The following is a 144,179-nucleotide window of genomic DNA, read 5'->3' as shown; positions in this document are numbered from 1 at the left end:
ACTGCCAACAAAGTTGCAAATGAACCGATGTGATCGTGTAATCTGCAGACACTGTTCCGCTAGTAGTGTCCTAAAATATTTCGAATGCTTAGAAAATGAAGTGGTGTTCTTGACCTCCAGGTACTGGCATGTCGGAGATTTGCTGACAAGCAGGACAACAGATTTCAGGGATGACTCTCGCCGTTAGTTGCTCGTGGTCAGTCTGATCACCACTCTGATCCCCAGACTACCCGCTTCTGTCACCTGCTCTAAGCTGCACCTTCAGGTTTCATCGACGAGGACTACTGCAGGTATCCATGTGAGCCAGAGTCTCGGTGGTTCACCTTCTCGTCCTCGGACTCCCGACAAGCCAGGCAGCACTGAAAAGGTCGATGGAGTGATCACTGCAGGAAGCAGTACAGCCTTTAAATACTGACATCGAGTCCCACCCTTCATCCCCCATCATCTCAGCCTGCCCACAGGTAGGAGGGGGGTGAGGATGACACGTCTGGTTCCGAAAGAGGAGAAGGGGGAGGTCTGAGAGGAGAACTCTTTGACGCAACGCACGCCGAGGGATGAGAGTTGAGGGTGGGGCTTGAAGGAGGGGGTTGTAGGGGGAGGGGAGAAACGGGGCTATGGGGGAGAGGGGAGGCTATGTGATGCGGTGGTTGTGGGCTGGGGGGAGAAGGTCCGCTGAAGCAACAGAAAGCGCATGGCACTCAGGTGAGAGCAGTTACGATCGACTAGACTGACACATCGTGCGACAATATTGGAGGAGCAGACCAGAGATGGACAGGGGGCAGCGGCCAAGGAGGTGAAGGACAGGTTGTGTCCGCCTGCGGTTACTAGGTGCACTTCACACGCACACACGTACGCACGTATACACGTATATATAATCAGAATATACGCCTGATCGCAGAACACATCCAAGCGTACTTTCAAACACACACACTTATCCACACAAAAGCGAAAGTACAGTTATCAGACCTTTCTATACAGTCAAAACATGTTATCTCGTCACCAGCCGTCCGTTACCGATGTCGACATGAAAGGGTACATCACTCATAAATAAAGAGAACATAATTATGGTTCATGACCAAAGAGGATTTAATTACTATCAATCGCAGTCACTAAGAGGGAAATTATTTCTGTCACGAAGTGTAGCGAGAGTTAGGATTGCGAGATAACGAGGTGCACACACACACCACCTTCAGTGAACGTTCTAGAACCTTTCGCACGCACGTGACTATCTGCATCAAGCCATAATAACACACATTTGCTCAAAACACAAGCCTAGAGCATAGCGAAGCATATTGGGATGCTGGAAACATGACCTCTCCCCATACAAACTCTGTGGCAGCGAAGCAAACAAGGACGCAGGGTTTTCAGTAAAACTAATTGCTGGATGAATTCCCAGGATTCCTGACAGCAAGTGGCAGGGTCGACATGAAGATGACAAGCGGGCTTTATTAATAATCACTGCATTCACGATTTGTGAGGGTGCAAGAGGAGGAACGCAGGGAGGGAGAGACAGATGGGGAGCGAGTGCTGTCCGGCTGGCCACGAGGATGATTCCCGAGTCAACACCAACAACTCGTCCGCGGCCGGGCATGTGCTTGCGGTGTTTGTCTTTCTTGGAAGACACTCCGCCTAACTTGCGGCGCTGACGTGGCCTGGGTGGGCTGGGTGGGCTGGTCTGGGTGCACTGGGTGGGCTGGGTGGGCTGGGAATGGCTCCCGGCCCCTGCCCCACCGCGTTTGATTCGTGGGTGTAAAACTCTCCAGAGCTCACTTGGAAGCCGCCGCTAAAAAGCTCAGCAAAGCCACGCGCAGCGATCACGATCGAAGTTTATGGTTTTTGCTCCTTCAAGAGCTCGCAGTGAATGTTTCCACAACTTGTTCTGAAAGTTTGGCAATTGAAAATCGACCATGTAGGGTATTGCTGCAGACACTCGGATTATTTTGAAGCCCGCGAATTTTAAACGGACATTTTACACAAGGCCACTCATCCCGAGCACTTTTGTCCGCCTGTCTGTTCTCTTGGTCTTTATGTCTCTCATTCTTTCCTTCTCTCTCTCTCCCCCTCTTCTGGCTTCTGTATACCCTGTTGTCATTCATTTAAAGTTCTGATATCCTCGTCACAAAAAAATGTCAAATCACTTTTGTCAATCATTTCCACTTCATCTGGTGCCTGTTGTCTGTTGCCTGTTGCCTGCTGTCTTAGAGTTGTCTGATGTTATCACAGCTATTTTGATGACTGTCTAAGAGTTGTCTAAAGTTGATTATCTATATCACAGTTGTCTGAAGACTGTCTTAGAGTTGTCGGATGTTGATTATCTATGCCAATGAACGTCTTATTTTATTGATTATCATCAGATAACGTTCACTCGAGCTCGGAGAGATGCTCAAATGTCAGCATGCCATGTCACATCCAAGAGCAGTTTAGTGAGGTGTCAGCATGCCATGTCACATCCAAGAGCAGTTTAGTGAGGTGTCAGCATGCCATGTCACATCCAAGAGCAGTTTAGTGAGGTGTCAGCATGCCATGTCACATCCAAGAGCAGCCTAGTGAGGTGTCAGCGTGTTTTCTGCTTGGATTGGTGCTACATTTTGTCCCCATTCCTCCCTGGTAGTCCCTCCTTTTTTAGCTTTCTTTTTCTGGCATTCGTCCACCTCTCTCACACCAAGCTTCTGAAAATGCCTAAATCGTCGGGTAGCGGGGCTGTGGTGGGTGGTAGAGACATGGAACAGCAATTTCTCCTCTTGCTCTGAAGTCTCCACGGTGTCTGTCGGCGGAACAGAAGCACTGCTACCTTTGACCTTCTTTGCATGAGAGCTCCTCTCTTGGTAACGAAACGACTGGCCTTCAATCAGCTTGAAAATACACGATTAGCAGGAAAGCTAGGACTCTAAAATAAGTCTCAATATTCTAAGAACTGATCATCTTTCTGCTACCGAACGGAGGGGTGTGATGAAATCGGGACTGTTCCTCATAAATCACTTAGTAATATGAGACTGTTGAAGAATGTTCTGTGAGGAACATTTGGCTAAACAAGGCGGCAAAGCATGGTCAAAAAACTATGCATTACAGCATATCATTAGTGTTTATTTGTAATTACGACCCTCTTATTGAACCCGATCTGGTTTTCTCCCCAGTGTATACCTTTATACAGGCATCAAAAGACGAAGCTAAAAAAGCAAAGAAAGGAGTTACAAATATTCTTAGCTTGTTATAGTACATTAGTGATACTTCACTCAACCTGCTCATTGCCTTTTTATTTACAACGCATTGGAAAAAGGAAAAGTTGTAGTACCATGGACTCATGTCTGTCTGCCGAGACTCACTCTTGGCCTCTTGCGAATTTCTCCATGGTCAGTCTCGGCGAACCATTTTTTTTTATGGGCAAATCTTCGGCTATGTGAAATTTGTCTAAGCCTTATAGTGGCGAACTAAAAACATTTGCAGAAAAGAGGAGAGTAAGAGGTAAATAAGTGAGCCAACAATAAGATCAGCACTTTTTTATGCACTCTTTATCAAAGTGCCTTGAACAAATCTTGGCTGTCAATGGATTGAAACTTTTGTCAGAGCGGCATATAGCATGAATGAGAGCCGCCCGCCACTTGTCTTGCTCTGTCGATATTCCTGCCCGCGGAAGCGAAAACAAACTTATACCGAAAGATTTGATACTTGCACAGTTGTATTCTAATATGCAGCAGTATAAACCACCTTTTGTGTGTTTCTTTATTGTTGTTATTCTTGCAGACTTTGCTGACAGCCATTGAAGTCATTCGCTAAACCACGGTGGCTAAACCGGAAGCGTTGTAGCAAGTAGCCTCGTTCTAGTAGTTGACTGAAAAAATCATCTGCAAGCAGTTCCTGGTAGTACCCTTGATTAAAGTCCTTTACATTTAGGGATTTTTTTTATCGAAATGCTAATATAAGATAATTACATTATAATGGCGATTAACGATTTGATAAGTAGGGTTCATGTCTGTGTATCTGTACATATACATGATTGCAATGGTTTGATTTATACCCTGTGCACTATACACGAGTGAAGGTCTAGTGGTGAGCGTGCTTAAATATATATACATTACACACTGTGTATTATCATGATGTATCCACTTTGACATTGGGCCAGAAGCCTGAATCATTAATTACATCGTATCGTGACACTCTTATCAACATGCCCATGTTCCCATGTAAAGGCTGTTTGGCTGAACTAGCTTGGGTCTCCCTGATTACCATGGACCTTCAATCTGTTGTGACGATGTTTTTATATGATAAAATTGTCGATAAACCCAAATGCGTTTTCTATAAACAACAGAATGAATTTTACGGCGAATGCTACTGCTGATTTTGCAATTAATCAATCTTTAAAAAGGTTCTGATGAAATAAATGCTTAATTACTCAATTCTAACGTTTTTCCAATTGGAAGATCCGATAATTTAAAATCAGAAGCGGAAGTGAAGCCCTGCATTGACTGCCACGATGGGGCAGAATGAGACACTTATCCAGTAATGATGGTCCGTGCTGATTACCTTTAATGGTAAGGTGGTGGGGATCTCTAGGGGGACAGGGAATCTATCATTGCAGTAGAGTTGTGTGTGGAATTTCCTTGCTGGCCACATTGAAAACAGACACGAAACCGATGTTCACATCCAGCTGCAGTCCTAGTGCCAATGATGTTTTGACAAACTTGGTATCGTCACGAACCAAATATGGAGGTAAACACTCCCCCCACACCCAGCCTCCCTCTTTTCAAACTGCCTGATAGCTGCCCCCATCACGTGCCGAAAACCATGCGCAAACAGTGAGCAGGTTTGCTCTGGCAATATCCACGTGGCCCTACAATCTGCAGCTAGCGGCCAGGCGTTTGCCCAGCTTTCTGTTATGACAATAGATGAGAGCCGCTGAGACCAGTACAGCAAGACTCGCCTCAAAAACGCCAAGCTTACGCAAATCATTCACCTGTAATTTGCACTCGCTGACCTCTCCTCAGCTACCGGTGGAAAGCAAATACTCCACCAGTCATGTGCCGCGTTCTCTCCTCTTGTTGAGTGTAGGTGCAGACTATTTACAGGATTTTGTTTCGGCTTATTGCACCACCAGTACTAGTTCCACCATTATTTATGTCTCAGTTTTGTTTTGCTCATGATTTATCATAATAATATATTTGTAAATAAATAAATATTTATTCCATCAGTCACTGTTTTGGTGCATTGCACAGGCTGAGGGAAGCAGCAATAGCAGGTGTGTTGTCTATTGTTCATCTTTACTGTCAAAGACAATATCCTTTAGAGGTTCGTTACCTCATCATCAATAAGAAGCCTTTTGTGATGGTAGGAAGGGTGTGGGACTTTAAAAAATGTCGACCGTTTAGTCTGGTATGGCAAAATCCTTGAAATAGCCATTTAGCACAAGAGAGGTAATGTTCAGAAGAGAGTTTGTTCGGGACGGCGGCTGTGAGATAACAATCACAGATAATGACCGCTTTGTGCCACAGACCGGAACCTGGCCAGGACTGACAGCTTCTGTCATTAGCAAGTATTCCATGCTTCTTTTTTAGTTTGCATGTGCTGTTTGATTGCAGTCGGTAACACCTCCGTGCTTTGTTAGCTAACAACCTGCTGTTCTCGCCAGAGTAGGGGACGTCCACAGAACTGTACATTCCAAGGGGTTAACCCAAACATGTTCAAAGTTAGGCTAGGCTAACAAAATGTATGGGTGTCATTAGTTTGTTACAGAAATACATCATGAATTTTTTTTTTTAAATTCTTTTCCTCGGAGTAGCAAATGTGGCTTGACCTCACCATGACCCTAACATCTGATAATACTGAAAGTAACAATTTTCCTGGAGAACATCATCCGCGAAACCCTCCACGACCATCACATTTCATTTCCATCTGTAGAAGGCCGATTTGAAACCTTAGCTTTGCAGACATCGACCTGATAGCAGGCACTGACAGAGAACTGCAAGACCTCACCTACCAACAGACTGACCGTTCAACCGCATATTTAATGAAGACCACCCCTGACAACAGTAAAATTATGGCCATTGCCGACGGCAAGGTAGATATCGACAGAAACCTAATACTGATAGAAAAGGTTAGCAGCTTTAAGCATTTGGGAGCAACCATGTCCAAGGACAGATGTCCATGACAGATATCTGCATCAGGATCGCTGAAAAACATTGGCAGTTGCATGGCAGGATGTAACTCTGCCAGTGGCTGTGAGGTATTCTTGTGTTTGTCTGTCCATTTGTGCTAGTCTCTGGTTTGCTCCTATAGTAATAGCAAATTTGTCACACGTCTTTCTTAGCACACACTGATGTGTTTGTTTGCAAGCACATAGTGGCACACTTGATTTTAGCACATTCATCTGCCACTCATTCGTTCGCTTCCAAGACAGACATCACAAGGAGGTGGTAGAGCCGACAGTTGGCCCCACTGTTCCTGTCCCGAGGCAACATGTATTGCTGAACTCTTATTTTCACCATTTCTCGACTTCCGTCAAGACACGACTTTCACAGAATCCACTCCGCTCTGATGTGGATTATGAAGCATTGAGCAGGTTGACCAGTGAATATAACAGGACCATCAGAAGCTCATTGAGTCGGAAGAAAGATGAGACCAGCGATTTGTACTCCCCGCGAGACACAGGACCAGGATTAAACGTGGCCTTGTCCTCTGTAAAGTGAGAGAAGTGCAGGTGAGAACAAATGATCTGTGTGGGTTGGGCATGTTTTGTGTCAGGGTGTGACACTTGTGTCCTAAGCCTGTCTCGCCTTCCATTGAATTCCTCTCAACCTTGTAATGATCGCAGAGCGTGCGTGCTTAGTGCTCACAGTCGCGCGCACCTTGATGTCGCATGTTTGTGTGTGTGTGTGTGCATATTTTAATATAAGAGTGTGTGTGTAAGTGTGTGCGTGTGTGTGCATATTTTAATATATGAGTGCGTACGCTTAGTGAGTGTCAACATACGTAGCAGCTGATGATGAGAAGGAAGAGGAGGATTGGAAAGCGCACTTTCTCGTGTTAATGTCAGTTCAATGATGTGCATACTGAAGACTACAGCGAACTGACAGTCAACCATGCAATAAGAATAAACATCAGTAAACTGATGGCATTGTGAAAAAAAAGTGCATGGATGAACAATTCGGGATCTGTCGGTACAGTACTCCTGATTATGCAAGATATTACATAAAGACATGGGTTCTGAGGCCGGAGTTCGAATACAAAGGGGAACAGTGGGACAGGAGAAGGGAAAGGAGGTAAAGCATAGAATAGTCAGTATATTGTGTTGTCTTTTACACATTGTCACCACCTTATGTCATACACATATTTTGTCATCTTTGTCAGCAGATTATGTCATCTCATTCGCACATGGTGTGTGATTTTATTGTCAGCACATTATGCCATACCCATTGTTTGCATAGCATCCTCTTATAGACATTGTCAGTGTATTATGTCATGCCATACACATTGTCAGTGTATTATGTCATGCCATACACATTGTCAGTGTAATATGTCATGCCATGCACACTGTCAGTGTAATATGTCATGCCATACACATTGTCAGTGTATTATGTCATGCCATACACATTGTCAGTGTATTATGTCATGTCATACACATTGTCAGTGTATTATGTCATGCCATACACATTGTCAGTGTAATATGTCATGCCATACACATTGTCAGTGTAATATGTCATGTCATGCGCATTGTCAGTGTAATATGCCATGCCATGCACATTGTCAGTGTAATATGTCATGCCATGCACATTGTCAGTGTAATATGTCATGCCATACACATTGTCAGTGTAATATGTCATGTCATGCACATTGTCAGTGTAATATGTCATGTCATGCACATTGTCAGTGTAATATATCATGCCATGCACACTGTCAGCGTACTATGTCATACACATCTCGTCTCTAATGCATTGTTCTTTCTCTGCGTGTGACACCGGTATACAGGTCCGGCTACTCGCCCATGATCTCTAGCCTACAGGTGTTAGCTCCCTTGCTCCCTCTTTGAGTCGCTTTGTTGAAGTCACGTCTGAGTAATCTAGTCTGCAACAAAGGCAAACGAGTAAGATAAGTGCTCATGATAGTGAGTCATACTGCAACTCAAGTCATACTGCTGAGTGATTTGCCGGGTATCCAACCTGCCAGGTCTTGAAGGACTGCAACTGAAGAAACTAGTGCAAGGGAGACTACCCCGTCTGGTACACGGTGTACTGTATTTGTCCTCCTTATTTTATTATTATTTTATTTCTTTGCGAGTTGTCCTGTCACACATAAACTGGTCAACACGCTTGGTTGCTGGTGAACGCGTTCTCTATTGAAACATCTAAAAAAAATACCTTCGAATAAGGTGTTTGAATGTGATTGCAGACTACTGATCTGAAGTTAATTATTGCAGTAAAGATGATCAACGAACTATTTGAAGTGTGTGGGGGTTGGAGAGGCACCAATCTTCCCTGGAGTCTGGAAAATTGTATGATGACAAAAGATTGTGACACTGATAGCTAATGAAAAAGATGAACCACAGCAATCAACAAAGTTCATCCTTTCCTAGCAAACCATGTCATTCTCACGAATTTTTTTTTTTAAAAGCGACAGCCCAATATTTGACATCGAATTACTAAAGAACATCTCTTGATGTCAGACTTCACATTCTGTAAACAGCAGCATTCTGCAGTGTCAGACAGTGGAGCTGGTGTTTTTAAAAATTCAACCCGTATTTTTTATAGCCGTTCATTTCTCACCTCATAGCCACCCTCACCCTCACACCCCTCCCTCCACCCAAACATACACGAAGTTAGTTTTTCCTAAAGCCAACCCTCCCCCAGTCCGACAGTCTATTCCAAGAAGTAATTTTCTTTCAAGATGCATTTCTTTTGTTTCCTTATGTCTCATGTTTACCCTTCTCTAAAGCCGCCTAGATGTTTACTCAAGCTGATCAGTTATCGGTGTGACCTAAGGTAGTATTGTAATTCGTGACATCTGCGACTCGACTTTCCTTTCCAGCGCTGGAGTCGATGGAGAGATGCTTCACATGTGGTTTACATGATGCTGTTTTCTTTGTTTATCTAATGTGTCCCAAACTCTACGTTGCCATGGCAATACTCCTTATGGCATTTCACAATAAAAAGCTTGCGGAAAGCTTCGGACAATTGAGGCCAGACATGCGTTTATTGAATACAGTCTTGGCTTGTTCTCTCACTTCATTCCTTACTTCATATCTCTACCTGCTTTGTACCGAGTTCCCCCCCCCACTCGACCCGGCTAATCTCTGTCGCCCTCGCATGACACGAAAATAACAGCGACATGCCACTAACACACAGGAACTGTACACATCGACATTACACATTACCAGCCTACATACTGATATATACACGACGTCAACAACCAATCAGTGTACATACTAACAGTGTACATACTAAGTGTACATACTAACAGTGTACTAACAGTGTACTACTAGCAGTGTACATACTAACAGTGTACTAACAGTGTACATACTACAGTGTACATACTAACAGTGTACTAGCAGTGTACATACTAACAGTGTACTAACAGTGTACATACTAACAGTGTACATACTAACAGTGTACTAGCAGTGTACATACTAGCAGTGTACTAACAGTGTACATACTAACAGTGTACTAACAGTGTACATACTAACAGTGTACATACTAACAGTGTACTAACAGTGTACATACTAACAGTGTACTAACAGTGTACATACTAACAGTGTACTAACAGTGTACATACTAACATTGCGCCACGTCTAAAGCCAGTCCGTACACGTGGCACATACGGACCACACCATAATTATATTTTGATCACAACAGGGACAAGCAGGCCACACACAATGGACTCCGTGTGCCGAGTGCTCGTCGTCCTGTCGGGGATCTTGTCGCCGTCAGCAGGTCTGGAGGTCATCGACATGACCCTTGTCCTCGCCAAGGATACCATCAACTGGCCCGGCTCTCCGCCATTCAACTTCACCATTCTCAAGCGAGGGTATCAAACACCCGGATTCTGGTCAGTGGCGAGAAAAAGGCGGGGTGGGGCAGAGAAAGAGTGTGTGTGTGTCATGGGTGGGAAATCTTTTCTCCTGCAAGAGTCATTTGTATATTTATAATATCATTAGCCGGCATACAAAATTATCTACTTAAATATAGGCTTCTATATTTGACAAGCTGTAGTTTCGCCACAATGGGTTAACATGTTTGCAACGTGTACAGTCCCGTCCTGCCTGGCACTATCTGTCCTCTGAGTCACCACAATCCGCCTTCTCGAAATTAGGTGGGCTAAAAACATGCTCTGCTCCTACTAAAAGAATAGATAAAAAAAACTGTTTGGAATCCGTAAAATATGTTTAAAATTAGAAAGTTCTTAGGAGAGATAGAGTTTATAGTAACAAGACCCTTTTTCCCCTTCCCTAAAGAACAATTTTCTGTTTGTGGTTGTGAGGTAAAAGTACGTTGATAATAAGGATTATAGAACAGATTCTTCCTTATCCTAACGGAAAAGTTCCTGGGATTTAAAAAGTGTATGTACACAAGTCAAACAGACAGAGGAATGCTTTCACACGCACAATAAGCTGATAAACCCAAACGAATTTTTATCACTCAAAGCCTTTTCACTTCCTTATCCCTTGGAAATCCATGAAAAGATAATGTTGGACGTTTATAGGGGACTGTACACTGAGGTACACACCAGTGTCGACGATCATTATTTATTGTGTGAGCCGATATGGTCGTAGAATGCTACACGTATCATCAGGAGGAGGGGAAGGGAGGATTGGTGTTTACACCGAGCCAGCAACTAAGTCTATGTCACGGCAAGGCAGCCAGCCCTGTAAACAGATGCCACACACAGAGAAACACATCAACAGCCCACATCACACCAAAGGTGGTCAATCCTCGGTTTGTGATGAGGGTCACATGCAGACATAAGTCTTTAAAGTCTACAATAAGTTGTCTGTCCCGTCGTGTCTTCTCTATCCCGTAATGGACCTTCCTTGTTTGCATCTCAAAATTTACTTTATTGTTGTTACTATTATTGTTTGCTTACTATGCATGTCTATTGCAATGAAAAAAAGCTTATAGATTTACACAAATCTGCAGTTGCCCTTGCTGGCTGTATACGGACCAGGGGCCGGATATTCCCCATCCCTGATGTATATGGTATCTGTGTGCTGTGTGTGTGTGTGCGCGCGCGCGTGTGTGTGTGTGGTGCCTATGTATGTATATGAGTATAGGGGCGAGTGTGTGTTTCAGTGGAGACGGGTTACTAAAAAGTGTGAGATGTGAGAAATACCGATAAAAAATTCACTCATTCGACTGTCGAGAAAATATGAGTGTCTAAACGTGGGTATTTATGTCTGTGTTATCTAAGTGAGGCCAATCTATATTGTAACTCCAAGCTTTATATGACATTCCAGAGCTGAAGCCAAACAAGATCCACCTCCACGTCCTAGTTATAAATGGCTAGAGGCCCACTATACTCTGGTCGCAATACAGAAAGTTTTGTCTTCAATCTCATCGCAGGTACGAGATCAACTATTTCGGGACAGCGGAACACGCTGGTACGCATGTCGATGCGCCTGCGCACTTCAGTCAGAGTGGGTGGCGTGTGCACCAGATCCCGCCGTCTAGTCTCGCGGGGCCCGCTGTCGTCGTTGATGTGGCTGACAAGGCCACCAAGGACGCCGACTATAGACTGACAATAGAAGATCTGCAAGTATGCGAAGTATTTGTTTGTGTGTGTTAAAGAGAGAGAAAGAAAGATTTCATGTTTTATTTTTGTTCGATAATCTACTTTTCAAAAAAAGTGTTCCATTAAATGGTACATACCGTGACGTCACTACAGAAATAAGTTCGTAGTCTTACTGCTCCTAGCAGACAGTGACTGCTATTTCAAAATGTTCTCTTGTCCGGCAGTCTTGGGAAGACAGTCATGGAAGGATACCAAACAAGGCTGTGGTGGTGATGTACTCCGGTTGGGGTGCCCGCTACCCGAGCCCCTCAAGAGTCTACAACACCAACAACCCCCTCGACGCCTCAACTTTCCATTTTCCGGGTATCCACCCGGCTGCAGCCGCCTGGTTGGCCTCTCAACGTCATGTCATCGCAGTGGGTGTGGACACGCCGTCCACCGACTATGGTCAGTCCACGAAGTACGAGACACACGTGGTTCTGGGTAACAACAATGTCCTGGGGCTGGAGAACCTGCAGAACGTTGACCAACTGCCGGCTCGGGGCGCCACCATTGCCATCGGACTGGTCAACCTGAAAGACGGAAGTGGAGGGCCTGCTCGCATTCTCGCCATCATTGACAGCACGTCCACAACTCAGAGCCGGGACTCTATTGAACGCAGAGAAGAAATTTAAAAATGATCAAGCATCGGCTTTGTGTTATTAGAGGTATTTAGGCATCAACAGCGAACATTGTGTATGTCTTTTCCTAATTTTTGTTGCAGGTGAATACTATCTTCTCTAAATTTTTTTCAAAGATGTTTTTCTTTGGGACTTGGCCATAGCTGGTACCTGACAAAAAGAATTTGCTTATGTCAACACAAATGCATATTAAACAAGTGTTCACAACACTAAGTCCTCGTAACCTACTCTAGCCGTTTTCAGTGCATAAACAGTTATTTGATATTGTGAAAGCTCTTGGTTCGGTTTCGTGTTGAGTTCGTGTGAGTCTTTATTTTTACTGTGAGCAGCTGTTGTTATGTTATTTTGAGTCAGCTGTTATGTTTGCTTCTAAGAAATGTAAACATGCATATGAGATGATATTTTCGTTCAAACCACAGCTTCAATGAAGTGGAGAAGCTATAAGTCTTTGCCCCAACGTTCGAATCTCAACTAGTTTACTGACAAAGCGAGCCTTCCCCTCCCCCAATCTCTCTCTCTCTCACACATACACACAAATGTAGGTGACACATTAGGACTTATGCAAGCCTATCCCGAGCTATGCTCTACTTGCGATATGACCTTATGACATGACATACTAAAGCAACCTTCACTAAGCCTTGTGTTCTGTAGCGACCTTTATTTCACTGAGCGGAGGGATATTCACCCGCCTTGGCGCGGTGCAGCTGAACCCTCCATGTTGCAGTGTCAGCCTGCAAGTCTCACCTGATACACGCTCAACCTGGCAGCTGAGAGGCCGACTTCGCAAACAGAGGTGAGGCATATGTCTTTTGTGATTCTTTCTGCAAGCACACAATGTTTACACTAAGTGTTTTACGGGGAAAGATAGAGAAATGATGTTTGGCTTAAATGATAGGCATTGACATTCTACATCATGTTCAGCAGGGTTTTGCTGACTTGTCAGAGTCACTTGGGTTTATAGCTTGTAGTCTGCGAGATTGTATTCACAGAGTACGGGAGGATGTCAAAGATTTGTCTTGGTTGTGTCTCCGACTTTTGAAAAACCAGAATACATGCGGTTTCCTTTATGTGCGAAGATCTCCAGTGCGCTCAACTTTTCATCACCGGCGTGTGGTCAGAGTATGTCTGATGACAGAATGTTGACGACCACAGTGAGAGTACTGACAGCTTGTGCGAGACGATTCAATCTTGTCACTGAGTCACACAACAGGGAGGCTTACGTAGCCGTGGTTGAGTCTTGTACCAGGTAAACACGGCAGGAGCGACCACAGTTTCAGTGAACTGTGAACAGGGCCGTGCTTAGGGGCAGGCGGACGAGGCATCTGCCTAGGGCCCCGCGCTTCAAGGGGCCCCGCGCTTTTGATTGCAACCTATTGACGAACGTTACAAATAAATTAATCGTAGGCTTATGTTGTAATGTGTATGCAGCGTGCTGTCAATGATAAAAGATGAGATATCCCTGAGGAAAGAAGTGACTTTAGATCCCAACTAAAACCGTGTGATCGTGGCGTGAGGGCCCCGCACATGCCCTTTGCCTCGGGCCCCGCGGGGGCTAAGAACGGGCCTGACTGTGAAGTACCGGGCTGCAGACTCAAACTGAGGGACGAAGCTGACAAGAATGGAGACCTTTGTGCCCTGTACTACTCGTGAGTTGACATTTTGCCCCAGTTGTCATTTCCTATGACATGTTCTTGGAGTAAAACTTGGAGTGGGTAGAGGGATGCAAACTTTCGCCCCATTTGCTTCTGTCCCAACTAGACAGACGATGTTCACAACAGATCGGAGGAGCCGTTAATCGTCATAAAAGCAGCCTCTTTGCAGATTCCACTCCAAGCTGTGCTCCACATAAAGTGCCCGGGCACCAGTAAAGACAGCTTGGCATTGGTTCCTATCGGGTTTGAACCCTGCAGCCAAGATTAGGCTGTGGAAGTCTCCTTCCTCGATCCAGAATGTTCAGGCTATCTGGTTATGATAACGCAGTAGTCTTCAGATAACGTCCTCATCCTCCAATTAAGGCAGTGCTTAACCCTAGTCTCAAATGTGGGCAACTTTCGTACTTTACCGAGAGATTTTTTTATTCACATGTTACCCGAAGATGTTTTTTTCTCAGCATCTGTCTACAGCACTGATGAAATGAGGGCAGGCTGAGATGTGTGCGTGTTGTGGTGTCTGTAGTGATTAATTCAATCTTACGCAAGCGCAGACTTATGGCTTTTGAGTGGCTGGATGGTTCTTATTGGTTGTGTCTCTAGCGTGTTTGTTGACTGAGATTACATTTGGTGGCATGTTGTGTGGGGTAGCGGGAGGAGAGCAGTACCTGGTACGAAAAATAAGGCCACCTGACAGGTCTTTTTAAGGTATGCGCAATAAGTAAATGCGAACCGCTGAGGGGAGCTTCTTTATTCGTGTTGCTGCACGGCGTGCACACGACTCCTGAACAACATTCGCCATGCTAGTAGCCGATGCGTGAAGAGCTAGAGGAGGTAATTCAAACAGATTTACGCCGAAGACAGCTAACGGAAGCAGACAGCTTCCTGGTTTAACTCCAGCGCCGCCTCAATCCCCTTTCTGAAAACAGTTAAGCTTGAAGTCATGCGAAACACAGCAAGGTGAGACGCTGCACGAGTGAAACGCAAATTCTCTCAGGTGCAAATCTTCAATGGACATGACAGGCTTTGGATGTTTCGGTAAAAACAGAATCATTCTAAGTACGCTGAAGATGTCATTTATTTCTTTTCTTTACTGATAGGTCTGTAAAAGTTTGTTCCTTCTTTGTGTAAAGTGTGTGCTAGTACGTGGCATACAATAAATATCGCTATTCTTTCTCTTGCTTTAATGTAAGCAGACAAGATCAAAAAAGACATTGGTGGTGGTGGTGGTGGTGGTGGTGGTGGTGGTGGTGGTGGTCTCCAGACACGCATTCTGTCGCTGTCTTTGCATCGTGACGTCACACGCATTAACGTGTACTTCCAGTTGTCCCAATCACGATGGATAACGACGATGTGTGCCGGCTGCTCGTCGTTCTGTCGCTGATGGCGCTGTCGGCGGGTCTGGAGGTCATCGACATGACCCTTGTACTTGGAGCAGACACCATCGTCTGGCCTGGTTCCCCGCCCTTCAACTTCACGATTCTAAAGCGAGGAAATCAGTCCGATGGATACTGGTCAGTAGAACGACAGCTACAAACATTTCACACCTCGTTACAAGAGGTATCAGCTATTTCCATCCAATATATGATCTTCAATGACGTCAGCATTAAAATTCAACTCAATCTGGAAATTAATGAATACAACTGTACCACTCCGTTTTTGCAAACTTCTATCAGCTTTATGTTTTGTTAATATTTTATATCCGCTTTCACTCAGGCTTAAGAAATTGTAGCGAAACCTACAGATAGCTCCATCCGTTTAAAGAGAGAGAAGAATAGGAGCAAGTAACCTCGGATCAGTCAGCAAATGTTTGTTCTCGAGGAGCTTTTCTTGCTAGTGCATGAAGTCATGGTGTGCCTGTGAGTACGGTTGTCTGTGTGCAGGTGTATTTGAGGGCAGACGAGGTGTGCACGTGAAGTTTCTGTATTCGCAGGACGTATGTGCTTTGAATGTTTCTGTGCAAAGTTTGTATTCAGGAAACTGTGTTGTGTAACAAACGGTTGGAGCACAGCGCCTGGTCTCAGCAGCGACTGATTTGTATCATATTATCGCAGGTACGAGATCAACTATTTCGGGACAGCGGAACACGCTGGTACGCATGTCGATGCGCCTGCGCACTTCAGTCAGAGTGGGTGGCGTGTGCACCAGATCCCGTCATCTAGTCTCGCGGGGCCCGCTGTCGTCGTTGACGTGGCAGACAAGGCCACCAAGGACGCCGACTACAGACTGACAATAGAAGATCTGCAAGTATGCGAAGTATCTCTGTTTGTGTGTGTGTGCTTTCTCTCTAGCAAAAATAATATGAAATGAGAACCGAAAAATTAAAAGTAAATTAACAAACGACAGTGAAAGAAGATCCGGAAAAGATGACGAGACCCGGTTACAACTTACATTAATATATCTATTTGACCATTTCTGGATGCAATGCACTTTAATCAAGGCACGACTGTTTTTTCCGTGATCGCTTTGATCCTAGCCATAAGGCCGAGAAGTGACTTTTTGTTATTTCCAATGCATTATAAACAAAAGAGACTAGGCGCAGTATAATTAGCATTCTGTTATCAAGAGTGTGATATGAAAAAAAGGAAGTTTGCTCAAAGTATTTTTAGGGATGAAACGTTTAGGAATATCCATATATTTAGGACAGGGGTCTCAAACACGCGGCCCGCGGGCCGAATGCGGCCCGCGAAACATTTTTGTGCGGCCCTCGGCCACGTCCGAGGTGTATATGTATGTTGTGCTTGGTGATTAACTCCCGCAGTGAAAATTACCCCCGTTATTAGTGACAGAGACAACGTCAACTTATTTTAATAAACTAAACTGCCTGTGCATGTAATAAACTACACTAAATGTAATTAATAATTATAAAAACTTTATTTTAGCATTTAACTGCAGTGACAGTAGTGTTCGTAAAATTTAATGAAAAAACATTTTCTTTTCGTGGTGCGGCCCGCTGACTGGCTGTTACTTTCCACTGCGGCCCACATGCTAATATGAGTTTGAGACCCCTGATTTAGGACATACAAGGAGAAAATGCTGATCAGCTTCAGCTGTATCGGGACAAAAGCTCAGTTTAAACATCCTGGGTAAATTAAGCAATAACACTTCTGTTGGCATTTATGTACAGTTTATACCCATTCTAACTTTCATCAAAGTATCTCTTATGCGAAGGTATAAAGGGAGAAAACAGAATGAAGTACAAAGGGAAAGAAACAGGGTGAGGTTTAAGGGGAAAAAAGTCTTTACTTTCTTATCATACTTTGTATAGCAGCTAGCATCTTTTTTCTAATACATTTTGTCTAGACACATATCATAGTTTTGATCGATATAAGAGATCAACAGATTTACGGAAGTCAATAAATGCAATGTATAGTCTTTATAACGAGTGATGTAGCGTTGAACCATAACAACATGGGGCTACTATGATGATGATGATGATGTAGTTTTGTAGCGCGCTAGTATCCGCATCACAAAGATGCGCTCAATGCGCGGTGATCCCAGCAGCCACCAAACTGCAGGTCAAATGAAAACTTCAAATAAGTTTAAACAAGTGAGTCTTAAGATTTTTCTTGAAAGATGCAATACTATCAGACTCCTTGGTCGAGAGGGGAAGCGAGTTCCACAAAAGCGGGGCTACTGCTACTATTTAGTGGTCGCTTTTAAATCCTGCTTGCATCTCATGTAATACTGCTTTCGACCCAATCAGGGAAAGAAACAGTGGAAGTTAGAAAGGGAAAGAGACAGATAAAAAAAAACACAATGTAAAACTTGCAAGACTAAGGTAAAAACAGAAATGGTGTAAATTAAAACACGACGAAAAGTGATGGAAAGATTGAAAAACAACTAAAACAATTTCAAGGCAAAAACATTTAAGCACAACTAAATTAAAGGTAAGATTAAAACACAGTAAAGCTTAAAGCATCTCAACCGTCTGTTACCTTACAATGACATGTTTCGCAACAGGCCTGGGAGGACAGTCATGGAAGGATACCAGACAAGGCTGTGGTGGTGATGGACTCCGGTTGGGGTGCCCGCTACCCGAGCCCCTCAAGAGTTTTCAACACCAACAACACCCTCGACGCCTCAACTTTCCATTTTCCGGGTATCCACCCGGCTGCAGCCGCCTGGTTGGCCTCTCAACGTCATGTCATCGCAGTGGGCGTGGACACGCCGTCCACCGACTACGGTCAGTCCACGAAGTACGAGACACACGTGGTTCTGGGTAACAACAATGTCCTGGGGCTGGAGAACCTGCAGAAAGTTGATCAGCTGCCGGCTCGGGGCGCCACCATCGCCATCGGACTGGTCAACCTGAAAGACGGAAGTGGAGGGCCTGCTCGCATTCTCGCCATCATTGACAGCACAACAACTGGACGTGGAAATGCTCTTCACCCGACTGCGCTCTTGTTTCTGTGGATCGTGTGCGGCGTGTTTGTGTCGCTTCAATGGCCAACAGTTCTTTAGTGTTTTGCTTATTTTTCACAAAACTGATTACCCGCACACGTTCAGAAATGTACTGGACAATGTTCATATTCGTAATCTTTTCATGTCGATATTAATGTTCGATTATCTATCTTTCTGTCTGTGTTTGGGTTTACCAGCTTGTTGACCTTGTGGTACATTATCCTAACATGCTGGCATAATCAATAAATGTTTTTATCTGTATTTTCATTGTCGTTTTTCTCATCGTGCGATACCTTCACGCATGTGTAACTTCGTACAACGCACGCGCGCACGCCTTTGTTTTATCCAAACGAGTGTGTATGTGTTTGCATGCTTTCATTTTGGTTTATTATCTTATTATTGCTACAGTTTATTACTCTTTATGACTTCTTCCTAAATATGTGGTTTATGCAGTGTATGTATGTGGTGAGTGTGGAGAGATATGTAGGGGCACGTGTGCTCGTTCTCTAATTTGTTCGCGATAAGTAGAGTGTGTGGTGTGTGTAGCATGTGGTGTATACAGTGTGTGTGGGTGTGCGTGTGTGTTTGTGCGTGTGTTTTCATTCAGGTCGTGTAATCATCTGACAATCACCTGCTGTTTATGACTTTTCTTGTTCAAGCTGAAGACCTGAGCCAGATGCATGTCTGCTCTATAAGCTGGCTACTGCCACCGAGGCCGCAAGACAAAGCTGTTCTCTCTTATGCTCTATAATCTGTCCTCCATCTCTCGCTCACCCAGTCATCTTTACATACAAGATACAGGAACACTTTACTGTAATTCGTGCTGAAAGCTTTATGTACAACAAGAACCACTACACATAAGACACGTGATTCATATGGTCATCTGTACAGCGCCTTGTGATATAACACTCGGCTAAGACATGTCCGGTGACAGAACAAACATTCTCTCTTTTCCAGTCTGAGTTCAGTTTACACCACTTCTCTGCAAGTATGACAACAATCAAAAACACACCGATGACATATACAATATAGACAGAAACTAAAATAGTGAAGTATGGACAAAAGGAGAGATTTACAAAATTTATGGCAGCGATTTCTGAGCTGGCTGTCCGGAAGTGTATGGCAAGCCAGAACTTTTCCAAGTAGTTCTAAGAAACTTCTGGTAAACTTTTTTCTCTAAAATATTTAAGAAGGTATGTAGCACACTTTGTCCATCCTGTTTAATTGAAGATTGTTAGCTCAGACTAGAGTTAACTGCGGGAATAGCAAGCACTGATCAACGTCAATATTTGTTCTCATTCGTTTTGGAAGCAGCGAGGTTTCTTGTTTCTGTACGAGGCTCAAAAGTTCTCTCTCTATGTGTTTCGAAGAAAATTAAACTTTGATGAAAGTAAAACGATGCTTGTGTTCCAGGCTTTCTCTGTAGATGGAAAACTTCTGTAAAATCAGACAAGGTCTACCATGGTTCTCACAGATCTCGCTTGTCCTCACCCTCCCTCAAACTTTCCACGTGTTTTTGGTGAGCTGATAGATGCTGGACACGTCAGTCAGGGGCAAAGGGCAAAGTGCATTTTGTCAAAGGTGCTGTTTTCCCCCATTTCTTGCTCGTTAAATTTACATGATTCAATCTTAATCTAACCTGTCTAACTAGATGTGACATTCCAGGAGCTAAACAAAGCTAGTTTTGACCAAACAAGACAAAAAAGAAAACCGCTGTCTGCAAATCAGGCTCAAAACATCTGATGATTCCCTTTCCCGCGAATTTTTCTTATAGAGTTTACTTCAGGACTTTTGTGTGTGTGACGTACCCCACCATGGCCTACTATGGTTTTTATATTACCCAGAAAACTGTTTTCTAGAATAGTCTGTTTTAATCTCTCTCAGACCTCCTGTTCTGTGACTGTTCTACGTTTAACGAGTTCCTGCCAGTGAGGAGAGTGGTGCACATGTTTGTGTGTGCGATGTGACGTGTGTCCGACACCTATCAGGTGTGTTGTATGTGTGTCCGACACCTATCAGGTGTGTTGTATGTGTGTCCGACACCTATCAGGTGTCAAGCCCTACAATAAAAGTCCGCATTCATCAGCAGTTTGTGTGGTGGGCGATGGGGGCGGGACCGGGTGGGCAACACTAAGACGCTAATGCGAGAAAACAGAATTTACCATGCGGTAACACTACGACAGTGCAAATGAGGTAAAGAGGTTGATGTCTGCAACATCGTGAGGGCTGGTCACGTGCCGCCGGTCCTGGTGACGTTGCATGACGTCACGTAAGACAGCGCGACAAGAGCGAGTCGGTCTGGAAGTCGTGGCTGAAAACATTGCTGAAGTCCCGATTCAAAAGTGACCCCTCCATCTCCCAGGATCATGTCTACCGCCGCCTTTTGTCGGAGGACACGACTCCTTCGCAGGTCCAGGCTGGAAGTACTTGACCTCGTCCACCGACTTGGGGTTACGCATCCAGTCGACGACCTGACCCGGGGTCACGATGTACACGTCATCTAGCTGCAGCAGCTCGTCCACAAACGGTCGAGGGCGTCGAGGTGATGCTCGGTGTGGAACCAGCGCGCGTGCAGGAAGATACCGAAAGGAGCGCGGTTGGATTCATAGTAGCGCCGGAAGTTGGAGCGGAAGAACTCCAGGTCCTCTTCGGCGTCCGCTGAGGCGGTGCACCCGTCAGGCATTGCGCATGAGTGACCATCAAGTCCGTACCTTCACAAAAATATCACACGTTTGTAGTTTTTTACTCTATTATTTCCTGTACTTACTTTGTTAATCAAAGAATGGGGCTTTCTATATCTTTATTGTTATTCAAACACCATAGTTTGATGCGTTGATATCACTAGTCTTATGAATGCTCTTCACAGTTAAATATATTTTCTGTCTTACGCCGTGACTAGCGAATATATGGACATAAAAACAGTAACTTTAAACTTCTTTTTTTTTCAAACAGGACCAGGAATAGGAAGTCAAGACCAGCAGTATAAATTACTTTTCAATTCCATAAAAAATAAGTACACGTTTAGGTATCATTTGATCATCAGGTGGCATGTTGCTCCAATAATCTTAGAGCTTGATGTTAATAAGATGGTGTGAAGCAGACTCCTAGCGATCTAATGTACACCTGGTCCTGATGACCAATCCTGAAAGCTATCAGCGTTCTTACCATCGCTGCACTGGGATCTCCCAAAGGCCTGGGTACTGCTTCAGGGGGCAGGGTCCATGCTGACAGTACTGCTCGGGGACCGTGTAGTCCAGGGTGAAAGGCCACACAGGGTCGCTGCCCTCCCACACGGAGCCCGTGAACATGGAGGTGTCGTAGGTGAACTTGGAGTCGTAGAGCGCGGCGTACATGTTGTCTGCGCCCAGCTGCAGGAAAGGCACTCGGAAGCCCCGGATGGCCTCGTAAGAAACGCCGGCATTCTTGGTCAGCGACAGCCGCATGCCCTCTACCTCGTCCACGAACTCCTGGTATGTCGCCGTGGCCCACCATGTGTGTGGAAAGCGGTGAGACAGAGTGTGGCTGGCCACCTCCACCCCCATTGCGTATAGCGGGTACACTAGGTCGTAGTCAGTGCCCTCCCCTGACACGTACAGGCAGCCGCGCACGGGGCAGCCGTTAGGGTTGTACCTACCCGGGCGGAAGAGGCGTTGGAAGTAACCGTAGTAAGCGGCGGAGACCTCGTCGTCGAACGTAATCATTACCATCTGCGGAGTCTTCTTAGGAGACAAACCACCCGGGATGTCTGTACCGGGACAACGACAACTGGGCAGGGTGCACTCAGATGGATTGCAGGCTGGCGACAAAGGACATCAGAAGGTTGAAAGTGAAAATGAATGCTTTGGTTGCAAATAAAATGCATTTTTGATATTTAACTCTATACAGTATTCAAACAAAATGTAGAAAATGTTACATCAATGGTCTTACAATCGAAAGATTGCTATGACTAATAATATATAAGTCTGTTCCTTTGGTAGTCCGGTCTACTCTACTTTTGTACGTCTTCTACTTGTGTATGTCGTCTACTTTACTGATGTATGTCTCCTAATACTGCGAGATGAAGGTAAGACACGAAAGTATTGTGTAGTAAGTTTCGTATTAGCGCTGGACCCGCTAAAAACTAGCAACAAACGCCGGCTTACCGGCCCTCTACACTAAAATTCAACATAAAAGCTTGTATCACAAAAAGAATCATAAGTAAGCGGACCATGAATAGCCCTTATAAGAACAAGTCCTTAAAATCGCAATTTCGACTGCGGGATTCTAAAGCTTATCATATCACGTGATTGTGTCATACTCACGTCCATCATGCCACTGCACGTTGCTGAGTTCTGGTCTTTTCTCGGCAGTCATGCTCCAGGCAGGGCCGTGTGGATGGTTGTGTCCAGAGCTCTTGCCAGATTCTTTCTTTGAGGCGCTGCTGGCCACCTGTTCTTTTTCCGAGGAACTGCTGGCCGACTGCTGCTTCTTGGATTCCTGTTCTTCGTTGCTCCCTTTCTCGCTGCTCCCCCACTCGGTGCTCCCCTTCTCGCTGCTCCCCTTCTCGCTGCTCCCCTTCTCACTGCTCCCCCACTCGGTGCTCCCCTTCTCGCTGCTCCCCTTCTCGCTGCTCCCCTTCTCGCTGCTCCCCTTTTCGCTGCTCCCCTTCTCGCTGCTCCCCTTCTCGCTGCTCCCCTTCTCACTGCTGCTTGAGCTCACGCTGTTTTCCACGCTTTTTCCTCCCTCAGACTCATCGTAGGGCACCTCAACCAGGTCGTTCACATCCTCCCATGACTTGGGGTCGACGTCATCAGGGCGCCACCATGGCTTACCAGACCCGTGAGAAGAGGCGCCACCTGTCGACACAATATGTCATTAACGTACCCTGTTTGGGGATTCTGAGGCAGCCTCGAATAACAGTCAAAGGGTTAGGGACGAGGAGGTATCGAAGAACTATTACAAGAAATATGAGTTTCTACTCGGCTTGCTTTCCTCATCTTTTATACTCAGTATTAATTTTATGAAACTGAGGTGGACAGTACGGGTTCATAAGTTTATAACCTATTGAAGTGGGAAATGCCAAATTGTTAGTCGCTCTTTTCAACTCGTGATAAACAGATGCACATTTTTGCGTGTATTTGCATGATATATTTCCACATCAGTTATCGTTGCATCGATTCCATTCAATTATTTCGACTATACTGTGCAACACATGAACCTGTCCTGGTGATGTTTTCCTCATTAAGTTATAAGAATATTATATGTCATGATGCCAATACACGCTAGCTGGCATATTGTCATATCAGCATCTTTAATCCTTCGTGTTAAAGCTATTTGAGAAGAATTTTGATAAGAAGAAGTTTAACAATTTTAGGCTTTGTAATTAATAATAAGTAATGTTATAAACATATTAATGATTATAGTAATTAAAAATAGATAATAATAAAAATAGATAATAATAAATATCTCTCTTGTAAAGCCCTTTTCCTCACGGCGCAGGAAACTAACTTATCGTCAAACAGTCATGAAAGTCGGGTTGGGCAAAAGGACATCGGATGTCCACATCTTAGGTTGCTTGTTCACAGTTAGAGACCTTAAGTTCTCTTCCTCCTGAACAGCTTTTAGGCTTATACTTGAGTTCACCTTCTTCTGCACGTCTTACTCCCTGTAACTCGCATCTACCGCCTTCTTCTCCGTAATCCTTACTTGGATTTCTTGTTTCATTTTCCTTCTTTCTTCTTCTTTTCTATTTTTTTCTTAAGCACATAAGCGGCTTTACGGGTTTTAAGTAGACAAAGAGCTCACTCGCTTCTCGTCACATGCTTCTGTTGTATTTGGGACAGAACTTTTCTAAATATTTGAATGCTACCCCATGCATTTTCGGACTGTGAGAGAAACGACTAAACTGAACATTTGAATGATTTGTTTTTCTAAGCAGAGCAGTCAGAATTATCTTCTCTGGTTCCCTTTGTGTCTCTTTAATTATTTATTTTATGCATAGTAAACCAATGAAATTCGGTTTGAGGACATTGAGAAACCATAGCTTAGACCAAAATTAAAAATTTTTGTCATTAATTCACCAAGCCCGCTACATTTCTATTCATCGTACATCGTAAAACATTGTACAGTATTGCTGTACATTGTAGAACATGTTACAGTAGGTCATACAACATTGGAAAGTGTTGTTGTATGTCATAGAACATGGTAAAGGTTTGTTGTACATAGTACGACATGGTACAATACTGTTGTGCATGGTACAGTTTCTAGAACTAGTGAGAAAGATTCAGAGACTCACTGCTGGGGCTGCCGTCGCTCCAATCGGCGCTGGCCGCTTGTTTGCTGGAACTTCTGGAACTGCTGGAACTGCCGTGCTTGTAGCCGCCTCCACTCCCTTTGCAATCAGCGTTCATGGGCCAGTCGCAGGTCTGACTCAGCGTGTTAAAGTGCAGACCGTCCGGGCAGTGGAAGACGTGCAAGTCGTTGTCGATGCACCTGGTGAAGGACGTGGGATCACTGTCGTGGCAGTAGAAAGCGCCGCTCTCTTTGCATCTTACGCCTAAGCGCTCAGCCCGAGTCAAAGAGTTGCCTCCCAGCGTAGTTACCATCGCAACCAACAACAGGGTTTTCATTTTGACCAGCTCAGTTAAAGCAGTTGAGGAAAATACAAGATTCGTCCAAATATTTGGATTGTATCTTAAGGTCTTCTCTTTCCCACAATACGCCGAAGAAACTAGGTGTCCTGTCTATTTTGGATAAGTTCAAATCAGTGTACTTGCACTTCGATTGGTCCACGCCGTCAAGAAGACTACCGATTGAAGCGACTCCTGTAGGTTTGTCGACAAGACAAGGCTGCGATGAGAGCAGTGTTTCTGCCTGATGATGCTTGAGTGGCTGGCACCTGCTGGGGATCTGCACACCTGTCGGATGGTGTCCCAGGAATTGGGACGACGTCAGGTCTGCGCTGTGGCGGAAGACGCGGCTCGGCGCCTTAAATAGCAGCTTCTCTCTCTTGTTTTCTGCCGCTCCTCCGCCAGGCAGTGATCTGTTTGCATATTTGTCCATCCGTCACCGGCCTGTGGGCCCCTGCTCTGTCAATACCGCCCGCTTGACCGTTGTGGCTATCACGGTGAGATGCCGGCGTGTGTGCACTCGGTTACCCGCTACACCCCCATCCTCTACCCCCATATTTGTGGCACCCCCACCACCTACGTCACCATTGCCACCACCACCCCCGTCAGAACTAAAACTACGAGTTAACCAATTTATGTGACTTCTTTTGTTTTCTTCTGTTCTTTTTCTTGTAGCCTTTTGAGATTAACCGCTACCTCCCTCATGCATGCAGCTCCTCCTGTTCACTCGTCACTCACTGACATGCTCACACACACTCTCACAAGTTCACGCACTCGGTCACTGTGGTATTTGTAAAGCATCAGGTAAGGTCTATATTTTTATGTCTTCTTCTTATACCTCGATAAATATAAATGACCAGCGTTTATTTGTTTATTGGCTGTTTATCCGTTATTTATTGTTGTTGTCCACGCTTGCAAAGGCTGGCTTTACCGGGATCACTTGTGGTTAAAGCGATATTCATTAAGCCATGTAAGGTCCTCCAGACAAGAAGTCCTGCACACAAGCTTCGCTAGTTAATTGGCGAGCTTACTCTTTTTTGTGCCTGGTTCAACGGAAGTGTCCTGGGTATTACTTCCGTTTAAACCACAACCTCAAGTGCTGTGTGTGCCGTTGAGGCACGTACCAGACTTACCTCTGGTATCACAGGCCGGTCGCTGTACTTAAAACTCTTGTCCTCAAACCTTCTTATCGAGCACTGCAGAGAGTGCATTTAGAGGGCATAAGGAACTGCGAAAGAGGAATATGGAGGCAAAACTTGTGCAAATTCAGTCAATCTCTCATGCTTTTTTTATTCATCTAGAGTGGCTAGCCACGCAGCGTACATGGGGCGATGAACACCAGGAAATGACCAAAAAGTATGTTCGTAAAAAACAGACTTTTGCCTTGGACACGTATAATTATGGTTTGTCAAGCTCAAGAAAACATCTGGTAGGAGTAGCATGCCTAGCAGAAAAAAAACATTCCATCTATCTCCCTCCCGGTAGTAAGGACGAGACGTCAGAGGTCATTTTCCTCGATCCTCTTTAGTAGGAATACTAAGGAAGCTTCTGGGCCTGGTGACTATTGCTCGACTGTTTGGTGCGACACAGACCATTGACCGGAAAAATATGTGTCGTCCCAGCGGTAAAATGGAAACCTGACTCGCAGAATCTTACAGCCGGCGGAAGGAGAGTGCTGGGATCCTAGACACGGTGAGTTACTTTTTAATCAACAGAGGGATTGATTGTACGCTTCACCTCCGTTGAAAACAAAAGAAAAAGCATAAAATCTCCTTTATTCCCCTTTTACAAACCTGTCGTAGAAAAACGCTTTTTGTTGTCTTCTTGGCAAACCACAAAGCTGGGTTTTTTGTTTGTGTTTTGTTTTTGTTTTTTTTGTTGGTTTTTTTTTTTTTTTGTTTGTGTTGGTGTTTTTGTTTTGTTGTTTGTTTTTTGTTGGTGTTTTTTTGGTTTTGTTTTGTCTTTTGGGGGTTTTTTGTTTTTGTTTTTTTGCTTTGTTTGTTGCTTTTTTGTTGTTGTTTTTTGTTGTTGTTTTTTTGTTTTGTTTTGGGGTTTTTTGTGGGGGTTTTTTTGTTGCTATATTTCTAGCTCGGTTCCTGGAGCTTTTACAACAAACAGAAATTTGATGAGTAACACATTTAAGTTATTTGCAGGTACATATGGGACGGAGTTGGCTTCCGGAAGCCAAAACAGAAGGAGGTTCCACCCATCCATCGTCCGCGCTCCTCCGCTTTTCCCCCCAAAAGTAAAAAAAGAAGATGAACAAGGAAGGAGATTCATTGCAATATTTACGAACAATTAGGCTGTCTGTGTTTTCTATTATTTTTTGCGTGGCAGCCTCAGCCGAAAATCTCGAGTGGATAGCAATGAAAGTGGCCACACAATGCTGTCTTATTAACCACGTCGGCAAATGTTGGAACACATGCCTGTTGGAATGTGTCATCGCCCAATGTGCGTGCCATGATGAAAATGCTTTCTATCTGCTGGTGTCTTCTTCCTCCATATCATCAAACGTTCTCTCTCTCTCTCTCTCTCTCTCTGCTGTGCTATTCTATTCAATTCTATTTCCGACTTTCAGTGACAAGAATATGATTCATAAAGTTCATTCGACTGGATCCAGCCTGCTAGTTGAAAGTCATACTATTATCTGCATCGAAAAAACTGCAAACATTAATAATGGAACATTTAAACAACAGGTCAGGAAATTTTCTATTTAAGGTGTTGATTACTTAAACTTACATCCTCTCAAATATTATTTCTTCTTCATCTTTCTATAATACATACCTTCGAGATATACAACTATTGGAGGATCCAGTTCGCGCGCTCGGATCACCATACCAGAGGATATAAAAGTCTTCTTTCCCTTCCCTTAAGTCTGAAAGGCACTCTTCTAATACATCAAAACCGTCAATGCCGCCCGCTGAGTTTCAATATGGCGACTCATAAAGTGGTATATATGTATGTATGCAAATTACATCTTTGTCCAAGTTCACTAGTTTTCTATTCATATTAGCTACCATTATTTGATCGTGGGCAATACTTATCTGTCCTATGAAATCGTTTGTTTCCTCACTATGACTACAACCCCACCAGCCGGTCTACCATTATAACTAATTTACCATTGAAATTCAGAGGGAATGTTTAACTGCAATGATGTTTTCAATTTATTATTCTTTTGTGCTTACGACATCAAAAGATTTCAACGATCCTTATCAGAAAGCTTCGATAAAAAGTCCTCCTACATTCCAGTTCAGCATTCTAAAAATGCCGTGCGGCATGTCACGTGTTCACGGTTGATGTGTTCGTACTCTGTGGCTGTGGCCGACTCCCTGTTTATTGGAGTCCTTATGAGTCCGTCCGTTTGTCGACAATCGTCAGATGTAGAAGTCTGGTTTTTCTTGGGTTGCGGTTCTGTCTCTCCCTGTTGCAGTTGGGTTGAAGGTCGGTTGGATTTTTTCGTCTCGAGAAACCCTTTAGCCTGTAGAGCTCAATATTTATTACAGTCATTTTATTTTGTAGTCCTACGTTAACGGCCTCAAGTCTGTCCAATCGCCAACTGTTGTTGTTTAAAATTTGCTCTGCAGTAGGGGTTGGGAAAAGCCGGCCATTTGATACTGCCCGGCCAAGGTAGCGGCAGGCAAGACTCAAAGTTCAGCAAATGTATGAACTTTTTTCATGGCGACATAAATTTATATCAAGACGCCGGCTTCTCGTCGGCTGCCCGTATATTTGTGTACACCTAATTAACGACATGCAGATTGTGGTGATTCATCGGACAGCTGTGCAGGCAGGGTGGGAAGGTACACGTTCAGAATCAGTCTTAAGCTTGCGGTAAGAAATCTTTCTACAAGTTTGACTACTTGATTCAATTGATTGCCTAATCGACTGACCCACATCATACAGTTGCCGGTCCATGTCACCCCCACCTTTCCTTCCCGGCGCAGTTTCTTGTCTCCATCATGTTCATAGTTCTCATTATTTTTACTGTGTTTGTTGCTAGACGTATTTGTACAGCCTGCGCAATGAGCATTCTTCTGAATGGATACCTGCGCATTACAAATAGACATCATCATCATCATCATCATTAATTGCACTTGTTCTCCTCAAAGTCTGTTTTATCGCCTGACCCGAGGTTCGGTTCCACTCCACTGATTAGTAGGCAACCATAAACGTTGGTACCCTCGAATACGTCTGAGGGTGATTTATGCATACATAGTAAGTATTTTGATTAAAACGTCTGCAAAAATACCGACAACCACTCTGTACATTGTTATGGATTACGTCATAGTCCAAAATGAAGACCTAAAACACTTCATTAATGTTTTTTTAACAAGTCAACCTGCTTGCGTTTTGTACAGGATAGGATAGATTACAAGCAAATATCCTTTCTCCATAAGTCTTATCGAGGAAGAAAGCTAACTTCTTCCTCTTTAATTCTCTCTTCGTAGATTTTTTTCCCATAGTATCTTCAGCATATCACCACACACAATGAAGAACACCATCTTGTTCAAGTGCTTTCATGCGGAAACGCAAGAAGAACAAGAGAACTAGCACGGTTTATACACAAAAGTATTAAGATAAGACGGGCGGCAACAGCACTTGTGTGTGCCCAAGGGGTTTAAAACAGGGAGAAGTTTGTAGCCCTGTCCTGTTTTCTTCGTTCAGTAATGAGCCATTCACATTATCAACAGCGATGAACATGGTGTCCAGTTTCACCCTGATATTATTGAAATTATCGTACTTTTTGCAGATGATGTAACTTTAATCTCTGATACTGTCGGTGGTCTGTAGAATCAACTTAATGTTTAGGAAATACATTTTTTATTGTTTCCTTCAGTTACAGGCTTATAGTCTAAACTTAATAAAAATTCTACGTCTTTTGTTTTTCTTTCTTCGTGTCCCGTCTTTAGCGCTTTTACATAAGCATATGCTATAAAATATTATCGCCTTCACCTTTATGTTGTACTTAAGAGGTAAGGAAACTAAAGAGGTCTTACTTAAAGCTTAAAGTTTAATTAAATTACTAGGATAGTAGTTAGATGTTGTTCATATTGATTTTCGAGAAACAGATACTCGGCATAATCTGAAGTACGGCCTAATTAGAATCTTGCTGGTGGTAACGAAATATCTCCTTGTGTGTCACAAAAGCTGTAGAATAATAATAAAATGTAACTGTCATTTTTCGAGGCATATTGCTGTAAGCCTACAGTGGAAGTGGTCTCTTGTTTGAAGGTCACATGCTGTTGACAGATGGAACCGGTCAGTGTTGCGGTTTGTTGCTCTTCCAGTCGGCGTCCTTAGTGACCCTCAGAAATTTCAACATCCCTGGGGGTCACTAAGTGTTGAGCCGTTAAAACAGTCGATACCCTCAAAGAAAAAAAATCTTTCTTGTGACACCAATAAAGAGAGGTGATGAAAAATGTCTGGGGAAGGCACAAAGAGCAAATTTGAAAACTCCTCTCTTTCTCTCATGCATTTTTTTTTAAACACACACAGCATACACACGTAAACGGGGAGAAGACGCAGAAGGAGCAACAGACAGAAGTCAAAGTGAACGAAAAATTCAGTTGAAAAGAGGTTCTGAGTTTGCCACTCTCCTTGAGCAGAAAAAACGTCCATACCCTTATGGGTCCATGTCACAGGTGGTGAACTATGAGGTAATCGTCTTGCCTAGAAAATATCTTGGGGAGAATCTATGTTTGCTTTCACAGCCTTTTGCACTTCATCAGGCCTCAAACAAGCAGAATTTTATTGCAAAAGTAAGTTTATTAACAACCAGGCAATGGAGCCCCTCGTCAGCCGTGCACTTCGCCAGTCCGTCCGACGTCTGAGATAGAGTTATATATCAAAAGATCACTTAAGTAAGGATAAACATTAATTTATTGTGAAGATGAAGAAAGAAAATGATCAAGTGGTTTAAAACCTAGACTCTGTGTGTATGCATGTGAGTGTGTGAGCATGTGAGAGAAGCTGTGTATGGGTATGAGAGAGAATGTGTGTGCGTGTGCGTGTGTGAGAGAGAGAGAGGGGGGGAGGTTTGAGATGAGTGATTGGATAGACGGATGATAAGGGGGAAGTGAGAGATATGGGACAGTATGAGTGGAGTAAAGGTGCAATTTTCGCTTATTTGTGTGTGTGTGTGTGAATGAAAACGCACTTTGTACTCATTTTATCGTATTCAATACAGAGACGTGCTTTACAGTAATGTCTGGTAACAAACGGCAACACAGTTGTTCATTCCCGTGTCTACCAGAGAAACAGTCGATAAAAGGACAAAGTAATGACAACACATAACAGGAAATGATGGAATGAGAGTTTGAGGAGTGGACAAAAAAGCAGTGTACGATCATCGAGATTTTCATCCTTTTTTATTTTTCGGTGATCGACACTTTTCCTTGCTGCACGTGATGTCTGCTGGACACACATATAAGCGTCGGACTTGAGACACAGACTCATGTTGTTTCGGACATTAAAAGCCGTTGTCCAAATACCTAACGGATGCAGCTGTCGTCCGCCGACTACAAAATTGGCCTGTTTTTAGTTTTATTTCAAAACGATTTGCCTTCTGCTTGCACTGGCTCACGAGGCTAGATTATATTTGAACGTTATGGCACCCAAACAGGGAACAGGCGGCTGACTGTGCACACAACTCAGCCAGTGTGGGTCAGGGCCGGGCACTCAAACATCATCCTCATCTTAAGGGACAGTGATCCCCTTAGGCTCTCACATCGATCTCCTTGGCCTCTCTAGCATGTTAGCGCCAGAAGGTGGTAGCCTCTCCGACGCTCTTTTTTCATTTCAATCTCTTTCCTCTCCTTTTTTTAATGCTTTATAAATTCTGGTGAGACTTGCTTTATTTTCTAACCAATAAATTTGAGACTTCCGAGCTTTTCAGGATTCCCTATTAATGTTTGACCGTCTGCAGGATTCGTCAAAATATATTGTAGATTTTTTTTAACCAGTATCATTCAAAATATCTTGTGTTATTATTGTTGACACTGTTGTTATTTTTTTTACATCGAGTTATGAAGGTAGCAGGTATGTTTCTTTCTCTGTCTCTCTGTCTCTCTCTCTCTCACACACACACACACACACAGAAAGAGAGAAGGAGGGGAACCAGACACAGACATTGTGATTTCCTGCTTTATTTCTAACACTTCACTGGTTTGCTCTGTCTCTGTTAGTATTAGCATTCTATTTACAGTCTCTTTTGGGTTATGAGATTGGTCAGTTCCGTATTCTAATGATTTAAACTTACACTAATTTTTTTGGTTACTTTCTTTCAAAGACAGTACATAGGTCATCGCCATCTCTTCTCTGAGATACTTGAATTCTGTAGTAAGCAGACACAACATTGCTAATGATTCCTTGTTTTGTTTGAAAAAAGAGATATTCTGTTCCAGAATATGTTTTTGTCATGTATTTTTTCGCCTTTTGAATAAGAACGTTTCTAAAATAGCAGTATTATTTGTGGCAATAAATAGATAAAAAGTATGTTCAGTTTGCTTGCAATCACTGATACCTAAAATATTTTTGTTTGTTATGCTAACCTGATTTAAAGAAATTATCAATTGTATAGAAAAAAATTATAGCACGTCTTTTGTCTGAAGGAAAAAAATAGCTAGAAGAAGAGAGCCTCACTTCCTATGCATGTCATAAAGTATTCAATGGCTTATTGCTTACATTTAAATAAAGAACATATAAAACAGGTAAAACTTCTCTGCACGGTTCTCCTCAGAGTACTAGAAAAACATAATTCCACGCAGTTCATTAATGCCAGATGCTCCTATCTTGGCTCTGGTCAAGTTTGTCACATTACCTTGTTACTGGAAAAAATCGCAGGGCATTCGGCCTGGTTTATGAACACGTGGAGGAACATCTGAAGATGGATGGTAGAGCAGAGGCCACAAAGTTTGTCCACGCTTATTCTCTGAGCTGACATGTAACGGCTCCTGAACACCTGGCATGACGTAACGCAGACACCGCTCACCGACTGTTGTCCCGACGATCAAGGCTTCTCGGGTTGGGATTATCGCCGACTGTGACGACCAGGAGCTCAAGTTCAATGGCATGATTAGCTCGCCAGAATGGTCAATGGCGTTGTTTGCAAACCTGGCATCATCGGCGGTCCCGCTTCTCCGTTTCTTATTTGTTTTTTTAAGCGCGAAGTGCATTGTTGAAGTGGGAGGCGGGAATGGGTTGGGGAGGGGTGGCGAGCTCTCTTTGATCCTAAAGAACCCTCTCGTAGATTAACATGTTGAAATCCTGTATAAACACCAACAGTCTCGAAGGAATGAGTTGGACAGGGTTGGGGGTATTACCCCACACATAATGAACTTTAGGATTCTTGTTTTTGTTGTTAACAATGTGACCATGGTGTCAAGCTAACATTCAATATGATGCTCATATTCTACTTTATAAGTTTGTTATTTTTAAGATCTCATATTGGAACAGCTTCATCAAGAAATTTGCAGCAGGGAACATAACAGCCGACAATATAGGTAAGAAATGAGCAGAGCTATAGCGGAGTCGTCACAAGCGGAGCCAACAAAAGGATGTCAGAAAATCAGGGTGCTGGCAAAAGCGAGATAGAAATAAGAAACCAACAAAGGGAGGGGAATAAAAATCATCAGCATTATCATGGAACTAATACGGTACTGTTTCCCAGTCTCAGAATCACAGTGCTTCAATAGACCTTCACTAAAAATTTGTAATAGCATTTAATATTTTATTCATTAGACCCTCCATCTCCATCATCGACAGACTAAAATATATGTCCATAGTTTAAAGAAAGAAACAATCATAGGCGAACCCCAAATCGACACAAGAAGCACACAGTATCAATGTCTTCGTTTTTCTGGGTTAATTAAGAGAAGGGATTTGGGGAGTGCAGAAACAAGACTAAGATTGAGCCAGGAAACGAGAAGCAGCAAAGGTGTCGGGGGTCAGAAACAAGGAGCCGACATAAAGCTCTAGCCCGCCACCTGCTGACGCATCTTGACGTTCAAAGCACGTCGCCAGGCGTTTGATGTCGTCACCACAGACCGTCCGTTTGTCCCCCTGCTGGTGCGAAAACTTGGGAATCAAGGTCGACCCATTGCTGAAGTGACAACGGTGTCCTCCCTCATTCCTTTCTGGTCTCAAGACTCAAAGGATGTGGACACGCACATAGTCCCTAGTACTAACACCGCCGTCATCGCCACTTCTGACGGATTCCGCGGCTAAGTGTCAACAGATGTCGTTTGCGGCATAGCCTGCAAGGTGATTCGGTTGACCTCACACTGAGCAGATCAGGTTCTTGTTTCACGTGCACGGTTAATATGGTAATCAATCTTCGGCAATAAAAATGCAAGAAATGCAAAGTAGCATTATGGTGCATATCATACAATTGTGCAATGCTTCAGTTATGACATAAGAATATTGTGCTGAGTTGTAGAAGGAAAAGACATTTTCGAAAATAATGATTTATTATTATTATTATAATAAAAAATGCAAAATGTGTAAAGCGCATACTCACACTCCTCAGAAGTATGCTCTTAGTGCTTAAGACCAAGAACGAAAAATGAACAGCATACGAGGAACAGGAAAGCAAATAACATATGAGCTATAAAAGACCAAACAACCTACTAAACGTAGAATAAAATCAAATAAAGAAAACACAAAAGCCAAATAACAAGAACAAGAGCTGAGAGTAACATGATATTGCAAAAAGAAGGGTGGGAAAAAGGACTAGCATTATGGGAAAGGTTGTTAGCAGTAATGTATACAGAAGAGGTGCGTTTTCAGTGCACGCTTAAAGGATTCAATAGTGGGTAGGTGGAGGATATGGAAAGGGAAAGAGTTCCATTGTTTCGCTGCACAATGACTAAAAATCCTGTGGCCATATGTTGTTGTTTTGGTGACAGGAAGACTAAGGAGACGATCATCAGACGACGAGCGGAGTTGTCTAACTGGGACGCAAGGGAAGAGCAGTTCGTAGAAATAATCAGGGCAGGTGAAAGCAAAACAAACGAAAATACAGCACGGACAGTTTGTACTGGATGCCACAACGGATGGGAAGCCAGTGCAGAAAACGGAGAGGGGTGGCGTGGTCCCATTTCCTAGCTCTATGCATCAGACGTGCAGCAGAGTTCTGTACTTTCTGGAGTTTGTGAAGAAGGTATACAGGGCAACCAGCAAGTAAGGAGTTGCAGTAATCAAGTCTGGATAAAACAAACACACAGACAAGAGTGTTGGTAGCTTGAGTAGACAGAATGTGACGGATGACGCTGGTCTTGAGTGGTTCATAATAGACAGACTGACAGACAGCTGTAACTAGTCTATCATAATAGACAGACTGACAGACAGCTGTAACTAGTCTATCATAATAGACAGACTGACAGACAGCTTAACTTGTTTAGCAAGAGTCATGCCTGCGGTGACAGTGAATCCCAGATTCCTGATGGAGGACGCAAAGGTGATGTTGGTTTCGCCCACCTTGATGTGACTTGGTGGACTAACGAGTGAAGATGGATTTCTTCTTCTCTAACATAGGAGGGCTTCCGTTTTATCATCATTGAGTTGAAGCTTGTTTGACACCATCCAGTCTTTGAACCAGTATTTTAGCGAGATAGAATTATATGGTGGTGGTTCATTCCTTGGCAGTCAGATGTTATCAACTGTGAGTAAAAGCGCCCTGTAAACAAAGTAATAGCTGCTCCAATATCAAGAAACCTTTGCAAAACTTCCCCCACAACACTCGCGCGCAAACACACACCGCACACATGTAAACACGCACATCCATATATTTACAGAAAGAAAGAGAAAGCGAGTAATATACTGAGCCATCCTCTAAAATTTCTGCAGTGGTTTTTATGTCTGGTTCTTGCCTTTATCAAGTGTTAGCCAGGAGAAACAAAAGTGGGACACTGGGACACACATAATGATCCTGAAAATAATGTAGTTACAGAATCACCGATCGTGAAACTCAGAAAAACTTCTCGTGAAAGTGTTCTTGACTTGTGTGACGGTCCTTTGACGACAAAAACGAGGAAATATTACGTCACTGTAGTTTGACGACATTAGAAGATAGTCTAACGCATTCATCCAGAACCCTCCGAGGCGTTCATACACTGCACTTCGATTTTTGACTGTCTTCGTCTGAGCTGAGAATAGTATTGATAATTTTTGTTCTTGTTTTACGCCCAATTATCACAACATGTATGTGACAACTCTTTGCTTCTTTATATTCCTCGGCATGGCATGCGTCTTGTGTAAGACCGAGACAGGTAACATTCTCTACAAATCCGAGGTCGACTTGAAACACGGGAACTCGTCCGGAAAAGATATTCTATTTTTGAAAAGTGTCATTCCTACAATGGTAAACTACGGCAATGAGTTAGTCCTGCGGTGTGAGGCCACCCTGGTAGACACGAGTTATCAACTATTTCACATCTGGCTCTACCAGTCCGATGTAGCGGCCAAGATCGCTGCTTTCTTTCCGCACAGGTAACTGTAAATGTAGGTCTTCTGTAACTTGCCGTCTCCACCCAACTTTCTTGTCAAGTTATTATTTCACACTAGTAGTGTACTGTGGATGTCAAAATCTGTTGAAATTTTCATCAGAGTGTGTGGCACACGCTTAAAAATAAAGCAAAACGTTTCCTTTTTGTCACACTAAACATTATTTCAGATCTCAGTTACTGTGGTCAGAGACAAAACTGACAGTTATCGACAATGTCTACTGTGTGATGAACTGGTGTCAAGCATTAGTTTACCCATTAAACATTATTTTACGCATATGAGTGAAATCTTGTCAGACGGTGCAACCAGATTAACAACTATACCTTGTACAGATCTTGATTTTCTAATCAGAGCAATCTTTTGAACTTTTTAAAATAAAATAACGCTCCCAACCCCTAAATCTTCATTAGGTTTTTCCTGCTAACACTTAACCAAAAGGAAAATTTCATGAAATGGTAGTTCTGTTATTAACTTCCTAGTTTTTCTTTTGCTTATCTCTCTCTCACACACACACACACTGTTGGCGCACGAACTCTTGTGTTTCTACAAAGACAGGGAGAGAAGTGCAGCCTTAGCGAAGTAGTCTTATAGTTTCGTACAGAATTTGTGACATAAAAATTATTTTTAAATGAATGGGTCTAGCTCATTACAAAATATCAATTCCTTTAATCCGGCAATAGTTTTATTACCCGCGTTTTAGTCATTTTTCACTTGTCAAGAAAACGCCATTCTTGCTGTTGGCACCGCCTCGTTAGCATATACTCAAAACTCTTACGTCGACCGTGCCGTTCCGTTATGTTAGAGTTTAAAATTTGACGAAATGTATGCCTTCTTCCAAAAAGTAATGTCCAAGTCTACAAAAAATTTTTGTGACAAATTAATAGCGGTGCTTTTAGCTATTACTTTGCCTGGATCTTTGAAATTCATTTCATAGTTGACAGTGTAGCCGTTTCATGACTTCGTGCCCTGTGTTTGTACAGGGGCCGGGAGGAGATGGAGTACGTCTCCCCCAATGAGCAAAGGCTGTACGACCTGAGAGTGAAAGGTGAGATCCGCCAGACGCCGGTAAACACCAGCTACATCCTCACCGCCACGTTTCCCAGCGTCACCTGCGCCCACCAGACCTCTTTCTACTGCTGGGTGTTCGCCTACCCGAGTCCTGAGCCTCTGCAGACCGCTCCAAAGAACGTGCAGATCTCCCCGTGCGACAAGAGCCAGGCATCCTACAAAACACGATACGTAGAGGAATTCTAAGACGGCAGGGTGCCATGCAAAAGAGCTACCTAACCCTGGGATGTTACCAACCGCTTTATTACAATGTCTGTATTATAACAAGGCTAAGTTTTAATGCCAAAAAGGCCGAAAGTACTTTGCTGAGATTAGCAGGCTGTCGTTTAGATGAGGTACCTAAAAGTTGTAAGCAGCTGAACAGTTTAAGAAAAAGAATAGATAGTCAAGATTTCAGGCACCCAATCCCGATTGCAGCAAATATATTTCAATAGTAATAACGAACTAGTAGTAACTATCTTCTAGTTTTTAAGAAGATTATGATGATGAAGAGAAATGGACTATTTGCAGCCTGCCATGTTATCCAAAAATAGGCCCGGGCTTATCAGCTATTCAAAAGGAACAGCAACGACCAAATATATTTTTTTATTTACCACTGTAAATTAAAAACAGAAATCGCGGGGGGCTTTGAAATATCTCCACTGCATTATCCGAAAATTGTATGTTCATGCGTCTCATGACCGATTTCTCCCAAACTAAACTATTGTGAAATGCCATTAGTTTAGGAAGCGGAAATAAATTTGTGTGGACGTAGGGAAGTACTAGTAATAGTTTTAAAGTCGAAGAATCATCTAGAAATACACAAACACCTACCTAGTCTTAACTCGGATACTTTCGTGCCTAGCAGTCAATATGCTCCATGTGAGAAGTGAGATGTTAGGTTGTGTAATAAATGAGAGATTCTTCCTCAGTATCGCACAGTTGAATATCCTGCTACCCTCTAAAGGCAAATAGTTGTTTTTTTATTTCACAAAACATTATTTTGGAAAAAGGTGCAAACTTAAGTATAATTAAGTTATAATTTAGTTTATTGCCAGAGTTTAGGAATGTTTCCTCGCGGTTTCATTCGACTTCAGAGAGGTAAATGGCGCTGTTGACATTGTCAGTTAAATGCTGTACATTTCAAACATCAAACATTTGCGACATTGTAACTAATGAGTTGGACTAACATTCAGCATGTATCTCTATGGTTATGTGAAATAAAAACAGCAAACAACTTTATGACCGTAAAGTTTTAACGAATTTTTAATTATAAACACCAAAGGCTTCGTTGCTGTTGGTTTCTTCTTATTATTTTAATGCCTTATTTCCGTTTGCACTAGCATTCATTCTTTCAGTCTTACTTTGACCGCCGATACCGGTCCCTCAACAGGTGCGAGCCACTTAAACACTTGTTGAGTGGTGGTAAGCAAGTCCTACATGTCCAATTTATTCTTTTGTGTTTGTAATGGTTTGTTGTTTTTTTTTTTTTTTTGTTTGTTTTTGTTTTTTTTTGTCCACCTCAGAATCGAATGTCCCAGCTCACCAAGGTACCTGAAAGACGGTCTTAGAGTGTGGCCTCGCTGCAAGTAGTTGCATGCTACTGCTCTCATCAAGTTCTTGTACAGCGATTCGATGGCGTATATGAAGCCCTCTCTTATCTTGAATTTAGCAAAACACTCCACAACTCCTAGTGTGGTTGTGTGTGTGTGTGGTATGTGGTGTGTGAGTGGTATGGTGGCGTGTGGTGTGTGGTGGGGTGTGTGTGAGAGAGAGAGAGATAAAGAAGAAGAGCATCAAGAAAATTTTATTTTATGCAGCGCATGATTCAGCTGATGATTCTTTGCTCTCAGCGCTAATAACCTCAAAATAATCACAATAACAGTAAAAACCGGGACAAAAGTTTAACGGCTGCACTTGAAACTATAGTAACAAATAGCAGCATCAAATAATAATAACTATTATAAGACATTAGATTCAACCGGCAAAATGACAAACCAATCACCATTTATATTAGCCCTCATTAATACATCAAACACAAAAACTAGTGCTAGATACAGACCCAGATGGTACTGTAGTTGTATCTAGTAGCTATGAAGCAGAGAGTTCTATAGCTGTGTCTGTCAGCAAAAGAGTCAAGCCGGAAAATATTTTGACAAGACGATATTTAAGGTGGTCTGGAAACTCACAAGTGTTTGGGCATATCTTATGACATTTCTTACTGTTAGTCCAGATAGTGTGAACGATCTCTTGCCAAAGTCATACTGTACGTTATTTAGCGTGACTATACAGTTTGTACGAATGCTGGAAGTGGGCCTTACTACAACAGCAGGTAAAAGGTAAGTGTTGCTTGACTCGTAATGAAGTGTCCATTCACTCTGTCCCCCAAGTGTCCAATAAAGTCACTGGCTTGGCATCACCTCGAGCTAAGTGATTAACTGTCGTACCGCTTGCATAAAACCACACCTAGTGGGTGGGTGTGTTTTCTAAATACAATGTGAAGGAGAATGTCAGACCTTAGTTGTACTCCAAAAGCTGCAATCCTCGTCAAAATAACATATCTAAAGCTTTGCCGCTACTAATTTCAATGCCGGAAAAACTTACAGAAGTAGAACAAAGAAAAAGGGGATGGTGAATGTGGTTAGTGAGGGCTGAGTGAGAGGTTTTCATGCCAGTATTTAGCTGGTATTTCTTTGCAACAAAACAAATCGCACACGCTTTCAAGGGTTGGACACGATTCCCAATGCAAAACGGCATGCCAGGTAAAGAGGAAGTGTGGAGCTTTCATGTGAGGAGTGAACTAGAGGGTTGTGCGGACGTTACCTGTTGTCTTTCACCGATCTACCTGCGCTCCGCAAGTCGCGTGGGTTCCCACGTGAACGGTTGGATTAGTGAACCTCCGCAATATCTGTTTCCCCTCTGCCTCCCGCCCGGTCGGCAAACAGTGCCCCCATTGCGTCCTTCCTTTCGTAGGCAGACCAATGGAATGAGAGATGTCAATAGGGAATTTTAGATAACACTCACACACAATCTGCACATGCGCACGTGTATACACATAAACTCGCGCGTGCGTGTTGTCGAAGATCACTGACTTTGAACGCCGTGCGCTGAGATAGAATATAGGAGGTATGGACACGAAGACGTTGGCACACTGCCCCACACGGACCTAATCTTTCACACAGGCAAAGTGAAGTGGTGCGATGAGGTGGTTTTAAAAAGCGGGGGAAAAAATAGTTCCATTTCTTGAAACATAGTTTCACATAAGTTAGCTCAAGGTTTTATTTCTTTAAATACTTATTACCTCTTAGCTCGTTATCAGCTTCTCCATTTTATTATTAATCATTAAACCTCATTGTGTAAGCATATTTTATGTTTGAATGTGATCGAAGAATCAAACGCACTCCTGAAAGCAATGCTACATATTCTTGACAATGAAAACGAAATAAAGGTAATCAAGGAATGATACTTTAATTATTTATCAGCTTTCGTAAAGTATCTAAAAGCTTGTGCTGTTAACACCCATTATTTTCTGCACTGTCCATCTATTTTTCAAGACTGTTTTAGAAGAGCTAATACAAGTTTTTGGGTATGGGAGCTGTTTAATCATCCTTTTTAAGTGTCTTTTTCTTCCTTCGTTAAATCTTTTTTCTGGTGTGTTTGGCGCGATCCCCTATAGACAGGAGTTTATCTTTGTGGAAAAAAACATACGTGATCCAACTAAACAATTACTAGTAAGTACAGATTGTTGTGCGCTTTGTTTATTTGTTTGGATGGTCGTTTTTTGAAGGGAAGAGGTGGTGAAATAATATAATTGTGTTGGTTGCTGAATTGAAATCAAATAGAAAATGCGAAGAAAATATTTTTCCGTTTGCCTATCTCTGAAATCGAAGAATTTTCCCAGAGACAAGTCACTGTAATTGTTATGAGATTCGTGGAATGCTTCATCAACGACAACAATTTTGAGAATCGCTGGTGTTTTGTCTTTGCAGTGACAGGAAATAGTTGGGCTTTTCGTGCTCTTGCTAAACATGATATACATTGAAAAGAGAGAAAACCTAATGCTCCTTCAACCAACTGTCACATTTTTTATCCGGAAAGAACAATTGGCTGTCGTTTTCTCACGACTGGCCACTGTCAACTAGTCAAACAAGTGGGATTCGATGTAGCTTAAAGGCTAACTGGAGAGCAAGATCTTTTCAACTGAGGGAATTTAAATCCATTCAAGATACTTCTTTCCAACTTCTGTCCCAGGAACAAGATTTTGGGCACATTCAACCAATCTAGCCCCATTTCACAAAGGAGGTTCATTGTCATGGAAATTCCTGTCTGACATATACTCGATGTTCTATCATTAGCTGCGGTCTTTGATGACTCAGAAAGTGATAATCTTTGTCGATCCACCTGCGATATGATAGTCTGCATAATATTTTTAATCACAATGTATTGTTACAAAAACATTAACAGACCTAATAACCTAATGACCTGTTATTGACTTTTTTATGTAGAACTTAAACCAATCTTTAACTTTTGACGACATGAAACAATGCCGATGTTACAGCTCCTAACATTGAAATATTGAAAGATTGCCACTGCTACAACTAATGGTGTCATCACCGTTAGAAAATAATTAGCGACAAATTGCTTTTTTCCATTTTGTTTCAGGTAAGTTGTAATTGTATCAATCCCTCTGTGAATAATTTTCTAATTCATGAGCTTATTTGCTGATTTTATACTCTTAACAAAACTTTCTGTTGTTCTGTTGTTCAAGACATGACGGACAGGCGTATTTGTGGTGCTATGAATAAGTTCGAGAAAATTAGAATAAGCTTGATAATTCACAAAATTCAAGAGCCAACAACATTTCACAATAACAAAGAATAAACGAAGAGGACAATAAGCATGATATTTCACAATATCAGAAAGCCAATATTAAAATACCCAAAAAGGTCTATAACATGCTTGATATTTTCAAATAGTAAAGAGCAAACGAAGAAAACAATAATTCTAACGTTTCACAGTCTTTTAGTGCCAACAATATTTCCCAACGCATGTATTAACGAGCCAAAGTGGTCACGAGGCAGTCAAGACCTAGTAGGGCAGTCTAGATAGAAAACTAAAATTCCGTTCAACGAAAATTTCATCCTATCCCACCAACTGTTTTTACCCATCGTGGAGAAAGTCCTGGGATATTCGTCAAACTAACGCTGAATTGACTGTTTGTTGCATAGGACTTTTCTGCCTTGTATCCCACAGTGTGCCGTGCATGTAAAAGTATATAAAAAAGAAAGAGTGTGTGTGCGCGCGTGAGTAACACTGCTTCCTATTTTTATCTGCGATCTCAGTTATTTATCTGGGTTCAAGTTATTAAATATATTCAAACATCGTATGCACTAATTGACTTCATTATATTACTGTTTCGTCAGCGCGGCGCTGGTGTTTGCTGCCTGCCAACGCTGTGTGCACACGACCAAAAGAGAAAACATCTGGCTCTCCGCCTGATCAAAGCCAATCAGGCAACAACCTTGGCCTGGTGACAAAGGATAACAACATCAACAAACTGTCTAACAATCGTCTCCTGTTGTTGGCTGCTCATACTGTGGCAGGCCAGTTCGTCGAATTCAGTGTTCAGTACAACCAGCAAGTACTGCTGTTCCTGCTACATCACCTATCAATTCTTATGTGGTGTATTCCACACCTTGGAAAACTAAGCTTGTTCAATTACGAGTTCGTTATTCCTTTCATTTCAATGCCTGACGTGTTTGTGCGTGCGAGCGAGAAATAAAGCTGTAGATAGTTCTAAAGTTTTAGGGTAAGTTTCTCACATAATGAAATAAAAACATGTTTTCTAGTGAGTCTTAGATGGCTTCGAAGAAGTAATAGAAAACTGAGTAGCAAACTCTCTGAGTGATGTCAAGTACACGGAACAGTATGACCAAAGGTTAGACTTACATCCAGGCCTGAGGAGAGGAGGGGGTCTGCTGTACCCGGGCCAGCGGCTGTGAAGGGGTCCCTTAGTGGATTTTTTTCCCTTCTTTCTTTAAAAGACAAAGAAAAGAAGGAAAAATCCACTGAACAAGGGCCCCCTTCACAGCGAGGAAGGAACAACTAAGTATTATACATACAGATGTTGAGTTTCAAGTCTGTGTAGTATACAATTTCCAGGTCTAAGGTAGGCGGGCCTCGGGTGGGAGGCATAGTCAGCAGCATCATATTCTAGCTGGATGCGCTTGGAGTAGGAAGGCCGCTGGACACCGAGGATTTATCGCTCATTAACGTCTAGAAGAACGTTCTTACATTGAGATTGCTGGATTGATGTGCCACTTAAGGGAACCTGCAAGCAAATCGGAATTGACGGTGAAGAGGTAGGTATGCTACTAATGTGTGGTCACACTGTGCACCGATAGGATGGCGGCCCACCCCTAGCGATGCAGCTTCTAAGCGAGAGGTCAAAGGTGCTTTGTTCATAGTTACTTGACACAGTGCTGGCTCTCGGTGGTCCTGCTTACATCACCTAAGGACATCCGTGACTTGTAAGGGTGTGTATGATTATGTGCGTGCATGTTTTTGATCATGCACATACAGTCAGCGTGATCCTGGGAAGCTCTCATCAAGTTTCAAGACAGAAAAGAAAGAAGAAAAAAGACTGCTGCCCTCTCCGTGCCCTGTGGCGACAATCACTACCTTGACAAGCTAATGGCGACATCTGGCTGTAAACACTGACCTAGGTAATAACATTATAGCAATTTGCTTCAGTAAGTGTTTATATACGCAGAACTTGTGTGTGTGTGGAGGGTTAAACAGATCTGCCAGCAACAAACAAAAATAAATAAATAAAACAACGAGTAAGGAACGAAAAAAGCTTCCTGACTTGGTGATTGTCTGGATCGACAGGCTGCCCGTGCCGGTGTGGACACAGAAGCGAGTGTTTGCGATTATCTGTCAAGTGCCTGTAGATGTGGACATGCAATCCACAGGACTCGAATTCCTTGACTGCGTGGGCGAATAAACATCTCTCTGTAGACATGCCCGCTCTTTTGCTTCGGTCACGCCCCGACTAGGCTCACGTGTCTGTTGTGGACGTCGCTAAAGACGTCGCGAATGACGTTGGGCCGACTTATAGGGCGTGAAATAAGGGTGAGGGGCTAGTCCCCCCACATAGGGCCCCCAATGTCAAAGGAGCCAATCAAATGCACGGAAACGTAAGTGACAAAAGAATGCAAAAAACAATAAGAATAAAGAATATAGTTAGGTATCTTTAAGAATAAAGTTATTTTAGAAGATCCAAGTCGCATAATGTATGCATTTCTATACAACCAATGATACTGTGTTTTCTTTGTGAAGTGAAGGGTCTAACAGTGATTAATAATTCTAATTCAGGGGTGGGCAAAGTTTTCTGTGGGCCGGTCTCAAAATTGTAAGCTATATGGTCCGTAGTTTGCCTACCCATCCTCTACTTGCTCAAAAGTTGTGGGGGCCTGTATATGAGAAATTCCTCTTTTGGCGCCTGAAACAGACCAGCGACCCCATCCTCTTTCTCTCCTCATAAACCTACATACAATACCTGTGAGGGTAGAGTATACATGAAATATTTGGACAATTTTTACTGAGGTCGTTCTAGCCATTGCTTTGAAGTTAAAAGGAGGGAATTTGAAGACATAGGTTAAGGCAAAGGTGAAGGATATTTGCTTAAAGCTAATGATGAAAAAGATTTTAAAGTAATCGATGAACATTAAACGCCATATACAACCATAGACAAATATTTTGGATCAATGCTAACAAACGACGTGGCTAAAAATGATACAAGCTGACTGACATGTAGTTGGTAGTTGGCTGCCCAACCGTATACCGAAGTTTGACTGTCTCGGAACAAACAATGACAGTGTCACTAAAGTGATATTTAGCAGCTTGACAATACCAGAAGACTTTGCCATGATATTTCGCAGTTTATTTACCATACATTTGTAGTTATAATTCCTACCTATCACTATCCTTATAAAACCATCAGGATGGAGAGTAACAAGTTTGAAATGGGCGAACACAGCGGCACTCCTCTGGACGCCCCCCTCCCACTTTGCGGGTTTGCATCGGACACCCTCTTCTCGCCTCATCGGACCAGGAGTCGTCATTGACGTGACGCAGAAAGTCGCCACCAATCCCGAGTACCTAGTAAGCGAAGGCGACCTACAGGTAAAGTGCATGTGTGTGGGTGCACACTCACAGCTGTCATCCCTCTCTCTTGGTATTATTATTAACGTATTACAGGGGAACGTCCGGCCCGCGGGTCCTATATCGCCCGCGAAATTATTTATCCATCCCACCAAGGCAACCACACACACAAATTTAACGTGAGCACCCGGAAAATCTTTGATGTAAGCATTTTCCACTTCCCGATAGGCTGACTAGTTTAGTTTTCTAAAGGAAGTAATTCATAGAATAAATTCAACAGTTGGGTTGTTGTTTTTTTTTTTTTTGCACTTATTCATTTACACATAGTACGATGTGCTTTGTGATCTTACGCTGTTCGCATTGCAATGTGCGAAACAGGAACTCGTTGCGGGAAAATTGCTGGGAAAGAGCTCTATAGCAAGAGACGTAATGAGCGATCGACTGACTACATAGGATGAAAAGAATTCGCAGCTTGCAAGAACTTGCTGGAAGATACAAGGAACCGTTGTTGGGAAACCGGTGGGTTTGGGGAGCAGGGCCCTAAGGAGCCCAGACGGGAATTTCCGCGAGTAACCATTGTTACCCCGCAAAAGCCCCTCAGACAACCCGCCAATCTTCACGAGTGTCACCGTCATTCCCCCCCCCCCATCCCCGTGAAAGTCCCCATAGTAAATCTATCAATCCCCCGTGTATAACCCTCGTTTCCCGCGAAAGCCCCGTAGCCAACCCGTCAACTTTCCATGTTTGCTGCATCCCTCACCCTATCTCACACTTTTACCACCACTGCTACACAGGCTGACACCCCATGAAGAAAACATTCAGCAGCTTTTCAAAATCTCTGTTTCCTCACTTTTAACTATGTACAACTAGAAGGCAAAAAATACAATTAAACAATTACAAAAACTATAAGGTTAAACAGTTTAAATTATTTACAGCACAAGTTGTTTTTGAACAAACTATGTACTACAAACAATAAAATTATTAACATGAAAATTACACTTATTAATTATTTACGGTGTAGTGGGCCGGTAGACCAGCGATTGTTTGGCAGGAAATGCTGATGCATGCGAGTAAAGTTACGATTGTGAAAGACCGCGATAAGTTACCCGCCCGTTGAAGTATATAAGGGCAGAGCTGAGACGAAAAGACAGTAAGGGGAGAAAACTGAGAAGAGAAGGCGCGAAGACAAGCGACACAGCCGGGGCTGTTGTTCTAGCCTACATTAAAGAGTTGTGCAACTGCTGACAGGTTCCTGCCTTTCTGGTTTGAGTGTTGGACTGTTGTGGTCACTGTTCAACCCCCCACACACACACACCACTCGGTTACAACAGCATGAAAGTTATTTTTAAATAATTATTTCAGACATAAAATTAAAAGTTCTATTTACAATGTAGAAGATAAAAGATAATTTTTTAGTAAGAACAAAAAAGTCAACCCATGAGTAGTGGAATTCCTGTAGAAAAAAAAAGAAAAAATTCAATTACAATTTACATACCTTGAATTTTTCCAATATACGTAGAACCTTCCACACATAAATAAAATCTTACAGCTTTCATAAATCTACTTAATACTAGTTAGATTACAAAAAGTTAAACAAAAGTAGAATAAAAAGGGTTAGGGTTATATTCAGCCACATTTGACTTTTTTATGTCTTGGTTAAGTGCATTCTGGTTGGTTCTTTTCCACAGTCTTTTTTGAGCTATCTTATTCCCAGAAAAAGGCGTAGGCATCGGTTGGTAATTACGAGGAGTCTGCCTAATGCCAAGAAGTGGATCACCTCATGCTTGGTACAGCGATCATGGTTTGTAGCTCAATTTATCTAAAACCAAAGAGATGATAGTTGATTTCCGCAGGAACAAAGGACCTGTTGAGCCTCACTCTCAATAGCAATGCCATTGAACAGGTCAACCACTTTCAGTTTCTTGGTTCTATCATCTCCTATGATCTGAGCTGGGAACTCAAAGTGGATTCCACTATCAAGAAGGCCCAGAAATGTCTTTTCTTCTAGACCAGCTGAAGAAATTTATGGCATAAGACATATGCTGCGCATGCTGTGTGTTTTCTGTAAAATACCTAAGAAATGCCTGTCAAAATTTTGGCTTTACCTGATTTTACAGATCCTAGCATGTTGTATTCTACCTAGTAAAAAGCTTTTAATACACCTAAGCATATTACCACAAACTTCATGTGCAGCTAACTTGACTAGCAATCTCTCATGTAGCCCATCTAAAATCAAAGTTTACTGAAAACACCTCTTCCATAAACATTACTCTTAACAACTAGAATACTGTAATTATGCCAATAAGCCAGCCTCATTCCATATATATTTCAACTCTGTATTGATATAATTTATTATATAAGTATACAATTGAAATTTATAGCTATAATGCTGTAGCTTAAGAATGGAATGGTATATATAAAATGAATTGGATAGCAACTTCTGAGCATAATATAAATTAAATACTTGGGCAGAAGCATCCCTTCTGAACATACTTTATGCCCTATTCCCAGCGATTTTCTGCCAGATGTTTGGAAAAAATGTAAGCTTAATAAACATACTGTACTTTCTTTGGAGCATTTGGTGATGGGTGAGAGACTGTACAACTTGTTTTGACACTAGAATACAGAATACAGTCCTATGTCCTGCAAGTGGATATTGAATAAAGTCTAATTTATTTACTATTTTCTAGGGAATTTGTTTCGCCGAATAATTCTGTGGTTCAATGTTGAATCATCTCAAATACAACCTAGCTGTCATTCTGGCAGTTTCACCCACACAAAGTCAAAATGCCAGCAGAAATATCCTCCCTGACCAAGGATAAAAAAAAAATAGTCAGCACTCCAGTAGTGTAAGAAAATTTCTTCTCCAGCTAAATTTAATTTTAATGAAAACAAAGGATAAGTGTTTTGAAGCGTCAAGCTGTCAACAGCTGATCAAGTGTTTACTCTGTCGTCTGCATCATTCAAATCAAATAGGCTTCTGAGTCTGTGTACAACTATTGTAAATTAAAGGCAGATAAATCCACACTTACACTTTATTGCCCAAGCTTAAAAGGACACTAAAAGTAAACATTATGAGTGTAGCAGTGTAGCGATAGCACCAAAGTGCCCTTTCAGTAACAGCTAGCACCGTAATATATAAGTTCGTGGTAACAGCGACTGGACAATCGAAGGTTTGCAGTCATCCACGCATGTTTTGATGACGTCACGCGAAACAGCTCGTTACTCGTTCGACGGTATAAATCGTCGGTTCCACTTTCCACTGAAAAATCATAAGAACGAATGGAAGCATGATTCATAGTAAATCACAAGTCACGCAAATAATCACAATTTCAGGAATATTCTTTACTTCAGTTTTGTACTTAAGTGGATGGACATTATTCTTTATTTTATGTTCTTTTTTGTACTGGGAAGGATTACGATATTATCATTTTTATTTAAAGACAAAGGGAACTGTAAGTAACTAAAAATTTTGTATTATTTTATTTCCAGGAATCGTTTTCCTTTACGCGGTGAGGCACAATTTAATTTAAGACTTTTTTTTTTTTTGCGTTTCCACGACAAAATCGGTTGATTGCAGTTCAGAAATCCCGCTCCCGAGGCTCCTGTCTGAACAACTTCTACGGAACTTACTTCCCAGCATGCACCTTAGCAACTCTGCGCATGCGTAACAGTCAACCAGATGTAGCTAACAGACAAGATGAGCTCAAAAATTCCTCGAAAAGGTAAGCAAATGAAACAAATTTATGTCAATGTGATCGTGCAGTTGTGTTTTAGGTTAAGTGGATGATAGTCTTTTTTTTCAATTCAGCTCTCGCCATCCAGACGCGCAAGAAAAGAGCGAAGGCCAAGCCGCGCTTCAACAATCAGAACGACAAGAAAAGAGCAGCGTAAGTACTAAACGAATATAGTGGCTTTTAAATTTATTTTGGTTTTTAAAAGAATTTGTTTTTCAGGCTTATTTAGGGATGAATTTATCTGCACTTGCTCTTGATCCTGCTGTTTGTCTTATCGATAAGCTATAAACATACTCGTGTGTTTTGAGGAAATGACCGTTAGCAACCAACGGTGATTCATGAGTGCTTCATCTTAGCCATGTGCGTTTGTGTACTGTTCATTCGTTAATCCAACACAGCTAAAGGTAAAAAATAAGGTGTTTGGTGTCAAAAAGAACTTATGTGAGGCAGTCTCTTAGGACACAAAAGGTACCATTGCTTAGAACTGGGTACGTTTTTAGTCCCATGTCAGTTCTCCCTGCTATCAGTGGATTAATACCCGTTAAAGAGTTAAAACTGAATGCATTTTATTACATTTAATCGAACTTACAAATTTAAGCATATCTATAGTATAGTGTCGATGCCATTTTGGATAGCAAAGGCTTATTTACACATTAGCCATAAAACAGTAGTAAACTGTTTTAACTTAGTGCCACAGTGATGGTCACATTTGCATCAGTCCTTTAGTTCTTAAAACAAAAAAAAAAGGCAAGTCTGTTGCAATGAATTTTACCATTTTAAGAAGCAGGAGTTATAAATCAGCCATTATAATGTATCAATTGTTATTAATTATGCATAAAACGTTATAATAATTGTTTTACTATTGTGTAAAACTGGTGGTGTCATTGTTACTACAAATGTATGTGGCCAGAAAGCTTGTTTAAAGTATATTCCCAACAAAGTACATAAATAACTAGCATTGCAAGTTCACTCAAATTTGTAAATGTTCACATCTAGTCCTGATTACTACCGAGATTATGCACTCAATAATGTATCTCTAGGTTTAATGAATAGGTTATACTCCCCTATAAGCTTTTGAAATAATTTCTTTAATGAAAGGATTATATGTTGATGTTTATCCCAACTGAAGGCTAAGAAAGATGAGTCTTTTCTACTAATGCTGCTACTTCAGTAGATGCTCATACAAAGCAGTATGTGACAGCATCACTAAATGTTCGATAGCAAAAGACCTATCTATCTGTCTATTCCTCTTCGTGCATCAGGTGCCTCAACCAAAGTCCGCCACTGATGTCAAACAGCTGAAACCCACTCCAGGTGACCACATGTCCAGCCCTTTCCTTTCATCTCCCTTTCCACTGTTCTTCTCCAAGTTTCCTTTGGGCGGCCTCGTTTTCTTCGGCCGTCTGGAGTCCATCGTAGGGCGACTCTGGAGAGGTCTGCTGGCTTAGCACATCTCCAATCCATTGCCAACACCTTTGTTAAACCTGCGTGGTGATGGGCTCGGTTTCAGTTCTTCGGTGGAGTTCTTCGTTGGTGATGGTATTTGGCCTAAAGATGTTAAGTATGCGCCTGAGGCATCTGTTTTGAAAGATGTCAAGCTTGTTACTGATGGTTTTGGTCATCTTCCATGATTCTCATTCGTAAAGGAGGGTGCTGATCACATTTGACTGGACGTTTCCCACCTTGATTATCTGACTGATGTTTTTTGCCTTCCATGTGCTCCTGAGTGAGGCGAAGGCCTGGCTGGCTTTCGCCAGTCGAGTTTGAATCTCCACCTCCTAGAGATAAAGTAGGTTGTGGTATGGCTAACAACCCCACCATTTGAAAAAAGCCTGTTACAGAAACTAGAGCAAAAGACCAAAGATAGCAAAAACCATAAAGCTAGTGGACACTGAACTTACCTAACTAAACCTATTACTGTGTTGCTCAGTGTTTGCAAACACCTTTTTTTTTTTTTTTTTTTCATTACTGTGTACTTCTCTGAAGCCTAGTCAACATTTGGGTACACAACCCAACCATGTTAACTTTTCTAAAAGTGAACAAAATTAATTTTATTAGTTACATTAAAGTTATTTGTAGTAACACATTGAACGATAGTTATATTTTGCATTCAACAGTTAAATTACATGAGAGGCTTAGATAAAACAAAGTTACTAAGCTTGAACTTTATGTTCTCGCTTTTTCTGTTCCTTGTTTCTGTTACAGTATGCTTACTTATAAACCCTATAACTTTATAGTGATATATGATACAGGCCTAAAATTGGGTTGAAGGTTTCTTTATACATATCTAAACATATCCCTGAGAAGTTTTAAAAAACTAATTAGTGGTTTAGTAGTTACTAAGCTTTTACTTTGTTTTCCCTTGCCTTTTTAGTTTCTTGTTTTAGTAAGCTTGTTTAGTTCAAAAGCTTATAACTTGATATTGACGTGATTTAGACATGAAAATTGATTGAGGTTTTCTTTATACACATGTAAACATTTAAATGAGGGTGCTTTTAAAAAAAGTTTAGTAATTACTAAGCTTTCATTTTTTCTTTCCTCGTTTTCTCAGTTTTTTTTGTTTTGGTTATAGACTGTTTATATCAGACCTGGGCAAAGGCCGTCCGGCCCGCCTCCTGTCTCTGACCGGCCCGCCCGCCAGTATATATACTATATAAACAGTATTGGGTAAAACTGAGTTAACTATATTAGTCCGGCCCTCTAAAACCATCCCAATTTCACATGCGGCCCCTTGGGAAAATTAATTGCCCACCCCTGGTTTATATATATACTACAGTTTACTTCAAAAGGACAAAACTTTATATCGACAAGAGATAGAGACCAGCAATTTGGTTGAGTTTTACTTCATACAGATTTAAACATTTCTGTGGGGGCTTTTTTAAGAAATATTTAGTAGTTTGGTAGTTGTACCATTTTAAATCAAAATTTCTTAAATTTTAACACAATGTTTTACCAAAAAAATCATAAAAAAATAAGCCAATTTAGCAAAATCCTTTCCCAAAGAAATGTAGATCTGTCTTTTAGGTAACTATTTCAAACAGAATTTTGAGTCTACTCACAAAATTGACAAAACGTTTTGTGCTTTTTAAAATGTTTGTTTGTGCGCCATTTTGGATTGTTTCCATGGCAACCGATAGTGTGACAAGTGCAGTAAAACCATTTTTTGAAACTTCATTCAAGGGCTAGATAGCTGATGCAAGAAAATCCGCGCTAATTTTTGTTTGTTTGTTTTTTGTTTTGTTTTTTTTCAACCGGTACCTGGCCTTAAACTAAGTTCTTAGATTGTGGCATTCTCGTGAATGGATTTTGAATCATAATAATATTAAGCACATTTTTCCATCATAGAAAAGTTACCTCATTTGGTTGAAGTGTTATTTACATCAAGACGCGGACATTGCTTGCATGTGTTAGCTTTTCAGACCAGTCTGTACATGTTTAAAATTTGGTATATGCAAAGTTCACCAGATGAAAATAAAGTATATAAAAAATATTCAGATTTGACGTTGAATATAGACTCTGGAAAGCTGTGGTGAAAAAAAAAATTCATTTGACATTGCATGAAAGTAGATTACTCCTCATTAGCACTGTCAACAGCTGCAAGGTGCATTCACAACTTTTATCACTCAAACTTTCTGAACCTTTTAAAACAGTGTCTGTTTTTGCATTATTTTCTTTGGGAGGTTTGGGGGTTTTTTAAAAAGGAAAGAATGAAAGCACACTCATTATCATTTGTTATTTTTATGATAGAAGTCATCAGGACAGCTTAATAAGAAAAACATTTTCCAAAGTCCATGATGTGACACAAGAAAATGGGAACTAGGCACTCCTGAGATTTTGAATGGCTCTAAACCTGCTTTACTTTCACTAATTCAGATATTTCTTTGTCAATGTAAATTTTTAAAAAAGTGTAATGGTGAATGGAAACCCATGTATAATTTAATTTAGTTTTACTTTAGAAGTGAAAATGTCATTAGATAAAAATCTGTTGAAAGAGACTCAAATTTTCTTGCGTGCAATATCTAATCAGTTAGCCAGTGTTTTCCATTGTTCATTAAAGGCATTAAATCATTTTTGTGATAACATTGCAAACTTAAAATTGGCTTCTTCTGTGAAGGGGCAGTCCATATCCAGAATTGGATTATAGAAATATCATATCAGCATAGTGGAAAATTATATTGATGTTTTGATGAAAAATGCTAGTGGCTGGTTTGTTGTGCTAATACTTCAAATTGGTTGGCTTTTAATATTGTAGTGAATTCTCAGTATTGTTGAAAAGATGCAAAGAGTATAGAAGCTCAAAAGATAAACCTTTGTATTGAAATTGATCTTAGAAATGATAGCCTTATATAAAATTAATCCTATAAGATCACAAGCAGCTTAATTTTATGATAAACAACAAAAAGTCCTTATTTTCTGTATTCATCTTTGATTGAAACTTTCCCAGCCCCCCAAAGCTGATATTAAAAGTTTTCCCATAATCCTAGACTGATAGATTTTAAGAAGAGGAAAGAAAGCTGCTATTGGTTGGACCATTGCAGTTCCCTTTATTGATTTTCTCAACACTTCAATCAGATCCTGGGCAGCAGGCTTGTCTACTGTGCGCCATGTCCCAGTGTCTGTCTTTGGCTGTGTATCAGCCATTTTAAGCCTTTGTGGTCAGCCATCTATCAGAAATGACCCAGTCACCAGTCTGTTCACAGTTCTTGTGCCTAGAGAGAAAATAAGCCAGCAAAAATTTTTGTGAGGTGGTAGCAGGCTACCTAGCAGAAGGACATATCGTAAAGTAGCATACTTCTGCTGAGAAAGCATTTTTGCAGAGATGTCACGGCAGTGGAAAAGTGAGGCATGGACTGCTGATGGGTTATGGATCTTCTGGGATTTGAAGGCATATTACTTTCATAGCTTTGGCGCATGGTTCAAGCTAACTTTCTGCAGTTACAAGAGTGTTGGTGACCTTTTTGGGGGGTGGGGGGCACAGCAAGAAGCTTCTGCAGAATGTGAAGTATATGGTGACCTTTTAAAGATTCTGAGAAAAGGAACAAAGAATGTTGATGAAGAGCATCCAGATCAATGACAAAAGCCAGCTTCTTTCCAAAAATACAGCTTACCCATATTTCTGCATGTGTTGGGTTTGTTAATTATTGTTCAAGGGTTGCGTATCAGCAAGTTTATAAGGACTTGAAATGGCATGGACTGGTCAGGTTGCTTGGTTCACACCTTATGTGGGGAAAAAACTGAGTTACTCTCAGTAGGAAAAAAGTGAGGCTTGCTGAAATTGTAAAGCTCTGTGCTGTTAGACTTGGTGGTCCTATAAGGATGCAGTGTATTATGTTAAGACACCTTTCTTCAGATATTGTGCAGGAACAGCAGTGGTTACTACCATCCATATGGGAAGCATTCTCAGGAATGCATCTGTGAGTAGTGTTGTGGCCCTAGCAAGATATGTCTAAACTTTAAATCTGCATGCAGTATATAAATAAGGTTACTGCTACTGAAAGCTTTCCAGCACAACACCACAGTAGATGTTACATTTTATAAGATAAAAATGTTCACTTACATAATTCAGGGGAATGCTCATCTTCACCGAAAAATTTCTGCAGAAAGTAAATAATAGCATTTGAAGACTAAGAATATGATACTATCCAATAAAGTGATGATGGAGAAAGGAATAACTTGAACTAGCATCACGTACTCCTGTGTGCGATATTTGGTAGTAAGATGAGTACAGCAGACTGGCTGTTATAAACTGATGTGCAGGGATCCAAATGGATGGAGCAGTGTCAGTGAAAATAGTTCTAGTAGCTTTGTGTCCTCCACGTAAGTGTTGCCAGCATGCTCACATTTTAGATGCTTTTGCATCAGGCTTTATTTTTCACTGTTTTAAACATTATTCCCTCTGCATTACGTTAGAATTAAAATATAATTTGTTGTTAATGTTATTGCCTGTCATTTTAATATAGCTCTGGTTTCCTGTTGATCACTGTAGTGTCTGCAGTGATTTTAAATTGCTACCCTGGTACAGCATGCTTGTTCTTTCTTGAAGTGCATTATTTTAAAAGCCTTTTTTATTACTCTTCACCATATGTTGACTATTTAATACCCATTTTATTGTGAGACAGTGAATTGTTCTGTATATAAATAAGATGCCTATAGTCTTTGATACAAACTGATTCTTGGCTTTTCAACAAAAAAACTATAAAGCAAAAAGGATAAGTGATGTGCTTGCTTTGTCCGCTCTTTTCTCAAAAAAGGTTTTGCATGAATTGATTAAATAAATTATTTGCTAGTTAAGCCAAGAATGCTTTATCATTTTTTATGGATGCTGAGCCTCTTATTTAGTTGTGCATGTGTATGCAGTATTTGTGGTTTTTAGAAGATTATAGAGTAAAGTAAAACAGTGTGAAGTGTGAATATGTATTCAGTAGGTAGTGTGATTAAAGACCTACCTTATTGGTGACACATGTTCAAAAACTACTTTCATATTGCTTATTAATGCCTTAATCATAAAATCATGAGGAGAAATGCGAATCGAGAGGGTTTTGTGATACAGCAAAAGCGTCTTCTTCCAGGGTCTATGCCTGCTATACGGAAACATGCTTTTTCTTGTCCAGCAGCACAGAGTAGCTGCACAAACACCTGAAGTTATCTTCAAGCCACAGTTTTATAGTTGTGACCAATGACACTATTGTTAGTGATGTGCATGTTGTAAATAATAAAGAATATCTGCAACAGCATTCCCAAAAATATATCTGCTTTTCCTTTTCAGAGATGTATTTGTAGGGGTAGAAGTTTCTTTTTTCACCACTGTTATTTACACCAACAATCGTCATATAAACAACTATGCCCATATAAGCATGCAGATCCATCCCAGTGGTAAATTTTACACTTGGGGTTATTGTGACAGTACCTAAGTAAACGGATGAACATAAAGTGTAATGGTCACCTGCATCTTGGAAAATTTGTGAACATAGACAATGCTACCATATTTATTGTGAAGTTGTTCTTTGTCATCTTCAGGCGAAGATAATGTGTTTGGAGTTTTTAACCTTCGCAATTCTTGGGTTCAAACTTCATAACTTTTAATTACCTTTAAGGCTGAAAAGCAGTGTTTTACAGTCATCTGTGCTACAAGAGCACACTAAATAAAGATTGATGAACCCGATGTGTTTTTCCACCATCATATGCTTAAAGAGACAGTGTTGACACCACTGGCTGTGATGTATCATGCTTTTTGCACACAGGAGCAAGAGTTTGCAGGACTTGCTAACTATATATGCAAATCGCTGACTTTAAAAATAAATCTCTGTGTTCCAGGTGCTGAAATTTACCGAATACATTTATATTATCTCTGCCTACCAGAATCTGTTTATTACTCAGACTAATTGGGTAGGTCTTTAAATAGTTTTCAACAAAAGAAAAAAGGGTTGACACTGATAGAACTGCTTTAGTCAATGCATTGTTATAATCATCCTGGTGTTTTTCCAGGTCTGAGGAGGCTAAAAAGCCAGAACCAGACTATGATGAAGATGAGGAAGAGGAAATTTTGGGCTCTGATGATGATGAACAGGAAGATCCAAGGGATTACTGTAAAGGTGTGGTTTGTTAAATATAGAGCCCATGGTGGTGTGACTGACAAGGGTGAATATGGGGATTTTTTTTTTTATAAGCCTGCTGTTTGTAAGCCTTACTCCTTGTCTTCATGTAGTGATGTTCTGCTTGTGAATATCAGTCTCATAGAACTTTTTATTTCCTTTTAAGAATAATGGTTTTAGTTGTTTTTATAAAAGCAAATCTTAAGTTTGGTCATGGTATAAAAAAGGTAATGACTGCCAGATTAATATAGGCTGCTTATTGAGTTTTTAGACTTTCCTTTTCCAACTTGAAACATTTTAGCTGTTGGGTTTTTTAATTTGTTTGTTTTTTCAAATCAATTAGGGGGATACCATCCTGTGAAAATTGGGGATCTCTTCAATGGTCGCTACCATGTGGTTCGCAAATTAGGCTGGGGCCATTTCTCCACAGTCTGGTTATGCTGGGATCTCAGGTTAGTAGCCTTAAGCACCATAAAGTTAACCATCACTAGCTCTGACTTGGATCACTGGGTTTCTTATGGTACTTCTTCTGCAGAAAGAATTTGGCAACCTGCCTGTTTTAATCTATGACCGGTATTACAATGAATAGCTAGACTATCACATGTTCCTTTCAGTTTCATGAATATTCCTGTACTTTACACATTTTAATGTTACAGTTCACCACATATTTACGTAAGTATAAAATGCAAGGAGACATAATGCCTTGCTTACAAAATGCCATGAAAGTAAATTATGGTATTATCAACTCCAGGCTTTCTGTTATGCTGAGATTTGTGCATGCACGATTAAGTATTCTTGGTCCCACTTAATGTTAAAATAAATGTGTAGAGAGCCACTCGGTTAAAAATGTTTGATTTGAAGTAAGGAGTACAGTGACCTGTATGAAAGGATTATCAGTCCTCAAGAGATTAGTCACTTTATGAAATCAGAAGATTAAAATATAACTATGATGATTTAAAATTATAAATAGTAGTGTTTGCATAAAAAGCTGGTGGCTTTTCCCATCATGTAGTGACATGCACAAACCATGTACAAGAGCTCCAAATTACATAAAATTACCAGTGAGGTTTAAAAGCAGAAGAGTCAAAAAGTAAATTTTGTAATAAACCTGAGCTGAAAGCTATTATTTTATCGTCATTAATTTTTTCCAGTGTCAGTTACACAGTTGTACATTGTTATCACTCAGAAAGTTTCTTGACATCAGGGACATAAATACATAAATACACAGATTCTTTGCAAAGGGTCAATAAGAAATGTTTTTGGTCGAGTACTAGAAAGAATGCATGCTGCTTTCTCTCCATTTTTCTTTCTTTAACAGAAATATGTTTTATGGCTGTCTTGATATAGAGCAGTGATGCCCAACCTTTTTCGGCCTGCGGGCCATATCCATTTCGGACAGCCGTGTCGCGGGCCACTTCACCGCAAAAATACAAAAAGGAAAAAACAAATAGAGCAGATACCATTTTTTATTAGAAACAAGTTGTACTTACCATTAATTATGTAGTAATTTGTGTTTTCCCGAAACCAACTTCTGAATGTCCGGCCTCATCGTAGAGACACCAAGTCGGAGCACTGAATCGAAATGTTCATCCATCGAAAAAAAGATTGGGAAACGCCCCTACGTGGGGATAAATACTTCTTCCTTTTTTTCGTTTTTTTAAGGTCTTCTTTTATTACTAACATGCCGATTTCTTGCACTGTGGGCAGAAGCTTCGCGGGCCGAATGGCACCACATCGCGGGCCGGATATCTGGCCCGCGGGTCGTAGGTTGTGCATCCCTGATATAGAGAATTAATTTAGCAATTTAATGCAGAAGCTTTTGTGATAAAATCAAGCCATAACAATTTAAAACAAAATTCAAGGTCACTGTTGAATCCTTGTGTGTAGAGAAGTGATGTATACCCTACTAATATTGCTGTTTTAAATGCAGCTGCATTTATACATTTTCACTTTTGTACTTTACGTTGTTCCTTATTAGAACTTTTGAAGAAATGTGTCTCATTTTTTTATTATTATTCATAGCTGCAAGCGTTTTGTGGCACTGAAAGTAGTAAAAAGTGCTCAACACTATACAGAGACTGCACTTGATGAAATCAAGTTACTCAAATGCGTAAGTGTTGATACAGTTTTCTTCTGCCTCTTAAAATAAAATTTCAGCCATAAGTTTTTCACAGCACAATTTGCAGGGCTCATCCACAAAAATACTACCCTAACACAAGTTGTTATACTAAAGTGTTGTGTAATGGAATGTTTATGACAAGTGTGGCTTGCTTTTCAGGTGCGAGAAAGTGACGAGAATGACCCAGCCAGAGAAAAATCTGTACAACTTCTGGATGACTTTAAGATATCAGGGGTTAATGGAACTCATATCCTTTGTATATTTACTAAACCATTTTCCTATCAGTGTTGCTGCATTAATGCATATATAGAAAACACCAGGCAGCATAACAGAACAAAGGATGTGCAGAAAGTTCAAATGATTTTTTTTTTAATAGAAATTTTCTCTATCATTTTATGAGAATAATAATAATAGGATTGATTTAGCTTATTTCCCTACACACAGTGCGCTTTAAGATGTACAGGGCAGTAGGTAGTGATGCCGTATGACAGAGAAGGGCATCACGATCAGACAGTCATGAAACACATCTTCACAGTGAACATTGGTAGGAATATGAAAGAACACAGAGAGGAGAAGGTGGGAAGAGTAAAAGCCAGGTAAACTAATTACACTAGACATTTCCAACAAAGACCAGAAAGCATGTAGCGTTTCCACTGTACAGAGAGAAAGAGTCGGTGCATTAACAAATACTGGGATCAGTGAAAGAATGAGCAATAGCCAAACTTCTCCAGTCAGATAAGTGCGTACAGTGATTAAACCAGCACAGGCATGGTGAACTGACTTGCTGGGCTTGAAGGATGTAAGCTCAGGCAGTTAGCTTAAGGTGAGGCCATAAACAACACCATAACAAAGTATGGCCATCTTGAATTCAATTCAGGCCTGAGTCCAAGTTGTGCAGAAGTGTTGTGACATGATCAGCCTGAGAAAACACTATTAAGAATCATTTTTGGTCTTCATCATACTTTTTACCCTATGCAGCTGGAAGGCTAAGTTTCAGTGCGCATAAAGTCCTAGCTTAGCAGATTAGTTTTCTGTTATAAAGAGCCTTGACTTGAATCAGATGTGTGTATGGTGTTTGAGGTGCTGGGACATAATCTTCTCAAACTTATAATCCGCTCCAACTATCAGGGCATTCCTCTGCACAACGTGAAACTAATCATGCGGCAGGTAAAAATGCATTTGTAGTTTGTTTTTTGCTTGTATTTGTTATTTGGATGGAGATGTATTATTTTATCTAGTACTAAAATTTCTGGGGTTTCCTTATGTTTTATCCATTGTGTCGATATCCATTACAAGCTGTTATCTTGTCCAATATACTTCATGTAGTCAGACATGAAAAGTATATTTTTTTAATCAGTCAGCTTTTTGTTACGCTTGGTGTCAACCAGAGGTCTTATTTCTTTAGTATCATACAAAGATTTTTGTCTGGTGAGTTCTTTTCAAAACTGTTTATCTTGTGGGGGTACATAAAATGGAAGACAGCAGGTTTTATCTGTTTTTATTTTCAGGTATTAGAGGGATTGAACTACCTGCATACCAAATGCAAAATAATCCACACAGACATCAAGCCTGAGAACATCCTGATGTGTGTTAGTGAGAACTACATTCGCAAACTAGCTGTTGATGCCTTTGAGTGGCAGCGTCTTGGGCTCAAACTGCCTGGATCTGCAGGTTTGTTTCATTTTCTTCCAAGATTTATTCTTACCTTGAGGTTGACCTTACCTTGATACAGTTTTGATTGTTTTGAGGACCTGCAATAAGTCAGTAATGATTTCTTCCCTCCAGCCAGCACATTAACAGAATAGGAAAACAAATGTAAACTTATTTAAAGCATAATGCACATTAATCTTATTTAATGTGAGCTTGCATTAGACTATAACCTTTATTTTCCTATCGACTTAATGTTTCTTCATTTGTGGTGACTAACTAGTTAAAAAAGGTAACAGTACAACTTGTAGTGTGAGGACACCCTCTGCTTAAAAAGTAAAAACTATCCTTACATGACATTGGCTCTCACAAAATCCTATAAGAAAATGCAAAAAACATTTTTAGTAATTTTTGTTATTACTTTTCACAACTCTATTAAATATATATTTGACCACAGTTGGGAGAAAATTAGGGTTTCAAAATATTAATATAATAATAAATGCAAAATTTGTAAAGCACAAACTCACACTCCTAAGGAGTATGCTCTTAGCTGGGCGTAATTGTTCAACACATTGATATCAAGCTTGGATTTCTTAAGAAGTGGCTTCACCAGGGCATTTTTAAACAAAGATCAGAAAACACCTGATGACAAGCTGACATTTACAGTGTTTGTAATGGAAGGATGTAAAATGTCTAAGCGCTCAAGAAGACTTGTGGGTATTGGGTCTAACTGGCAAGTTGTCAGCTTGGCTTTCAGAATAATCACCTTTATATCTGCATCAGAGACTGTTTGAAATTTGATCAGAGAGCATCCAAGAAGAATATCACAGGAGATGCTTGTAGGCAACGATATCGAGTCCAAGGATGATCGAATGTCCAAAATCTTGTTAGCAAAATAGTCACAAAACACTTGTGGTAGCTGTGAAGCAGGATAGGCAGTGGGCAGACTTCACTTTCTTTAAAAGAAGTGGCTGTACTTTCATGTATACTTTCGTTTCAGTAACAGGAAGGCTTTGCAGTCATAACAACTTTTAATATGTGTGCAAAAAGCACCCCTAGACTGGCTATGTTTAGTGTGTATCTGCTGATGTCTTTTGTGCGGAAAACCTATTCATGCAGACAAGTGTCTGGACATGGGAAGTGTTCGGTAGCTAGAGGGTCTGCACATGGCAGGTTTTACTGTAAACACATTGCACATTTTGATTGATAACTGTGTTGTCCTGCTCCTCTAACAGTAAGCACTGCTCCAAAAGACAAAGTGGTGGAGGCCAAGATGTCAAAGAACAAAAAGAAGAAACTCAAAAAGAAAAAGAAGCGACAACAGCAGCTAATTGAGATACAGATGCAGCAGTTGCAGGAGCTGGATCAGAAAAAAACAGTGAGTTTACAAGAGCACTTATAATTCTGTTAAAATATGCATTAATACTGTTATGGGAAAAATTAAACTTTTGCATGCAAGAAAAATATAGGCTGTCATTGAAGTTTGCATAATAGTTGTATTATAAAAAACAGTCCAGTCATCAGTTGATTGTAAAAAGTTATTTCTGGAATCTGATAGCTATGGGATCATAAAGTTAAGTATACAGTGTTCCCTCGTTTATCGCGGGGGATAGGTGCCATGATCAGCCGCGATAAACGAATTTCCGCGAAGTAGGGACATACATGGCTTGACGCGAACTGGCTGCGAGATGGGAGATAACAATCATGGCTCGTCGCTTACGCAGAGCAATGGATTTCTGTTACACAATTCTTTCTTTCTTTCTATCTAGGTATTTTAATAGAAATACAAATACAGCTTCATTTTTCGTCTTTTTCCTGTAGAAATATCTATGGTATTTTGTAAAATGATAATTCCCAGCGCGGAAATATCGATCGATACTTCACTCAAAAAAAAAACACAAAAAACCGCGAAGTAGTGAATCCGCGATATATGAACCGCGAAGTAGCGAGGGAACACTGTAACTGCTAGTATACACCTTTGGGATAAAAAGAGAGGGTCAATAAGCTGCATGCAGTAAGAATTGTGATTGTTAGTCCATGCCTTTTTTTTTTCTTTTTTTAAATGGAAACAGAACAGTGTTTCAGAAGTTTAACTTCACACATAAACAGAGAAATATCAGAAACATATAAATGTGACATTTTTGTGTTCATTCCTATTAACAAAATCTTGACGTGCTGAAATGCTAATTTTAGTGTCTGAGTGATTATTGCTGGCCAATAGCTGGATTTGATCATGATGGCTTTGTGTTTAGGTGGGGGAAGGAGAGGAAGATATAGGTAAAGGAATGGTGATGAGTGAGAGTCTAGCCAGTTTGCAGCAGTCTGACACTGACAGCATGGTGCACAGTGCCAGCACAAACAGTCTGCAGGCGTTGGCTGTGACCAGCCCTGTGGACACAGTCCTCACCATTGAGAGTCAGGTCAATGAAGACAACATCAGTGCCAGCAATACAGCAGAGTACAGCACATCTGCAAGTCTTTCTGTCAGTGGCCATAGCTCCTGTGTAGAGACTGTTACCAGGGTAGATGGGGCGACCGCTACTATTATCACCATCAGTCAGGAAAATAACACTAAAACAAAAGGTGGGTCTAGATCACATTGAGTACATTTACTGAAAAGTCGAAGTATTCCATTGTCATGGATTGCCCCCAGCATAGATGCACACTCGCAACTGCTCACGCAGCCAGCACAAACACACACCCACTCAACCAGAGGCGGGACATGACATTCCTATCGAACCTTTGATGAACGTAGACCTCAACGAAGGTGGAATGAATGATACAAATAATGAGTTTAATTACGTAACTAAAAAAGGGAAAAGACACATATACTCAAGAAAACATAGGACGACCCCACGCCCAAGTTAGAGGCAATGAGAGATGTTAGTAAGGGAGATTTAAATAAAAGCACCCTCACACACTGCAGCACAGTACTGTCAGAGTTTTTATCTCCCTCAGTTTCTGTGGCTTTGCGTGATGTTCTCACACTGATCACCTTGTTGTGATATAGCCTTAGTTGCTGACTTGGCGTAAAGCACCAATTTCTTCCCTCTTCACATTGACCACCACTTCACTGTCCGTCCAACGTACACATGGACACTCTGCTGGTCCGCAGTCCAGACTTCCTCAACTACACGACACAGGGCTAGGCGACGGAATGAAGAACAGTCGAGACGCTGCACACACGGGGTCAGAAAGAGCACAGAGGAATGAGATGATGCAGTTGAAGAAATCCAGCGACAAGGACAAGGTCACACAAAGATACAAAGAATAAGAAAAACAAGATGAAGATTAATATGAAAACCCTGTGGAGAAAGCAAAATAACATCAGTCACTGGGTGGCTTCAATATTTAAACAAAAACTCCCCCCCCCCCCCAAGACCCACTTATAGCTATATGACCTGATTCAGTCCTATCGAGTTTTCATTTCCAATTCAGTCAACAAAAATGGGTGCAAGCCTAAATGTGCAACCCATCAATCATATCCTTAAATCAACAAACATGGGATACTCTAAAACAGCCCCCTCTTAGACTCGCAGATAAAGTTTTAACTCCAGCACAGAGCAAAGACTTGCGCACACACATATGTGTAGCCACTCACCCGCTAATCAAGGCCTCTGTGCATAAGAAAAAACTGTTGTAAAACCACAAAGAAATCACTTAGTCACCCATTCAAACAGTGATGACATCGAGTGTTGCTACAGTCAGGCAAAAAAAGGCCTGGAATCTGACGTCAAACATCATCTGCTGTAAGCTGCTTTTCTAATACCGGTGCATCCCAAGTGCTGAGAGTACAGCATGCATAGAAAAATGTATGACACAACATATTTCCTGTTATTATTTTTTAAAGAGAGGCTTTTGCTTTGTACATTTGATGATAACCTGCCCTCTTTCTGCCAGCATTGGCGGTCAAATCACTAATTGTATTCTTGTCCAAGTGCAAACATATGAGTTGGTCTGCCATTTTTGTTTCAGTTTTGATTATCTGCATTTATGAGTGTGTGTTGATTTGGAGGAATTTTGTGCAGATCTTTACAAAGAGAATGGAGAAGTGGACATGAATGGAGAAAACAAAAACCATACTGATAACTGTATTCAGGAAAAGGAAGTGACCATGCCAATTGCTCGCCTGAATGTCGACGATGCTTCTTCCTCCTTTCGGCAGAATGGCAAGTCCGACACTACACACATTTTGTGCAATGGCTATGGGCTAAGCAAGGAGGATGACAGTCCCACCACAGATAGCATGTGCAGTGGTAGTAACATGCCAGCAAAGCCAACAAACATCACCACTAACAGCTGCAACAACACCAAAAGTTCTGCCACAGACAGCCCCACTTCTGAAGGTGGAGACATTGAGCATCCAAATTCTGTCAGTGCCACAGACATTTATGCCATGGATCAATGCCATGCTCTCTGCGGTCATGGCGAGGGAGAGGAGGGCTGCCACATTGATTCAGGATTTGAAAATGGACTCATACGCATGGAAAGCCAAGAAGATGCCACTGATTGTCAACCTCAAAATGGTGAATAAAATTGTGTGGCTTCCTCTCATCTCACCTCTAACCCTAACCCTTATTAAAATATAGATATATCTTATGTTTCTATGTAACCTCATAAAGAATATCAATTTTCATATTGGGATGGTATTTACATGGGAGGCTAGAAGATAAATCTTAACGAGGTGTTATTTCATACTTTGTTTTGGTACTGCCTGCAGGGCCTAAGGTAGTGGAACATCAACCAGATCCTGTCAATGAGCTTTGCATGGAATTTCCTGTCAAAATTGCAGACTTGGGCAATGCCTGCTGGACGGTAAGTGGAATATTATCAAGAATGTTCTAGGATTAAAGTATGCTGCAGTCTGTCAGGTAGCTCTAAACCAGTTGCAGTGAAGTAAGTCACAGCAGTCTTACATTTGCACCCTCTCCATTAAAACACATTAATATTTAGTCTTGAGATAAATGGCAGAAAGCTTGGTACTGTAGCATTTGTTTGACTACTACTTATGCTGACTGAAATATTTTAAACAAATCGATTGCTTCATAAGGGATGTAACTATACAAATTTTAAGCTTTACATTTCTTAACCAGCAAAAATGCTAGATGAAGATGGACAAACTAATGGAATTTGTTGACTGTCAAGACGATCCAGACCTAGTAACCTTGAAATAAATATCACAGGTCTTTCTAACTAGGTTGATCCAATTTTCATTTTGACTTAATGCGACAAATTTTGCCACCTTCAGTAAATTTTGTTGCTGATACCTGATTATGTTGTTTGTATAAACCTGTCTAGAGAAAAAAATTATAACTTGTTTTATTTACTTGTGTTGGTTATGATTTTATTCAAACTGAGCAACATTTCATGGCACTAAGTAACAACACTGATGTCCACATACCAGAAGAGTTTTAACATGTTTCCTTTGGACAGTATCACCACTTCACAGAAGACATTCAAACTCGTCAGTACCGGTGCCTGGAGGTACTCATTGGTGCTGGTTATGGACCTCCAGCAGATATATGGAGTACTGCCTGCATGGTATGATCATAACCTTGGGATGATTTCCATTTGCTTTGTATGAGTCTAATCTCTCGTGTATACAGGTGGTAAACATTAAGGCAAATAAAACCATTGTTCTGATCTGCATAGAAACCCTTTGTGTAGTTTGCTTCGAATCACAGTAAAATCTCTTTATTAAGAGTTTCTGTATTGAGACCCCCTCTTATGTGCAACTGAAAAATGTTCACAACTATATTTTGCTATATAAATGTCTTCTTTATTACATCTCCATATAAGACTGACTGTTTATCCTCTATTATGATCTCTCTTTTCAGAAGTCACATGTTTATTTTTTTAAGAAAAGGGTTCTGGTAACCAAATATAATCTATTGATACTCATTGCAGAAGTCACATTTTAAAAAAAAATAAAGGTAGTGCATTTTAAGACAGCATTTTTGTCTACATCCTTCATGTGTATTGATTGCTTTTGCCTGAATAGTTAGTTCCCCTGTAAATCTTCAAACAGTGCAAAAGGTGCAACAGTGGTGGAAGACGCAAACATGACCAAGTAAAACAACAAAGAAAAAATGCTGTTATGTGGTTTTAAGAGCTGTATTTTCAGCATTTGAATATATAGATGCTTGATATGATAACTAAAGTCCCTCTTGGTTATGACCTGATTTTTACAGATTTTAATGTATTAAGAGAAAGATTTTACTGTAAATCTGTTGACATCTGACATAAGAGACATTTTATTTAGTTTATTCCTTGTTGCAGCCTTGAGGAGCATAGGGCTGCAGACATTTTATTTATTTATTCTGAGTAAATTGCTGTCCTTGCCTTTTTTCTTCCTCATAAGACCACATGGTGAAGTATTCATTGTGTATATTCTGTAGCATCTTGGTAGAGCAAGCCTCTTACCTTGTAATTCTTCACAGTGAATCTTGTCCATGTACTCCACCTTGACCTCTTACAGGTCTTTGAGGTTTAGGAAATCGCATACAATACTTATGTTCCCAACATTAGATTATGGAAAGTTATAAAGCATTTACAGAAATGCATAATTTTGTGATCTTGCATGGATACAGGCATTTGAACTGGCAACAGGGGACTACTTATTTGAACCTCACTCAGGAGAAGATTATAGTCGTGATGAAGATCATCTTGCTCACATCATTGAATTGATTGGCCCTATTCCACGACATATTGCCCTTTCAGGAAAATACTCCCGCGAATTCTTCAACCGAAGGGGTAGGTTTGAAATAAAACATAGAATCCATAGATTAAACTCTCTTTTGTTGGCTTCATCAGTTCATCACCAGACAACCATTTTCCATGCTGATTCAATTGTACAATTTTATTTTTTTTTTTTTTTGTACCTTCTAAACAAGGCTTTAGCGTCTTTTGGTGGTGGGCAACCAACAATGCTGCTCAAGCAGTTTTGTTTGTCATCTGTTTATTATGTTATGAAAAATGTTCAATTTATTTAGATTGGTTTTACAATTAATCTACATCTGGTAAATAGTCTTAGCTATTGTGACCATATAAACTGGTTTTTGGACTTATAGGTGAGCTTCGGCACATTACCAAGCTGAAGCCATGGGGTCTGGTGGAGGTGCTGACAGAGAAATATGAATGGGACCTGCAGGATGCACGTGAGTTTGCCGACTTCCTCTTGCCCATGCTGGAATTTGACCCAGAAAGGCGGGCCGCTGCAGCTGACTGCCTGAACCACCCATGGCTACATGACTCGTGACCAGTATACTGCTATGGCAGATAAAATGGTTTAGCATTTTGATACAAAGGTTGGCAGTTGAGGGTAGAAAATGGGAATAGTGTTTATGGACCATGCACTGGTGTTCACAGCTGTTCTCTTTCATTTTTCTCCCCCACGATTACCCTTACTTTGGATGCTGTTGTAAGAGGACACATAGTGTTTCTCAGAATGCTGAGATTCGCTTGAAACATGGCAACAGCATCTGCAGTACTTGATACACTCCAAGCGGGACCTTTCCTACTGCTTGCCATTACACTACACCCGTATACATCCTTATGTATTTAACTTATTTTCAGAAAAATAAAGCATTTTGCCCTCTTGAGTTTTAAAGTTCAGTCACTGATATTGTATGCACAATGCAGCAGGCATACTTGGGTTGTCAGTGTTGAGTTAGGCATGGTCGCAGTTGAACCGGCCAGCCAGCAGACTTAAATGTACAGAGAAGTGAATACCAGCAACATGGAACTCTTCACAAGCTGTGGTAGTGCTTTGTAGGAGAACATGTTCTAAATGTAAACATGATAGAAACAAACATTTTGCTCAAGATGTACTGTGCTGCCTGGTGAATGTGACTGGAAGCTTATGGCTAAGGCAGTCATGCAGACAGTGCTAATAAGGAAGACTTGTTTCAAGACTTTCCAAGGCTGGAGTTTTGCATGGCAAGAATTTTAAGTGTTTCCACCTGAGAAATGTGTTAATCCTACTAACAATTATATGAAGAGATGTTGGCAAGTATAACAATGTTTTTCATGTAGACATTTTGTAATTTATTTCTACATCATTCATACATAGTCTGGAAACAAAGAAAGATACCTTTTAAAAGATTTGCTTGACTTGCCCCAGCAACGAAAATCCCTGGTTGGTATGGATGCAAACTGGTATGTTCCTTGGCATGTGTGACAGGCAGCTGGAGAAGTGTCTTGGCGCACACTTGCTTGCTGTGTTTTAAATGTTAAGTGTGCTGCAGTTAATCATCCACAACATTGTGAAGGCTTTCTTTTGTACATTTGGACTTGAGAATTCCTTACCTGCATGCACCTAATGTTTCTGCAAAACCTCAGGCTTGCTAGGCATAAAGGGGGTCATCCCTGCTTTTTTGGGTGTTGAAAGTGCTCAAAAGATATTGTTTACAGTTCTGTATTTTGTTTATACATTCTGTTTTGGTAGGGTTTTTTAAAATACTAAGAAAGGTAATAGAATTTCAGTATTTACTTATCATTACCAAAAAAAAGGCTACAGTCTCCTTCAAGAAATTCCTGTAGTCCATGTTGCTTTATGTACCAAAGCAGAGTTGGATGCTGTCGCCAAAGTTCATGGATGTGGGATGTTTTAGTAGTGGGGTTTGTTTTGTTTTTTTCGGGAGAGGTAAAGTCCGGGGGGGTGGGGTGAATAGATTGCTAGAGGCAAGGAAAAGACAATTTTTAAAAAAAATTGAAGTTACATGAGGTTTGTCTTACAAATTGTCAAGACTTGGACGTGTCTGCATGAGTTTGCAAGTGGCAGAGAGTGCTTCAGAATCATAATGTCAGGCATGCTTTTTTTTTTTTTTTTTGCGTCAAAAGTGCTTATATGTGTAGTAATAATAATCTCCCATTAGACTGTATGTTGTTTTATTAAATTTGCTGGAATCCTCCTTTCCAAAGTTATTTGCATCTGCAGAGTAGGTTGATTACATTAACCATTTATCTCTGTTATCACATATTTCAGTCTGGTGAGCTTCCTGAATTACTGTACATTTTTTTTAACAGAGTAGTGTAGGCATATGATTCTTTTTGTATTGTTGATCTGTTTCTGGTGGCACTAAGACTATTAAATTGGTTGAGGTGGGATTTGAAGAAGAAGGATTTAATATTTATTGCAGCTTACAGTAATTACTGCAAGTAGGTATTTTTCCTCTTTTGTTTTTTAAAGCCACAGTTAACAGAATGTTAACACACAAAAAATTCATACTTCCTGAATGTTTACCCTACTTGGTGGTAGTCATCATTTTGCTTTTTTTTCCCTCCCCTTTGAAACACATAGTTGCTTTTGCCTTAAAAATAATCTTTTAAAAAAATAGGTTATGGAGAAAAGAACCTTTATTTAGACTACCTACTGACCACATGGAAAAACCAACATTGAGAAAGGAACTGAGTTGATTCAAACTTTATGTAGTCATTTCAGACCATGGTCATCTCAGACTTTAAGTATGAAATAACTGTTAAAATCCTATTTTTATATGCTTTTATAAGGGTATAGCATATATCTGAAAAGTACCTATTTTTAAAATGTGTAAAATGTGACTGCAATTAAGCATGATTACTGTGCTTCTGTACCTGCCAAAAAGTATGCTTCCTGTACATATCGGACAGCAATAACTCTTTAGGGATATCCGCCAGAAGAGACTGGTACAGGACTGGTTGAGATGTCAAAGTGAGCTTCATGGCTGTCGTGTTTCAAATGGGTTACCATACAGTACAATCAATCACAGGTGATCGTAGATTCAGACTGTGAAATAATTTATTGCAGACAGCATACTGAAAAGACTTAAACAGTATTGAGCATGTAAGTTCAGTGTCTTGTGTAAGGGTTTTGTGTGTGTATTGACATTTTCTGTAGGGTTTATTTTGAGGTATTTTGTTCAGAATGTTTCATGTTTGTGACATAATTTAGATATTCTGCCAAAGACTTTTTTCCTGGCACAATTATTATGTGTTTAGTTTGTTGGAGGTTTTTATGGAGGGGGGGGTGGAGAATTGAAAAACTAACATTAACAAAAAGGATTGGCATAAGCATTGAAACATGTCATTACATCAGCTTATGTCGTCTATGCAACTTAGCTGTATTAGAGAGCTTATCCCACCACTCATTGTGAGGTGTAAACTAGTTAAAGGGAAGAGATAATGCCAGAGTATATTTGTGTATGAAAAGTACTGAAGTGAGCAAATTAATCCATGCTGTGTTATGCAGCAGAATTGAAAAACTTGAGCTAGTAGTTTCACCATTCCATTACACATGCAATAAATGTTAACAACTGTAGTCTAACTTTTTATTTTAATGTTTGTGTATGCCCACTGTTGAGAGTAAACAAAATTATTTTCACGAGAAAAGTTCTGGCAGATGGTGATGGTCATCTCTGTGCAGTACAGCCAACAAAGGACAATTAACAACGGAATTTTTACCAAAATTTATGACAGCAGAAAGGAGGGACAAATTTGAATGAATGGGAGGGAAAAGGTGTTGGAGAGGATAGAAGATAATTGAGGTGTTGAAACAGTTGACAGAATGTAAATTAGCCTCCAGAATTAATGCTGGAAACAGAAGCACATAATGGCTGTCTTGTTTGAAGTCAAAAGAGTTTTGTTCCTTTGAAGCCTATTTAAAAGAAACAACCTTTGCATATCAGAAATAAGCTGGTATTTGCAAGCTATCAGGTGTCACGAAAGATTACAGAGGATTGTTTATAGTGCAGTATGTCAGTCTTCTAGTGTAACAGTGCAGAAAGCATTAGCAGTACATTAGAGTAATATCTGAATATGGCTGTTGAAGAAGTACCCTGTTCAAGTATTGATGTATACAGCATGTTCATCACATGCTTATTTATCTGACATTTATGTGTGTGTGAAATTTGCAAGTGTGTTACGATCATTGAGGCCCATGCTAATCAAAATGGCAGGCAATAATATCACTGTGATTTTAACAAGAAAGAGTTTTAAAACTATGCCACTAAACCATCAATCTGTAAAAATGTCATATATTCAGTGCTATAGTTATATCATATTGCAACAATAAAATTTTATCCTATACCACAAGCAGATTTGATTCACATGTCAATCATGACTTTAAATACCGTTCATGAGCATCTGTGAAGCCTTTCTCTGCAGGTGCATTATTCCACACTATTGGCATAGCCCCAAAATATCCAGACTAAGGGAGAGTGGTATGAACATTTTATCTTTTCCATGCATTAAAAGCAAATATAAATTTACAAGTGTTCTTTTGGCCCTCATAGATTTTCAGAAAGATGAATGAAAAAGATGGTTTGAATGCCTGTGCAGTTATCCATAAGAGCTATTCATTATGGAGTTGTTGCTATTCTCCATTTATATTCTAAGAATATTTCTCTTTAGTAGTTTCCCGTGTGTGTAGCTGAATGTATAAATGATATAGCAACAGCTTTGCCTGACTACGTGATGATGGATATAGCTCAGAACAGTAGACATGCTGGCTTGACGGACGTAATTGAATGTAGGTCAGGCTGGACATTCATGTGGTTCCTACAGTTTGATGGCAATGCCTATCTTTCATACCACCAGGATCATTGTTGCTCATCTTACTCATTCTTTAGAAACACATGAAGCTTAAAAGAGAAAGCATTTTATCATGGCGTGTGTTCTGCGTGCAACACTGTGATCACACCATTTTTGATTGCTTAGTAACTTTATATGATTTTGATAACTTTTCTCAAAGATCTGCTTGGCAATGCTGTCTATAGACTGGATTTATTCTGCTTTGTTCTTTTACATGCAGCTTTGCTTTTTTTTGTGCAGTTCAATATTTTCTTTTGAGATTTGATTGTGGATATGTGTATATGCTATGGTGATGAATAAAAGTGACTTTCTAATTCTGGTGCTAGGGTAGAATGATTTATATTGACAGTTTTCTTTTCTAATTTTCTTAGATTTTTATGTTGGAATAGCAGTTGTCAAAAAGCACTTGTAATCTGAAAATTTGGTAATGTTTGATTTTGTTTTAACTAATCAGTCCTAGTCACATGGTACACCTTTAGAGATCTGTTGAAGACCAGAGTTTTTTAATAAATTTATTTATACTAGCTAAATGTTTTCTTTCATCCACATTGTGTTAAATTGCTAAACATGTGTTTGAGCACATTAGACATCTAGGTAACAACATATATTTTGCCATTAAAGCTGTGTACATCTGATGTTATATATTTATACATCCTATGCCATTGTAGTGAACACCAAACCATTGCATATTTTTTCATCTGGCTGTTGAAGATTTATTGATTTGTATCTGACCATATTTGTACTTCTGACCATTAGAAATTCTGATGGTAGTAGGATATTGCAGATTTGTACAATTGTTATAGTAGAGTTGTATTTCCCACAATTATAAAAATACAAAGAGCTAGGGTATTGCTAGAGTGAATGACTTCACTTTTTTTTTTTTGGGGTTGTGGGGGAAGATGGGTAAGGCCTTTGCCTGCTTTTACCCACTGCACCATAAGTCCAAGGCTGTTTATATGGTGAGCGACAAAAATCCTTCTAGCCACTGCAGAGGTGTCTAAATTTTTCAAAATTTTAGCAAAATTCTTTATATGATTTGATGAAGTGCACAGCAAAAAGAGTTGAGGCACGGTGGCAGGGAGACTGGTCATTGTGTGTCAGGGAACTGAGTGTTCTTGTAGTTTAGCTAAAATGTGAAGGTTACATACTTCACAATAGTTTCACAAAATAAATTTTCATTCTTTCAAATACTCAAGCTTTATTATTTTAGTTGAAGAGGGAGTTTAAAAAGAAACAGAATTCCATTTCTCTGTCTTTCCAGTCCCTGAAGTTATTGTCTTCTTTCTGCTGTACACTTCTTATGTTCGAGATTATTAACCAGGTAACAAAAATTTTAAAAGCTCACCTTTGCTTTAGATTTTGCACAAATAGCAAGTTGACATTGCAGGTTTGAAATAACCAGAGGTTTGTATGCAAGTTGTTAATTGAGTGTATGCTAGTTGATAATTGTTTGTGTGCTAGCCTGCATTGTGCTGCACTCATCGCCCTCACCAAGCTGACCCTTCTCCAGCCCAGCTTGCTGCACAGACACCTATTTTCTAGACAGTTCCAGTGTAGATAGTACTTTCTTTGCTACTGTAAATGCATGAGGACCTTCAGTATCCTCAGTACCATATGATGCAGATTCATGGGCCCTGATAGTGGGTACAACCTCTCTTAGGGATGAAGCCATATTGGACATAATCATAGAAAGCTTCTAAATGCTAGCACAAATATTGATTGTGAATATGTAGTTGGGAAATGGTGAATAGAGACACAGCATTTGAAATGCCAGAGGCAGATTGCTTTGCTTACAGTTGGCGTTAACATTCTATCAATTGTGCAAAGGGATGTTTCAGTAGTGCTTGTTACTTTGGTCTTCTGTTAAAGTAAGTTTTTTATATACTAGGGTTCATCTTTGAACGCCCTTTTTTAGAACGTACATGTTTGTTGATAAAAAGCTAAAGCAGTTTAGCACCTGCAGACAGCATGCCTAGGGTTTAACAGACAAAATAATTATTGGGAATCAATCTATAGTTGATAACCACAGATCAAGACACTGCCTTTCCTTAGATGGTGATGCCTTCCAGTACAGTACCTTGTGTAGACAAGTGAGGCCATTTTGTCTGAATAATTGCAACTAGCAACATCAGATTTTGTGCCATTGCCTCCCTGTTAACCTAAAACTGCTTACTGTAAATAGAAATGTGATCAGAAATAAAACTCCAGCCTTCCTTCAGGAAGATTACAGAGGCTATAATAAGCACAAAGGCATGGTCACATTCCGACCCTTGTAAGGCACAAGCTAGGGCCATTGGATGTTAATGACTTTGGTAGCCCAGAGTGTTGCTTTCTGCTCTGTATTGACTGTGCGTCTATGGGGGCTGCAGAAGTCGTTTTTCACTGGCCAGACTTGATAATGTGATGTGGTTGTTTATACTTGTTCACAGCAGACCTGTAAGCTGCTGGCTGTGGCTGACAAATGTGAGGAAGTTCACTGTAAAGAGTGTTGACAATTTAAAGTAAATAAAACTGCCGCAATATCTCAGTCTTTTAAGATGTTATGAATGCTGTAATATAGGTAGTGTGAGTGAGCAAGCAGAGACAGCGGGCTCTTAGATTAAGGGCAATGAAAATGTAAGAGTGCCGATACTGGCAACTGTAGTCATTTCATGCAAGGATTAAACAGGTCTACAATATGTTAAATTCTACAAATCGTGTACAGTGGAACCTCGGTTAACGAACTTAATCCGTTCTCGAAAGCTGTTCGTTATCCGAAATGTGTGACCCATAAGAAATAAACATTTAATTGGTTCCAGCCCCTCTGAAACAGGCTTCTTTTATCACAGTCATGCAATATAAACGGAGTTTTGATATATAATAACCAAATGGCACTATTTAAAAATTTCAAAAATCAATATGCTGCGTTTTGGAATAAGTTTTATAATTTTGTACTGATTTTTTGTTCTGAACCACTACTACATTTACCAAATTCTTGACTATCAGTCCTGTTATTTACTGTTGTGGTCGTCATAAAAATTAACGCATTAGGTGCTGGAATATGGATCGCTGAAAGGGTTAGTTAACGAGAAGTTACTGTGAGATGGGGAAGCCGAGTGGTTAGAGCGCTGGTATCTGAACTGAGAGGTGCGGCGGTTCGATACCCGTGTAGTGCAGCAAACTTCCCCAAGTCGATCTGGCTGGCGGGAATGGGTACCTGGCCCCATAGAGTAATGAGGATGGTAAGAGAGGCACCGCTCTCAGTTAAGGCTGACCCCAAGAAAAGTGAGGTATTTTACACCTGGTTGGTTGGTTTACTTAGTAGGAAAATGCCTCCACCTTGCAGCGTTTTCGCACTAGGGAGGGGGGAAGAAACTGGAGAAAACCCCCGACGCCCAACCCTGCGGACGCAGGTGTCATATACAAAAGGTGTCCCGAGACGAGATCTGAACCCCGAGCCTCTCACTGCAGTGGTGACAAGCGGGTGTTTTAAGGTATAGTAAAGGCTGTGGCGACGGTCCAAAACGTTTGAAAATTATAATTACTTACGAGAGCTTTATTACCACTACCGAGGTTTACCACAAAAAAAAAATCGAAAAATTCCAGTGAAATCGACCGTTGTCGCCTTTCGACGAGTAACCGCTTTATCTTCCCGGGATGGTTACCAGACGAACTTGTGTGTGACGTCAGCGAGCGAGAGGATGTGTCGGTCATTGTTAGGATTTGAGCTCAAGTAATCGGTGGATAGTAATATATATTAGTGATATCAATATGGCTATGAGCACTGTTCAGCCAGATCGAGTTGATGTCATTGTTGAAGCAAACTGAAAAACTCCGTGTAATTTCTTTTATTAAACACATCCTATAAAACATTCAACTTTTTCCACACGAACAGACGCGAAAATGGACGATATTTAAACTGATCTTACTCTTTACGTAATTCTAAGCAGTTTTATTTTGCGTTTACAACCCCTTTAAGTCGTTGGATTCATTCCTGTATATTAAACTTAATTTTGTTTCACCTAGTCATTTGACATTTGAAGTTTGGCATACTCTGGAAGTGGAAACGTTCGATGGCTATCGACGAAAAGGACGTAGGACAGCGTGGAAGATGAGGCGGAGCAAGTCACCTCGCCCCTTCAGCAGAGAGTAGGTCAAGTGATACGTACTCGCAGTTTAAATTTGTCGCGGTGTCCGGGAGAAGTTGGTCTGCTTTCTGCTCATCTGGAAATCACCACTAGAAGCTGTCCTTACTCTACCGTATAATCGAAATAATCATTTATGTATAATCTTATACATATATATGCTTCATCTTCCAAAGACCATTTATTAAGACTGGTATGATGCTGTGATATAAAACACATTCTACGCTGTGATTAGAACATGTCCACGCTATGAGCGCCTGGCTGTCACGTGTAGTCCCCGTGTTTGTTGTTCTTTGTTCCATTTTATATGCTCATCGTAACAAAGACATTGCGCAGCTGCAGTGTGGACTGTGAACGTGGCGTTTGCGTCACGTGACCAAACAGCTGCAGCGCACATAGATACATATGTACCCAGTTACCTACTTCGCTTACTGTCACGTGATCTGGTCCAGTCACCTACTTTTCTTTTGCACCACCCGGCCACACCCACCCATCAATGCCTTCTCCGCGATCGCTCTGTTGAGGCTTGTCATGGCTGTGCACTTGCTCGAGTCTCGTGCATCTCCCATAACCCTTAGAAGGGCTCTTCTGCCTTTCAAGTGTCGCGAAAGCTGCACCCGTACTTCAAACCTAGCAGTAGGTATGTCGCTTTTGCTTGTCATGTGCGCGGTGACGCACTTGCTGCGTGTGTGGAGGGGTGGGTAAACGTAAGTTCACGACTTGGGCCGCAGAGAACTTTGGGCCGCGAGCATGCGACGCTCGCCCAACTACTGCCCCGTAAGACAAATCGCCAAGATCTTAGGTCTCTGGACACGAAAAATTGATAGTAGTGACACGTGTAGACTAATCAACTGCCTTAAGTTAGAGAACGAAGGGATGGGTGGGAATTGCACCAAACTGCCAAGATAAAAGACAGATGTGTTATCAACGGTTCCCAGACCTGAAAGATCTTCGGCAAAGTGCTACATTGGCGCACCTGGAAGACGTCCGAACAGAGAAGCAAAATCAGGAGACAGATATTATTACTTCCAAATACATTGTCAGGGTCGGAATATTCATTCCCGCTACTTGCTTCGGATGATCTGCTGTCCACTACCGTAAAAGCTTTCTACACAGTCACTGAATCTGCAGCAACAATCGTCCTACTGGTCCGTGAATCTAGCTGGACTGGAACACTGCACGGCCCGGGTTTCTGCTTCTGGAACAGTCGATCAGCTTCCATGAGGTTTTCATAGCTTTCCTTTAAGAATGAGTATATATGTTTTGATTAGGCACACAGTAGATAGCAAAATCTACAATACTGTATCTGCAGCTATGAGACAAACTTTACTTTTAGCCCAGTATAAAGTCTTTTTGAATGGGTGGCGCATTTTAATATCCTTCAACACCTACATGACTATTGGACTCGATTATTTTTCTACCTCAACATTCATTTTACACGTGCTTTGACAAAGATACAAACATAAATTATCATATATTCCCTCTGTAATAGAAATAACATATGTTCATGTGTAATCACTCGCATATTATAATTTTAATAGAACCATTTCAATCCACATACACAGGTGCGCTCACAGACACGCGCATACGGGACGAACGTTTACAAAAATAATTTTCACATCTATGGCGATCACTTTGGTGATATATATTATTCATATTTATACTTTTTTCCGTGAATATCGTTATTTAATTCGAATTGACTAATATATGTCTAGTGCTTCGATAATGCTGCATGTGTATTACCTTCTTATAAAACAGTTTATAGATATAAGCCTTCTCAGTTATATTAGCTGACCTTTAGAAAAGCATTGTTCTTTTTACTCGGTCACCTATTCTTTTGTGACCACTGACCGATTTGTTACTTAAATGTTTTCGTGCCCCACCCTCAGCAGCAAGCTCAGAGAGCTGTACCGGAGGATAGGTGTACCAACACGCATGCGCGTTGACTTAGCTGACCCGGATATTGGACATAACTGACGCGGGAAGCGACTACTTTCTCATTAGACCCTGGATGTGATCAAATTGTCCGCAAGTGAGGGCAAGAATAAATGGTAGAAACGTTGTGAGGCCAGTATCTTCAAAAACATAAAACGTTTCTCGTTGTCATCAAGGATAAAGCTGAGGCACAAAGTTCATGTCTGCACACAAGCTGCTACTCTCGTCCATCTGCTAACAATCGTTTCCCGTAGCTTTGCTGTCCGCTTTTCAGCTCAAGAAAGAGTGAGAGTTCTCGTTTGGCCTTGTTCAGGTTACAGCGACCTACATCTGCCAGGCGCTCGTCACATGTTGACACAGTGACTGAGACATCGACGATGGAGAACGGAGAGATGTCGAATGATGCTGGAGCATGTCGCGTACTTAACAAAGAGGTATAAAATATTTAATCATTTCTACTTCATGAAACAAAGCGCTGAGTGTTAAAGTATTGTTTGACTCCGGCGCTTCTTTTGTCTAGGCCTGCTTCCTGCACTTCTGCCAGGTGGGGACAGTAGACCGTATGGTATTAAACAATTTTAAAAGAACTGCATTATTAGATTAAGAAAAAAATTCGTGTGGCATGTGAGCCCTTCCAATTTTAACCTATACAAAATGTCCAACATATATACACGGAAATGAAATATGCGAATCACAGAAGATTGTAGTACACAATTCCATGCTCGTCTCCTCTCTATTCAGTGGAATGGTATACAGTACCTCTTAACGTGATGTCGCGCGTGCCACCTGTGGGGCCACGTTGTAAACAAACAGTACGATTTTAATTTTCCAAAGAAAGATTTTTGCTCAATCTTGTTGGGAATATTGCAGCAGTAGAGTGTTACAGAATTATAAAAGCTAGCAAACTTACAGAAAAGTTTGCACTTTATATAATTAGCACCTTTATCGACTTTCACTGTAAATAATACATTTGGCATTATCATATACCAAATCTATTGCCAGTGCACTCTGAGACATTACACCATGTGTAACTTTACACATCTCTCAACTGGTTAAATACTTAAAACTACCAGCTCATAAATTTAATTTAAAATTAATGGAAGTGATTGAGAAAAGTGACATATATTGCTAAATTAAACTGAGAGGTCTTTGAAGTGGTTATACAATATCTTTATCACCAGTGAACAACAATGTAGCCTAGTACCAGCTTATTCTGTTACTTGTACCAGGGTTTGATGTCATAGCAGTTTAGTGAAGCAGTTTTTTTAACATCAGAAATCAAGATAATATTTACACATGCTCTGTACTGTTTTCTTCAACTGATCAATGAAACTCGCTGTCTGTTGATGAGTGGCAGAGGGATTTCAAAGACCTCAGGTGTACTGAGTGTTTGGAAACTCCCACCAGTTTTGACTTGGGGGTTATTTTACAGAAAGTAAACCTTGTTTATAAATATCCTTAAATTATTTTCACCCAAATGCAATCCAATGATCATTTCATTCTAGGTTCTCAGCAAAGGCAGATGGGTAGCACTGAATGAAATCACCTACACAGATCCCTCTGGAAAGGAAAGGTAAACATTTGAACTTATCAGAGCTGTTTGCTTATAATGTTAATTAACATCTTGCTTGTCTTTATGTGTACAGATTTTGGCATAAAGAATGCGGTTGCTGTTTTGTTTGTCCTCATTGAATCTGCACCCAAGAGGTCTTATCAGTCTGTTAGGTGAACTAGTAGGCACAGAAGTCATTTGCAAAGGACTTTATTACTAGCATTAATCTACAGATTCTGTTGGTTTTTGTTTTTTTTTAATTAAAGGCTAACGTGAAAGTAAATTGTTTTCAAATGACTGAGATTAGTTCACTCAAATCATCACTAATTCTCAGAATTGTAAGGTGAAAATAGTCCCTTAACCTTTCAGTCATTAGAGACCCCACTTTTTTTTTTGGGGGGGGGGGGGGGCAAGCTTTTTGTGAGATTGGTGCCCATCTCCTCTCCCTCATTGCTAACTCGCTTTCCCAACTCAGTGGAGTCATTTACTCATACCTATTATTGCCAGGCAGTGGTGACATCAAGGAGTGACTTAATAGGATTGTGACATCCAACCAGGATTACTTTAGGTTTACTCATATTATGTGTCTGGAAATCATAGTGTAAGAGATAAAACAATGCAAACTAACAAATTCAAAGCAATAGATTCAAAACTTAGTAAAAGATTGAATTTAGCTTGTGTTACTTCACTATACAGTTTATTCTCAATAGAAAAGCTGTGGTGCAATGAAATATTTAAAGGCACTCTTTTGTTTATCAATTTTTGTTAATAAATTTTCAGTCATGTTTCCATTTTGTGCTACTGTTACGCTTAATTTTTACATTTGTCAGTTTGACACAGTTTATATTTTTTTAAAGTTGTATCTGTGTAGATACAGTACATTAAAAGTTATTTAGATATAACATCTAGATATAACTGTTTTTTTATGTAATGTATGATTAGAGAAATTGGCAGATGAAGCTGAAATAGCAGCACAAAAAAATGACATGAAGACACTGTACAAGATAAACAAACAGCTAAACAACGGGTTTAAGAACAGTGAAAGACATGAACGGTAATGTTATAGAGGGAGAGGCAGGAAAACTACAGCGCTGGAGGGAGCATTTTGAGTCAGTTCTGAACAGACCAGATTCCCCTCAGCTTGCAGACATCCAGCCAGCAGTTATAGACCTTGACATCTGCACAGACCAGCCAAGCCTGGAAGAAGTGACAGCAGCAGTTAAGACAATGAAGAGCGGCAAAGCACCAGGGGCAGATGGAATAACAGCAGAGATGTTGAAAGCAGGTGTGAATGTGACAGCTCCCATGCTGACTGAAATCTTCAGGCAAGTTTGGGAATCAGGGCAGCTCCCTGATGCGTGGAAGACAGGGTCATCTTCAAATTACCCAAGAAAGGAGATCTTGGAGACTGCAATAATTGGAGGAGCATAACACTTCTTTCCCTCACCAGCAAAGTCTTCAGCAAGATTGTTTTGTCAAGACTGACGGCAACTCTGGAGAAAGACCTCCAACCACAGCAAGCAGGATTTCGCCCTGGGCGATCCTGCTCTGAACACATCTTCATTCTGCGACAGATTCTGAAGCAGAGCAACGAGTGGAACACACCATTGTACATCAATTTCATCGACCTGGAGAAGGCTTTTGACAGCATCCTGCGAGCCCTTATGGAAGATCCTGAGGCATTACGGAGTCCCTGCAAAACTTGTTCAGGTCATTGCAATGCTGTACAGCGATTTCAAATCCCAGGTTGTCTGTGACATGGAGCTCACAGACCCCTTCAGTACTCGGGTGAAGCAGGGCTGCATTCTATCACCGTTCCTCTTCATCCTGGCCATGGACTGGATCATGAAGACTTCCACCGACAGTGAGAGAGAGGGATCAGATTGACCATGACTATGACAGCAACAACAACGCTGGAAGACTTGGACTTTGCTGATGACATTGCCCTGTTGTCACATTGCCACTAAGATATGCAGGAAAAAACAAATGCCTTCTCAGAAACAGCTGGAAACCTTGGCTTGAAGGTCAGCAAAGAAAACGAAAAGTATGAGAGTGAACGCCAGAGTCGAAGACAGTATCCAAGTAAATGGAGAAGAGATTGAGGAAGTTGACAGTTTCACCTATCTTGGGTCCAAACACCGGGGATGTGGAGGTGGAGATTTGAGCCCGACTGGCGAAAGCCAGCCAGGCCTTCGCCTCACTCAGGAGCACATGGAAGGCAAAAAACATCAGTCAGAAGATCAAGCTGAAAACCTTCAAGTCAAATGTGATCAGCACCCTCCTTTACGGATCAGAATCATGGAAGATTACCAAAACTATCAGTAACAAGCTTGAAGTCTTCCAAAACAGATGCCTCAGGCGCATACTTAACATCTTTAGGCCAAATACCATCACCAACGAAGAACCACCGAAGAACTGAAACCAAGTCCATCACCACGCAGGTTTAACGAAGGCATTGGCGATGGATTGGACATGTGCTCGCCAGCAGATAGCAGACCTCTCCAGAGTCGCCCTACGATGGACTCCAGACGGCCGAAGAAAACGAGGCCGCCCAAAGGAAACTTGGAGAAGAACAGTGGAAAGGGAGATGAAAGGAAAGGGCTGGACATGGGGTCACCTAGAGCGGGTTTCAGCCGATCAACATCGGTGGCGGACTTTGGTTGAGGCCTTTTGTGCAACCTGATGCACGAAGAGGATTAGGTAGATAGATAAACCATGTTCCTTAGTAATTATATACTTTTGGTGAATTCAGTTAGTGCATGTTTGTCTGTTAAAGGATTTGCTATTTGATCATTTGACAGAAAGTGGGAGTCTGCAGAAAGAACTACCAAAATCAGTGGGGAATCAGATGGTGAGCCAACAATTTTGTATGGTGATGAGGAGTAGGCCTTTATTCTGCTGTTGTCTTTAGGGTGGCATGAGGTCATACTTGGGCTTGACATTTGCAACAAGAGAATGAGATGGAGCTAGTTACCCTGGAATGCATAAAATACCCTATTTTAAAAAAAAAAAACTAGACAGATGCATAAGAACAGTACAAATTAAGCAGAAATCAACTGTTCCTGTCTCAAACCATCATGAAGTATGTCCAATGGAATTTTTTTATGAGTTCTATATACAAGGTTACACAGCGAGATGGGGTTGTGATAGTAAATTTTAAATTTCTAAACCTCTGGTCAGAGTTGTTTCTTTTATGGGCTAATGAAGATAATCCTGTTTAGAAATACTTCATCTAGCATGATTATTGATTTTCTTCGTGTTTCAGATTTTAATATTTGCTTATAAATATATAATAGTAGTGCATATTGTCAGTTTTCTTTTGGTTCAGCTTCATGCATGAAAGAGAATGAATTAGAGGCTATAATTCTACAGCAGGAAACAATGATACAGTCCAATACTTGTCAGACCAGTTACAAGTGAAGCCTAACCCCTAAGATACACAATGCTGTATGTGCTCCTTGCCTCTCTGCTCCTAGGTCTAACCATTCTTACCTGCCATAGGGTAAAAGTTCAGCTTATCAACAAATAAGAATAGAATCTAATGTAAGATTTCGTCATTTTTTATTTATTATTACTCTATTTAGTAAAGTGTACATCTGCAAAGAGTTGGTGTCACCACTATATGGAATTGCAAAATCATCTGTTTATGTATCTTGCAGGTGTAGTAATAATACCAGTTTTAAAGCGACTGTTAAAGTATGACTGCGTTGTACTAGTTAAGCAGTTTCGACCACCTGTTGGCACAGTCACCATTGAGTTTCCTGCAGGTATGACATTAATTATACCTTCCCACAATCACAGTTTAATAGTCTATAAAAGAATCTGCATTATCAGTTGGTAAATTTGGTAATTAGCACTGTTTAAGTTGATGAAGTTAAAGCCAAGTATACTTCTTAGATTTGTTGTTAGTTTTGCCTATTCTACTTATCTGCACTATTTTCTGACATCATCAACATTGTGTTAGACTGTTTACTTCCCAATGGCTTTTATTAATTCCTCTGCTGATAACTTTCTCATCACCGTTAATTCTCTTTGGCTAATGCATCACAGTTTCTTTTTTTACATTGTCCCTGGGATAGACTTTACACCAGTGCCAAACAGTCATGTGTTTCAACATTGTACTGCAGTTTCTGTTTTGTGATCATCTGAATTATTCTCCCGATGCTTTGATCTACCTGTTTGATTATTGAGCTATTCTGCTCCAGTTCAATGACTGTCAATCTGTCTCATTGACATCTTGATCTATAATTGTCATCCAGCAGAGGAACAACCTGACATTCCCATTAACTTTACAGAGCTACAGGAATTTTGTCTATCTTGTGTTTTTGTGTTTGTAATGCATGGAGAGCCTGGTTTTGGCTTGGATACTGTGCTGAAAAAGCTCACACCATTATTATTATTTAGTAAAACATGTAGGAAATAGGTGATGCCATACAGCACCAAAAAGAAACAGGAAAAAATACCACTCTAATGATGTGAAGATCGAGTATCTTTTCTGTTAGGCAATATGGGAGACGACACTATGCATTTAATGTATGGGACTACATAGTACTATTATTCCCATCTGGTCTGAATTATTTAACAATTACATAGATTGTTCTGTGATGTGTTTATTGAATTTTGATGTCTTTATTTAATTTTACTAGTTTGTGACACATATATCATTTGCTAATGACTTTTCTGCCCCAGGACTGATAGACAGAGGGGAGAGTGCACAGGAGTGTGCTGTCCGAGAACTGAAGGAAGAGACAGGGTTCACAGGTGTTGTGAAACACATCTCACCATGTGAGTGGTTGTTGACAGTGGTTTTAGTAGTTACCTATTTAGTTTTATTGATTTTGCTCAATTTCTTGTATAAATCTGGTGACTTACTTTGGCTGTAAAGTAACAGTTACAGCACTTATAGGTGATCGTACAAGTAATGATCTGATGATATTTAATATATTAAGATGGTGCGCAATTTTAATTCTAGCAGAAAGGATTCCACTTCCCCCACCCATTGTGTGGTTTTTGTGTGCATGTGGACAACAAAAATATTTTAGAGATATTTTAATGATTGCAGGTACCACTATTGATCCTGGATTGTCCAACTGCACAGTAAAGATGGTTACTATGGAGGTAGTACTGATAAAAATTTGTTTTTTTTTTTTTTTCCCAACAGTACCTCATGCAGAGCTGTTTACCCGTCCTATATTTTATACGGAAAAACCAGGCAGACTTTAAAAAAAATACTAATTTTAAACATAGAATATGGAAAAATATATTTGCTGAAATATGAAAATATGATGTGTTCAGTTTTGAGTAAACAGCTCTGCCTCATCTAGTAATATAGTTACTGTGAAGATGGTGTTAATGAAAGCTACTTTTCTTGTAGTATCTTGAAAGATTGTTATCATGGAGGAAGTACAGTGGGGAGTTAAGAACATTTTTTAAATCCTCCAATGTTTGCTTTTGCGTGAAAAATTGAAATGAGAGACAATAAGAGCCACTTTTGTTGGTTTGTTTCTGCAAATTAGGAAGATTTGTTGTTGGCATTTTCATAAATATCGTGATGCTGCTTTTTGAATCATTTGTAAAGCACAATGCACCTAGCTGTTCTTTATTTTGGAGGATGCCTAAAGAATGAGTGCAAGATTATCTCAGTAGCCTGGATTAAGGGCTGTAATTTCAGAAAAGGAATTTATATAGGGTTTCGTTACTTGCTTTAATGTTCATGTTCAAGTTAAGATTGGAGTGCATTGTCACGTTGCTGTCAATGCATGTGGTTCTTTTTGCAGATTGATGGGGATCTTGCTGAAAATTACCACCCACGCAAACATTTAGGTGAGCATTTACCATGAACCAACAGTTTCATGTTAGTACTGCAACTTGCCAGTCTAGTAAGTTCATATGTTTGACTGCGGTGAAATGGCAGATTGGAGGCTACTCTTTAATTGCAGTTGAAAGTATTTGTGGGACAAATTAACCTGGCTATATGTTCATTTTCTCTGCCTGCCTAGTGGGAGGGAGCTCTAGCATTCATGCTTGGGTGTCAGAATGTTTTGTCTAATATAATCTTCCAAGTACATTATCACAGTTTCTGTTATTGCAGTCGTGGACATTCTAGTACCCCTGTGAAAGCTATTCCTTGTTTTCTGTGTATTTTCAGATGGATTGGGTTGTGAACTATTTTGCTTAAGCTATGCGTATTATGCTTTTAAGTTCCTTAGCATTCTGTCCATCATTTTTTCACGTTATATGATTAATTACTATGATGATTTAGCTCATTTTACTGCAATTGTTTTTTCCCCATCACTTTGGCATCAATGCGATCCTCTGGATGATAAACCATTTACCTTGCTCTTACAAATTTCTTCACGGTGACAACAGAAGAGGGAGGTATGTTCTTTATAAAAACCTGTATAGGAGTGTACAGTGTGTATTCGAACATTTCCTTGTCCTCTGATGTCTTTATGTACCACTTTATAATTGAAACCTAAGTTTATTGTGTCTGTGTTCTGCTATCACAAGACTGCTGGCATAATATTGATGATTCAAAGACCTGATAGACCCAACCATCTTTATGCCTTTGTGAGTTTTTCTTGTTGCAGAATTCATAGAAGTGGTACAGATCCCAATAGACACCCTGTTAGACAGACTGAACAGTGAGTAGTGTTTGAACATTTAGCAGCATATAAACTGAATAGCAAAACAATTTGTTAAAGACAATGACTGTATCATGGAACAACAAAGTTTTGCCAAGATATCCTTGAAAATATTTTTTAATTTTGCTTCACCAAAGCTAAATGATCCATAGTTCAGATTTCAGACATTATATATATCACAATATGCCACAGCAACCTATTGCATCCTTCATCAACAGCTCTTGTCACTTATAATAAAATGGTATTGTTTTTCAGCTCTTCTCAACAATGGTGTCATTGTGCATTCCATTGTATACACCTATGCCATTGCTTGTGCGCAAACAGCGAAGCCCAAGATTGTTATCCCATAATTCTTGAGGAACCAGTGTCTCTCACAATGCCTTATTGCATCCATTGATGAGTCACTGGTTGGCCTTTTTCTAAAGGCAGGTGAAACTATTGCCCAGAGACAGCTGCTGCCATGTTGGGTGGCAAAGTTTACGTGATGTACTAAAGAACCTGAAATATTTCTAGTACAAGAATGTTTGATTTGTGCATCAAGATTTGAGTCATTATTGAAAGCATCAGTGGCAGCATTTCAAAACTTACTTTTTAGCAAGCTTAAGTTTAGCCATCCATGTGTCATTAACAAGGGTCCTTTTTATTGCTATGGGTAAGAGGCAGAGTTGCTTAGTTTGCATGTTTATGAAACTATAATTGCTGAATCTTATTGCGCAATAGATCCCACAAATTCAGGACAAATGAGACTACACATAACTGGCATTTTGTGTTGAACTTTCAGTATTTGCCAGTGTGTTGGGGGGCTTTTTTATGGTATGCATGCTGCTTTGTAGGAAAAAATAAAGTGGCTGCATCCAAGAATGATTTTTTAATTTATTTGCTGAGAATGAATTTGAAGACTTCTTGTAGGTGAGCAAAAAAAAAAGCTAATTGTGGAACATGATGGTACCCTTCTTTCCCAGAAAGTACTTTTAGGGACCTTTATTATGCTTGCTGTATGTGCATTGATTTATCAGATTAATTAGCCCTGGTGATTCACTCCATCCTTACAGATCATGAAGTTAAACAAGGTGGTTCTACACAAACTAAAAATGCCTCAAAAATATGTATTTTGTTGACTGATCTTGATGGGGACGGTCTTAGTTTGTGAATGCATTCTTAAACTTTCTCTCTGCCATACAGAATCCAAGGCATTTTCCTCTACCTTTAAATGTCCCAAAATCCTTGATGCATCAATAAATAGCTAAGGAAAAGTTGCTGAAGCATACTTTAAATAGTCCCTTTCGTGCCAATAAACCAAGTTGTTTGTGTTTTATGCCAGCAACTAAAGCTATATACCAAAAGAAGAAAAAATAGTGATAATTAAAAGGTCAGTACTCCTGTGGAGGTAGCAGCTTCAGTGACTTATACCTGGAACTGGTATTCATATTAAGCCAAGTTCTGGCCATCATGGGATACAATGTTATGGATAATGCTGTAACCAGTCTCACCTAACCCAAGGCATTAAAAAAAAACTGACATGATAAAATGAAATTGCCAAATTATCTGAAGCCAGTGCTGATGCAGTAGTTGCAGGATCGAACATCAGCCTTAAAATAAAATTTTCATCTGCAGACTTCTTGAACCTACATTCCACATTTCAACTTCCAATTCACAGCTATCCTATGCACTCACACTTCATCTGAATTGCATCTGTGGTATCTAGCTTTTGCAATATTTTCCTTTCAAGTGTTTGAATTTTTAACCACCAATCTGGTAACTTTTGCCAAAATTGCTTCTAATTTTGACAAACTTTAAACATGCTGCTCATGACAAAATTATCAGTGCATTCCCTCTCACACAGATAAAGACAAAACAAGTTTGAATATTTATCTTTTCTTACTGGATTTGTAAACAATGCACAAAACAAGCTGGTGACCATTCAGCATCAGACAAACTCTATGCGTTGACAAGTTTAGAAAAAGAGGACAGACTGGTTGGCAGTTGATTCACCAGTTTCAAATTCCCAACAAAGTCTCAAATTCTGCCTTAACTACTTTACCCAACAAGAATGGCAGCATTCAACCCCAATCCAAAAGAAACGTATTTGTAGGAAATCTGTTCTCTCAGAAGTTTTTGAAAAGAAAGCCTCCCTGACTAGCCATTTGGCCTGAAACTATTTTGGGTGCAAGAACATCATACAAATAAACTGGGATCCACAAAATATGTATCCATAATTGCTGAATAGATCTGAACTATTACAGTGGCATCTGCAACAGCAAAATATTGATAAAACTTGCAGAAGTTAAGAGACATCCACATAAGCATTTTCTTCAGTCCTGTTACTTCAGGCGCACAACCACTCGGCAAAACTGGACAACCACACATCTACACTTGATCAACAAAAGACTACACACATCTAAAGAGTTATCAAAGTCAACAAAAAAGTGACCTGAAAACTGCTGTACCTTGCCAACACATCAAGGGAAAAAAATTCAGCTGAACATTACAGAAATAAACACATCTTGTAATCAATAAAGAATTATGCTAAGTTTATTTGAAAATTTTTGCAGTGATCGTCAAAACATAATTCTCTTGACTTGGAGGCAAAACACAGCCTAATAAAAGCCTATTCAATGTTGGCATTTAACACCAGCCAATATGGGAAAAGAACTGGTTCTGTGCAATGACACACATCTGAGACTGTAGTTATGAAGCAAGAGTAAGTCATTTTCCTAGGCCAAAATGGGAACATTGACGGAGAAGCATCCTGCTTCCAAAATTATAAATTGATACCCAGACTCCACAGAAACTCTTTCTTTACCCTAAGACACCTTCTTCACTGTTTTATAACTATGGGTCTAGGAGTAAGACGTCCTCTGAGGTCTGGACACTGATAATTTTGGAAACAAGATGCTTGTCCATAAATTGCCCAAGGGCAATGATTTACCCTTGCTTCAAAACTACAGACCCAGCAGACATGTCTACAATAATGTTTCAAGCAGAAGAACAGACTTAAAGAAGGCTGACCTTTTGCAAAAGAAATGGGCAAAACAGAATCCATGACATTGCTATCAGCATCTATTCAAGGATGTGATAAACACCCAATTGCATGCCTGCAAGATACATGGTTTCTTAGCTGTTTGTTTATTTAGAAGTAATAACATGATCTCTAACACGAAAGTGTTTCTTCTCAAGAGATATTTATAAATTCACATCTACCCGAAAAAAAAAATGGAGGCAGATTTTAATACTTGCATGCTCAGTGGTCCAGTAATGCAAGTTTTTCCTAAACTGATTAAAAGGCTGATCAATTCATCATCATAAAAGCAGCTGCAGAAAGCATAAATTTATGCAGAAAGCTTGTAGGCTGGTGACATAGAGAAAGTTTCCATTACAAGACTTAACATGCTAATCAAAATTAAAGCAACAAACTCACTAAAACATCCGCTCAGTTTGCCATGTACTTGCACTACACTTCATCACAGTGACACGCAAGAAAGCAGGCATGTAGACCAGAACTGCTCCCCGACAAAACATAAACATGCAGCCAACTGAAACAGCAAGCTTACTGAAACACGCGTCTCCTAAACCACAAAGAGGTGGAATAATAAGAGGTTACCAAGTTAGGAAAGCCATTCAATAAATTATCACATCTTAGATGGAACAGTGACATAACCTTGATGTTAGCACGCATATTTCAGGAGACTGTCAATACTTGCTCAAATTTCTAAACCAAAAAAAAAGGGGGGGGGGGGGGAAGGGTCACAAAAGAAGTATCTGAGTGTGGGACAAAGAAGCCAAAAAACAAAAAGTACAACGGTTCCATCATTGTTGAAAATTCTAGCACCCCACACTCTGTGCCAGGTGGTCAGGCAGCAATATGCAACCCAAGCTATTCACCATTATAAAGGAATCTCCACTTCTGCAGACACAGAACTCATCATTAGCATGACAGCCTCCTCCATGTCCATCCACGGTGTGAACTGTGTCTACAAAATGTGGGTTGGTCTAGAGAACAAATACAGCATGTTCATCTTCACTGCTTGTTGGACATGGCATATGTTCTGGTAAACTGACGTGCTGCAACAGAGCATGACAGGTAGATTAATGTCACAATATAATGTTTCTTCAGTGTTAGACAACCTTCGGCTTTCCGTAAGTAGCCTTTTTAAAAAGATTTTAATAAATATACCTTGTTCAATTGCACTCTCCTCATCTTTCTTCCAAGCTTCTGCAACATTTGTATCCAGGGGGTCATCAGGGTTGGGAGCACTCAAAAGTGCTTGAATGGATAGCAAGACCGTACGAATCTGTAAAGCAGGGCTCCACTTGTCTGCAAGACAAAAAACAAAAGCAATAAACTGTTAAATGCAAACCTTGTGTGATGATTATAAATATTAATATTCTAAAGGTAAGTGTGCATCAGTCACTTCCATTTGTAGCTAGACAACTCTACATCCCCCAAACCTTATCCCTCTGTCTGATAGTAAGGCCAGTGTGTTTCTGTAAGCAAACAAACAGCATGCCTCAAATTAAGACTGCTGCTTTACACTTATCTGGTGAAGTTAATTCCTGAATCTACTCTTGCTTTAATTCTATAATCTGGTGGCTGCAGGAGCAGTTACTTTACGCAGTTCATAACAACTGGAGAAAGAGAAACCCAATGCTTGTCTCTTGATCTCTAGAGCCATCTATAATGTTTAAAATTACTGGTCAGCAGATTATGTCTAGGAACTTTCGTTAAAAGTAAAACCTCAATAAATAGTGGCGAATCTATTGTCTACAAGCCATCAGTCATCTTACAGGAATCTACATGTCCAGCTTAAGCCCACAAATGTGTTCAAAGATGACATCTGACTTACCTTTTAATATATCAAGACATATTCTACCCAGTTTATCAATATTCGGGTGGTAGATTCGAGTCATAAAACGAACTTTTGGTGCAGACATTGGATATTCTTCTGGTAAAAATAGTTCCAGATGAAAAACTCCTCCCTCATAGGGTGACTGTAGAAAGAGACAATAATTCCGGTCACTTCTTTAGATGCCTGCAAGATCTATCAATAATTAAGAAAGCAAAAGTACAGAAAGGAGGTAACAATCAAGAATGATCACGCAATGATCAGTATGTTTTAAAAATGGTTATTTACTAGCAGTGGCTCATCCCTTTCTACATAAAATTCTTCTAATACTTGGAGACAAATATTTTTTTGGAAGTATTAAAAGAAAAGAACTACGTATCATTATTTTAGACCGCCTACATGCCAAGATCATTTTACTTCAGTCTTCAAACAATCAAAATTCTTGTTTTTAAAAAGCATGACTGAAAGAGATAGTCAAATTTTGTCATCTTTAAATATTTTCTCTGATGAAAGCACTGCTGTTTAATGGTTGGGACATAAAAACCAAAAACATTTAGGAACACTTGTTTATTGAAAACAGCGGTTTGCCAAGCCCGCCTGCCAACTATTTCACATCGATTTTTGTGAGTGCTAGTCATGCAGCAAGCGTTCAAGTACACCGTTCCGGAAAATGTGTGCATGACAATAGCTGATGACAGAGTTTTTGGATGCTGATCTGCTCACATTAGCGTGCATGTGTGTATTCATATCAAAGCAACAAAATAACGCAAATATCTGGTGCATTCTTCTTTTCAACACTTATAAAAATATCTACAGTGTGGGTTTTTGATTTATCTTCTGCTGTGGTTGTATTCGTAGATTAAGAAGTGATTCATTTACGCTGTAATTCTGGCACTGACCATGTTTCTAGTAATAAAATCATTACAAAACGAGCAAAATCTGTCATTTCAGCTGCTGTATCAAATTAGACTGCTGGCCACACAAATCTTTTTTGTATAATTGCAAATTTACTAGCAAATGATGCTGAAGAAAGTATTTTAGACTGAGTTAGGTCCTAACTATGAAAAATTAAAAAAAAACTAAAATCAGACCAACCGAAAAACCCTGCTCTGGGATGCTAGCCTATGCTGTTACCGACTACACCACACAGGATTCAAACCATAAGTAACTCCAGCATCAGTATTTAATACTTAGTTTTAGCGATATACTGACAAGTGTATAATTTTTGTCTTTATTTTATGCTTGTTTTACAACTTTACCTTGTCAGAAAAGCAAATATTGCCTGACAGCAAATATTTTATACCAACACTGTAATTTTAATAAACAGTACATCCATTCTTTTAAAATCCACAAAGTTTCAAAGCTTTCTTCTAATCTCCAAAGCAAGTCAAATGCTGTCTGCAAAGTAGATCTGAAGTTTGTTTCTTCCTTTCGCGAGGGGAAAAAAAATGTTCACAAGAACCACAATTCATGCTCAATTTATAAACAATTGACTTAAATGAATGGCTTGATGCTCAGTCAAGTTAAACAGTGACTATGGAATCAATGCTTAAAAATCTGAAAACTGATGCAAAACTTCAGAACAGATTTCTGGAATTCCTGCAAGCAAGAGACAAACAGGTTTGCCAAACCGTTTAAGAAAAGTTTGCAGCGTAGGTCACAAGTCAAACAGGCTGTTTCAAAAAAATGTGTTTCATGTCTCCTCCAAAACACCACAGACACAGCAAACAATGCAGAAGGCTAACTGAAGGCAGTTACCTTAACAGGACCTGCTACTTCCACATGGAAATGTCTTGCATTTGCCTCATCAGGAACGGCTGTAATGCCTGGCACAGGATCTGCCTGTAGCCGCTGCGTTTCCTTTTTAAAAATAAAGGTTGGTCAAAAATGAAAAATTTAAGAATCTTGTACAAGAACCAAAAGCATATTCTGTTTAAGATTTTGGCTTTCTTTTAACATGTTTATGTTCATTTAAAATCCAGTAAAACCCTACAACCCTTACATTTCAATTTAAAATATTTTAATTTCTTAGGGAAATAAAAACATAAAAACTAGATGTAATATAGCTACTTAAAAAAAATATAAAGTTTCAAATAGATTAAGCATAAAGGAGCCAATGAGGCTCAACAGTATCCACACAAACCAAATTCACCCTCTCACTAATACACTATTAACTCAATGAAGAATTCAACAGCACGCTAACAAGCTTAGGCAAATACATGCACACATTCATATATATTCATGGGATTAGCCAGGAGGAAGAAGTTTCTATGTATATAATCCTTACTAACAATATTTCAGTCATTCTGAAGTCACAAAATGACTGCTCATTAAAAAAACTTTGAAGACAACACCAAACATTCTAAAAAATTATTCTGCACTATACACAAGAGCTTGCTAATATGAGAATAAATTTACTCTGCAGACAATCTAGGTTGTTTTCACTGTAATATTAGGGTGCAAATTTGTCCTATCTGTTAACTGTTTACTATGCCAGCAATCGTCTATTAATCTTAATTAACACACTGGGTCCAGGCTGCTACTATCATCATGATGCACTTCTTGACTCATGTTGTAACACAATCACAGTAACCACAAAGGTTCAGTAAGTTACTAAACCAATTTTTCAAAGTCAGTTCAAAAGCATATCTATGAAGAATCACAAGTGAATAGTTGACCGACCTGTTAAGCATAAAACAGACTGAAAGTTCAATATTTAAGTAAGTGTTGAAAAACACATTACTAATAGTGGAAGAGTTGAGATGAAAGCAGGGATTCAACAAGAGTCAGCGGTCATGAGTTAAAGGCGAGTTGCTTACCTCACCAGCATGAACCTGCTGCTCTGCCTATAACAATGTTTCTCAGTATACAGTTGATTGTCAGCATGAGCAGGCAAGTCTTGGATATGAATTACTGAATTCTAAATCTAAAATAATCAGTTTGCTATTAGTGACAGGCACTTCAAACGTTATATTTTAGCATTAGTCTTACTACAGAAATGTGTATTACATTAGACCATAACAACTATTGCACATATTTTCCAAGCATTTTGACACAAAAGACTGAGAAAAATATCTTATTCTGGTTTGTTTATTAAAGTCAAAACTGTTGTATGCAAGATTATGGCGTATAACTTCCCACTCCAGTTCTCACATGCAATCTAATACGCGATATTCACAATCTTCCACAGTCATGCAGTACTAAATTCTGAACACACTGCATTACAAATTAAAACATTATCTTAGCCAAGGCACAGCTGTGTTTTTTGGGGTTTTTTTTTTCTGGGCAATAGTTCTTTATTCAGGTGTCGGCGTTGTGTTTGGCCTAATGTTGAGAAATGCTGTTGCCCAGAATGTGCAAATATCTAGACTAATAAAATGTTACTAATGCAGGAATAAAATACAGAATTAGTCAAAATGATATACATTTAAATGGTAGAAACCATTCTTCACAAAACATACATATGTGCAAGACGATTGTCAGGACAGTCTTAATCTGATCACCATCATGTCTAACACACAAAAAGCAGAAAGTATCATTCAGAACAGTAGATGATACCACAGTTTATGTTAGTGTTACATAATTTTGACTAAACCTGTACATTTAGGCAGATTTCATTGTTTTCTAGTAGATGTGTGTGTGATGTGTATATATATCACTGCATTTCAAAACGCACACGCACACATGAAAAACAAACCAGAAAATAAAGAAAACAAGTTTTTATAAATCTACACAAAGCTTAACTAAGTGAACCTCACAAGAGCCATGCTGCATCACAGAAGTTCCTGAGTTATATAATTTTATTCCTTCACATGTATTTTAGGGCTGATAGAATAAAATCTGAATTGCCATGGCTTCATCTTGGTAGGCTGAATACATCCTGCAGCTACTAGATCTGGCATGTTAGAACTTCTGAAAAGTTCCTGTCTTAGTTGCAACACATACCCTGTGAACAGAAAGGTTTTAGATAATAATACTTTCCTGTATAAAAAAAAATGTCATGTAAAACCCACAAACATAACTGAATATTTATTTTTAAATGGCCATTACCATCAGAAAACTGAAACATCTTCAACAACATAATGTGAAATCTTCTTTAACTGTAGGAGAACTGTATCTGCCCTTCTTTAAAAAATCATACAGCAATCTTCTCAATTCCTTTCTCACCCATTCATGTTTCTTGATGTCATTATGCAAGACAGCCAGAAGAATCTAAGAATGCTGAAATCAATAAAAGAAATTAAAATAAACTTTAAATGTGGAAAAAATTGAACTGAAACCTAACCAATGTTATAATTACCTGCAATATATTTCCAGATAGGAAAATAGCACTATATTTAGGGCAGAGCCTTATCATCAGGCTATCAAAGGTTTCCCAAGTAGATGTCTGGTGTAGCAAAGACAGCTTTTGGATATCCTTTGCCAAGCATCTATTCAGAATACTTCCTAGTGCTGTGAATTTATCTGAATCTGTTTGAAATAACATAAAAACAGCATTGTAGCATACAGAAATTTTATGCAATGTGTTTCTGTTTTGTTGTGCATTTTGGCAACTTGTATGAACCCCCACCCCCAAACACACACCTATACTTTTGTCAATCCTGTAATAAAATAAAAGCATATTATTTAAAAGTGAATGCAAAGCACTTTTACTTAATGCAAACCAGTCCATCCTCTCTTCTTGTGGCCTTTCCATCTTTGTTGGCAAGATGTGTCTGTTTTCTGATCAGACCTAGAAAAAAAAATCATATTACTCAGTGTTTTCACTCAAAGCAACCCGTACATTTTATCATTAAACAGTTTGTAACAACATAAAGTTTACAGGCTTTAGAAAGTCACAAAATATTAATTGTAAATTAATAAGCATGTTACTTAGATTACTTGGCTTGGATTACATTTAAATTTGCTAAAAAGCAAAAAAAAATAAAAATGAAAAGGCATTTTTTTTAAAAACTTGTTTCGACTTACCTTTCTTCAACATTCCACAACTCACAATAATATTCTGGTATGAAATGACGAGCACAAATCATGCTGAACGGGATCAGCACTGTGAAACTTTTTTCTCGTTGTTTGGACAAAGTTAATCCACACTCTAAGAATGTTAGTTTTTCGGGAAATTGGAATGATGGTATACCAGTCTTGTTACTTGAATTGGTTTCACAATCAAAAACTGCGTAGATTTTGCCCATTTTTGTGTAGTCATCAAAAACGCGGCTTACTAAAATATACCTTGTGCTTCAACTAGTGATGACAACATCATACCTATTTTTTCTCATGGGTTAGGGGAGGTCAGCAATGTATGTTTTTGGTTACCAATTTCAGTTATCTAATGGCAGTTTTTTTATCCTTTGTCAATGCTTTTAAAGTGCTTTTTGTAAATCTAATGTTTCATATCATTATCACATTCTTGATATAAGATTAAAACAAATTCAACTTTTTATACAAGTTTAGACACACTTTAAATGTGTTACGATTAAATGGCTGTACAAATTTTTTTTTTGTAAGATTCATTGCTATGCTTATATGTGATCTGCAGTCTCGCATATGTCAAGTTCTGTCATATCATGCAAAAGACTATTTTGACAAAATTTTTCTCAAGTCTGCAGGTTCAAGCTGATTCATGCATGTTTCTGTCAAAATTCTGCTGAAACATAATGATCTGTTCAAAAGTCCATAATGTTTAATCAAGCAGGCATTTAACAAAGAAAAAAAAACCACTGCATTACATCTAAGTCAAAAAGAATGGTTTGATAAAATGTAACTGGTGTAAAGTGCTGTTTTCCTCTACAAATCCAGCTGTTTAAATCACACAAACAAATGAACACAGTAGAAATACTACTCTACTAGTTTATGTAATACCTTAATCCTATCCGTGATCTAAATATTAGAAACTGGTTTATCAACTGATTCTTCCCCATATTTTAAACAATTATCACTAGCGAATTAGCATATTTACTGGCAGTCATTTTCACACCTTTTTTAACCTAACAAAGAGAAAGACTAGGTGCTGAAACTTTTAATCATGTATTAAAATTCTTCAACTCATAACATTTCTTTACAATAACAATGTACATTGACTGTTTTTGTCTAGACTGATTCTTACCTACTGTTTTTGTGCAAGCCAACATTTTTATATATGTTTCAAAGTTCTGGTTTTTAAAAACATGAGTTCTAAGTAAACATGAAAAAAATAGATTTAGAAGCAAACTATCATTTTGAGCTTTTAAAAGATTTTAGGTCTATACTACTAATCTGCTTCAGCCCTATGCTCCTTGAGAAGTAACAAGACTAAACTAAATCTACTAATCTGATGGGGAAGATCTTGAGAATGCCAGCTTTTGCGGTCTCACTTATTTAGTTGTCTTTAAGATGGGCAACTTCATAAGTTTCTACAGCTTGCTAAAGAAAACATGTATAAAATTAAGGCTTATAAAATCTGCACTTGCATCAACTGTTGACTTTTTATATACCAAGAAATAGAACGGCAGATGTAATTTTTTGTGGTCAATGATGATTCCATATTACATTTGACAACTATGGCAGTTATCAAGTACTTGCTTATGTTACAGCATGTGTAGATTCCCAATCACCCGAGTGTTTCTGGAATAAAGCACCCATGAATTTTTCCTTATAAGTGTATACTTTATTATGCAGCATTGATAAGTATTTATTTACTGGTGCGTTTCCAAGTTCTATGATGCCGACATTTTAAAAGTCTGCTGAAGGCAGTAGCTTTTTACGAGACCTTCGTTACACTGTCAAGGCTACCGAGTACAGAGGAAGATGTTGCAAAGGGATCAGAAGTTCTTAAACTTAAGGTCCACTAAAATTCCACAGGAACTTACAAATAATCTTTTGACTGTTGCTAACTTGTAAACATTAGATATTTAATATCTTACTTTTATAATTCGCCTGGGAAGCCCAGCCATTCGCTTTTGTGTGAGTTACAGTTCATACAGAAAACACGAGATTCGTGCCGGAAATTCCAATATGGCGTCTGAATATAAAGTGAAGCCACCAACTATTTTCACACAAAGAATAGTTTCGTATTCAGTACCTCCCACCGGTGGGAAGTAGAGTAGAGAAAAGAAACAAAAGTAATGGAAAAGCTGCATCCAATCGGATTGCATTTTCCTCTGAATGAAATATTAGCAAGCTTTGGGTTTATTTCTTTTTCTCGCTTCTACTACAATCTATATAATCTGTGCTTGACCACACGGCTGCGGCGAAGCTAAATAAAGAAGCACGCGAGATTCCATTTGCCCTTATCCAGGGGTTTCGTGACCTTGTGACCGCGAATAATTAAAGAGGTTAAGGCGAAGGCCACCGTTAGCTGCTACTATCAACACCTTTCTTCCCGAGTGAGGAGCACCACGGACGTGTATAGGTGGGTGTTGTATGTCTGCCAAGACCAACGCTTAGCCTCTTGCGAAGTTCTCCGCTTTTAGTCTCGGCGAACCTAAACAATGAACGTGACTAAACCGGAAGCTTGATACACATCTGCCTCGTTTTAGTAGTTCACTGGGAAAAATTGTCTGCCAGCAGTTCGGTAATACAAGTTCGCGGGAGCACTAGACAGAAGGGGTGGAGCGTCGTTTTCACCACCGAACATGCCCAATAGCGTATCCATGAGCAGCGTATATTTATCGATCAGCACAACTATATATAAGCCCAATTTAATAATTATATTTGTACAATACAGTATATGTTATGTACTTAAATGATATGAGGACAGGCTTGTCTAATGCCATGAAAATTCTCCCCTCTTTCGTGTGTACGTGGTCGTTTGTCAAAACTGTGACGAAAATACGTATCTTATTTATTGCTCTCTCTATATATATGTGGGGGGGGGGGATTTGGCAAGCTTAGTACCACAGTGAATATTTAAAGGCAATAGACAAACCATCACTCTGCACATTTCTGTTTCTCCAACGATTCGTTCCTGTAAAAAACAAAAAAAAAAATAGATCGTAAACTTAATAGCTTACCAAATATTTATTATTAATACATTTATTAATACGTTGTCTTGTGCCCTCCGCCCAATGTTATTTCGGAATAATTAAGTTCCTGACGCGCTGCAGCATGTATATCTTTTAAATTGTTTGTCTCCAAGCCTGGCAAAGCTAATTGTTCGAGTGAGCACTGTAGGCAGTTGTTTTGCTCGTTGCGCTGACACTTGTATGTCTCACCCGCGTTAAACACTTGTCATTTGTGTGAAAATCCCAATATGAAATGTCGGCGCATAAACCGCTTTGAGATTGCTTTCAGCACGAAGTTCTCTCTTCATTTCAAGTAAAATATAACCACAATTTTCGTCTCTCGAGCTTTTAGGCATTTACCTTCTGGAAAGCAGATCATAATAATTTTTTCCTTGCTGTTAAAATTTACTTTTGTTGCGATTTATAACACACCAGCTATCTTTTTCACCCTTTCTCTTTAAGCTTGAGTGTCTCGGTAAATGTTGTTGTTGGTGTTTTATGCCGTGCCAGCAAAAAGGGCTATCACGGCAACAAAAGTAATTTTAAATTTAAAGGTCTCGGGTTAAATCTTCTCAAGCCATGTATCTTTAAAAATAAACCAACATAGTAAGTGAACAAAGTGTAAAAGAAAAATATGAAGTGTAAAAAGGGGTGGTGAAGCCCAAAAAGGCCACCAACACACCAGAAATCAAGAGAGAACCATCAGAATGTAAAAAAACTTAAATTTGATGATAGAGTCCTATCCTTTTTAAAAAGGTAACAAATGCTGCCGATGGGACGGACCTAAATAAGACATATAAAGAATTTACTGCAAAAAACTGTCGACGGATAGTCTGGAGCTCTGGACAGATAATCAAAAAGTGTAACACACTAAAATTTCCCTTACACCAGGGGCAGGTTGGTGGTAGTTCACCTCGCAAGAGGTATCCTTGCGTGGCATAGGTGTGTCCTATCCTTAGTCTTGTAAGAACTATCTCCTCCCGCCTTGTAGTGCGGTACAAAGGTGGGCGGTCGGAAAGACAGGGAAGAGTGGCGTATAATTTTTTTTTTGACTTAAATTATTCCAGTGGCTTTACCATAAGGTCAGAATGTAGGTTGAGAATAAAGGTTTGCAGTCGGATGAGATAAGTGACTGTATTTTACCAGGGGACTGACATGCAGCCTTGGCAGCCTGGTCTGCTCGAACATTGCCTGGAATACCAGAATGGCCAGGAGCCCAAATAAAAACAATGTCCTTATTTTGTTGAATAAGTGCGGCATGAATTGTATGAATCTGAACCACAAGGGGTTGGTCAGAATCATTTGAGATAAGAGCTTGGAGTGCAGAAAGGGAGTCTGAAATTATGAAAAAGTTGTGCTCCGAAGAGCAGTGAGCATGCTGCAAGGCAAGCAAGATGGCATGGAGTTCCGCTGTAAAAATAGAACACTCGTCTGCCAGTCGGACTGAAACAGCCCGTTGTGGTTGGCAGGACGGAACTGCTGCCGCAGCGACTGGGCCACCACTTGGGATTTGTAAAAACAGCAGAATTTAGGATAGTCAGAAATGAGTTCACGAAAGTGTTGGAGGTAGATAGGGTCACTAGTGTCCCCCTTTTTGAAAGCTGTAAGATCAAAACGGATCTCTGGAACAGGAAGAGTCCAAGGAGGAGTTGTTTGCAGAGATAAAGGTTCTACCTGATTAATATCTACTCCGGCAGCTTGTAGGTGAGGTGCTACTCGGAGTGATAGAGGCTTTTGCTCCTTGGTACGAATGGCATACAGGGCAGCACGCTGAGGTCTGAAGACAGCACGATACGCAGGGTTTCCAGGATGAGCTTTTAAGCGACAGACATAGGATAGCATGAGTTTCAAACGACGGAGAGAAAGTGGAGGCTCACCAGCTTCTGCATACAAACTTTGTACAGGAGTGGTGCGGAAGGCACCCAAACAGATGCGGAGCCCTTGGTGATGAATTGGATCGAGAATTTTAAGGTAGGACTCTCGAGCAAAGCCATAGATGATGGATCCATAGTCTAGCTTGGAGCGGGCCAGGGCACGATACAGACGCAGCAGGAGCGTGCGATCCGCCCCCCAGCTGACATGGCCAACTACTCTAAGAATGTCCAAAGCTTTTTGGCATGAAAGGCGTAGAGATTTAATATGAGATAGAAAGGACAGTTTACGGTCAAATATGACCCCAAGGAATTTTACTTCCTGGACCACTTTGAGTACCGTGCCGTTGATAAAAATAGATGGGTTTGGAAACATGCCTCTCATTTTACAAAAGTGAATGCATACTGACTTCGTAGGAGAAAATTGGAAGCCATTTTCTGTCACCCACCTTTGTACAGCATTTACGCATAGGTGCAGCCGGCTTTCGAGGCATGATAGGGAACGGCCTCGAATGCAGAGAGCAAAGTCATCTACATATAACGAGGCCTCCAAACCTGGACAGACAGATTTCAAGATGGAGTCGATTTTTATATTGAAAAGAGTTGGAGAAAGAATGCTGCCCTGAGGGACGCCCATTTCCTGTTCCCGAGGATCAGACAAAATAGCTCCCACTCTTACTTAAAAAGAGACGATGTGAGAGAAAATTCTTGATGAAGAGTGTGGTCCCATCTCAAGTGTACTTTAACGAAGACAAAAGAATCCAGATCAGAAACAATTAAAGGTGTGTAAGACAAAAGAGTCTGTTCGAGAGCACACTTACGAAGTCTTAAGCAAAACACATTTCCTTGTTTTCTTTGTACTAATGATTCCACAGTATATATGTGCTCAAAATTTTTCTTTTTAAATACAGTAGACAACGATAAACAGAAGTGCTTTCAGTTCACACACCTCTTCGCCGACACAGAGATGATTTAAGACGTTACTTAGATTCTAGATCGACACATCAGCAATGCATGTCGACTTCAAACTCTGATTACCTCCCTGCAGCTGCCGCAGAAAGATTTGATGTCAAGCTGTCACAGCAAGCTTTTCGCGCAGTACAGGCCAGTCTGACAAGACTGATATCAAGTATCTCCAGAAAGCTCAGTTTACAATGACCATTATCGTATTGCTCTCACAAGACTTGTGTTGATGGAGCGATATTACTATATGCGAAAGTTGGGCCATTGAACCGAAGATTTGCGAGATGAGTTTCCATACAAGTGTAATAACTTTCAGGTATTTTTGGACGTAGAACTTTACTGACTTATAGAAGATTCCTTGTAATGGCAAGGCTGCATTCACCGCTTCTATTAAGTGTACCTGACCTTCCATTGTCTTCTTTTCATCATTAATGGTCAGCGCAGAGAGTGCGACCTATCTAGGTCGTACTGCGCGTTACAAATGAACAAATTAAATTAAGTCTGTATATTTACCTTTGCTGTCACTACCGATTTTTTAAACAGGATTACCCCTATCTTGAATATGTAACAATCACCATCCTGAAAGCATAATACAAAATTTTGAGCAAAGATAAATACAGAAAACAAGTCAATGTAGTAATATGATTTTCTGCACTAATGAGAATATCATGGGCCGCTAGTTGGTTTTATTGATATTGAAGGGGCCACCAATTCTTTCTTTGCCCAGGGCCGCCCCTGGTGCTATGAATTTCGAATAACGATTATATGTGCGGATACTTTAAACCCGACGCCAACCGCAGACTGAGTCAACTCTTGCGTTTCCGGTAATTTACCTGGTATTTGCTCGTCTGAAAACCACCCTTACAGCCAGGGCCGGCGCTAGGCTGTGTTGCGCCCTAGGCGAAAGAAAAATTCTGCGCCCCCCCCCCCCCCCACAACACACCTCACAAAAAGTGAACTATGTTATATCATTTATTTTGCAATTTATGTTGTCCTGGTCATGAAATTGATGCTTAAAACCTCACTTTCCTTGTTTTTTGCTGTGCAAAACGAGTTATCAGTTTCTTCAGATTGACTGCATTTGCCAAGTCATGCTCAATAGATATGGTGGCCAGCCTAGTCAGTCTCTCTTGCAACATTGTTGATCTCATATAGTTTTTAATTAATTTTAATTTTGAGAAACTTCGTTCTGCACTGGCAACAGAAACTGGAAGGGTCAATAAAATTCTGAGAGACACTAAAACATTCGGCACAATATCAAATAGCTTATGTTGGATAATGAATGTTAAGACTTCTTTGGGGTTCATTTTAGGCTTGAGAAGTCTTCTAGCCACAACCTGTAATTCAGAACAGAGTTCCTCCGCGTCAATGTCTTTGCTGTCTCTGTGCATTAGTGCCTTTGCCAAGACCTCGCAAGATAGTAGAATGTCCTTCGTTGGTTTTTCAGAAATGCTTTGGATATCATAAAGAAATCCAAATAATGCACTGTGCTCCTGAATCTGTTTAAATCTGTCTTCAATGGACGCAGTTCAAACAAGAAAGCTAGGCTGAAGTATCACCAGTAATGATTGCGGCGGTCTGTCTCAGAACTCAACACGACTGTGATGTGATAAAGACCACCAGACTGTCACGGACCCGTTTGTGCAATGAACAGTTTTGCAAAAAGTGACACCACCGGTATCGCAACCCGTTGCATCCACACAATCAAAATAAGCACTATAAGAAATAAGGAAATGAAATTAATGTAAAGAAAGACATATATCGTGTTAATAAAATATATACAGCTATGTCACAGTGTATACAATTCATGCGAACTTATCTTTACAAACTCTCATGAAGTGGCTGTAGGACAGTAGCACTGTTCGGTCTTGCACGGCTAAAAGCAGTTCACAACCTTTACTGACTCAGCTGTGGAAGGATGATCGCTCCAAGCACCCAAACAGACGATTACAAAGTCAATTCAAACAGCAGCACGAGATGTCTGCAGCCGCTCAGAAAAGTGAGGTTTGTACATCGTCCTGTGGGGTTTAAGTTAAAAGTTACAACTACCTCTTCCCCACTCTGGCTGTCCAGCCCTGGTAATGTGATCTGACTTTCTTTAAAGTGGTAGAGATTTATCTCTACCCTTCTCCACTAAGCCACCCCACTGAGGTCCTTTCAATCTTTCTCTCCTCTCTCTTTCTCATCTCACGGACAACTATCAAGTAACATCGCACCACCTTCTTTGTGCAGTCTTCTAGTCTGATCCGACTGGTCATTAACTGTGACAGATTTATCGCTACCCTGTGGGCCTGTCCACCTAGCTGCTAGCACCTCCATCGGCAAGTCCTTTCAATTGTTCTCTTCTTTCTCATCTTACAGATGAACTAACAAGTAAAAGCGAACTGACTACATGTTTGCTGCTTAAAAATAGTAGAAAAGTGGTTTTCTACAAGAACTCATTACGACCAGAGGCGTTAGAACCCAGAAGTGTCAAAGAATGGCTTAGTAAAATTAAATCTTTTTCGAGAATTTGCTGTCAGATCTGATTAATAACTTATAAGTAAGAACTACTTTTTGTCAAGAAAAGGTACGTCTGTTTTTCAATTGCAGGCGTGCATCATACACACATGGATGCTTGCATGCCTCCCCAATCAGACCTACACTTATGAGTAGGGGATTTCAAACACTCGTGTAAAAGGTTTTATGGAGTGCACACTGATGGAAACAAGAAATCTGTAGCACCTTGCTCTGGTCTTATTTTGCTGTGTGGTGTAAAACTCAAGCTATCACAGCTTCCAGCATCTAGACCACCCTGATAGCAGCTACCTCATGTTCCCATCCAAAGTCACACCTCACAGCGAGTCACAGGTGGGCGGGCAATGAGAGAGTCTGTCAAGAGAGAGTCTTCTGGACGCTAACAATACAAAGTTGTAAATCATGGTGTCAGGGCAGCTCCCCAAACACAGTCCAGTGATCAACACTGCGTGGTGTCCAGCACAGGGTTTGTTGAAAACAAGAGAAGTATGTAGACTGTAGGTCCTAGTACGCATTATCTCTTAATAACCAATTTCAAATATTCTGTCAATGGAGGAAAACAACAAGCTATCCGTTCAAACTGTAGACAAACAGATGCACTCTAAGATAATAAAAATAAACATTACAATTTGACAACTAAATTAAGCGTAATACACCAATCGAACAGAAATTTAATAATTAATAAGAAAGTTAAATATTCACGACCATGAGTCACAACAGTAAGTACAAGACTATAGGCCATCAGTGTCAGTAAATAGACATGCTATAAACTTCAAATGGCTCTACCTTGATGTTTGTTTGCTAAAGACTTTAATACTCTTATTAACTAAGAACGCGTTCGTGACATTAGCTAAGTTCCTTCGGGTTGCAAGTTCGTAAGTGTTAACAATATTGAGCAGCTGTTTAGTTGTCATAACCAAACTCGTAGCAAACTTAAGTCAGTGTTGTTGTCCCTGATCTCAGCTGCAGTGTTTTCAATGCATAAGTGTGGAACATCTTCCAAAGTAGGATAGAAGAAAGAAAGGTGAGCTTGGTATTAGAGGAATGTGGCCCACTCCATCCTAGGGGTCCACACTGAGTCCCATCCACCAACCCGCCCCTCCGCTGTCTATCCTCCACCCTCTTCTTCCCCGCTGGTTAGCTGGTCACTTCAAGTGCGCCCTGTAATAATGGGTTTTCCTGTACTACATCACTACATGAACTGACAAACTCGGTGGTGAAGTCAACTTACAAGCTGATGAAAAGGTGCCTTTCACCTTTGGTCCTTTGCCTTCCACCAACGCCGCCCGTCTCAGCGCCCCTCCCCGCCCCTCCGCCCTCTATACTTGCCTGCTGGTTAGCTGTGGTCACTGCAAGTGCGCCCTGGGATAATGCGATACTGGGGTTTTCCTGTCATACATGTACTGAGAAACTAGCGTGGTGGTCAGTCTACAAGCAGAGGAAAGGTGTCCTGCTAATATCATTTTGTAAAAATGATATTTTCCCCAAAAATTATTCATCTTAAAAAAAACAGCAGGCCATTTTTTCCGCCCCCCTCGGTCGCTGCGCCCTAGGCGACTGCCTAGTTCGCCTAATAGGTAGAACCGGGCCTGCTTACAGCTGGGCTGTCTTATAGAGGCTTGTTTCCGCTTGTCACATGCAACTCTACAGTTACTTTTGGAAGACATTGAAACACCAACAAAAATGTGAATTTAAGAAATAAATATAATTGATGGTTGCTATGGGGCTTTCGCGGGAAGGTTGGCGGGTTGTCTGTGGGGCTTTCGCGGGAAACGATGATTACTCGCGGGAATTCCCACCTGGGTTCCTCCAGGACTACTCTTCCAAAACCCACCGTGTTTCCGAATGGTTTCCCACAAGGGGTCCTTATATACTCTCTTAAGGGACTCATGAGGTCTTGCAGGCCGTGAACCTGTGAAACTAGATGCATGAATAGAATGATGAAAGTAGTTGTGTGTATAAAATGAACAGAACTGGACCGAGTGCTGAGCCTTGGAGGATCCCGCAGGAAACATAGGAATGTGATGTTGCACAGATCAACTGTAGCGCTCATATAATTTGCACAAATGTTAATTTTACCAGTTTTATTAACACACACACACCCTTAAAAAAAAGTACATCACGCAAGCAGTTTTCCAGAAAGAATTAAGTCCTTTGACGGAGTCGCAATGTGGTCTTAAAAGGATCAAAATGTCCGCTAAAGTCGCGTGGCAGAGACACGATCGAGCTAGGTTCATTCGACAAGTAGTCATGTTTGTCCTAGTCCGATTGACGTGTTGCTATACAACTTTGATAGGCAGGGTTACTACTGGTCAATAAGCCTTTGCGCTCAATGAGTGGTCTCTGGCGCCAACACTACCTATCCTCTCAAGTTACTTCTCTGCCTGTCCACTGCGTCTAAGCTCAAATTTGAGCCTATACAACGGACTATCTTTTAACATATGGACACGGTTAGGGTACGACATTTACCGTCACCCACTCTAAACGATGGATCGTAACGTAGATGATTGTGACACGCGACACATTGCAAGCCTCTTATTGACCCCATTCATAATGTTGACCTTTATCTTACTATGGTCAGTTAAATTCAAAGGCTATCCTCGAGTGCTGTGTGTTGCTGTCGTGATTTAATATACGCCCAAAGTTGTCATTAATTAGCTGCCAAAAATAAAAAAAGATTGCAAGCTATATCTTTGTCACACAAAGAGCTGCTCACGTGAACGTAAAAATATGCGTCTAATTATTTAGGGAGTGGCAGAAAAACTGACAGAGAATGACATTATTCGCTGTGCACACACGCAGTTTTGATAGAAAAAAAAGGATAAAACAAAGAGTTCGACACTGAAACTGTTGTGTCATCTGCGTCAGTGAAGTTTTTTTTATTATTAATATTTCTTTGTGTGTGTGTCTCGTTTTGTTTGGCTCCCCTTAAGTCATCCAAATCATGTTCTAGACCTATTTTACATTTAGAATTTCAGAGACCTGCATCAGTGTTCACACTATATTATATATGTCCCACTAAGGATATGTATAGGTGGATTGCTGTCTGCCAAGACCAACACTTAGCCTCTCGGCGAGCCTAAACAAAGAATGTGACTAAACCGGAACCTTTGTAGTAGCATGCCTCGTTTTAGTTTAACTGGAAAAAAAATCGTCTGCCAGCAGTCCAGTAATACAAAGTCGTGGTCCCACTTATCAGTATAATATTTGAGTCCATTCTTTGTTTCACTAGTACTAAAGGTAACTGATGTTATGCAAGTCACCGACTTAATGTCAAAGGTATCTGGTGATGTGTCAGGTGTGTGCATAATGTGTGCTGACACTATGCCAGGTGTGTCACTAATGTCAGAGGTACATGACCCCCTACCAGCAGTGCGTCACTCACCGGCGCATTATCACATTCGAGCAGTGTCACACATGTCAGAAGTATGCGACGCCATTCTGTGTTATTAATGCTAAATGTGTGCGTGTATCCCGCTGCCAGCAATTCAACACGCTTGTGTTTCTCTGAGGGCAGACTGCTCTCCCAATGTTGCCAGCAAAATCGTTCTCACCATTCCACCATCCCCTCCCGCACACACAAGCATGCATGATGGTACCAGGTAGCTATGTGCACCTATGTAGCAGTTACCTAGGCGTCCTCGATGACACAGCAGAAAAACTAATCGCTGTTGTGGGGTTTCTTTTCATGTCTTCACGCGTGCTGAGGGAAAAGTGGGGCAGGTGATGGATTTAACGTGGCCAAGGAAATACCGATGAGAGACTGGGGTCAGGAGGGCACTTCCTGGAATCACTGTCTCATCCTTTCATATCAATTACGTCGCCGTGGAGGTAGCCTTGTGCCAAGCGGCGAGGCGGTTCTGTCTAGACGCATCACAGCACGGAGATCGACACAGGGAGTACCGATGATGTATTGCGACACAGCAGACAGTGATTAATAGAGGCCATAAATGGAACACCTGGGTTATCTTTTTGGCCAAGATGCGATGTACGGACGCCTTTAAAATCGTCTCTTACTTTCAGTGATGGCGGTGGTTGGGGTGACTCGCAGGTGGTGCAAATGCAAACGATGACGTCTCACATCACTTGAACGGGATACCAGTGGCCAAAGCATGATGGCGTCTGCCAAACATTTCAGCACTGTTCCTGCAGGCATCTACAGGCCCACCAATCACTTTAAACGTAGAGTGGGCAAATTATTGCCATCTACAGACGTGCGGGAGGAAGGGGTTGGAATATATTCGGCTGTCGAGGGACACGTTTGTGGGGACTAGGAACGACCTTAATACGCGGATCCCGATCGGATCCCGATGAAACCCCTACTGTCGTGTTCTTAGGGTAACAAGACCTCCACGCCTGCCTGATTCGTCCACACAGGCTTCTCACCATCTTGGGTTTTGGGGGTTAAGTTAGCTTGCTATCGCTTGGCTATTGCGACTTTAAAATCACTATGTACTATCTCTAACAGATGAATGAAACTTCTTTCAAGCGCATGCTCCCACTCAACCACACACGACCAATTCCCCAAGTGGAAGCCCCCCCAAAAAAAACTATTTCCGTGTAATAAAATATGATAATTTTATTATCACATTGCGTCTAGAGATTGGGAAAAACAATGCTATACATCAGGGCGGAGCAGAAATGAGACAAAAAAAAAATTCACTTTCGTCACTCCTGGTGATTCCCAAAAGCATCTTGTCTTCGTTTGTACAGTAGGAACTATTTCATCTGTCTGTCACAGACACGTCAGACATCGGCTGCTGCAGCAGCATGTTTATATCAGAGTCAAGACAAACGCATAAAGTAAAATGATGGCTGTAATTCATAAAAATTGCACTTTTTGTTCCATTTTTTAACAAATTATTTTTAATCCAGTTTGTTTGGGGATGTTGATGTAATGTGTTCTGCCTGCTGCCGATAAGGGGCCCGCCAGCATGCGAACAGGCTTTGACTTTTGATGCCTTAACAGCAGTCACGTCCTTCTCTGTCGTATTTCTTGTGACAGGCGTTCGCAAACAGACAATATGATGTTGGGAACACGAGCAGTTAGCTACCTCGCTTTAGTGAGTACGAGTAAGGTATACAAGGCACGTCAGGGGCCTACAAGCCATGCGTTCAACCTCCAGTGAGGTCTCGTATGGAACCTGCCTCGTCTGTAAAGACACACACACACAGCATACACACACATACCCATAAAAAGTTTACATGGTTACCAGTTTCACTGACCTGAGGTCATTTTACAACTTAGGTCAAAGTCGAGAAGGTCAAGTTATACTACTCTTGATACGAATTCGCGTCAAGACGTCAATAAGTCAGGCGAACACTGCCGATCAAAGTTTTTAAAAAATACACGTGTAATAATGTGGCGTCAATAAAACAGGATCTGCCAGCTTCGTATAAACATCAGTGGGATACAATCAAAGTAGCTTAAAAGCTAGAGCTGGGCAAATAGACGAAACTTTCCTTTCTTGAAGTCAAAAAGTTGTCCTGGGGCAAGCTCGGCGACGTCTAGTGTCTGTCGATTCGCGCCAAAAATGGCAGTCGTTTGAATTCGCGCCACATGAGTAGATACAAGGTGAAGGAGAAAAACCACTTCAGCAATCAACATTTTAAAACAAAAAAACAAAAACAAAAACTGGACAATATAAGAATGAAAAAAGTAATAATCTATACAACCGTAAAAATGTTTATACTTTTGGAGAAACATTCTCTCAAGTCGAAATATGGGAACCACCAGGAAGCAGCGATCTGCCATCAAAGCCAACAAAACATAGAAGGCTTGACCCCCAAAGCCAGATCAATGATCCCCCCAAATACAGGTCAAGACAGCGTCCTCTAGCATGTACACATTCCTCGTGAAAGAAATGACGTAATGGCAAAGGAACTAAATAAGCGAGATGGGATTTTAAGGAAACACCCTCGATCCCAATTTCTTTTTTGCTCACGCTAGATGAGCAGCGTCAGAGTATGTGTAACAGAACATCCACACTTACTTCTAACTTACAATATTACAGATATCAAATTAGAGCTTCCATTCCTTCCCCAGCCTGTTTTCTCAAATGGTCACAGTTTATGTCAATGTTATGATTTTCTTTACAGACAGCACCAGGTGATAAGCAGAAGAATAAGCATTTTTATCCTTCCTGGTGATGTAGAAATCAATAGACAAAAAAGCAATAGGTCTGTTGAGTATGGTCCAAGATATTAATACAATGCAATAATAAATCTTAAAAAAAACTAAAAGAAAAATAAAGACGTCGCTAACAGTTTCAGTCTACAAGCATCGTTTTGTTAAAGTTTAAATACTGGTATTCAACGGACGCGGTTGTTATTCTTTACATGCCACACCTCGGTTATAACTGCTTTACTCAGTGCGATCGCCAGTAAGTCACTCATTTTTGCCTCCACAAAAGATTTTGACAGGTGCCGTGCATCCAAACACATTAAGGGACTTCTGAGATCCTGGAAGTGACGATGGAGGAAAACCCTCACAAAATATATGAAGTTTGCTCACAATCTACGAGCCAGACATCGGCAGCTTCACACACGTGAACAGTCTAAAAAAACGTGCTATGCAATTCCAGCCATCTTATTCTTGTCCATCTTCCCACAAGCCTCCTCTATATCATCTTGTAATTTTACCTTGAAAATTGACAGCATGCAGCGCAATCTGAGTCTTTGAGTCATGACTAGGGACTAGAGGTTCCCAGGGAACATCTGTAAGGAACAGACAAAAAGCCGCGACCTCTATCTCTTGACTTCAGACTGTTGCTCTTCACCATTAGAAGCTCTGGCGTGCTCTATAGCTAACTCGAAGGTTGATAGACCTGCAGTCCCTAGTCACAATTTCCTCTAAAATTTACTGGAAAAATGCATAAGCGTAAACCATATGCCATAAATGAATTATGACAACGTTAAAGATATTTGAACTAAATGTTACTGAATATAAATGCTTTCTGTTACAAAATGCGCAAAAAAAGGTAAATAACTTATAATGTTGATATTTTCACATAAGGCATAAATCATACAATAATCTTTTCTTTAAAAATGAAAAATAATATAATATTACTGTTACGAGACAGTATACAGAGTTATTCTGCAACAATTTTTTTTACTTAAAAAGCATGTACAATATGAATATGGATAAAAGGGATGCAATGTAGCAAGATAATAAAACAGATACCAGCATTTAATGAAATATGATGCAGCATGTAATTCACAAAACTGTTTTATGGTTTCCTAAGACTGAAAGGAGCCATCAAAATTGTTTTTCTAGCAGAAAATACATTTAGAGACCCTATATAATAGCGCTTACAATTCACCCCATGCGAAAAGGAAAAATAAGATAATTTTTTTGAAAATGCAAAAAAGAATATCAAGACAAAATCCTGTTACAATGTTAAAAATGCTTTGTTGATTAAGCAATGCACAAACAATTTTGGTATCAGATACCAAATATTTCACTGGAGTGCAATATATGTCAGTTTCAAACACATTTGAAGCCACATTGAAGCAAATTTCTCTGCACATGCTAACATGTCAATTGCAAACACATGTATGATTTTGTGCTGAATGGACAACATTCAGTTCAATGTCTGTAATGAAGAGGAAACGGAAGAAATGATCTAGTGACTGTTGATGCAGACTATGCACAAGTCAATAGATGTACACGCAAACTATTGATAAAACCATGTCACATGCGATTTTTCTAGTTCCAAGTAATGCTGCAAGCAGTAAGAATTCCTCCCCACTCCCCAACACACCTGTTTCTTTTTCCTTTTTCTGAATGCAACTTGATTCTAGGACATTAAATAGATTTATCTGACTGTATCTTTAAGTCCAAATAACATAGCACCACTGATGCATACAGCCAATGTAACATAAGCTAATTAATCATTCATATCCATCTCTTGACAAGGGTTTCCACATTTTGCATACTATCTGAGCACTTGTCTCTAGGATGAATGTCTATTTCAAAGGCTTTAAATAAGCTGACATTGACAGCACATTTGATGCTGAAAATATGCATGCTACATAAAGCTTCCTACTTCTGTTTTGGATTAAACTACATCAGAGACTGATTCTTAAATAGCTAAGTAATATGCTATTAAAAATCAGACAGTAAGTTAAAATGCTTTCACTGGCCCTCTTTGCTTTTATGCCAAATGTAAGTGAAGATTGTCCTTAAAGTATTTTGTAAACAGTAACTACTACTCTTCTCTAATGAAGAAAATAGTGAATTAAGACTGCAGTACAGAGTACCATCAGATTATTCCATTCACAAGAAGACTCATCTTTTAGTTCAAGTTGTATAAAGCAGGTTCTGTTTTGGTTGTTATTCTTGCAAAATACATCAGAGACATTTGGAAAGGCCAAAGAAATGCCGTTTTCAGAACCAACAGTCTCTGGGAAAAAAGTTATACACAGCATATCTCTGGGATTCTCCTCCCCTTTTTTCAAGAAAACTGGAATCCAGATCTTTTATAATCACATTGTTGCCATCAAAGGCCCCATACTTTAGCAAGGCAAGTACAGATGATGACATCAGGATAGGAGTTTGTGTGGATGTAAGATTCACTAGCAAAACAACAGATTTGTTCATCTCACTGAAGTGGTACTTGCAGTTCTATGCAATTCCTTCCCCTGAAGCCTGTTCCTGAGCAGAAACAGAACCACTCATGCAAACCTTCCTCACAGGGAAGAAATGTGGTTGTAGAAAGACATATAGCATACGGCACACTTTAAAAGCATGGAACATTTTAAATACTGTTAAGAAAATATCTAAATGAAAGAAAGGTGCACTTATCACTTCGTCAAATAAATATAATTCCAACAAGTTACCTGGTAGTGGAATGAAAAGGTATGCTGTTCAATGGTACTGGAGACATGAAAAGGCATAAAGGAGGACATAAAAATGTTTCTGATCACTTCATTTCAAACAAGTATTTCTAGCACTTCAGAAGTCTGAAAATTATCATTTAAGCATACTTGATAAGACTCCCAATTAGTGGGAAAACTCAACAAAGATGGAAATAAAAGAACCGTGAAAGCTTTCTAATAAGTGTCCAGGTATTTCTTCTTGTTATCTCTACTGCATTTGCCCATGCTCATCTACATAATGTTATAGCAATTACATTTCTCTATTAGTTTACATGTTTAATCTGTCATGCCTTGTGGTTTTTCTTGCCAGTATTGGATGCTAAATGACACTTTTGAAATATTAAATATAAAATACAATATAAAAATGTATATATGTGCTTGCATTTAACAGCTTTATCATGTAGCCATCAGGTCCATACCTTTCAAATGCTTGCATGCAGGTGAACTTACCCATTCTTCTGGTCAATGGTTGTCATCTGTATGTACACAATAACAAATATGCAGCAACAGTGCCAAGTCACAAATATGGGAGGCAAATGGACCAAACAAATTTGCTGCCACAAAAAAGGCACTGAGCATATGCTACTAGTCCAGTGTGGCCACGTGCATCTCTTTGAAGAGAGGTTTGTCACCCCTAGAAGCGCTTGGTGCTCAACAACACTGCAGATCTTTCTCACACTACGGACAACTCTAGTTCATTATCACAGTCTGATTCAGGTGTCTGTCAAGCATGACATTGTTAATATCAAAACCATTCATGTCAACAACCAGAGGCCTGTGAGTGAACAAGGAAGCATTACAGGCAGCATGAATGTCAGACCTGTCTTAGCTTTGTTTCTGTCTCCCAAACTGACCAAGTCATTCATGAATTTATTTTCTGAAGTTCACAATTTTGAGGGGGGGGGGATTGGTGTTTTACGCTGTGCCAGCAACTGAGGCTATATTACGGCAAGGCAGCCAACCCTGTAAACAGATGCCACGTGCAGAGAAAGAACAGCGTGCCCAAGACGAGAAATGAACTCTGGGCAGCCAGCCTTCACTGTATTGGTGACAGGCGCTGACCGTTGCGCCACCGGACCGCCTGAGGTGATGAGGGAAGAGGGACTGGGTGAACATAGGTTAAAACAACTGCAGGCTTTTCTTGTTAGCCATCTGAAAGATGAAATTTCATTGCAGTGATAATGAGATCAGAAATAGTCTTTACTCTTTCTATGACACATATCTTTAATGTTCTTTAGTGACATCTGATGACAATGGATAACCCCAACCTCCCAAAACATCGCTGGTGTCTGAAAAGAAGAGTGAGATAATCTCATCCTTCCTATTTGTATTTTGTAATTAGGTCATCCTTTTACTCAACAAGTGGCACAACTCTATTTCTGTCATAAGACAGGAATGGTGCGGGAGGTGGGGGAAGGCACAAGGCCTGGGGTGCCCAAGTTTTCCAGAGTGTGGGGAAAGTAGCCACAACAGGAGAATATGCTAGGGGAGCATAACTGGGGAACTGGAAGGCAGACCCACCAGAGGAAGAGCCATGGAGCCGAGGACTCAGCGTTGTAACTGGACTAAGTGAACTCCAAAAGTGTAGAAGGGGTCCAGGTGTTCCTGGTCCACCCGGTCCCCCCATCATTGGGCTGTGCATGAATAATGGAGTCTGAAGGCCACCAGGCAGGGAGGAGAGTGATGAAAGTGGATGCAAGGGGTGCTTCGCTGTTGGTGATGGAATGGGTACATGGGTTGCCATGGTGACAGCTGTGCCAGCAGACAATGCTGAAGCAGGTGGCAGCTGTGGCAGCTGAGGATGAGCTGGAGGTGGTACAGGAGAGACTGCAGTGGGAGCTAAGATTATGGGACTTGGTTTAGGCTTGCATGACACAGACGCTGACAGGGACGAGGAAGACGTTGTGGTGATAGACGATGACAGCGGAGGTGATGGAGAGGCAGCAATTCTCTCATGGCTACGGTGGTGGTGGTGGTGCCGGCGACGATGATGATGGTGGTGGTGGTGGTGGTGGTGGTGTCTTTCCAGATCATCCTCATTACTATTGATGGAGCTACCTTGACTGTCTGGACGGCTAGAGGTCTCTTTCTTAATGGTCAGCTCCAGAGGTGACTGACTTCTTCTTCGAATGCGATCACGTTCCCGTTCACGCTCCCACTCTCGTTCTCTCTCTCGTGCCACTGGTGTCACCGCCATATCTTCAGCTCTCCTGTCACAAGATGAGTTGGCAGAACGCCACACTGCTGCTTGCTTGGCAGAGGACTTTATTTCATTGGCATTGTAGGAGGCAAAGTGAGGTAACACTTGCTGCCCATATCGTTCCTGTGCTATAGACTCCATCTTGACTTTGAAGGGCACCTGTCAAAATAAAGAAATGTTACTAAAGATACCCTTCATATTAAACAGCTCACTAAATAGCTGTTTTGAAAGCATACAGACTTGTCTGAGGTTGTAAGGGGAGTATCTCTCTATTTCAGTCTCTAAGGAAATGGCAATAAGACAAAAATTATGCAGTTTTACCACTTGTTTTCAAAGTTTGCACATACTGTCTCCTTAATTTTTTGTTTGGGGGGGGGGGGGTTGGTGGGCTGGTTAGGGCATATTACATGGTATGACAAAGAATAAAAGAGTAGCCAAAAAAAAAAAAAAAACAATCCAACACTCAAGCCTGTTTTATTTGCAACTGCTAAAAGAAGTTTCTTCTTTCATTTCCAATGTGTTATCAGTATATTCATTTCATTGTTCATTGGGTTCAACCTGTTATCAGTATGCATATAATGTGCCTGGTCCTGAAGAAAAACATACAGTAAAACTACATTAGATAACAAAGTGTGCTCACAACCTTTGTTTCAGTCTTCACAATCTCTGGGAAAGAGACAAACTTGTAGACAAATTTCTGGCCCATGACTTTCTTGATGATGTTTTTGTCATAGTAGTAGCGTAGAGCACGAGATAGTTTGTCATAATTCATATTATGCTTGTTTTTTCTCAGGCCCCACAAACGGGCAACCTCTTCAGCATTAACAAGCTTGAATTCTCCTTCTGTGTTGGTCCAGTGTATCATGTTCTGGTGTTGATTACTTAGCAAGAGCTCCAAAAGAAACTGCCAAAGAGTGATGTTAGAATCCATGTTGTCTGCAATCACAATAGCTGCAATCATTATTTACTGAAAATGTTACTTTGCTTGGTCTAAAAGTAAGAAGAACAAACAGAGAAAGGGAGGGAGTTGATGAAAAATTAAAGAAATGAACAGAAAAAAAGAGAGAAATTTAGGTGGTCTAAATGCAATTTATCCATGAGTAGTGGTAGATGAAAACTTCAGTTTGAGAATATCAAACATCAGAGAAAGATGAAATGTCACGGTTTACCACACGCACTGCAAATCATGCTAAATCATACGCAATATAAATTATGTATACATCTACACATGCATGAGCAAAAACAACCTAGCACCCTCATACATTCCTAATCCTCTAAAACCCAAAAAGAAAGAAAATCTTTGTGATTTTAGCATGAATTATTCATGATTTGTATTTTGTCTTTTGGAGTCAGTAAATGCCAAAAAAGGTTTTGACCAAAGAGAAAGAAATAAATTATGGTATTTTAAAGTTTTAAAAAACTAGCAATATTCTTCCTTGACACTTATGAGCACAATCAAACCCACAACCCCTAAAGGGCTCAGCAAAGTGTTCACCACTTTTGATCTGATGCCATACTCATCCACTAAAATCTTGTCCAGGACGGCAACTTATTATGTTAATAATATTGTTAATGATATTGAGATATTCTACCAAAAATTTATTTCATCCCTTTCAGTGACTTTAGACATACTGTTAATGTTTATAATCTGTGTAAATGAGAAAAAGAGTGCGGCCCTATGCTCCTCAAGGAGTAACAAGGAATAAACTTTAGAAAAAGAGTTCATAATACAACTGGAGCAGCTGTATAAGTGATCAGCTTGTAATACTGTTGGCCATCATTATTAGTCCACTAGTTACAGACTTCACCGACATGGAATCATTGCTATATGGTATATCCCTGTAAATAACTTACTGCATGTTATGAAAATCAACTGACTGGTATGTTTCAAAGATTGTGAGTATTTTATGGTAAAGAGTGTATAAAATCTAATCCGATTTCAGCTGTAGACTGAAATGATAATATTGTTCCCTTTTTTCTATTATTTATCTGATCTAGCAGCACAGCATACAAAAGACACAAGAGCTATAGCCATCAGGAAGTAGAGTATTCCTGTGTAACTGCTGTAAAATTCAGAAACAATATGGCTCAAGCATTTTACATAAAATGTAACAGTGCCAGTTTCTCTATGTAGTATTTCATCTAATGGCAACCTGTGTATATGCGTCGTGTATATAAATAGCTGCAGTTTATGCTGATAACAAGCATGTTATACAAAGAAAGAATTCAAACTGTTTGTACTGGAAGTAAAAATCTTGGTCAGATTTATCAACATGAACTACAAAAAATGTAAGATATTCTTTTTGCTAGTGTCCCCAAATCGCCTAACCCATCTGTCACATGCACACAGAGTGAAACGTGTCCCTTCAAAATAAAGTACCTACTTTTCACTGAAAGTGAACTGGATCTTGTGGCATCAGTCGGCTGGGCAGAGTTGTCTGATTCCCAGATCCTGTCCTCCTGCGGAGGGGTGGGGGAGGTGGGGCTGGGTGTAACAGGTGGGGGCGGCATGTAGCCAGCGAGGTCTGGGAGAGAGAAACACAGAGTCACTTATTAATGACATCAGCTACTGATACGGCGGCCTGACACCGTCCTTACCTAATTTCTTGTTGAGCAAAAGTGCTAATCTGCCTCACCCCCTACACTAGAGATGTGATTCACGTCGACACCGTGTACGAACAGCTCACTTGGAACACTCTGCGGGAATGCGAATGTTTCGAGTGACTGAACCGATGGCGTAGTAGAAAAAGAGCTCTAATCCGTGATTCAGAGCGAGATTCTGACGAGGCTGACCCCCCCCCCCAAAAAAAAAAAAAATTACAGGGGGAGGGGGGGTTTAAAAAAAACAAACTCTGGGACGAGTGATCCCCACAGGTCTTCAGAAAACTTGTTGGGCAAACTAGGATGGCGTCACTGAGTCATACGGATGACACGGTCCGAAGTGATCTGTCCATGTCAGGGCTTGCTTGTCCCTGGCACGTGCTTACTTGCAGACGTGTTTCAGATTCCTTGCCGCCATCTCCACCAGTCGCCTCCATGTTAGGGTCAAAGGTCGTGACGAAGGTCAAAGAGGTTTTTTCCCTTTAAGCCCCCTGGCTGTGGTCAAGTTATGTACACACAGCGCGTGGAGGGGGGAAGCGGGTACTAGCATGAGAGTATACGGCCTCGATACAACAAAAGGGGTCGGAAACTCAGTGGAGAGGAGTAAAGAAACGGGAATTTAGTTCGGTGCCAATCTGAGGATGGATTGCGTTAAAGACCAACCTGAATCGTTTGCGTTTTTTGCAGATATCGGTAGATATGGCCGATATAATGCTAACCTGTAAATTTCAGCCTCCAAAAACTCGTTCGTTAATTATCCGCTACGATTCGCACCTACGATCAATGAGACCGGTAACAATGTACTACTTCGCGCTAGCGCACCATTCACAAGGTTGCCAGCCGTCAACACCAATTAGAGAAAGAATGAGCGACAGTTCGGATTATTCGGACGCTGACTGTCTGTATTTCTGGTGGTTCTGAAAAACTGCTATTTTAGTACGAGGAGTGCAGACTTTCAACGTCTGAATAACCTGAACTGTCGCCCTGATTGGTGTTGACGGCTGGCAATGTTGTGAATGGTGTACCAACGTGACGTAGTACACGGTTACCTGCGCTCGTTGATCGAAGGTGTGAATCGCGTACTTTGCTAGCGGATAATTAAGGATAGGTTTTAGAGGCTGAAATTTACAGGTTAGGTTTATATCACCTATATCTACTGATATCTGCAAAAAAAAGCAAACCATTCTGGTTGGTCTTTTAAGTTCTGCAAATACAAGGTGTAAAGCGAAATTCTCAAACGAACCTCTCCAGTCGCCATGCTAGTCCTTGTCATCCCTCCATCCTCTTAACTTCACAATTAAGCGCTTTTTCTCTTCCTTTCATTCACATGTTTCATGATACTGTGCATGAATATATAAATTTTGACTGCTTTACTGTTCCTAAAAATTTTTGCGATTTTTTTGTTTTAATGCCTGTTTTGTATTCAGTAGTCATTTGAAAATATAAAACATCCAGTCCCAGTAAGGGTAAAGATTATACAAAGCAAGTCCCAATCACAAAATATACACATATATACAAGAAAAATTACTGAAAATTTTTAATTAAAACTTTTAAAATATGCACAAATTTCTTAGTGTAGACCTTTGTCTTAAATGATATGCCACATAAGTACACACACACAAAGAGGAGAGGAAGAAGACACTGATTGTTGAGTGCTCTGATTATGAACTCTGGTGCAACTATTACCCTCTAAGTGCTCCACCATTCAAGTGCCTAAATTGCCCACCCTCTACCACCAACTTTATAAGTTCTGCTGTGCACCCTCCCTGCCTCTTCATGCTCTCGCCTGCTGAGTAGTGCTTGGCATGAAGTTGGTGTTCCAAGTTCCTAAAGGAAATATTACTGGTGGAGGATGAAGTTTTTAAGGTTTCCACCCCTCTTCTTCAAGTACATAGGTATAGAATGCCTCAGCTTTTGTAAGCACGAGGCCAGTTTTAGGCACTATTCGCTTATTTTATGATGGCAATATAGGACACTAAAGACCAATACCATGCGAATGGTCTCTGTCAAAGACTGACCATGTTTAAAATCTACCAGGAAATATTAAATTACACAAACTTTCTATCTAAAAAATGAACCTACCGAGTAAAGCATCATACCTAGAAAATCTATTTAACATACAATTCTTTTGTTGACTCACACTTTTAATTCCCTGGTAAACTATAAAGTGAAAGATCACAAACTTTGAAGTATTCTGTGCCTCTAATGCAGGGCTGTCAAAAGTGCTTGGTTTTTGTCACAACTTTACTCATCTCTATCCTTGTCTCTAAATAAAATGAAAAAGCTTTCTTCTAAACTTTTTACTGGAAAATTTATAAGGGTATGGAGAAGTAGAGTCACAGTCACTATCACCTGAAGAACTCCTGAGAATGACTTAAGAAAAAGAGGCAACTGCTGATATGAGGTAGAAGGCGATATATGGATTCAGTGCTTACATGGAGATAAGATAACAGTGGCAGGTCTTTCCACTCATCTAGCATAAGACAAGGATAGTGAGGCACACTCCAGGATGAAGGAATTAGATATAGGTAAGTGGCTGAAGGCAGTTGTAAACAGACAGACCTGGAATAACTTTCCCACAGCTGAAGGGGCAGAGAACCTGCTGCCTGCTTTCCAGCTGACCCGATGGCTTCACTGATAGCCAGACTTTTCTTAGAATTCCAACGTCCACTTTATTTTTTTTTTTGGTGGTGGTGGCAAATGAAAAGCTACAATAAACAGATCCCAACTGACATTTGTCCAGGATTCAGATCAGTAAACTTATGGTTCTACACATAATGGTTTGCTTCTCAGAACTAATGAACATAAAAGTAAGAAGACCCTTTATCACAGTTCAATGTATCACCATCTTAACTGCCTTAAAATGGATACTGCAAGATGAGTGGTGTACAACCAGATGCAGTCCTGCACAAGTGTAAACACTGAAAAAGCAGGAAAGCTCACGTCAAACATATTACAATCAAGGTAAAAGCTTTTTCTAATGTTTTGTCCCAAACTACTCACATTTACACAAAATGTGGAACAATGCTTTTGTGGGTAGAAGGGGAAGATGGTGCAGAATTGAGCTAAAACTAACTTTCTTGTAACCATGTAAATTTGACACTTTTCAGAAGCACTCACCTTTAAAGCCAGGCAAATGGCACAAATGCAGAGGGTAAGTGTATGCAGAGTGGCGCAAGCAGGAATTAGAGAACGCGAAACAGCTGGCTGAAACATTCAATAATACAAGGGTTATCACAATCCTATGCTTTCAGTATATCTGTATATCGGAGATCAGTTAATGTAAGCAATTTTTACTGGGTAACTGATCCAAAACATAGTATACTGCAGTTTTTTTAACATCACTTATTGATAGCGATATCCAAGGGCACAGGTTGGCAACAATAAAAGCAATAAAGCTTAAATAAAGCTTCTGATACAAATAGCTCCTTAGATTATGTTAGAAAGGGAAGGGGAAAGTCCATAAAAATAAAAAAAATTCATAGTCACTGAGACCTCTGTATGATTTTGAGGCAATAAACAGTTGTATTTCATGCAAAGAGCCAAGCATTTTTGGTCTTCCTTATAGCCCTCCTCACTCTACTAGGATAAACAGTTTCCTCTATAGTTGCTTTACAAATCCCTTCTCATTCAAGGAAGATGTAAAAGAAATGTATTATTAACAGGACTATGATAACTGATGCCAGTGTTACTAACACCGAGTAATAATAAACTTGAAGGAAATCTTATATCTTACACAAATTAAAAAACGGATTTGCGTAATTTTCCCAATGCATTGATAAATAAAATTATTTACATGACTCTCCTTTTGAGGTTATTAAACAGGAAATAAGTATTAAGGTTCCACCCAGATGAAAAAAAACACAACAATAAATGGGATAATTTAGTTATTGCTTCCATTTAAGAGATATAACCCTTCAAAAATCTACCTGTAACAATCTACAGCCATCAAGGCTTTTATATGAAACTTCTACACATTCAAATTTTTAAAAAAAGTATCAACCCAATTCATGATAAAACAAGCTTACCAAACATTGCCTTTATTACAAAGTGTTCAATGACAAGTACATGTACAAATATCTGATTTCTGATCATCAGCAACATTACGTTGAAATAAACATAAGTTGCTTTCAAAGAGAGCTAAATACAGATAAAACATTTAAAAAGATCCAATGAACACAGTCAAGGAACTTATATATATATAGTACACTCAAAGAACATTTTAACTGAGGTTATAAAAAAAATATCCTTCAAATCAGAGTGTTACATAGAATTCTGGGGACAGGAGTAATATTATTCCACATGGGACTAGAAGATGATGTCTGCAGCCTTTGCAGAGATGAAAAAGAAAATATTCAGCATATTTTTTGGAAGTGTAAATATGTTGTTTTTTTGAAAAACTTAAAAAAATTGTATATTAGACAAATGTACAAATGCTCCTAAGATAACTATCAGTGAACATTTGATTCTGTTTGAATGCAGTAATAACTTTGAGACAGATGTTGTACTTGATTTAATTTTATTGCTGGCAAAAGCATACATATATTCTTGTAGATTTAAAAAAGGCATCCCCCAGTTAGAACCCTTTATCCAAATGTTGAAACACAGGCATTCAATTGAAAAATTTAATGCATGTTTAGAATTAACCGAAGAAAAGTTTGCTAAACACTGGCTATCATATGAACAACTTGTTAACTAAACTAAATACTGACTATATACATATATATAAATGACTTCATGATTATCAAAAACTATGTCTTGATATGATATACATTAATATTGTTGTGCTGTCATCCTATGACACATGGGATCCAAGGTACCTTCTATGATGATTGCTTTATTTGTGTGAGATTGGGGGAAAAAAAAAAAAAAAAAAAAAAAAAAAAGAAAACCCACATACTTTTCTGTTGTGTAAAATTTTACACTGCTGGCTTCTCTGGGCAGATGGATGTATTCTTAAAATGTTTGTTAATTTATGTGCATATGTTTGTTTTTTATGTTGCTATATTGTAAAATATTGCTTGTTTGTTATGTATACTTATATTGTTATCTGTGAAAAAAAAAAATCATGTATCCCTTATCTCTCCTCACAGCCTGGATAGCCTATACCTACTTGAAAATGTCTCTGTTTATATACTTGAAGATAATATGTAGGTGAGCTATACCTCGGATATAACTAATGTCATATGTTTATAAATAAGTATAAGTCAAGTGTACGGTTGAAATGTGCGAAGTGCCTGAAAAAAAGAGTTGGACCGTGGAAGTTTTTTTTTTGTATTATGTGTTATTTATCGACGTGTGTTGAAAGCTATCTGTATTTATGTAAGCTACAACTAAAAGTTAAAGACAAACCACTACAACCTATGCTGTTTCTAGTGTCAGCTGGTCCTTTCATAGGGTAGGATATGATGAGGTGGAGGAAAGATTTGTGTACATTGTCAGGGATATGCTTGTTGATCTATCTATGTAAATTGATGTATGCGGTAGTTTTTTTATGTTTTGTATATGTATTGTTTAATAAAAAAAAAAAAATCAAAGAATATCCTGTGCACTGAATCAAGATGTCTGTAAAAAACTGAATGTTTACATTCTGTGTCATGTTTAAAGTATCTAACATGGTACAGAAGGCTAACTTCTGTAGGAAATTGCAGCAGAAATGCAGTATAGTCCTACTGTTGGTATGCATGACACATAAGAGCCAAGGTCACACAAGCTAGTTAATCAGTCAACTTACATCTGTAGGGCGGCTTAATTAATATGATTTAGGGGTACAGTCAGTTTAGACTAGAGGGTACTGAATGGACAAACCAGACAGCATGATATCACATGATTTTCATAACTCAGCTCTCTGCTTCACCACTTCTCTCATGGTGGGGACAACAGCAGGGCTTTACTGCATTTGTTTCAAATTTGCTACAAGAGGAACATAGCTAAACAAAACTACTCTATATTCTGTGGATAGGATACATAATATGACATAAAATACTGCATCATGTGTAGATAATCCGACTATTTTGTTTTCCAAGCACAACTCCCCCCACCCTTCCAACAGCTGGATACCGGTTTATTAATCTCCTAACAATGATCAAGATGCTTACACTGAAAACTGATCCTTTACAAAATGGGCCATTTTATTGCTCTTTCCACACAAACATTTATTTAACCTTTTTTCTTTGTTGTTATTCAACCATAAAAGTCACGCAGACACTGAGTTTTGACTCATTCTGCTCCTGTCCCTTGGCCTCAGTGGTCCCAAGGTAGCCTTAACAAGAGAAAGCGCGGGTTCACTGGCTGCCTGCTGCAGGGTCTCCAGGCGTGGCCCCTTGTGTGGTTCCCCGCAGTGCGCCTGCCCCTGCTCCCTGTAACCCGATCGGGTCGTGCCTTGCCCTCCGCCGGCTAGAGAAATTTTGGGAGCTCCAAATTCCTCAACATGCGCGGAATTTTTAAAAAAAAAAAAAACGTGGACCGGATAAGAAGTCTTTACTGTCCGGCCAAAACAAATACCTGTCACCAACGCCAACCTGTTTTGTCTTCATTTCACATTTGAACATATTGATCTGAGTTCACTCTGGTTTTGTCATCATTTTCTTTCACTGGAACATATGCTCTCTTTGCCATTTCACTTGCAACTTTCAAGCATCTATACTCACAGGTAGTAAAAGATGTTTTCTTTCCTATTTTTCCAAACTGCTTTGTAATTAGAAGTAAAATGGTCATTTCAAGTACACCCAACAAAACTGTACTTAAAGATAAAATAATCAATATATGGATCTCTAGTACTCAATGTTTATTTAGGGCCTGCTAGTATTCCACGCAAATCAACAATTTTCATTTCTTTTTGAGCATAGCTTCCAATCTCCCTTTACCTCACGAACCCATTTCCCCCTTTTCCTAAGTAGAATAGCCACGAACTTGTATTACTGGACTGCTGGCAGACGATTTTTTCCAGTTATCTACTAAAATGAGGCAGTTGTGTATAAAGCTTCCAGTTTAATCACATTCATTGTTTAGGCTCCCTGAGACTAACATGGAGAACTTCGCAAAAGGCTAAGCATTGGTCTCAACAGACAGACAGCAATAAACCTATACTAGTCCCTGATTTAGCTGCTTGATTCCAGCAGACCAGTCCAGATTTTCTAAGCAGGATATAACATCTTTCCCTGCACCTATCACCTTGGATCAGCTTCTTGCTTCACACACACACAGATAGTACCATTATCAACCATGGGTGGTGTGCAGGCTACACAAAGTGTTTCCCACAAATGTTCTCACTAGACCTGACTAGATTTTCTTCTTGTCTTTTTCCCAGCATGTTCCTCTAGGGTTTCTCTATGACCCCTCACTGGTGCATACACAAACACATAGGATACTGATACCTGGGTCATCCTGTTTGCTGCCATTTTATCAACAAATTTAAAAACAAAGCTGTTTTGACATGTCAACTACCTTCTAGTTTTTCTTACCTTTGTCTTGGACAATCATTCCACTAATATACTTTGAGGTAAATGTGTTTCATTGTGTTATGCAAACAGAAATATCTACAACTGACATAACAGTATCAGGATTAAAATATTACCAGAATAATTATTGTCTGTGCCAAATAATGAAGTTGCTCAGCATTACAGCATCTACAGGACTTCTCAAAGGGCAGTGCCATGGCCTTCTACCTACAGGACATTAAATATATTTAAACTAATCAGTTTTTCTATTCCAACATTCTATAAAAAAAAATAAAAATTCACAGCTGACAGCTGCTTCTTATCCATCATACCTGTCATGTTCTATCATCCCAAACAAAATATTTCAATTTTGAAATCTCAGTTCTTTCATGTTCTACTGCACCTTTGTATTTATTGCTTGTGCAGTTTCTTTGATGACCATTACAACATCGCAATTCAGCCTCTTTCAAGTCATGGTCACTGACATAAATTCAAAATAATTAGTTCAAATAGAATCTGACATTTTAACTTGCTTACCGACTCTCTCAGTTACTACTATCAGAGTACAATGTGTACTGCAGAAACTGTTCCAGAATCACAAGTTCTATTTGAGATGATTCAACCCTGGCCAATTGAATTATTCTGAAAAAGATTATAAATTCCCTTGAAAATAGTAAATAAATTATACTTTATTCAATATCCACTTGCACAGCTTAGGATTTTGTTCTGGTGTCAAAACAGAAATTAAATACAACCATACACTCATTACACTTTACAAAAAAATTACAGTATAAGCCTCATGCTTATATTCTCCAACGTTGGTTTAGGGTGTTTCTTCTTAAATGGCATCTGACACCTGCTAAAAGTGTCATTGTAGCTCACTGTGTATGTCAATACATGTATATGTATACACAATAATAGGATTTGTAGTTTCCCCCCTACACAGAAGCAAGCTCGATGCGGTTCACAAGAGACCTGGGGCAGTGGGGGAAAGGAGCAGTGTGATGTAGACATCACAATTGAGCACAAACAAGCACAAAATACATATATGAACATGTATCAATTAGCAATACAGCATGAAAGAACACAGAGACAGGAGTCTGGGGGAGAAAGGACAACAGGATGAACGAGTTATAGTAGGTGTTCCTGAAAAAGATATGTTCCAGAGGCATGTGCCGACTCTACACAGTGGAGTCACAGAGGCAGGCCATTCCAAGAACTGGGCCCAGAAGAGAAAGAGCAATGGCTGAATGTCTCCAGTCTATGTGGAAAAGAGAGAAAACTGACTTGTGAGGCAGGTATGGAAACACAACTTTAAACATACAGATTGGGGCAAGGTGATGAACACCACAATAGCAAAGCACAATAAATCTTGAATTCGATGTTATCCCAAACTTATGAAATACAATGCCAGCAGCATTGTTCTGAGTTCTCTGGAGCTTGTGAAGCAGACGGCCAGGAAGATTTATGAACAGTAGTCAAGTCGGGACAACACAAATGCAAACATAAGTTTCTTGATGGAGAGAGGAAATGTCTCATGTGGCTGATCCTGTGCAGTTCGAGAAGGATTTGCAAACTGAGTTGACATGACTCTTGAAGGACAAGGATGTCTCAATAGGAACTCAAAAATTTCTGACAGACTAGCAGAAAGTGATGGGGGACCACAGTCACAAGCAGACAATGTTCTTCACCCCCAGCGCCCCCCCCCCCACCTCCCCGACCAGAAAAGTTTCAATAGGCCAACTGAAATGGTTCCAGGGACTTTATATGTCGAAATGTAGCAGCTGATGAAGGATGACCTTCTCCAGGATCTTGGATAAGAAAGGAAGGTTGGAGAGTGGGTGTCCTTTAGGTCATTAGGCTCAAGGTTAGACTTCTTTAATACTGGAGTGACAGCAACATGTTTGAAAGAGGGAGGAACAGAACCAGTAGAAAGGGAATGACTGATGATGTCTGTAATGGCTGGAATCAATGTGTCAAGGCTCATGATGGTGGTTGGAACAGAATCCAGTGCACAAGATTTTTATATATGTAACTATAGTTACTGACACAGTGGGAAATAAACTAATCAGTGATATAATCAATCCCAGCAGAGCTTAAAATCATATTACAATGTATAATAAAAATTAATTTATGTTTCTGTGGCACTTCCTGGGAAGTAAGTATTTTACATCTTAACTTTGCTAATATGTTTTTAAAAATTCAGTAACCTACTTAGCACTAATTTTTGATGCCACCTTACTAGATCTCAAATTAGTCTTTACACTAGTGCTTATTAGTTATTATTGTTTTTTTTTAATGAAGGCATACTGAAAGTTAAGTTTGTTGGCTTTAAGCAAAATATCACAATGCCTTTGTATAGAGATGAGTCTTAAAGTTCCCTGCTTATTTTCTTGAATTATTTCTTGTTAATGTTTTACAAATAAGAAAATTTCACACACATTCCATTAGGTATTCTCTTTAACTGACTTGAGTACCACATAGTCATTGTAAAATATTTCTAAAGGGAACCTGAAAATGCATGCTTAGAAAACTAAAACCTGGAATGTCAAATTTTTATTCTGAAAGTTGAACAAGCCTAACAAAGCAATGTATCTGCTGAAAATTGTTTCATTACTCGAAGACTGCAAATAATGTTCTCAAATAAATACTGTCAAATAAATAAAGTTCTTTGTGGCAGTGATATTTAACAATATCTGACTGCTTAACAAATATGACAGCTTTAAAATATTTCCTCTGAAGTGTGTGCTTGTGTACGTGAGAGAGAATTGGCTTTTTAATTTTAAAAACAAACGCTATGTTGTGCTACTATAACACACATATAAATATATATGTCTTTACATCAATACGTGGCATGGATATCACATGCCAGACAGTTGCACACACGAAACACAGGCTGACATGTTGTCAGAGTCTAATGAAATTCTCTTATCTGTACGTGTGTCTAGGCACGGCTACAGACGTGCACTACATTCCCACCCACTCTAGTTCTACAGCCGACGAACATGATCTGCGTTTCTAAACAGCTCGCAAGGATGGATGTCGAGAGGCTGGAACCTGCTAGGAGATTTTGGAGTCAAGTCAAAATGTAAAATTTGGAATTCACAAATATCGAGGTTTGGGGAAACTTACCTTCAAACACCTTGGAAATATCACAATTACGCGAAAATGGTACGCAATTTCCAGCTGCTCCGAAGAAAAGCCTGACGACTGACCATGTCAAAACGTGAAGATAATATTCACTCTAAAGCACGCACACGAAAGGCCTCCCAATGTACCATTCCAGAAATGAAAGACTGGGAATAGCTGGAAAACGGCTGCTCCGTTGTGGCAGCCCACTCAGCTGCAGTGTTTGACACTTCTCCAAGGCCGACCTAATTCCGCCCGTCTCAGCAAGCACGGCGTTGTGTAGTGACGTAAGCGATTCAAGAGTGTTCACGGTTGCGCATCTTGTTTGATATTGTATGTGATAACCCTTCTAGCTCAGTCGCTTTTTCTGATTGTTGAATGTCTTTGAACCACCAACTTCACAATTCCCTTGTGTACGTTACAAGCCCATGATTCAACGCTGTGTAACGGGATGGGCTGATCTCTGTTTCTACTGGCCACTCACACAATCAGCCGGAAGTGACATTATTTACAATGGGAACTCCCTCACGTCATAGTGACGTATGAACCATAAATTCGCTTAATTTGGGCAAAACGGATCCCGTCAGAAAAAAAGGCGGTAGTGAAAATGACCAATCATACTTCAGGTCAGACATTTATAGAGACTGAAGCTACACAGACAAACACATTCCAGTTCTGAAGACTGGGACAAGCCCTCGATCGATCTCACCCCACAACTTTTATTTATTGCTCTCCCAAGTCTGAAGGTAACATGGAAAAAATATAGCAAGGGAATAAAAGTGACTTGGGAATATAGTTGAAAAGACCTTGCGTACGTTTTGTCTATTTGCACTTATTTAGAAGTTGTGCATAGTGAAATGTTTTCTCTCTGCCGTGAATACACGTGGATATATAATATTAATTGACTGAAACAAATTTTAGCGGTATTTAGACAAATATTTTCAATTTTTTGCAACTGTTTTAAAGTGTTTTCTTTTCTTTTTTGTGCCTGCACTGCTTGCGCCCTAGGAGCATCCTTTCTCGCCAAAAGGTGACAAGGAGAGAAAATAATTTATTGTCGGCTGCAGGCTGCCTTAAATTTCCACCAAACATGCACAGCTGTGGTCAATGTGGAGATATTTAAAGGCAGCAATATTTTATTTTGGGCCCAATAGATAATTTGATAGACTAAATTTATTAACAACGCATGAATAAAAAAGAAATGTCAGCTGATCGACCTAGCTGTTACTTTTTAATTAGTACCATACGTATTATCGAGGAAGGAATTCGATTGCTTTCTTTATAGTTTTCGGCAACTCTAACCTTATGAAAAAACCTAATCTTTTTATGGTGACGATGTCATTTAGAAAGTAGTTATACATATATACGGTTTCTTGCAGTCGTGATTGTGATGGTAGATATGTATATAAGTTGTGGTTTTGCATGATGCACTCGATCGATTCTTATACAGATTATACAATAACATCGGTGTAAAAATCGTATTGCACAACCTCACTATCAGAGATCCAGATTCATAATGTTAGCAAGAAAGTAATATTATACACACAAATAATACGCTTCCATGCACGTCCATTCATACGCCATGTCTGTCTGCCTGAGTATTTGTTTGGCCGTCTTATGCTTTTTTTTAAATTGACGTGTCTACCACCCTCGGTAAAACCTAAACCGACGCTGAGTTCGACCACGTACGTGTATAGGTGGACTGCTGTCTGTCTGCCGAGACCAACTCTTAGCCTCTTGCAAAGTTCTTCGCTGTTGTCTTAGCGACCATAAACAATGAATGTGATTAAACCGGAAGCTTTATATACACTAGCCTCGTTATAGTAGTTAACTAGAAAAAAAAAATTCGTCTGCAAACAGTCCAGTAATACAAATTTGTGATTTGACTGCAGCGTGCATTTATTTGTTGTTAATTGCCTGCGGAAATATTTCTTGAGTTTTTCTATCAGACAAAACAAGAGCCTTTGCTCATTAAGCTTAAGCTGTGTTTCCCGGAAGCGATAAAAACTATACCCGGATATCAAATCAACCACACAATTGGTCACGTACAGCCCCATGAAATTAGATAACACGTACACCAGTGTCGTCGACATATAGGAAGCGATTTGAAAAGGAAAAACAAAACAGAAAAGATTGAAAGATTGGAAAAACAGAACCGTTTTCCTTTTTTCAGCTTAGGATTTCACATGTTATTTTGATTATTTTAATATTTTGATCCATACATACCAGCATGCTTAGCAAGAGTGTGGGGGCGGGGTGACAGAGTTTCATCACCGTGGCCAGTGTTGAGACACCATCATCTGTGCACCAGAGTTGATTGTGTGTCACGAAACCGGATCTGTCTGATGTAAACGGAATTGTCGGTTGGCAGATTCAGGCTGGTGACAAGCGCGGCCTGCCTCAAAACACACGGCCTCTAGTTCAAATGAAGGCGACGCCTTTTGTCACCAGGACGATCACGACAGCGCGGGGCAACAAGTGCACATGCTCGCTGTCCCCTTGGACACAGACTTCATAGATCATAGATCACAGAAGTCAATGCCTATGACCTTATTTACGCAAGCGCCATCTTCAAACCTAAACGAGGGCTCATGGGTTGGTGTAGTGGTAACCGAAACCAATCTGTGTATCAAACGGTCCGTGATGCTGGATTTGGAATTCATTCACATTTACGATTACCGAAGGACGAACACAAAAATAAAATCACTAGATTGATACTGCATGTTTGTTTCACTTGCAAGATAACGTCTTCAAGTGACACTGATTCGTAATTGGTAGCCTGATGTTTTGGTGGGTTTTTTTCCTTTGGGGGGGGGGGGGGTTAGTAATGTATTTATGGCACTTTATGCTAATCATACTTTTCTTAACCGTTTTAAAAAGTTAAACAATAGGTTATCACGTATGTTAGTACTATTTGTCATTTTTAACATGTGGTAATAAGATTCTGTCACCAAAATACCCTGCATACATGCATATATGTATGTGAGTGTGTTATTCAGTATGTGTGCATTCACAGTTCTAGTATTTCTGTATCACCAACCTGTTATGTTTGCTGTATCTCTTGTGACTATTTTTTGCACGTTGTGTACACATCTCTTACATTTGTTTGTTACAAACCCATATCATTTATTTTGCTTATGTCTATATTGCATAGATCGAGGCACACCTCTCTTGAATTTGTGTCACCAACCTGTATAGTTTTCTTTGCTCTATATGCATGCATTGCAGTGGCGTAAGTCAGTTGTTCTCGAAGTATTTCGGACCGTGGACTACTTTACTAAAGTAAAAATAAAGTAAAAATAGACTGGCGTCGTGTTTATGCAATGTTCAGTCTACGGAGGCAAGTAACCGAACAGATAAATCAACTCTAGATAGGAGATGGGGTGGAGCATATTTTGACAATCGCTAGCTCAATCACAGATGAACTGTCAGCGGTGTGTGTGAGTGTGATGTGTATGTGTGCATGAGAATGATTTTTTTTTTAATATATACATTTAAATTGCCCATTGGGACTAATAAAGTTGGTTGTTATTATTATAAAAGGCATGTCAAAGCCGACTGCGATTCCGAGAGAGTGGGCGGGAGTGCTCAGTATATCAGGCAGAAGACAGATCCGCAGTTCCACAGCGTTTTAGTAGTAAAGGATTACACTGTACTAAGGTCAGTTGTTTGGCAGACAGTGATGGGACCTCAAGTAAGCTAGGAAGACAGGGCAGTTTGGATTATCCCGTACTAACTACGTAATTAGTTGTTGATAGTTGAGCGTGGATGCGAAAATTACCAGTTGGAGACCACGAAGGTTCTGAAACTGTCGATTTAACGGTGTGCCGGAAATCGAAGCCCCTCTTCGCCACCATACTCTTGGAAGATGCAAGTCGCAGAGAAAGACTTTGACGAAGCCGATTGTGTCAAGTCTCTGCTGTAAGTGTAAACATTCAACTTCACCAGACAAAGGGACATGGTATAAAAACTGCTACAGCACGACTTACCAAGAGGTGTGCAGCCCACTCTTAAGACAGTGTAGAGTAATTACCAATTGCTGCTCTGTTCTTGAAGTAAGGCCCATTGGGATGATAGGCTGCTCGAACTACAGCATTAGGCACTGTTCTGCTCTTCAAGTAGTCTCAGACCTACTGGTGACAGGAAGGGGACACTAGTGATTCAAGTGGACTGTCCGCGTGAGCAGACGTCTCAGAGAGTGCATGTATCGAGTCTTTCTGTGAGGGAGTTGCCATATACAAGCAACAAAGAAAATCAACGGTCCGTGCATCATCAACTCTTCTACAGAGCATTGAGAGGGGGCCTTCCGTGCTGCAAAGGACAAGTATACTCCGCGCAGCAATGGGCAATTCAGTGTTAAAGCTAAGTGGCACATAAATGCGTCAACAGGTACAGCGTGCGAATGGGTGCTAGTTAGGAGTGGGTTAACAAGCACAGCGTGAGAATGTGTGATTAAGAGTGGATAAATGTGGGATTACGGGTGGGTAGTCTCAAGAAATATTTAGATTAGTGGTAGGAAGATATTAAACGGGACGACATAGACAGCTATGGTCCCAGGGACCCCTTCTTCAGATTCTTAAGGGGTCCCTGTTCTTCGCCTAACTTTGGAGGGGACCCCATTGACGAAAATTGAAGGGGTCCTCCGAACTTTTAAGCAGAAGCCCTGCGTCGTATATACATACCTTTCTCGATGTACATGATTTGCGTGTAATACTCTGGACATCATACTTTGATACACTAAATTGTGTTGTTATCGGGGGAGGAGGCTGGGGGCTCGGAGCTCAGTGCAAATATTCTTCCTCAGTCAGCGGGGGTGTATTCAAAAGAGGTAAACTGACAATGCCTCCCCCCCCCCCCCACACACACACACACACACAAAGCCGACCCCAGAAGCTTCGCCGAAATGCTAACAACATTTGGTAGACATCACGTTTCCACTAATAAGGCTTCACTCCCTGGGCAGCAGCAACAACAACAAAGCACCTACAACCACAGGCACCTGTAAACAGGACTACTTCAGCCTCCTTACCATTGCAGCAGACAACAGAGTCTACAGACGTCTGTCTTCACACTCATCTCCACCATTATCTCCTCAACATCGGCTGTCACCGATGACAGCACTCCTTCACATACAGCTACTTCCTCACCTTCTTCTGTACATCGACAGCATCGTCCAAGCACCTGCTACAGCACTACTCATCTACATAAAGCCCCGTTTTCGCCACTTCTCTCGCAACAGCAACCAAGCGACGACAATGACGGTCATATATATATATATCTACATCTCCGCCGACGTAGTTGACTACACCATATTTATCGCAGACAGCCACTGATGTGTAACCACACAATGATCGACAGCAAAGACTCAATACTACTTTTACTAAAAAAGTGAACAACAACGCCTGAACAGCTTTGTGTGAAAACAATCCCCACCAGTTAATAAGAGCCCGGGAAGAATCCCATAACCCAGGAAATCCAAACGCAACAGCTGATTATATTACTGGAGAATTTTAAGATGAAGTCCAGGCTGAAACTCTCCCAGCAAGACAATCTAAAGACTCAGTAGTAAAGTTAGATAAATACTTACTCAACCTGTACCAAATGTTGGAAATCGCAATACTTAATGTTTATTGCAAGGACTGATGGAGATTTTACTTGTGTTTTTCCCCATAGTTGCACTGTGATAGATTATATTATAATGTCAGAGGAACTAGTGGATTTATACAATCTAAATCTTATAGCTGAAAACTGCATTGATTCATGACATCTACCAGTCATATTAAAATGGAAAAATATTGTAACCAGAAGCTATAAGAAATGAAATAATTTCTGAGGGAAACCGCATAGTTTGGTCCGATATTGTGCTACAGATTTACTTGAACAAACGTCCAAAATAGCCTAGTCCGAGCAAATGAGGAACTAGGCAGCGATGTAGACAAGTCAGTAAAAACTGTCTGTGGCCTTATACAACTCTGCTCTGGGAATGTTAAGGACGGAAATGGGAACAACACCAACGATTGGTGTGCCGAAAAATAAAATGCCTGACTGGAAAAAAATTAAATCAATCACGAAAAACGTGAAACATTCGTGAAGAAAAAAAAAAAAAAAAAAACAAACAACTCCTAAAGAAAAAAATGCTGTTTCTTAGACACAAAATTTTTTTGAAGTTGTAGAAAATTCTGTGAATGACTCAAAACTATTTTGGCGCATCATCAGATAGAAAAATAGTTACTCATAATGATATCAGCACTGAACAATAGTATCACCATTTTTGCCCAAGTACACAATGAAAGTGGCTTAGCTTTCGACATAATCAATGAAGGTGTATACTCAAGTGAAACAACAGAAGATGAACCACACTGACTCCTTGATGATGAGATCCAGCTTCGCAGGAAGATGCTCGGATTCATCAGCAAACGACTTATCAGCAAAGAAAAATATTTCTATTGAAACAATACCAATAAATATAACAAACTTATACAAATATTTAGGAATGAGATATTCACATCATTGACAGAAGTATGTAAAAAGGGAAAAAGAAGTAATAGAACTTCTGAAAACATTATTCAAACTATTTTCGGGTAACCAAAAATTAAATTGGAAACTATTTGACACCCAAATAGAACCCTTATTGACATTCTGTAGAAATAAGGATCTGGAGGAAGAAAAAAAAAGGAAATAGAAAAAAATTTACATTTTCGCGACGAAACGCCTCCTAAACGTCCTCAGGATACTTCGAACAAAATGATCTATGGCTAGACGGATAAATCTCCCTCACATGTAACAATGGGTACAAACTCATCAAATACTGGCTGAAGCTAGTCACATTAGCTGGGAAGAGACTATAAACAGGCAAGCGTACGAGATGCTATGTGTACCTAGGGAGGAGGATAGCCAAAACAACTGGATGTCTAAATATCAAAACATTTCTGACGAATCATGGATTTGAAATTGTATGGCTCCATCAGGGAGTAGGAGATAAATAATAGCGTTTTTAAGCGAATTCAAGGACTAGCTTTTATAATGTTTTATACAAAACTGGCATTCGTCTTTAGAAGATAGTAACAAATATGCCTTGTTCCGAGCATTTTAAAGTTGAACCTAAAAGGTATCTTATAATTGTTATCAGTAGATGGCACAGGACAGCACTAGCTAGATTCATAATTAGGGTATATCGACTGCAACCAGAAAAGATGGTTTCTAAGTGATAACCAATATGAGACCTACCGTACATGTAAAAGTGATCACGAAGACGAGCATCTCTTTCTCTTAAGATATATATGAAGAGTTGAAAAACACTGTAACTTTTTGTACAATTTTTCGCTATCTCCAGAGGCCACTTTGATTAATACGTTGTCTTGTAAAAATGACATAACTGTATTCAAGCTACCTGAATTTATAGCAAAGGCCTTGAAAAATGGAAATAGTAATATGAATATTACTTGTGCAATGCGGGATCATGACCTTTAGACTACACATATACACCAGCTGTTATCACCATTATTGTCAGCATATACATATATAATTCAGCAGACTGTATGTAATATAATCGTTACCAACTGCATCACTATGTTAAGAGATGAGCGTACAATCGCTGAATATCACAAATAGTTTTGTAACCCCAATTGTATTGATGTCAAAAACTGAGACAGTAGCAATGTCAATATCATTTCTCTCTCTCGTGATGGTTTGTCATAATTGCATTACGCACGTGGTAGATATCAAATCAGCTGTGTCTGTTTGCATGAAGTTTGTTACGTGTGAGAAACAAAAGAAGGTGAAACAGACAGACACAGAAGAGAGTTTTCAGCAAAGGCTACAGGTGCCAACCTACCACTGAAATGGGAAGAACGGCCAATTGGTCTCCGCCAGTGCCATAGCATGCTTGACCTCTCTCTATAGGTTCCAAACCCAGTCATGGTCGGTCTTTTCTCAGTCAGGTCCGCCAGGTAGTACTGGGAGTACTCACAAAGTCCTACAATTCACTCCGATCTCCAAAGTTATGTTTGTCAGTACAGAAGCTGTCTAAATCTCTTGCGTGGCTTATTACTGCAGACCGTAAATTCTACTGTATTGTTTTGTCTTTAGCACTTACAGTGCACAGGTGTCGATTTTAATCTGCAATGTCACAGCCTCTCCAGAAGAGTTGACAAGTACCACGGTCTCTATCGGTAACGACAATGCAAAAAGAGTCTCCATGGTCAGCTATATATATATATGTAAAGAAAAGAGTCTCAACTATAGGTTATCAACAAACAGACTTAAGCTTGCTTTTGCAAAAGTGACAAGTATACTGTCAGTCTAGACGGCTATCTATCCCGAATGATTGCACGACGATGTTGAAATACTGTATAACAATGCTGACAAAGAATATGTTGATGTTGGCATGTACTCATGTGTCAGTGTTGTACACTGTTCTTTTGAGCTACATGAAGATTGTCTTTGGATTCCACATAATGTTGCCACACAAGTTTACATGGTACCACGTGACAATTGCTCATGCCATCAATTGACGAATGTTCTTGCTGCTACGTGCCAAGTGTTTGGTGACTGTGTCCAGCAAAGTGTCACGCTACAATTAATGAAAATCTGTGACCAGCACAACGACGGCTACAATATCCTGGCTAGACAAAGGCACGACCTCGACAATAAAATGCTCTTTGCCTACCCTGCTGGCAGCATTTCAACGTTAATCAAGGTAACGTGACATTATTCACTGAACTAAAACTTATTCTTCTTTGTTTTCAAGAGAATCCTGCACATCGCATGACGCCGGTTTGCTCGCATCTTTCGGACTCAGATGAGCTTTGTTAACTGTCAAAAGTGAAAGTGTTTCAGCGTTGAAGACGCCTACTGGCAGCTGGTCCTGCTTCAGGCAGCCACCAACCGGCTTTCATGAGCACCACGCCGTACCACCGTATTAATACGATGGCGAATTCATCAGAGCGTGTCGTTCCTGTACTTCACAGGTGAGGCGTCATGCAATAAGATGAGAGGGCATAAAGCTGACAAAAGGAGATGTTACCTGTCCACGCAAGGTGTCAGGTGCTGTAGCGCCACGTGCGGCTGGTTGACGATCATATGGCCTGGCGCCAGGAACAGGCAGGAACTGGGTTGGGGGCACGGCCCGCTTCCTGACAAAGGCTATGCAAATCGTGCCAACCTTGCTCCACTCCACCCTCTCCTCTCTTCACCGCACTCCACCACAGCGTCCTCTTCCGCATCTTCCTGCTGTGGGAACGAGTATATTGACCCAAAATTAATAGGGATACACACTGTCCACCTCCCCAGCTGACAGCAAATATATTGAACCACCCGCCCCCTAAAAAAATTTGACATTTAAAGGGGACTTTCACCTCATCAGACCCGGAGTATAGTGATCCGATGCTAGCAGCGAAGTGTACTGACAGATCGGAGCGAGTATATTGACCTCAAGTTGACAGAGAGGTGTACTGAACATCCACTCTAACGGTCATCCCACAAAGGTTATCCACTCCGGCACAGGTGGAGCTAAGGCACTTGCGTCTCTATGCCTATTATGTTTTCAACGCCATTATGACCAGAGACTCCTGACTCATCAAAAGATTGGTAGATAACAATGTCATTTAATGTGCACTTACACGATAAACGAAACCAACCTTTGTCCACCACTCATTCGTCCAGCGCATAAACAGAAAAAAGGTGCAAGGCTGTAGGTAAAGGTTATTGTCGGGTGGTTTTTGCGCTCCACTTTGGAGTGGGTCAACGACTTGTATCTCCTAGTATATCCATCTTGTAGCTGGGAGATTCCCCTTGATTACCTGCCGCCTGATTTGCCAGGATAGGCAAAAGGCTCCATCTTCCAAACGCTGCACCTTACACCCAGACAACCACCTACACTCCACTATTCCCATGACCAGCAGGTTATGGAACCCTTTTTTTTTTTTTTTTTTTTAGGCCCTTTCACCCTCCTGGGGCATAGGCCATCGACTACAGTCTTAACTGTTGTCGATGTTTCGTTAGCAAGGATTTGTTTTACGGGGTGGGGGTGCTGGCCCCACGCCCAACCCTCCTCCTTTTTCAGCCGGGACCGTCCTTGGCGGAGAGCAGCCAGCCCTGTAAACAGATGCCACGTGCAGAGAAAGAACAGCATGCCCGAGACGAGAAATGAACTCAGGGCAGCCAACCTTCACTGTATTGGTGACAGGCGCTAACAACGCTAACCGTTGCGCCACCGGGCCGCCCTATGGAACCCTTTAGTTTTTTTTAATTTTTGGAAAACTCCTTCAAGGGCGCAATAATAATAATACAACGCTTACGGAACTTTTACCTCGAAAGCGCCATCTAAGATCACTGACTAGGCAAAACCAAAGGTCAATAACCTCGTTGCATTTTCATCGAGTGGCCACTGCTTGAAATGAATTTTCTTCCCCACTCCAACTTCCCCTCGCTGGGTCTCTTGCACTTGCCGAAGTAGTGGGTGGGGTGGCGTGTTAGGAGTGGAAAAATGCTAGATCCTGACCTGTGAGGGTGAGGGAGCAGTTCCAACACATTTCTGGCGTACATTCGTCGACATCATAACACAAGGAATGTCAGGACACGTACGGCGACAAGACCAACGTGAGTGCAGGTAGGTGAGAGAGGGTCAGGATGATTTATTGTTGCATTTTTCTGAATAGAATAAGAAGGGCCTCGAGTATAATAAACCACTTCACGCATGCGCACAAACACACTCTCTAAAAAGATATATAGATGGGTTACCATATATACATGGATGGGTTACCGTCTATAAGAAATGTAACACCGACAGTTTATTTATAGAGCGCATTTACCTATCATACAGTGCTTGTATGAGACACCCTCAAAGAGTTCATCATCGTGTTGCCTCTTGCCGATAGCCTTCACCATTGCGCAGGACCAGCAGATGACTTTCCAGGCAAATAGGAAGTAAACATGTAAACATCTAGAGAACCAATAGGTTTCCTTGGCGAAATAGAAAATAATTTCTGCAGCACAGAATCAATGATGTCACTTAGTGACGATGGTAAAGTACGACGTTCAGCTTGTTCTGCTTCATCGGATTCTGTCCTGCATGCCAAACTTAAAAAGTAAATAAGATAGCTAAACGAATTTATTCCCCAAGTGGAATAAGGAATTTTTCTTGGTGTGACAAAAGTATGCATTATTTGACCTCATGAAATGCTCTTGTGCACTAGTATACACGCACAAAGACGACCTGGAATAGCTGGTGCTGTGCGGTTAATGGCAAGGATTGCCCCAGTGTTCGTATAAAGCTCTGTAACGTTTACCCGAGGGCAGAAGCTCAAAGAGATGGTTGGCTGGGTGCGAAGGACCCTAAATGATCTGAACGATTCTAGTTGGCACGAACAAAGAAACATCATACTGGAAATCACAAGCAGCAATCAAGGTGACAATCATATTCGAGCTGGTATTTCTTCTCAGGGAGAAACAAAGGATGTTTTTAATCGCAGAACCACGCCAGCAGCTCTTTAGGCATGGCGAATTTCCGTAAATGTGTCGTAAAGTGAAGTCACTACTGACATTTCTTCACAAAGATGTGTTCGCGTCCAAGCTAAGGTCATTAGAGATCGTCGCTCCAATAAACGTGAAGAAAGTAACCCGATCGACAGATTCGTCATTGATACCAGAAGTGTAACTTTCCTTCACCTAAATTCAATACAGTTCCTTCGGAGTTTTTTATTTATAATTTTTTGGGGGTAGGGGGTGTTGGTTTTTGTGTTTTATTTTGCTGTTTTTTTTTGTTTGCTATTTTTACACATTTTGTTCCAAGTTGTTGCTAAAACATCAGTCGACTACTCTTCATAAAAATATTGTTTTAAAATTCACATAATTAATGCTCCAGCAACAGTACTCGTCGCCACAAACCCTGGCCAAACAAACAAAAAAAAACCAACAACAACAAACAAATTAAAAAATACCAAAAAACAACAAGAACATAGCATACCCTCATCACCAGATGCAGCAGTATGTTCTGCATTTGCATAAATCCCTACAGGCAGAAAGGCGGCTTGAAATTGAATATAAGAACGTTCTTCAGTCTTATGTCAAATGACAGACATGGTGCAGAAGACAAAGCTAAGGCCATCCATGTCTCCTTATATATGAAGAAGGAGAATACCCTATCCATTCTCGTTTGAAGTAGTGCGCACATGCATTCTCAGGATCACAAGAGATCTGTCAGCTGGTTAATTTAGTAATGTACAACATTCTTTAAAACGAGTCTTTCACATGCATTAATCCTATGTAATGTAAGTGAAATTAGCTGTGTATCGTGGCTCAGATCCTAGAAGTTGTGTTTAGTTGTCTAGACATATTCTTTTTAGGGCCAGCGGGACCCATATGTAGAAAATACAAAATACCAGTCAATAAAAAAAAAACAACAACAGAAGAGCACTAAATTAAAGAAAAAGAAATAATTGAAAAAGCATATTAAAAGTTCAATGAAGTTTTCTCTGATAAACTTAAGTGTACACCCAAAACACTTACACTTTTGTCCATTCAAACACTAGAACCACCTTCCCTCTCAAATACGCCAGTGCAATGAACTGAAGTGTGCATTAAAACTCATCTTTGTCGGAAATACTATTTCCGGCTGTAGCTGCACATGATTTAGTCTTGCAGCTGCTGCCTTAATTTTTTTTTTTTTATTTGTAGTTCACTGCATTCGATGGATATATTTTAAGGCTTTAAGCTCTTAATTTTTTTATGTGATTGGCTAATGTTACGACCTGTACTGCTCGCTGTTGTCGACCCTTGAGATGTGGATTTCTGCTCTGGAGCTGATCTTTTTATTATAAAGTATTTATATCTGCATTCGTGTTCTTGCGTGCTTTTATGTCAGACATGTCAGAACTAAATGGCTCCACCTCTCTGAACGTAATATTTGATGGTAAGTCCTACAATCTGTCCAGAAATTAGGCTGTTTGTGCAAAAGCCAGTGACTTCATTGAGAAAGGTCAGCTTTACTGACGAGATCGGACCATAGCCACACACGCAACTCGGCCCTGGTGCAGTCAATCGAGACATCCGTCTGTCTATATGTTATTGTGTACACAATCTTCATCACTGCATAGGAAATAATTCATGTAACGTCCGCATCCACTTCTTTGACCTACAGTTTAACATTCAATGCTTCAATCGAATGAATGATGAATTTAACGAAGACATTGCTAAAGCTTTTTTAAAAAAAAAAATCGCAAACCTACAAAACTTATGTTCAGCAGGGACAGTGGCATCAATAAAAGATTGCTCCACTCACCATCTTCCCCATTTATTCTGCGGATCAAAACAAACAGCAACGATAATATTTAAGGTGCTCTATGGTGCATTTCATTGTCTTTTTTTTTTTTTTGCTCAACTTCTGTCGAATGGGGGACGGATGTGTGCTCTATTATCAGTGAGATTTGTTGGCGATCGGCAGGTTATAACGAAAGGCGTCTCCCGGAAAGTAAATTTCAGCTGACGTCACAGTCAGGTATGGCAACGATGACAGACTGCACTGTCAGCGGCATTCTTTGATTGAGTCTTGATAACTCCATCGATCCGGAAAGCTCGGGGCCGCGCTAAAGCGGAAACGAGCGAGTCGCCGGAGGCTTGAAAAGCGCCGCTGTCACGTGAGATTTCCTGCATGCCCGCGCACATCAAGGGCGGCGGCATCGTGCATGGACAGAAAGTTGAGGGTCGACCGTGCAGGTGTGCGCCGCTCAGGTAGTCAGGTGTGGGTGGCGCGCCCATGTTTAGTGACAAAGGACTGCCGGTTTGATTTATGCCGTCACGGAGTTCTACGTCCGAGGCCGTCATCTTTCTGCCGAACGCGTGCTTGCATTATGCCGCCATGATTTTAGTCACGAAGTGTGTTACAAATTCAACTGGGGACAGTTGAGGGAGGGAGTAGATGACAAACCAAAAGAGAGCGATATATAGCCACCTAACCGAAACTTATTACATACCTTCCTGACCATTTAATTGTTGTCTTGTTAATCTTGTAAGGGAACAGCTGACGACAACGTTATCAAACGCGTTTCACAATTTTTGAAAATTCGTATAGAAAAAGTATATAATGAGATATGTTTCTCACTCCCTGTCATGTTTCCAACACCTTAAATTTAAGCATGAGAAGATTATGGTAAAGGAGAGTAATAATATGAAATTCTTGAAATATTTCGAGAACTAACAATTGATTGTCAGCTCTGTAAGTTAAAGATGTAATTACTCTTTTGACATTTTGACTTTTTGTCCATATCGCAGCAGCAACGGTATTCAAAAGAAAAACAAAGTCACTTCCAATGTATACTGTACAATCAGATTTAGGAGACATACGTAATATCCTTTCCGAACTGTAAAAAGATCAACTACCTGATGGCGTCTGCTGGCTATGGGTTATTCACTCTCCTGTTCTCCCCATTGTTTGTTTTTGGCAGCAAGTGTAAAACACATACAAACAAATACTTTACATTCGCAAGAAACCCAACATTCAAATTTGATTAAAGTGTAGCCTTCAACGTGCTATACTCATTTGTCAAATTTCAAGTATCTGTGTCAAGTATTAACCAATATACAGAAGACAGCTAGACATGACACGGACTTTCCCTTAAGCTAACTGAACTACATTCACCCTTCTGCGGGCAATCAGCTGCAATGAAGTAAGAAAACGCCCGTGACAACTTTAAACTAACTAGAAACCTTCCCACCTGAGGCACCAAGACTCCTGTAAACTTCAGGCAACTTCATGTAAGAGAAAAGGTGAGAGGAAACACCTGCAGCTGTCAGCGTATGTACAGTAACAAATGAGGAGAAGAAAGTGTAAAATGATCTTGAAAACTTCAAAGCTGCCTTCTTAACTTGTCATTGATAAATGTTGTAAGACAAGCGCCTAAAGGTACATTAGTTAAGTTCTAACTATTGTAATATCAGAATTCTGAGTCTAATATCATCGGCCTGCAGGAATATAACGTGGCCCGTAATGCAACGGAATGTATATACTGGCCATCAGGAAAATATTCTTCTGTCGATGCTTGGAGATGTCAATGAAGTCAATAGAAAGGCAGCA

The 144,179-nt window shown here is 40.2% G+C and overlaps 8 protein-coding genes and 1 long non-coding RNA gene across 11 annotated transcripts; 5 read left to right on the top strand and 4 right to left on the bottom strand.

The window, feature by feature from the left end:
- The first annotated feature begins 6,984 nt into the window (after positions 1 to 6,984).
- On the top strand, positions 6,985 to 12,667 carry LOC112572561 (kynurenine formamidase-like). Of its 2 annotated transcripts, XM_025252298.1 has the most exons (4): positions 6,985 to 7,253; positions 9,840 to 10,032; positions 11,544 to 11,736; positions 11,937 to 12,667. In XM_025252298.1, the coding sequence occupies exons 2-4, from the start codon at positions 9,860 to 9,862 to the stop codon at positions 12,384 to 12,386; spliced, it is 816 nt and encodes a 271-aa protein (XP_025108083.1). In that variant the 5' UTR covers positions 6,985 to 7,253; positions 9,840 to 9,859; the 3' UTR covers positions 12,387 to 12,667. The 2 variants fall into 2 exon arrangements, with proteins under 2 accessions (XP_025108083.1, XP_025108082.1); XM_025252297.1 differs by lacking the exon at positions 6,985 to 7,253 and having other exon boundaries at positions 9,791 to 10,032.
- Positions 12,668 to 13,010: 343 nt separating this feature from the next.
- LOC112572560 (kynurenine formamidase-like) lies at positions 13,011 to 18,706 on the top strand. Its single transcript, XM_025252296.1, has 4 exons — positions 13,011 to 13,185; positions 15,366 to 15,555; positions 16,096 to 16,288; positions 18,005 to 18,706. Exons 2-4 carry the CDS (start codon positions 15,380 to 15,382, stop codon positions 18,503 to 18,505), a joined length of 870 nt encoding a protein of 289 aa, XP_025108081.1. The 5' UTR covers positions 13,011 to 13,185; positions 15,366 to 15,379; the 3' UTR covers positions 18,506 to 18,706.
- A 1,256-nt stretch (positions 18,707 to 19,962) lies between these two features.
- LOC112572562 lies at positions 19,963 to 25,040 on the bottom strand. The gene is given in 6 exon segments (XM_025252299.1): positions 19,963 to 20,426; positions 20,489 to 20,972; positions 20,975 to 21,156; positions 21,611 to 22,241; positions 22,747 to 23,280; positions 24,720 to 25,040. Coding segments are annotated over 5 exon segments (1,848 nt in total). The 5' UTR covers positions 25,030 to 25,040; the 3' UTR covers positions 19,963 to 20,426; positions 20,489 to 20,781.
- An 11,165-nt stretch (positions 25,041 to 36,205) lies between these two features.
- On the top strand, positions 36,206 to 38,847 carry LOC112572823. Its single transcript, XM_025252725.1, has 2 exons — positions 36,206 to 36,540; positions 37,536 to 38,847. The coding sequence occupies exons 1-2, from the start codon at positions 36,251 to 36,253 to the stop codon at positions 37,807 to 37,809; spliced, it is 564 nt and encodes a 187-aa protein (XP_025108510.1). The 5' UTR covers positions 36,206 to 36,250; the 3' UTR covers positions 37,810 to 38,847.
- Positions 38,848 to 49,067: 10,220 nt separating this feature from the next.
- Positions 49,068 to 74,955, top strand: LOC112571612 (SRSF protein kinase 3-like). Of its 2 annotated transcripts, XM_025250741.1 has the most exons (16): positions 49,068 to 49,493; positions 49,580 to 49,658; positions 55,263 to 55,322; positions 56,991 to 57,097; positions 57,441 to 57,549; positions 59,120 to 59,207; positions 59,376 to 59,463; positions 60,277 to 60,383; positions 60,725 to 60,887; positions 62,099 to 62,241; positions 63,116 to 63,446; positions 64,892 to 65,389; positions 65,584 to 65,678; positions 66,297 to 66,404; positions 67,454 to 67,616; positions 67,934 to 74,955. In XM_025250741.1, exons 1-16 carry the CDS (start codon positions 49,469 to 49,471, stop codon positions 68,119 to 68,121), a joined length of 2,352 nt encoding a protein of 783 aa, XP_025106526.1. In that variant the 5' UTR covers positions 49,068 to 49,468; the 3' UTR covers positions 68,122 to 74,955. The 2 variants fall into 2 exon arrangements, with proteins under 2 accessions (XP_025106526.1, XP_025106527.1); XM_025250742.1 differs by lacking the exon at positions 55,263 to 55,322 and having other exon boundaries at positions 49,069 to 49,493.
- Positions 74,956 to 77,499: 2,544 nt separating this feature from the next.
- On the top strand, positions 77,500 to 87,547 carry LOC112571706 (ADP-sugar pyrophosphatase-like). The gene is made up of 11 exons (XM_025250926.1): positions 77,500 to 77,780; positions 78,804 to 78,924; positions 79,996 to 80,063; positions 82,844 to 82,893; positions 83,702 to 83,809; positions 84,732 to 84,827; positions 85,105 to 85,160; positions 85,820 to 85,865; positions 86,412 to 86,420; positions 86,633 to 86,686; positions 86,942 to 87,547. The coding sequence occupies exons 1-11, from the start codon at positions 77,776 to 77,778 to the stop codon at positions 87,034 to 87,036; spliced, it is 708 nt and encodes a 235-aa protein (XP_025106711.1). The 5' UTR covers positions 77,500 to 77,775; the 3' UTR covers positions 87,037 to 87,547.
- Positions 87,548 to 88,541: 994 nt separating this feature from the next.
- LOC112571707 (ubiquitin-conjugating enzyme E2 N-like) lies at positions 88,542 to 98,575 on the bottom strand. Its single transcript, XM_025250927.1, has 5 exons — positions 98,430 to 98,575; positions 93,289 to 93,390; positions 91,531 to 91,675; positions 90,861 to 91,001; positions 88,542 to 90,748 (listed from the first exon to the last, which is right to left on the bottom strand). Exons 1-5 carry the CDS (start codon positions 98,457 to 98,459, stop codon positions 90,705 to 90,707), a joined length of 462 nt encoding a protein of 153 aa, XP_025106712.1. The 5' UTR covers positions 98,460 to 98,575; the 3' UTR covers positions 88,542 to 90,704.
- Positions 94,605 to 98,423, bottom strand: LOC112571708. Its single transcript, XR_003100876.1, has 3 exons — positions 96,499 to 98,423; positions 96,184 to 96,262; positions 94,605 to 96,000 (listed from the first exon to the last, which is right to left on the bottom strand). It is a non-coding gene; the product is annotated as an uncharacterized LOC112571708 (long non-coding RNA).
- Positions 98,576 to 109,421: 10,846 nt separating the features above from the next.
- On the bottom strand, positions 109,422 to 129,620 carry LOC112571739 (ETS domain-containing protein Elk-3-like). Its single transcript, XM_025250984.1, is given in 6 exon segments — positions 109,422 to 115,194; positions 115,197 to 116,099; positions 116,584 to 116,876; positions 118,325 to 118,465; positions 121,662 to 121,748; positions 129,113 to 129,620. Coding segments are annotated over 4 exon segments (1,395 nt in total). The 5' UTR covers positions 118,452 to 118,465; positions 121,662 to 121,748; positions 129,113 to 129,620; the 3' UTR covers positions 109,422 to 115,122.
- Between the last annotated feature and the right edge of the window lie 14,559 nt (positions 129,621 to 144,179).

Source organism: Pomacea canaliculata, linkage group LG9, assembly GCF_003073045.1.
Source record: "Pomacea canaliculata isolate SZHN2017 linkage group LG9, ASM307304v1, whole genome shotgun sequence".
Classification (NCBI taxonomy): domain Eukaryota; kingdom Metazoa; phylum Mollusca; class Gastropoda; order Architaenioglossa; family Ampullariidae; genus Pomacea; species Pomacea canaliculata.
This window is presented reverse-complemented; position numbering and strand designations above follow the sequence as displayed.

What these genes read in the sequence shown, in the direction of transcription:
- LOC112572561 (XM_025252298.1), top strand. Translation starts at nt 9,860, where the DNA reads ATGGACTCCGTGTGCCGAGTGCTCGTCGTCCTGTCGGGGATCTTGTCG. An exon ending in TATCAAACACCCGGATTCTG is followed by an intron (nt 10,033 to 11,543) that starts GTCAGTGGCGAG and finishes ATCTCATCGCAG; the next exon opens with GTACGAGATCAACTATTTCG. An exon ending in TGACAATAGAAGATCTGCAA is followed by an intron (nt 11,737 to 11,936) that starts GTATGCGAAGTA and finishes CTTGTCCGGCAG; the next exon opens with TCTTGGGAAGACAGTCATGG.
- LOC112572560 (XM_025252296.1), top strand. Translation starts at nt 15,380, where the DNA reads ATGGATAACGACGATGTGTGCCGGCTGCTCGTCGTTCTGTCGCTGATG. An exon ending in AATCAGTCCGATGGATACTG is followed by an intron (nt 15,556 to 16,095) that starts GTCAGTAGAACG and finishes ATATTATCGCAG; the next exon opens with GTACGAGATCAACTATTTCG. An exon ending in TGACAATAGAAGATCTGCAA is followed by an intron (nt 16,289 to 18,004) that starts GTATGCGAAGTA and finishes GTTTCGCAACAG; the next exon opens with GCCTGGGAGGACAGTCATGG.
- LOC112572823 (XM_025252725.1), top strand. Translation starts at nt 36,251, where the DNA reads ATGTATGTGACAACTCTTTGCTTCTTTATATTCCTCGGCATGGCATGC. An exon ending in GCTGCTTTCTTTCCGCACAG is followed by an intron (nt 36,541 to 37,535) that starts GTAACTGTAAAT and finishes GTGTTTGTACAG; the next exon opens with GGGCCGGGAGGAGATGGAGT.
- LOC112571612 (XM_025250741.1), top strand. Translation starts at nt 49,469, where the DNA reads ATGAGCTCAAAAATTCCTCGAAAAG. An exon ending in CTCAAAAATTCCTCGAAAAG is followed by an intron (nt 49,494 to 49,579) that starts GTAAGCAAATGA and finishes TTTTCAATTCAG; the next exon opens with CTCTCGCCATCCAGACGCGC. An exon ending in ATCAGGGGTTAATGGAACTC is followed by an intron (nt 59,464 to 60,276) that starts ATATCCTTTGTA and finishes GACTTGAATCAG; the next exon opens with ATGTGTGTATGGTGTTTGAG.
- LOC112571706 (XM_025250926.1), top strand. An exon ending in AATCAGTGGGGAATCAGATG is followed by an intron (nt 82,894 to 83,701) that starts GTGAGCCAACAA and finishes TGTATCTTGCAG; the next exon opens with GTGTAGTAATAATACCAGTT. An exon ending in TAAAGATGGTTACTATGGAG is followed by an intron (nt 85,161 to 85,819) that starts GTAGTACTGATA and finishes TTCTTTTTGCAG; the next exon opens with ATTGATGGGGATCTTGCTGA.
- LOC112571707 (XM_025250927.1), bottom strand. Translation starts at nt 98,459, where the DNA reads ATGGCTGGGCTTCCCAGGCGAATTATAAAA. An exon ending in TTCCCAGGCGAATTATAAAA is followed by an intron (nt 93,391 to 98,429) that starts GTAAGATATTAA and finishes ATTTTTAAAAAG; the next exon opens with GAAACGCAGCGGCTACAGGC. An exon ending in AAGTAGCAGGTCCTGTTAAG is followed by an intron (nt 91,676 to 93,288) that starts GTAACTGCCTTC and finishes CTCTTTCTACAG; the next exon opens with TCACCCTATGAGGGAGGAGT.